Source organism: Vanessa atalanta, chromosome 10, assembly GCF_905147765.1.
Source record: "Vanessa atalanta chromosome 10, ilVanAtal1.2, whole genome shotgun sequence".
In the NCBI taxonomy this organism is placed as follows: domain Eukaryota; kingdom Metazoa; phylum Arthropoda; class Insecta; order Lepidoptera; family Nymphalidae; genus Vanessa; species Vanessa atalanta.
Genome location: NC_061880.1, coordinates 9,868,626 through 10,000,000, shown reverse-complemented (window position 1 = coordinate 10,000,000; position 131,375 = coordinate 9,868,626). Strand labels below are relative to the sequence as shown.

The following is a 131,375-nucleotide window of genomic DNA, read 5'->3' as shown; positions in this document are numbered from 1 at the left end:
TTATAAAGAATTCGTTAGAAGCGAATCGCAAAAAAATAATGATGAGAATTTAAACCGAATCCCCAGATACTTGACGAAATTCGAATGAATGTAATGCCATTATGATTAGCATTATTTGGTTCGGAGGGGCCGCGGATTCCGGTTTTCGGGATAAAGCGAATTTGGCCAATACAAAAACCATTTTTTTTCGAAGCACTTTTTAAATTCACCTCAAACATCTGTGTTCGATCTCCGACAACGGCGGCTTAATCGTATTTGTTACGCCACATGTTATTAATAGTTGAATGGTTTGTTTAAACTTTTTTTATAGTAGAAAATTCGTCAACTGGCAAGTTATTCGTGGTTCCATGACAAAAAATAAAAACAATATTGAAGATTTTATTAAAAAATGAAATAAAAACATATTTAATTTTAAATAAAAATATTACAAATAAAATAAAACAACTCGTATACATATTAGTAATAATCTTACATAAACATATTATCACTTCCGTATAGACCAAAATTTTTATTTGAAATATAAAAGATTTAATAAAAATCTATCGTTCAAAGTTTGAAAACATTTTACATTCACGTAACCCTAAACTTTTTTGTGCAGTCAGATGAATCAAAATTTATGTGGGGATTTCAATAAATAATTAGGTACAGAAGAAACGTGTAAACAGTAAGCAGAAAGTTTTTATTTTCTACCACATTTTATAGATCTGGTTAATCCGGTTGGTTTTGTCACGGATGCTTAGGACTCGCTGCACTAAATATGAATCTTTACGCTCTAACGTTGACATTAATCACAAAAGACCAAGTGATTTATAGAACAACAAGTCGTTTTAATGCGGAGTTTAGTCTAAAGCGTGCTTTAAATTTAAGGCGCCAACAAAAGAGGTATTATTCATTTTATAACTTTTCGAGTGACCACAGTGCCACAGTGCCACCGTGCACGTGTCTTTAAGAAATATTTGAAAAAGGAACAATGAAATCTTTATTAAGAATGTTGTTTCACCATTACTACATTGAGGTCACCTACGATATTTGACAAGTTTCCATGTTATTAAAACAAAAATCAAAGTACAATGTATAAATAATAAAATACACTTAACTACCCCTACCGCTGAACCGATTTATATGAAATTTGGTATGTTGTTTGTGTGAATTCCGGGGAAGGTATAAGCTTATACTTTTTTTTTATTTTACCCATCGAGGAGGTTAAATGATGATAAGGATTTGTTTGCTTTAAAAATGAAAGTTTTATAAATTTCGCGCGGGTAAAGCCTCGGATTCAGCTCAGTTCAATTCATTATTATATGAAATCAAATTCATATAAATGCACGACAAAAAAATTACTATTGTAACCGGATATCTTATGAGTTTAAGCAATTATATAACTAATTTTTTATACTAATATGTAATACAATGTACTTGATGTGATATACGTTTTTTTATTGTTAACGCTGATAGTTATTGGTCTAAACATGGCCACACAGATATGAAGGTACACTAAAAATAACAAGTTATAGATAAATGATAAGCTTAATAGCTTGTTTAAATAAAGAATAACATGACGCGCTTGTGCACGCGCAGAACAAATGAGTGATGAAAGATTGACAGGAATGATATGAATGAACAAAGTGATTTTGTTTTAACCAATGCAAAGGTTCATTCACATAAGCGCCATATTTTTTTGCGATTCAATTAATAAACGCAATCATGCGCAGCGTTTACTGGTCGATTAGATTTTAATCACAAATTCTAAGTTATTAATTAACCATGTTTATTGCTTGCCTACGACAAAAAAAAAAAAAAAAAACAAAAAAAAATGTTAATTGCTTGCCAATTGGTAACAAATCCAAAACCATTAGCAATTATGTTCTAAGTGATAATATTTTTTTTTAAAGAGAATTTATCCAGGTAACTACCTGGATAAATTCTCTTTAAGTTAAGTTAAGTTTTGGTAAGCTGTTAGTTAATTGTTAGCTGGAATACAGAAGTAAAATATAGTTAGTATTTCAAATATTAAAATATTTGTATTTAATTTAACATTATTATTATAAAATAATGCATATTGAGAATATATTTTTTCTATACAAATAACTTGTTCTATAGAATGTAATTTTTCAATGTATTTGATTGGTTTAATATTACTTAGCTTTAAAATAAATATACTCGTATTTTACAATTACGAAATCAATTTAATATCTTCGTCAACGATTTCCGGACACTCTTTAAGGACCAATAATACAGTGTAAGTGCAATCTTTACTTCCAAAATCTCACAGGCCGATCGGGTGATAATTGAATACGATAGAAGATCAGTATCAGAAATAGCTTTACGTACTTATTCCTGTAAATTTGTGCACGACAAACTTCTTTTTTTATTATATACATATGTAGGCGGACGAGCAATGGCGCTGTAAGAAATATTAATCATTCCTTACATCGCCAACCATCTTGCACCACCAACCTTGGAGACTGAGATGTTATGTTACTTATGCCTGTAATTAAACTGGCTCACTCAAACTTCAAATCGGAATACAACAATACTGAGTACTACGGTTTGTGATAGAATATGTGATACGTGGGTGGTGGTGGTACTAACCTAGCCAGACGGACTTGCAATAGCCCTACCACAAAGTGGTATAACAAAAGAATAAAGAAATTAAAAAAAAATAAAAATTAATTGGATGTAAGCGCGTTAAATTTGTTCCCGTAATTATTATATACCGTAAATTGTTACAAATATATATATATATATAAAAATAATATACTTATATATAGTGAAAGTGAAAGTGAAGTAGTATACCAGTTTTCATTTCGGTATACGACTCGCCTATTCTAAAAACATCGAAATCTTAGCCGGCACGGATCATCCAAATTGTATAATTAAAACTCAAATCAAAATATCAGTGGGCCGCGATTCCCATCTATGTCAGTGAACGCTTCTGAATGGTCAAATTTTTTTTTCAGCGTCTCGATTTGTGGGTTCTTGCTTTGTGATACAAAATTAATGATTTTTGGTCAGTGCATCGGTTCGAGTACAATGGAAGCAGTGACAATGGTTCCCCGCTGTCGGCGATATTGACGGTAGGCCGTGCTACCTACGCTCCCCTACCGAACCTTTGTCCTCAAGCATTTTGGGCACGTCATGACCCGAAGGAAACTCAAGAGAAGACCTTATATTTTATAAAACGAATACTCTAATTATAAAAAGAATTCGAACACGTATCCTTCCATATTTTCAATTTGTATGTATTGTTACGAATGATACGAAACTGCGATGGAATGTATATTTTTTAACAAATCATGCTCTTAAAATTTTGATTATAACAATATGAATAGTTACATTATTCAGTGGTTCTGAATTTAAATTAAAAGTAATTTAAAATAATGTTTATTTAGATATATTAATTTCAGCAAAAGTTGCTTGATTAATCCCACCATTTATAAAAAGTTTCGAAAATACTTACGTCGTGCAAGCGAAACAATAGTGATCTCACCGAATAAGCTGTTAAGCTACGAAAAAACAACGGAACTAAGTAAGAGAGCTGCAATAGAGAGATTAAAATAAATAATCCGTTAATCTGAGCTCTTAATGAGGTTTGCAGATGATGCGTCTCGAACGATTTCGTTTTCGTTAGTTCGTCAAAAAATATTGACGTAAGTAATTTAAATCAATATCGAAGTATTGTTACCAAATATACTAAATCATTCGGCATTGAATATTGTTAGATTGAAAATAGGGTGGTCCCAGTTATGACCACCGGGCTATTTAACCCAAACACATTGTAAATAGACAGCACTGTGGTTACCCTGCCTCCAACAATGGGGATAAAATATTACGACAAACCAATATAATTTGATTAGCCCCAATATTACCAAACTGTTTTTAAATTTGTATGACCACAATATCAATTTAGTTGACGACAGGATCCGTTGTTATGGGCTATAAATCGTAGGATTATCTTGTCCGTAGGCCGTGATTAGGTGCTATCGATGATATGGTATGTATTGAGGGGGGAAATTTAAATTAAATCGCTTAAGCCAGGTTAATGGTGGACATACAATGGGATCGGCAGCTAATGATGGTCAGTTGCGGGAATATGCCATGTCATGATATCGTTAACGTGTTACCAAAAACCTCATTACGTGACTATTTAGTCAGCCATATATTTTAATATATCGTAAATGCGACTAAACACTAGTTAGATATTTACAAAAATCAAATATTAGAAACTGAAGCACATTTGCCTTTTACGTGTAGAAACTTTTATGTGTTTAGATCAACGTTATCAATTATTCTAAAACATTTTGTAATTTATAATAATCATATTTATGAATATTTATGTTCAGTACAAAACAATCAAAAATTTCATTCTTAAAAATACATACATAAGAAATGTTATAATGTTTTTCACAAGCATACAAATATTTCCTTTAGTAATTTTGTCTTTAATGAAATGTTCAACATTACATACATTTACAGTATATCATTTACTCAAAAGCACGTCAGGTGCTCTTAAAATATATCAGGCGTTTTATCACGATGTTATTCGTTTTGTTAGGTAAGTAAAAACAATTCTATCGTTAAGAATTCATATACCTTCTATTAGAGATGTACCGAAATGACCAATAAGAACGTGCACCATTCCTTAAATCACCTTTTTAACAGAAGTAATGATTCCACCCTTCGCTTCAAAAGATAGAGGCTGACTTACAATAGTGCCGCCTGAAAGCTGAACCCAATCGCTTCCTATGCTATTTTATTACAAAATTAATACATTAAATAGAATAAAATAAGAAATACGAAACAAAACAAACTTTGTGTGATGCTAATTACATAAAATGTATCAAATATATGTGTTATATTCAAATAACTAAAAATCAGTGACCAGAAAAAAAGTCTTCGCATACACGCCGTAGACCGTAAGCTTATGGTCTAGTACGCATCTATAAAAAATCGCCATCGACTACAGACCTTCAAAATTTAGATATTACTTAATACGAAACATTAAATAAATATATGTATGGCAACACAGTTTTACATCAGAATTTAATAATCATTATTGTAAGCTGTAAATAGTAATAATAATATTCTCCTAATCGAACTTCAGCCACTGCAGTCCAAATCAAGGATTAGCCATCTGCGCAAAAGATACTAACTTTAGTGGATAATCTTATGTGCACTTTCTATTAAGTAAATTAATTTAACAAGGGATCACTCACAATCCGATGGGATGGAAATCCGACATCCCCGCAACACTGACAACCTTCTAACTTTGGGTTACCTGCAAATATCACAATGCTGGGCACAACCTCTTCCCATAAATCGAAGTGATGGTGCTTCATTACCTTGCTATCAAAAATTTAATTTAACCATTCTGCTTAAAATGTCATACGAAAGTAAGGTTTCCCCAAGATGATTTTCTTCACCTCCGAGCATGTGATGATCGACTATAAACCCAGATTAAGTTCAGGACAGTAAGATTGTGGTTCAAATAGAAAACCTGCAATCTTTGATTAAAATACTTGTATCTTATCCTCTTGACTATATCTAGGCTTTTATTTGTTACAACCTTTTTACATTTGAAGCAAATAAATGATTTTCGGTGCTTTAAACAAATTCATGATTTTGAACTATAAAATTTAATAATACAAGAATACTTTATAATACAAGAATATTAACAATTAAATCCGATACAAATATAAGCGTTTTAAAGTGTTTTTTATTGGACCTAGACGAAAAGTTTAAATCATCTGCAGAGACTCAATAGCATTCTTAAATGGAATCGGTATTGATGCAAATGAATACGCCAGAAACGCTCATATCACCAAACAATAAAGCTCATATTTGTATATATTATCCCTTCAACATATGAAGCACTAAATGCACATAATGATAGCAGTGGAAAGCATTTGAGTTATGCTAATGCACCTTGCGATACCTTGGGAGTCATTCACGGAGTTCGGAAACGTAGAAACTGTTTTATCTTAACGGCTTATAAACATAAAGATGTCCACTCCACGTCACTAAAAAGCGATTGTTGTTAAATTTAATGACACATTAAATAAAATAAAGCAGGCTTACTCACGATAATCACGACGTTTTAAAACTAAGCACTATTTACCGTTATTTTAAGTACACTCTACAAAAATCTATTTCAGTAAATAAACCTAAATATGTACTTGCAATAAAATTAAATTTGAATACGGCAGGCCGCATGTCTCTTTAAAGTATAGTTAATTCTTGAAATCAGTTTATATTATCTGAAATAGAAATGTTTATTACAAACATAGTATAATATAAAAAAATATATAAACAATCGTTTGTCAGTAGCATAATAAATATTTACAAACCAAATATTTAATTTTATACTTTACGGTTATACTAATACGTGTACTAAATGCGTTCTAAGCTTAGGACCCTTAGCAGTAGCCTTTGTAGACTTCTATTATCCGTCAGGTAGGTTTCACCATCAGATCAGTTAGGTACATACAAAATATTTGTATAGACATTTATAAAACATATAATTGCAAAGTTAATTATATTTTTACGAACCGCTTTCTATTAAAAATATATTTATAATTATAGCAATATATGGTAAAGATAGCAAATCGGTCGGTCGTATGACACCTTAAGTTTTTATTAATACTTTCGAACATGACTCATTGTGTATTAAAAATACTATTTATTTAAAAAAAAATAAGTTCAAAATCCGTATTATTCATATTAAGCACATGTATAGTTATTAATTATTTTTTATCGGATGGTATATACAATTACATATATATATATTCATTACAAAAGAACGATCTCAAACTATAAGGTCTTTAAATGAATAAATTCTGGTCTTTCGTTTTCTAATTTTTAAAAATAAACATTAATGGAAGTCAATATATTTTTTCTACAACATGACCGTATTTTTTTTTTGTAATCCAGGTGTCGTATCGCAAACAATTTTGACATAAGCCGAATAGTCTTTAAGTATCGAGACCACACAACATCGAACACAAAGAGTGTCGTTTGCCGCTCAGAATACCTTCTATTGTTATTGTCAAAACAAGATCGGTTACAATAAATCTTATTAAAACTTCGGTTTAAGATTCAGCCTCACACCGCCATTCATGAACTTCTTTGATATATTCAAAAGAATAGTTGTTTACTGTAAACGCGGATATTGCGAATGCTTTTGTGGTTTTGCATCTGCTGTAGGTATCTGCTTTAGAGACTTTGTTAGTAAAATTAATAGTTTAGTTTATGGGTACCACATACGACGTAAGAAATGCTCTGTTTATTTTTATATTAAGTAAATACAAATACATTGTTAGTTTTTCGATTGAGATTTTTTTTATTGATGGCAAATGGCAATACCTTATACTTTAAAGCCACAATCTTTCTTAGGCATTGACACTATAACAACCATTCCTTACATTGCCAAAGCGCTGTAATAATAGCGCTAGAATATTGAATATTTTAGTGATAAAGTAAAAGTACCGTCTTCTAAATATCCCACTGCTGACAAAGATGAATACTTCCTCTACCTTTTTTAAATAGAATGATAGAACAAACTTGCACGCACTGCTTCAATGCGACTAGTATTTTTATTTCATTTTATTTTTAATAGGACAACCAACAGTAGGTACAATATCACATCAAAATAAAAATAATAACATTTCAAAATTATCTTGGTAATGTTCTACTATTTAGGTACAGGTAGTCTTACCATGCACTATCCCATTGCACAATATGTATAAAAAATATAAATTAAATATAATCAACGATTCGATATAAGAATTATAATACATTTTTAACTATTAATTAATAAATAATAATTAATAAAACTATTATACATAAAATTAGATATAATTTTAAATATACCATAGAATTAGAAATTATTACAAATAAATTTCTTTATTTTTCAATTAAATTGAGCGCGGCTATCGTGACATATGGTAAATCATTTACTTTATTACTAATGGTGAGTATAACAATGATAACCTTGATATGATTGAATTTAAATAGCTAAAACATATTTTTTGGATAAGCTCCACCTACACATTGTTCTTACTTTAATGGCTAGCTTTTACGACTGCAACTTATAACATTTTTCCCTCAAAATTTTAAAGTCGCAGACTGAAAGTAGATAGTAGTAAAGTAGTAGCAGTAGACTGTATCGAAGATGACTTACCCTCGATACATCGGAAACGTACATCGGACAGCAAGTTATTCAAATAAAGACGTGGATCCTGGGCCTGATGACTCTTTGGCTCTGTAATATGTTTCTCTAAGCAGAAAAACTCAATAACTTTTCATGGCTTCGATATGATATTTTTAGTCGGCGACATTATAAGCTGAACATTAAACTATCGAAGCATTTTCCATTTTTTACGACAAATTATATAAGTAGAATTTTAAGTCCTAATTTTGATGCCATAATTTCAATTTATTTTTAGTAATATCGATATGATGATGTAATGTAGATAAAGTAAACAAGTTATTATCGCTTAAGTTTTTTCCGCTTTTACCCGACTGCCCAGACGAGGAGTAATGTATTTGTGTATATATTTATATTTATTTGTCAATCTCTTTGTGGATTTATATGTAACTATGGCGAGGTCTCATTAAAATCACAATCGATCCCATATATATTTTTAAATTATAATATCTATCATGAGAGCAGCTATTTTTTTGTAGGTTTTCTTGATAAATTCAGAATATTTTTTTGTTTACTGGGTCATAAAAGCCCATAAGTTCTTTACAAGCGGACTATGTTTGAATGACTAATTTATTGTATATAATAATAAATTATATATATTATATTGATAACTCATTTATTTCGTATTTACTTATAAACAAATTATTTAACGAAAATTACATACATAACAGACATCTTACTCTTTACTAGATTCACCTAAGAGGGAGCAGATAGGGACATTAAACAAATAAGCCAATAGCTAAAAGATAAAAATAAGTTTATTTTAATAAATACTACTAAAAACTACGTACTACTTTTTTACAATATTACCTAATTGCAATCTTCGATATTGTAAAAGATCTTCTCTCAGAGAACAATTAAATCTTGTGTGGGCATATATTTTCTCAAGTAGGTAAGTATGAAATATATTTTTGTTTTTTTTCTAGGTTCTAACCTAAATCTGATATGTTGTAGTAAAAATGAATACACAATTTTTTATTTAATACCATTACAATTGAATCCAATATTTTTACTATAATACTCTCAGAGGTAAACAGAAAAATCATAAAAAGGGACAGTGATAGTGCAACGAATTGCTTAAATCGCTTGAACAGCATCCACAGCAAAATTAAATTCACCTGTGAAATGGAGAAGACCAGAAAAATAGCATTCCTTGATGTTGAAATTGGAGTACGGACGGACGGCTCTGTGAGCCATACTGTCTACAGAAAAACAACGCATACCGACCGATAACTTCATGCTAACTCACACCACTATCCTCGACACTTAAACACTGTAGTAACATCATTGACCAATCGCGCCTACGACCTTTGTGATGAAGACCACATACAACCTGAACTAGCACACGTTAAAAAGGTCCTACAACGGAATGGATAAAGTGGGAAACTCAGCTACACGGGATCATAAGTTACTGCGGCAGTACAGGGTTGAAAGACAACCAGCATTTATGCCATATGTTAAAGGAGTGACAGATAAGATAGCTAGAGTCCTGAGCAAATATGCGGTAAAGACTATCTTCACTCCTTTCAAAAAGATGGGGCAAATGTTGCGTTCACCTAACGATAGCTTTTCCTTGGAAAAACCCGGAGTTTACAAAATCGATTGTATTTGTGGTAAATCCTATGTTGGACAGACGAAACGTAAGGTATCTTGTCTTATCAACGAACATATCAAGGCGGCAAAAAACAACGATATCAAGAAATCAGCCATCGCGGAACATCTTCTAGAAGCCGAGCCGAACCATTGGATCGAGTTTCATAATGCTCAGATACTCGCGACAGAACGCCATTACATACCCCGCGACTGGTACGAGAAGCCATTGAAATTACTTAATATAGTAATTTCAATAGGGAAGATGGGTTTCAACTGTCGAAAGTATGGAATCCAGTGATAAAGTTATGCAAACCCTTGAATAATAATATAAAAAATTCGCGAATCGATACGGTGAGTTTCGTTTGTAAAACATGGGATCGAGTTTCGAGTGCAAATAAAACATATAGTAAGGGTGAAAGTGACAGTGGTAGTGATAACCAGTGTTTACGCAGCAAACATACGAGAAAGGAGGTAGTCCGATATGGACACTTCTAATGCCGTCTACATCTACCCGCAAACGTCAGTCTCGTGAACAAGACATTCATAGATAATGTCTAAATATCGAGCTCCAACAAATAAAGATAAAAAACATGGTAAATATCCCGTTTTAAATACTGTTAGTAAAAAGAAAAAGATAATAGTTGTAACACATCTGTGCGATCTTTTCGGCTTATTCATTGAACTTACTTCTCCTCCCGCGCTATCTTTCCCTTTTCCGCCACTGTGACATAATTTTAATTTTAAACAGCTGGTCTATAACAACATAGGTCAATGTTGTCTTTTTAAAAAGATTATCTTCACAAAGACATTATGCGCAATTTTTTTCCTTTTATTTACTCAAAGGTTAGATTAAATTTTCTGATAAGAAAAAAATAAACAAGTGTTCTCAGGAACGCTCTCTGAATAAAAAATATAACCCGAAGCTTTTAAAAGTGACCTTATATCTTAATAAAAACGAGTCGAGTGTCTTAGGTTCTTAGAAGAAAATTGGGTTCAATTACAATACAAGAATATACTACATAAATTAATGTAAATCTAAGCTAAAGAATACTTCCAGTCATTTAGACATTCACTATAACAATGTTTCTAAGCATACCTACTACATGATCGGTAAGATGATTTCTCTGATCGTAGTCTATTACCGTCTAAGATTGGCCAGCTAATAGTAGATTTAGTGTAATTGCAAATGATTATTCAACAAGGGAACAAAAACAAGTTGAAATAAAAGATATTTTGTAGGAAAATTCAAATATATTCCTCTTTCAAGACTTTAAATGTAGATCTTATTTTTATAGTTGATAATAATTAATTAATCTCGTCTGATGCGATTCAAATAGAAAGTTCGTTTTTAAAGTTTCGTACATCCGATGAAGAAAACAAATGACAACAAACAAATGTGTTTTAATACCAAATTTAAAGATTTTATAGATTTTGACCCCGACTAGGAGAAATATTTTTTTTAAATTATAATACTATACTATACATAATCATGAAATATTCAAATTATTATTTACGAGTTCAAACAATTAAATTTTTTCTATATTGTAAAAATAAAAGTCTACTTTTTCAGTACCATATTTTAACGTATTCTGTCAACAGAAAATAATGGAGTGGTACCATCCGTACATACAATATTTTTGTACGAAATTTACCTTTTTTACCAGTATAAATTAATTTAGTGACGCCGTAAGAAGCATAAACTAGTATATAATGAAAAACAACTTTGATTATTTATTCCGAAATGATATCATAATTATTTAATAGTATAAATAAACACAAATTTTAATACCATACCGTACAACCTTCAAAATATTGCTTCGCTGAAATAATTGTTAATCTGTGCCAGTGTTTTGAATCTGTGATTTTATGGTCACTGTCAATTAATACGTTTGATAACTTTAGACCAATCATAAATGGCTTTTATCTATAACAACCAATCAAAATACAGCTTTTGAACAAAATGCATTCCATCCTTGCACGAATGCATCGTCAGACAAAACAAACGGGACGAATGCAACGCGTAGTGCAGTGTTTGTTTGCTTTGTTACTTTGGTGCTAAAACTATTTTGTCTAAAAATTATGAAGAAAAGAGTCTTAGTTTTAGTATCATTAAGTTATATTCAAGTAATGTAGTGACTATAAAGGTGCTTAGCTTTAGTCATATGATTTCAACATCAGTCTCGGGCATAAAGGAGTAAGTTATCACATGCTTTTAAATCTATAATGTTTTCAATAAAAGTTAGAACAATATTTTTTCAAATTATGAATGTATATTTATTTTACTTATGTTGATCAGAAACTACAATATAAAAATAGCTTACTCTGACACAAATTCATATTTCTGTTCTTATACACATATTGTTAATTTTAATTTATTTTGTAACAGAAAGCTGTATCAATAATTTGCTAACTCTAAACATAAATTAAAATTCATATAATGAACATATTTCTTTATTAAGCTAAGAACTGAATAAATGTTAGAAATAATCTTTTCAATCAAAGAAGAAAAAACGAGTTCTAAAGTTAAACTTAGTAACTATTAACAAAATACCACATAGATATAAAGAAGGTTCTCTTTGCTAAGTCCTATAACAGTAGTATAGGTAAAGAAAACCATGTTAATCATATGAAAATATTACCATAAAAATTACGATTATAATATATTTTACTTGAATTTTAAATATAAGATTGAAAAACAATTAAAACTAAATGATAATGAGTTATCTGAATGACTCTTACTCTATTAAAAAATAATAGCAATGAGTCACTTTGTTTTGCACCAAAATGAACTCATTTAAGTCCAAAGTTGTATTGATTGATTACCAATTATATTCATATTGTATTACCAATAACAGTTACCTGTTAAAGATCAATAACTTCCAACACATATAAACATCCCATTCTTATATATATATATATACAAACAAAAAAAATAATAATGCTTAAGCAAATGTAAATCATTGTAAACTAACATACATATAATATACTTATCTAATAAATTACATATCTATATAAATAGAAATTCCACTTCCGTTTGCAATTAAAACTTATCAGTCGCTTATCATTTAACCATTAGTTCCTACCATATGACACCAATCCAATATACTTCAAAGAATGACTAATTTTAAAATCGAGATAAGGTACCCTTGGCCTAGTGAACCACATACAAGGTGCTATTAAGGAAATGTAGTTTACCTATTTACAAATATATTTTGTAAACAATAAACACATAATATTGATCAAAACATCCTTTTGTTTGAATAATTAGAAAAAAAATTATTGAAACAATAATATCTATGGCTAATAGTAATATGTATTGACTTTGTTTCAAGTTAATAAATACAGTTAGTAAGTAATTTATGTTCTATTAAATAAACACAATATGATTATTGTTGTATATATTTCCTTAAAAAATATTGCTTCAATTTTTTGCAACTTTTAAATGTACATTTTCATTTCATTCTAGATTAAAATTGTGTGTAATGTGTATATATACAAAACATTTTATTCAAGTACATATTTCCTTTTCAATAGTGTAGATTATACTTATATTATAAATGCTAAAGTAACTCTATCGGTGTGTTTTGCTTTCACAGCTAAACCACTAAAACAATTTTCATGAAATTTGGTATTTAAAGCAAGCTTGAACCCCAACCAAGGACATAGGCAATTTTTTTATGTATCAAAATCATACAACCCCTCTTGCCATAGTCATAAACTAGCAGAAAATATATTAAAACAGTAGTTACAGTTACGGTACACGGTATTAAGTAGACACTTTAATGATTATTGTTTATTTTGAAACTTTTATTCCACACTTAAAATATTTACATATTTGTTTTGATAAAAATTATGCTTTATTTTTATCTATGATAAAATTACAGTTTAATTAGTTAAATCTTTATACATAAAACTCACTAATTAATAAGCGCTTCTTAAAGTTAATAAAAACAACAAAATCCTACTAGTATTAAGAAATAAGGTAGATCTTATAACATAAATATAAAGGAGATCATCTTGACAGTATTTTCACTTCTCTTTGTAAAAATTCATCAGACCATAACATTTGATCATAAATTCCCACACAGTGCAAAAAATATTGAGGTTACTGTTATTTGTATCTTCAAGTTAAATAAATTGTAACGGGTTTCTAAATCTATCCTTGATATATTAATACATTTATTAAAAGGAACAATAATTACGCAGGAGAGAGATATATATTAGTCTATCAATTCTATTTTGATTTACCTTTAAAATACATCTTAAATGTATATTTATTCAGTATTTTTAAACAAAATACAAGTCTTAATATTTAATTATAAATAAAGTTCAACTTACATTTATTTTAAATCAAACATTTAAAAAGAATTGCTTTGATTCTATTGTAAACAAGTGAACTAATTTAATAAGTCTTAAAAAGTATATTTATGTATTGTTTTGTTTTTTACTTGGTATAAACATGACAGAGATAGCAATATTAGTCCTGTCAAACTAATTAAGAGTTTGTGTACAAAATGTTAGCACATATTTATCTTTTATTCTTAGAGTTTTTTTTTAATTAAATATATTTTGACTTTGATAAGGACTGTTTGTTAAAGTTATTTACATGGTTACTTACAATCGTAGTTTCCTATTATCACTGTCAAATTATTCAATATCAACCTTGACAGTCATAGTAAGGTCGATGACACAAATGTTCTCGTATTTCGGACTTTATGAATTTATCTCATTGTCGTGTAGGTGGCACTAATCGTCAAGGTTATATTGAGAATCGTTTCGTATGAATACTTACCTGTCCATCTATTCACTCGTTATGTATGCCTCATTAATTTCGGTTGTGAAGTGATTTATTCCAAGTCTAAAGTTTTCAAAAAACATTTTGTATATTTTTCAATGATAGAATTTAGGAAACAAAAAGGTAAGTACATCAGGATCAGGCTCAGCTTTAATTTAAAAGTAATTAATTCTTTATAGTGGTTTTTAAACTGTTTCGTTATAAAAACAAACTTATTAAGTAAGTACTGCTAAGTTAAATTAACCTTTTCTGCAAGTAAATTCGGTGTCGCGCTCATCTCATACGTTTATAATTATTTTTCCTTAGTTGATTGCTACCTAAACTCTGAGTGTAAACCTAGTGATTTAATTCTGTCAGTGATAACGTAAATAAGATAAATCTTCTACATGTTTCGATTTATTTACTGAAATTAGGATTCCATATTCAAACACAGAAAGAAGAACTAATAATATGAATTGTTATGGTATAGGTAGTTCTATCAAGTATCAATGATTGACATCTTGGTAAGGTTGCAGTTTCAAATTGACAAGCTTGCACGTACAAAGTATAATACTGATTACTATTTGACAGCGATTGTAACATTATTCCATCACATTTGTATTCATAATCTGGTCTCAATTTTCTTAAATTTACTAAAATTCTGATAAGATTGCGCCATAAAATCCCAAAGTGTAAAACAGACTGCATGATTGTGCTTTATTGTATGCGTAATGTGTTTATGCGAGAGATTTTAGCTTGAAGTCGTAAACAAGATAATCACTTATACAGTACCTAAATGGTTCTCCTTATTTGATTCTTTTATATTTTACCAATTGTTAACATTTAAATAAATAGAATTATATATATTTTATAAATATTATCATTTCGTTAAAATCGTACACGATTGCACACGAGGGACTGTAAATTAACTGGATTGAATATCAATTTTGTATTATGAACATCAAACAATATAATAAATATAATTTATTTAAATATTGATCAAGTTATGTTGGATCGACTGTGTAATAAATTATGGTAAAAACAATGTACGTTTTTTTCTATAGGCTAACTTACTTTGAAGTCAGACGAAACACCTACTGTGTGAATGTGTTATGACTTTTGGGATTCTCATATTTTTAAGTGGCAACTACATATATATGCGTATATGTATATGTATGCACAGAATATTTATAAATATATTATATACGAAAAAACAAATATATCTCGATACAAAATAAATTTTAATTAGTCATTATCATTATTATAAAGACTCCCAGCGCCGTCTCAAGCTATGCAAGGGCCTTTGGGCACCCATGAATTTTGGGGCCCTTTTGGCAGATATTTAGTACCATGTACAAATAATTTGCTTATGGCCGGGCCTTAAGTATAGTTTCAAATAAACGGTGCGGTAATTTTCGTAAATTCGTAGGAATCTACTGTCTTATGGCTATTGCATACTATATCTATTTCTATCATGAAGAGCACATCTTTCTACTTTTAATATCGACTATCGTCAATAGCCTTTTTTGATAAATATGTTAGTTATTTCTTACAAATATTTCACTTTCGAAAATATATATAGCAGTCAACATGAGCACAAACGTATAAAGGAAATCATTGGTTGTTCAGGGCCCTCTCAGGATGGGGGCCCTGGGCACGTGCCCCATGTGCCCTATGGTAGAGACGGTAATGCAGACTCCTGTAAAGAAAATAAGTAATAACGAAAACCCCATCCAAATGAAAACAGTAATCTTTGAGAAAAATGCAGACTTACCTAAATACATGCAAACGGGTCAAAAAGAAAACTACCTTATTTGAAAGCTGAACTTGACTTGTTTTCTTTTAGAAATAGACACCAATTTATTTCATAAGATTTCCCAGTCACGCCTACTTAACATATATCGTATGTTATATTTATTGTATGTATTTATAATACGTTTTAATCAATATCTACCACCAGAAATTATAATAAGTAAAAATAAACGCCATCGAGCGTTGCTTTATACTTACAGGCATCGGTCTTGCTTCAGTTTATACTGTATAGCGATCCATTATGAAAAAACCTATTCTAAACGCTTATTTAAAAATTGCGGTTTATATGAATATTTTCTCTCAATCATGTTAAATGAACATAACAATTCCTAAAATATACCTACTAGGAAGTTAAAAGTAAGTCTGTCCTGCTGTTTCAGATGAATAAAATAAAACAATGGACATTAAGAACCAGAAGTTGTTGCAGCATCACCAGCATGCTATCGTTAAGGATTTAGATGTCATGTTCATCCTAGATGAGCTGTTTACCAAGAATGCAATATCGAACGAAGACTACGACCACATCTCTAACCTGGTACTTAATACTTACACAATTGATAATGAAATCGATAGAGATAAGCTTTATATTTATGTGACTCGATTATTGCAAATATAGACAACACTCTTTATATGACTTGTATCCAATAATTACAGAGAGACCGTGAGGAGCGGACAAAATATCTTCTTAAACTTCTTAAAAATGGAAATAACAACGCCTTCGAAGTGTTCGTAGATAGCTTAGCGAAGGATTACAATTGGTTGTGGAAAAAACTGGCGACTGGGAACAGTAAAGAGATGATCGAAGACAGTTTTGAGGATAGTCTCAGTAGAGGAGACGTACCTCGGCTGCCAGATCACTTCGTTAGAAGACTGGCTCTGGTAAGATATTGCCACATTTAAAGTGAGAATTCATCATTAAAAAATTTAGTAAACTAATCTTGTATTTTTCAACATATTTAAGGAAAACGACGTATATATGAAATTAAAGACGCTAACGCGCCACAAAATCCTCAGTCTCCACGGCATGTCCGGCTGCGGTAAAACCGCTTTAATAATCAGCGTGTTACGCAATAATTCGCAACTGATCACGTCGGATTTCAATGGTGTCGTGTACTGGCTTAATTTCAGCAATTGTAAAACGGAAGACGACATAATTGCTCAGCAGAACAAGTGAGTTTACAAAACTAATTAACGACTATAATTATTATCATCGCCATACATGTGTTTCGATGTAGGATGTGTTTATGCAGCATTATTTCATAATAAATTTATTTATTTATCATCTTTACTTCCATTTTTCTCCGCCTGATTCCCAGTTCATTGTTAGGCCCAAACATCTCTTAATCAAGGCCTTATTGCACTGACAATTTATGGCACTGAAAAAAAAATACCCCACAAAACTTGTCAATAGCTAGTAGTTTAGTATCTTCTAAAATTAATACTTTGTATTGATGTGTTCCTTGTTGAAGAGTGAATGAGCCGTAGAAATTACAGGCAGCAGATATATAAAATACTAGAATCCCATAATTTGTGACACAACATCGACGTCTGTTTGAAGTGAGATAGATACAAAGGACCAAATGTAACCAAATTCCATCAGGTGGCCCGTAGCTCGTCTATCAACTTAAAATAATAACAGAGATTCTGAAGGCTGAACAAAATATCATCTTAAACTTCTAAAAATAGAAATGTCACAAAGAATGTACCGTAACTAAATGGACTTAAATAATACTTATTTCTCTTACAGACTATATCGGAAAGCGCTATCGATAACCTCCCACAATTCGTACATGAATTCGTCCATATCGATGTCCAGCATTGGTTCAAACTCAGATTCCCTGTCCAGCTACGATTGGACGTGGCAGGAATTGAAAGACAAACTCAAGTCAGTATTCTCTGAACTGTCACTGAAGGATGCCTTGCTTGTCCTTGATGAAGTTAACGAGAAGAAATGTCTAGACGCATTTGACATTGGTTGCAAAATTGTTGTCACGACGAGAGATACAGGGGTCGTCACAAATTTTCACCCTCAGATCATTAACGTAAGTGAGATGAATTTATTGCTACCTTAAGTTGTTGAATTGAATAATGTCCCTCTCAAATTAACTTAAATTATTTTAGTATTTATTATAAAAAGCGTATATCATATAAGCTCAGTGTGTATTATATAATGTAAGGATTAGGATTTGGATGACTCGAGGCCTGCAACCCGTCTTAGCTCAACTCTTCTTGAGTTAGCTTGTGCTGATGGGTTTGGTAACATAAACAACCACCAAATGTAATCCTACAAAATACGTGTTCAATTAATAGATGTTAGCTGTACGATAATTCCCTTTAGTTGGCTTTTCTGATACTGAATTCAGATGGGAACTATTCTGTTCCACGAGCGAGTCGATAAGATGCCCAAAAATTACCGAATTAAAAAAAAAGGCTAAATTCGAACACTCACAATACTGATACAGATAAATTTATAATAATTATAGTATTTTTTTAAAGAAAAGTTGTAATTTTAGGTAGAGAACTACTTTTCCGAAGAGGAATCGCTTGCATTGTTCGCCTCGTGTTTGGAAGTCGAAATATCAAATTTGCCGAGACAAGCGAAGAAATTACATGAAATATGTAAAGGTAGTCCATTCCACATCGCCTTACTGGGAGCAGAGTTGGCGGAAAATAAAGAGAGACTAGTACATGATACCAGGCACTGGAACTACTATTTGAACAAGTTGGAGAAAAAAGAATTTATCTTGTAAGTATTATATGTATTTTATTTTTATTTAACATACAACTCATAAATAGTTTTCTCATTTCATGATGACTAACTACTATTAGCTCAATGGTTTTGCTAAACGTAAACTAATGTTATGAAAATATATGTTTTATGAATGTGAAAGTGATTTGAGTAATCCCTCAACAATTTTCTGCCACATGTGTGTCAAGCTAACTTCGAACCTTCTTAAAAGTGCAGCACTGAATGAATAAAATTTTAGAACTCATTTCACTTCAAAATTCGCCATATTGAATCTGGGATATATTATCACCTCTGTAAATCATTTTTCCAAATATTAAATTCTAAATTTTAATTTCAGCCATTTAAGACCAAATGTTAACCCAATGAAAACAATCGAAGTTTGCATTAATTCACTCAAACCAAACATTCTACCTTTATTCAAGATGCTCACAATATTACCTGACAATGTTAAATTGTCAGCAAAAGTGTTCAGCAAACTATGGAACAAGCCAGTCCTTGAAGTTAATAGTATTATAAAGCAACTTCGAAGCAAGTCACTAATAATAGAATTCTATGATAAGGATCAAGTGGATTATTCATATGAAATACACGATTTAATTATGGGTTATTTACGGAGCAGTTCGAACGACGACGATGTCAAGAAACTACATGAGGATTTTTTAAAAAGCTATAATTATGACAGTATCAATCATGCTCCGGTGGAAATAGAAGATGACGGATACATAGCCTTCTATATTGGTTACCATTTGGCCAACACGAAGAACTTGAACAATAAGTGGACCCTTTTTAACAGATTATATTTGGATTTAAAGTTTTTGGGCAATAAAGCGAGACTTACTGGACCGGCAGATGTAATATTGGATCTTCAGAAATATGAAAGTCATATAGCTCATGATGTAAGTAATGAGCACTAAATATCAACAGGGAATAACCCTTTACTTATATACATATTTAGACAAACTCAATGTGGGTATGTCTGTTTAAGATTGATAAATTATGAAACTGTTTGACCAAACACGATTAAAGTTGGCACATTATTATTTTTTTGTGGGGAAGGTATTTCTTTTAACTTCCTTTGTAATTCGCGTCTAAGTGGCGCTACAGGACATCTACTGCACATATAGCCTTACCAATTGGTATATAAACAGGCAGGACAGCGTTTACTTGACTGTATCATATTTATTTGTAGTTTGTAAGTAAAAGGATTTGGCAGAGTTTTACGGTCAACCATATGTCAACTGTCAATCCTCGTTAAGAAATGACATGAGCTTTGGCGGTGGGGTTGGTTTCCCAACCCTCTCAATGGTATTGACGAATGCGCCTGTAAAAAACTCTTATCAGCTCTCAACCACATACATTTATATAGAATAAATCTTTACTAATATGATAAATGCCAAAGTAACTGTCTGTCTGTCGCTCTTTCACGGCCAAACCACCGAACCGAATTTAACGAAATAATCTTTTATGCCTAACAGCTGACGACCCCCTAAAACGCGAGTGAAGCCGCGGACGACAAATATATATTTTTTTTCTGTTTGCATTTAGGAACTCGACAAATCATTACTATTCAGTATTAAAGAATATCTAAGTACATATGGAATAGATCTATACAGATATCCTTGTACGGACATCATACAAAATATCTTACAAAACGAATCCAAGGGAATTCTTTACACCAAAGCTTGGCAGATAGCTCAAGAGAGATGTACTAATAACGAGTTATATTTTGAATTTATGTAAGTGATATTGCTTTTTATAGTTGGAAACAAAACTCAGCATAGTTTTAATGGAATTATAAAAACAAAAAACATAATTATCATAGTCATTAAATCCGTGCATATTCATTTTTACGTCACATGACATTAAGTAACATGAGACTTTTACTTTAACTTAAACTTTTATAAAAATTGTATCAGGAACATTGTTAAGATGAAACCTTTTTTTAAAAAATCTGAGAAATTGGTTATGGGATTTACTCCATTGCTTCTAAGTTGACCTCGCAGAACTATATTTCTAGACTTGAAAAAAAAAGTTGTTTAGATTTAGAGAAGGAAAAATATTTTCCTGACAAAAAGCCTATTAAAATATGATACCCTTTTAAATTTGAACTCAAACGTTATCCCTTAAATCTGCTTCAATAGAATGCGGAATGATCCAAAATCTAAAATAACTTCTATACATCTGATTAGAAAAAAATGTTGTTAATATTTAATTCATTGAAACGCTGTGACTTACACGCTATTGAGTGTAAAATATTTTTTATATAATTGTTTTGATTTAAGGCATGAACAAAATGTAGAAGAAATAAAACATTCCACGATCGATGTCAAGGAAACAATCACTGCCGTATGTTTTCTGGGAGATTATGTGCTTGTTGGTACAGTCACGGGTGCTATAAAGGTACTTGATATTTTTATCTGTGTCAAATATTTAATAAGTTTATATATTAATTATTAATTGTTTTTTTTTTACAGTTCTTTCATATAGGAACAAATAAATTGAAAAAGGAATTACAAAGTTCAGGTTCACCCGTCAAGTGGGTTGGAGCTTGTCCTATAAATCCACTATTTATAGCATCATTGGCTTATGATGGGGTTATTAAGTTGTGGTACATTGATGATGTAGAACATGAGGGGGCAGGAGGTGTTATTGAAGAAGGTATATCAATTGATTATTACAAACAAATGATTATGAAGTTCAGATTGATTTCAAGTAACTACCTACTACCTACAATATAGAAAATGATTTTAGAAAATTATATCTATACATAAAAAAAAGAAGCATTTGTCTGTCTGTCAATTTCTTCTTACTGGTTAAATATTATATTTAGTTTCATTTCACCTCAAAATCGATTGAATCGATTAATATTTTAACAACTTAAGGTTTAAATGAAATTCTTTTAATCACGAATTCAGTCTAAACGATAAAATGTTTGATTTTTTTATTATTCTTTTCAAACTGGTAATTAATTAACAGCCATATTTTTCCTTACGTTTTTTTCTCAACAAATATTTAACGTTTTTCTTAGTTTTTGCATTTTCGTGAAAAATTTTGAGCTATAATTTAATTGTAACAAGAATGATAAGGCATCAAATTTTCTACTACTAATATTTAATTTTATTACTATTTAGAATCTGAAGAATCACTGAACAATAATTACCCAAGCAATGAAACTATAGCACCAAAACTTGGACCATTTATAAACTGTCGCTGGGCAAATAACGAAGAAACTTTGATCACACATACATCTAAAATGATCGTATTATTCAACACGAGTGGCAAAGTTCTGTACCTCCTAGACAATTTGTATAGGGATAGGGACATACTGTGCTGTGTTCCCTGCAATTGTGATAAATATGTGATAGTTGCCACAAGCAACAGTACTCATATGCTGGAAATTATCGACGTGAAGACCAAAGAAAAGCAGATCTATGAAGAAACGGATACAGTATTGGACATAATAACTGTACCTGGTGAGTTTTGATATAAAACGTCGGTCTTTCTTATATGAGAATATATGCCTATATCATTTTATTTATGGATACACCAAAGACAAAATTTTCAACGGTTGATTATAATGAATCAGTTGATTGAGTGTTTTGAAGCTCGATTACGACACTCGTTTACTATAAATCAGTGGAAAGCAATTTTCTTTTGGTCAAATCGCCATGACAGAAGACCTTTTAATTTTTTATGATCGAACTCAAAATAACTATAGAATATGTTAATTCCGTTTCAGGTACCAAGAGAATATTAACTTTAAAAAAGAAAGAAGTAACAGAATATGAATTCAAAGTGTTCCGAAGATTCAATCAAAACTGCAACAACTGTGTCTGCAAGACCGTCGTAACCAGCGACATCGTGAAGGACGGCATCACGTTTATATCGATGGCAGTGAACAAGACCGGAACGCTCCTGTTCGTGTCCACGGACGACAGTCGAGTCATCTGTGTCAACTTGAAGACGAATACGTATCTCTTCGATTTGGAAAACAGAAGAGGGTGAGAATATAAAAAAAAATAACCGCCTACTGACACATAAATAAATAACTTTATTATTCTAGTGATGGTTATTAACAAATAAATTAATTATATATCTGTCCCTGGCGATCACGAGACAATCGAACTGCAATAGAGTAGTCAGCATAAATCGTTGCGCAGGAACGTGGCGTCGATGTCGACGAGCGAGGTGGCGTGGGACGAGCTGGAGCCCGGCACCGACGTGCTGCTGACCGGCACGGCCGACCACGAGAACTGCGCCAAGGTGTGGTACCTCGACGCCGCCTACGTCGCGCACTACTCCCGCGACGGCGCCGGGTGAGTGACTGCACGCCCTGGCCGAGGGGAATACGCGACAAAAATGAGACATTTCTTCTAAAGGCCTAATGTTGTTTCTTGTTCAGATTATTACGCATTTTGAGTGCATAATTTTTCTCATTGCAGCAAAGTACGCCTGACGACTAAATTCGACGCGAGTTTTATTAACACTCTTTCTCCTAACACCCCGAACACTTCGACGTCGAGCAGTGCACCGCAAAGCAGCAATAACACCCCGAAACGACACCAATCTTTTGTCAGTCACAAGGAAGCTAAGCGGGTGGTGAAATCCACGATGAGTTTAGATCGGCATTCGCTTAAACCCCTGAACTTAAAAGGCTTATGTAACGGAAACAGCGATGGTGCGTTTCAGCCTCTGTTGGCTGTTGTCGATGATAAAAACAATATACAGGTAAAAATAGATAAACTAAGTACCAATTAGTACGGCTTATACAAAGTAATTTAGTTGATTATGCTTTTTTCCATTTACAAGTTTGCCAATACTTGGTGTGTTACATCATGGCACCAAGTAATCCAAAAATACTTTTTTTTCTAATTCATGGCGCCAAGTGTTCGAAAATCAAATTTAAAATGCTCTTTTGCTTTATAACGCCTAGTCCAAAATCTCATTTGATAATTCTTAGGTACGAAACAATATCTCAGATCTGATTGATCATATTAATGTATTTTCAGGTAATGCGCGGTAGAAAACTCATAACAGAAATACCGTCAAATTCAGACGACCATATTACGAAAATAAAAATATCTCCCTGTAACCAGTACATCATATACGGCTTTAATTCCGGTATCGTCAGAAAGTTCACTTTACGGTCCAAAGAGAATAAAGACATAATGGACGTGAACAGTGCAGTTCAATACATGAATTTTGTAAGTCACAATCTAATGATGGTCGCGGGAAAGAACCGTTGTCTCATGGCCTATCGGTTGACTGAAGATGGTGACTGGAAACCTAAGATGTTACAACGAGGAAACACTAACCTTGGATCTCAAGAAATCTTAAACGATATAAATGGTATGTAGAATACATCTGTCTTATAATATAGCACCTTTAATTGCAGTAAACAGAAGAATTTTTGGTTAAATTTTTAGTTTGTATCCGATAGTGTATATTTCATACTGCAGTACCTATACAAATAGAGCCTTGTTCGTCTCGTGGCTTGGTATATGGCCTCGGGTCCTGGGATTTGAACGGGTTTAAACAATACGAAACAAAATTAAAAACAGCTACTGTACAATTCAGAATCGAATGGACTGTTGGCAAGAATGTTAGCAGAATATTTACTACTAAGTTTAGATAATATATTTTATCATTACATTATAAAATATATTATCTATACTTAGTAATATTATTAATGCGAAAGGGACGCTGTTTGTGTGTCTGTCTGGTACAAAGCAAGCTTGAACTCCTAACTAACCTAACCCCTGACGACCAATTCCTAAGACACGAGCAAAGTTGCTAGCGACAACTATTTGTAGTACAACTATATATATTTTAATTTCAGGTTTTAAGAAGAAATCAAATCCATCAGACAAGATATCAAGCTCAGAAAGCGACACAAGCATTAGCTCCAGAGACCGTCTCTTCCGAAACTGTGATCTCAAAGGACGACTTTGTAAAGGAAGCAGTTTAGTCGACTGTTACTGTGTACAGGACGTTGGACTAATCACGATAGAATCTAATGCAACTATTAAACTCTGGGACAAAGATTTAAATTTGGCGAGCGTTCTGAACGGACGACAGAGCGATGTCTGCGTCTATTGTTCTGCATTTCAGAAGAATGTGCTAGTTTTATGTGATGACTATAATCTATCTTTTCAGGTAAGTTTATACATTTTTTTGAGCTCGATGGCGGTGGAGATGAGCCATTTATATGTGTTCATATACCCAGAGAATATAAATCTTATGTAAAAAAACATCAATTGATGATCACAATACAAGAATATATATGAGTAGTGGAGGCTATATTTGTTGATCCACATACATATATAATTATGCATTTTATTATGTTTTAAATTCAAAAATAAGGATTCATTACTTGCTCTCCTCATTAAAATCTATATACCCAACCGGTGATGGTGATGGTGAAAAGTGGTTTTATTTATTTATTTATTTATTTATTTATTTATTTATAGGTTCGCTAGCGATTTTTACACAAATGTATATTTAAATAACGTTACATATAAAATTAAAAACATGCATAAACTGTGTAAAATCAGTTAAAAGCAAACACTGCATGCATACATAATTCTTTCTTTTAAGTATTGTTTGATAAATATAAATCTAAAAATAATGAATAGCAATTTACATTATATATTAAATTATAAATAAAGTTAAAATAAGTTCATAAATATTCTAAAAATGGATACAATCATAATGCGGTTTCTGATGCAAAACAGTTATGATAAAAGTTATATAATATAAGATTAATCAATTGAAAATACAAAGTGACATTAATAAATAATAATTAAAAACATTCAAAACGAGAATACTTAAAATACAGACTAAAACATTGCAAAAAATTAAACGACTAAAATAATTCAATTGACACAACTAAATTCATTGTAATTGGCTGATTAGGTTGTTTATAATTAACTTCCGAAAGGTATTAGGCGAATTTAAGTTAATATCAATTAAATGACTCAAACCATTATAGAGTTTGCATAAACGGGGAAGGCTAGAATTGGCGCCGAAAACTGTTCTGGTGCGTGGAGGCACAAGAGGAGTAATAATGTGTCTCGGATATCTGTTAGGCACTCTGAAATTTATTTTACTGAGTAAACTAGGGCAGTCCAAATGATTTCTTAATAGTTTGTATAAGAACAAAAGATCGAGTAAGAACAAAACAAAAAAGTTTTAAGACTTCTAGAATCCAGAATATTTTGGTTTTAAACATTATATACCTTGAGCCATTTATAATACTTTTATACTGATCCTGTAAACCAATTCACAATCCTAATACGCTAAATATTATTAAACTTAAAATTTCATTCTGATTTTCAAACTCAAAACAAAAACATTTTGTTACAGATATTTGAATTAAGAAGGGGAGAACAGATTCAGCTGGAGACAGTACAAGAATATAAACTTAATAACAGAATATACTCCTGCACTCTTACAGAGGACGGTAATATGCTGGCGATGGGACTCGATTCCGGTGATGTTGTGGTAAACAGTTAAAATTTTTACTTTGAATTATTATTTATAACAAGTTCGAAATAAAGTCACGATAGTAGTCTTGTAAAAAGATATGCTAATTATTTTTTTAAATAGGTAATCCTTTTTTGCCTCAAATGGATATGGATAAGGAAAACTATATTACCATCCAAACCAAAAAGGCATTCCTGAAGAACATTAAAGTCAGACAGACGGCAGACTTTATTAAGCACCTTAAATGCTCACATAATTTTATACATAACAACAACACTATTACTTCAATAGTGAATTCAATCAGAAATACATACCGTTTAAAACGTTTTTGCTGACCATACTGTCATTAAAGTGCCAACGGGGGCCCAACTCGAAGTAATCTCGAGGCGTCGGTCGCAGATCTGGAGCGTGCAGAACAAACGGCAAGTGAAGCTGCTGAAGCAGCACAAGAGCAGGGTGCAGTGGTGCGGCTTCTCGCCCGTGCCCGAGCGCGGCCCGCGCGCGCCGCTCGACGACGAGCCGCCGCTCGTGCTCGTGTCGCTCGCCGCCGAAATCGTGTGGTGGAACGTCACGCACGTCATCCGCATGCGCAGCAAGGGCTTCCTGAGGTGAGCCTTTCATTTTTTATTTACAGATTTATTTAGGTTGGCACGATAACTATTCGTGAATTAGATACTACTGCTATTTAGTATTTAGACCAACTTTGAAGTACATTTGAAAGAAAGGAGAAGTTTGTGTACTCTTGTATTGTGTTGTAAATAAAAGCAAATATATTTATATATTTATTGCACACCAATACCTAAAACTAAATTTAACCTTTAAATTAAACAAAAGTTGCATGAGGTACAACAGGCAGCCTTATCAGTAAAGCAGTGTTCTCTACCAGGCTAACTTTGGGAGTGGACTTTGGAGTACTGATTGTTAAAAAAGTTGGAAGGGATACAATAATTTAAAATTGCAAATAAATAATATACTGCATATAAAATATAAAAATACAGAATAGACAAATAACTTTTTATAGCTACCAAAATGAAAAATGTTTCTTTATTTCTAAGCCTGTTGGAGGTTTAAGTGTTTTATTTAAGTGACATATTTTCCTTTACAGGACTGGTCTAAATGTAATCACACCACTAGCGAGTCCACTAGATGTCAGGAACGAAATCCAAACAGTCGACAATTCTAGCACAAGTACAAGTAACAATTTCTTCTTCGGAGGTAATCTGTTAAACCCACAGCATTGTTGGAAAGTTAACTGGAAAAAGAAAACGTAAGCACTAAATTTTGATTATATTTTACCTTAAAGTAATTAAAATATGCTCATCTTTGAAGCATTTTCGAATATATTTTCCGAATGACAAGGTTATTGTTCGAAGTCTGCATTTGCTTAATAATTTATTTGAAATATTTTTTTATAAATTTGCATTGTATAACTTACAGTAACTTAATTTATCAATTGTTATTGTCTAGGTGTAAAGAAAATTCAAAAAGAAAAGAAATACTGGCATGTATAAAGCTATCTGGAATGAACGCGAAACAAATTTGCCTCGACGAGAAATTCTCCTGTTTCGTGACCGTCGACAACCCTGGACATATACATATAATGAAAATGATGAGTACATGCTCAACGTAGCACAGAAACATTATTTGTTTCGGTTCAAATTATACGTAATGTTGTTGTTATTGATTAAACAATACAGTTAAAGGTTCTTGAATTCTGTACGACGACAAGTACATAAAATTAATTTAATTTGTTATTTATTATGGAATTTGTGTGAATTTAAAACGACTTTTAAAAGCCGGGAAAGTCGGTTGTTGTACTTTGCATTTAAAAAAATATCAAGTATACATAGTTTAAATGAACAAACATACATTTTAATAATATTAGTTTAATTTTTTATATAATATTTTACAAATCCGAGATTATGAATGATAAAAATGTGAAATGCTCTCTGCCTTGGTGATACATGGTTGACTAGTGACCCCAATCAGTATAGAACAATTATAGTCTAATATAAACTGCCATTTTACAAATAAACTAAGGTCTTATGTATCTCTTTTTAAGTCAATTTTAACAACGAAATATCAATTCATAAGTTATAACATTTATATTTTTAATTATACGTTTTAATTGGTGAAATAGTATTTAAATGTTTTAAACAAATTTATGCAAATAATTTTGTACTATAATTGCAATTCCCACCAGTCTGCTTTTATAAAATAAGTTTATAATGTTGTTAAGGTTAATCTAAGGAACTATTTGATCTTCAGTGGCATTAGATATAAATAAAATCCTATTTTTATAAGAAAGTATCATAATATAAGAGAAGACAACCAGTTCAATAAAATAATAGGCAATTTATTCAAAATTTTGTATGTGGTAAGGTATAATAACAAAGTTTATTTGAAACCTTTTTGATTGAAAAATGTACGCATACTGTTTATCTGTGCCATTTTGGTAAATGATTGTAAATAGTAAATGATTAAAGATATGAAAACTGTTTACGTATCTTATAAATATAATGTAATTATAAATGGTGCTATAAATGTCGTATATCAAGTGAGTTTGAAGTTTCGAATAATATTGGTAATGTTTTGTTAAAAAATGATTATTAATTTTAGGAAATGTCAATGCTCAAATGTTGCATTTGCTAAATGTTCCTAGCTTACTTACCATCAGTTTTTTATTTTTTATTTTGATTACGACAAGCAAGAAATCCGTATTAAGCTCATAATTGAATTTTTATCTTGATGTAATGTGACAAATTATCTAAATGTGATCTTAATTAAACATTTACAATATCTTCAAACAAATAATTAAAAGCAATATAATAAAAACTTAATTATAAGAAATAACAATATGTATGGTGTATCATTATTTAAAATGCAAAAATAATAGTTATATTTTTTGATGTTTTAGACATTACATATTTTGTGAACAATTCTTTACATTCTTAAATAAATGCATTTTTCTTAAAACGGTTTTAACTTACTTTGGCAAAAATCCTAACATGTGTGATTTGAATAAACCTGATAATGGATCACAACTTCCTGATAATTTAGAATATCTTGGATACTATACATCTTAATAGAATTTGAATAAATCTTTAATACTATATAAATACGGTGTAAAAAACCTTAAACATTTTATATCTAAGACTAGTTATCTGTAGTTCAGTATTATTTATCTTGGTAAATAAATAAAAAATTGCCTTTACTTGTATTAGTGGACCAACACCAGAAGCGGGATGAGAGTGAGATTGAGCGGGATTATTTTCATCACAGATAGCCGATGCAAAAATACTTCCATTATCAGTCCATTTAGGACATTACTTCCCTGTGAAGTTCTTGCAACGAAATCTTGAAAGACTATTCTAGTCTAGTCTATTACAGTTGATTTGTATGACAAATACTTTTTACAAAAAATACGTTAGACGATTTTAAGCGCCAGGTTTCTTTGAAATAAGATCCAAATGCCGTTATTTGAATTTCATCTAGCAGCCAAGAAAATGTACACGCTATTTTTATTATATACTAAACAATAAATATTTGTATAGTTATCTTAATTGCTATTTATCTTTCAGAAAAATAAACGTAACCTATACTTATTTTATATACTACAATAGCATATAACACACAAGTTTTTATAACAATTTGAGAAACCACGCGAATATTAAATTTAAAAAACAGCAAGCGATACTCCAAAACGAATAAAACGTTACTAAGTTCTAATAAAAAAATTAATATTATAAAAAGCAAATAAAATTACGGAGAATTAACCGATATAAATTATATAATTGGACAATTTTAGGCATCATATATGGTATCGAGACATATTCAACAAGGATTAAAATTAAAAACAATTTAAATTTACAAATCTAATAAGTAGTTAGTTAATATATAAATATTAACTAACAATAGTCAGTTAAATTAGAAAACTAAGATAAGTGCGTATATGCTTACTTTTTAAGTGCTATTTCTTAAGCTATACTAATAAGTATTTGATGTACTAAATTTGGGCTCAAGTTGATTACTTTAATCACGTAGGCTTTTACAAGTCTACTTTATATAAAGTAAGATAAATTCATATGAATTATATTTAAAAAATAAATAGCTTCCTAATAGTGTGTATTAAGCCTAATAGTTTCTTTTTTTATCTAGCAACACAGTTTCTCCCTCCACTATGATTTTAAATTTTAACGAATTTTTGAACAATTGTCAAATTATGTTTGAACTTTTAAAGACAAGTTAAGACTGAAAGAATTTTGAAAATATAATTGATTTAAATGACTGAAAAATAATTTTAAACATTTGATTTGTGCTTGTATTTTAAAAGTGATATATTTTGTACCGGTATTTAGTACAAAAAATTAAATATGGCACAGTTTAACTACCTTAATGAATTAAATAGTTTAGCGACAATAGACGGGCCCATAACTCGTGGGCCACTACAACGATGGGTTAAAAAGAGTAATAATGAAAATCTAAATCCATCTTTAAGTACATCTTTTAAAAATATATCAAATATAAACTTAAGTTCGTGTAATCAATCTATGCAAAAGTTGTCAGTTTCTAGTAATCAAAGTTATAACAATGTTTTGTCTAATAACAAAACACCGCCTAGAAATGAAAATAAAAAAGGCAAGAAAACTCCTTCTAAAAACAAATCACCAGGTAAGTTTTTACATTTACGATCTAAGGTCGTTCTACGTGAGATGTCTTGAATCATTAATTAAATATTTTTTTCTTAATTGTAGGTCGATCAACAACACCTACACCAAATAAAGCTTCAAAGACTCCGAACAAAGCAGATAGATTTATCCCTTCAAGAAGTAACTCAAATTTTGATTTATGTCATTATATGGTAAGAATATTCAGTTTTATTATTAAACAATGTATAGTTCAGAAATTTAAGTTATGTGTAATTTATAGTTACAAGAAAATTCACTTCATATTTTTATTATGCAATCGTAAACTATTTTTAAAATAAGCAAAATATTTTATTATACAGTTAAGTAGGGAAGACGACAAAGGTGAAGAAATTGTTGCTCAAACAGCTGCCAGTGAAGCTATTGGTCGCGCACTTACCGATACTGAGCCAGGCCGACTCTTACAATACACTTGTAAGGCCCCTGCCGCTCCTGAAGGGTACCAGAACAGGCTCAGAGTGGTATACTCACAGGTATTTTTATTTATCTATCAGACGTGCCAACAGCTTTATAAATTTGCTAATATTTAAAGTTTCAATACCATTATACACATACATATATTCAATACAATGTTTATGTAAAATTATTTAGAAACAAAAAGCCATTAAATAATAAAACATTATTTAAATTACACATATTTTTTGGTCCTTGATAAACAAATTTAGTAATTATCTTCCAACAGGCTAAAGTACCATCGACAGTAAAAAATACAACAAGATACATTCCACAAGCACCAGACAGAATTTTGGATGCACCTGACATTCTGGACGATTATTGTAAGTAAAATATTAGTAGATTTAAAAAATCTTATTAAAATATTAAAATTTAAAAAATATTTATTTTAAAATTTATCAACTATTCACTTACATTACAAATTAATATTGTCAAATTTTCATAAACTTTCTTGTATTATAATTCATAGCCATTTTGTTTTACAAATGGGTTGTCAGTATATGCAATATTTGTTATGTTTTTGTCCTAGATGTATAACAGTTAAGTAATAACCTGTTTTTTCCCACTGCTGAGCTTAGTGGTCCACTATTGGAGAAGCGTTGGAGCTTATTTTAGCACAATTTCTGCACCACTGCGAGTTAGTGGTTGGTCATGTGGTAGAATTTTTTTATTGCCAAGCACATGACAAATCATGGCTATGAATTATAAGACAAATCATAAAAAAATTAATCAATCCTCAGTTAAGATCAAATGTTCTAGCTACTTGACCACCTTAGCTCATAAGCATAAGTAAAACTTATTTTGAATATATTTCAATTTCAGACCTTAACTTAGTTGACTGGAGTGCATCCAATATACTAGCCGTTGCTTTAGGAAACTCAGTATATTTATGGAATGCTGGAACTGGTCAAATTGAACAGCTACTGACATTGGAAGGATCAGAAACCGTTTGTTCGGTTGCATGGGTACAAGGAGGCGGTTCTCATTTAGCAGTTGGTACATCTGCGGCTACAGTTGAACTATGGGATTGTGAAAAGATTAAAAGATTGAGAGTAAGTTTAATTATCTCTAATAAATAGTTTTTATTAAATTTTATTGCTTTCAATACTAAAATCTAAAATTTCCTATAATTAACAGGTCAAAATCAAATAGTGATGACCTCCACATAAAATAGTATAGAAATTTGTTATTACAGTAAAATAGTTTAAGTTCTTTTACTATACAGATAATGGATGGACACACTGGTCGGGTGGGTTCACTCGCGTGGAACCTTTATGTGGTGTCTAGTGGCGCACGTGACGGTAATATTGTTCATCACGACGTGCGACAACGCGAACACGCAGTCGCGTCGTTTGCCGCGCATACGCAAGAGGTAAGGACTGAACTTTTCATTTTTATCTCTCCATATTTTCAATGTGTAAACTAGTAGCGTAAGTCTCAGAGTTAGGTTCAAGCTATGAGAATAAGAATGGGAGTAGACTAGTGTTTAGGCGCACGCGCATCCGCGGCTATAGTATTTTCCAAGTAGTTACAGCTATCCATACAATCTAGTTAAATACAATAATATTCATTAAAATGCTTACAATATTTTTTAAACAAATACATTATTTTTAGATATGTGGTCTAAAGTGGTCGCCAGATGGTAAATATTTAGCATCCGGCGGTAACGATAATCTGCTGAATATTTGGCCTGTCAACCAGGGCCAGCACTACTCTCAGCCACAGCATCTGTACTCTTTCAAGTAAGTAAACCATTTAATGAGCATACTTAGGATGTTGACTAAAACAAAAAACGCCTATATGGGTATATTACATGTTAGTTTAGCTAAATGTATTACAAAAGAATAATAAAAAAAAAATATTTTCAGTCAACACTTGGCAGCAGTGAAAGGTCTAGCATGGTGTCCATGGAGCGCGGGCATCCTGGCTTCAGGCGGTGGTACTGCCGACAGAACAATACGTATCTGGAATGTGAATACTGGGACCAATGTGAACACAGTAGATACTAAGTCTCAGGTAACATCATAATAATAAATAAATGTGTTCATCGCGCGTAACTAAAGTAACGTCAGTTAATCGTCAACCAAATTCAGAGAAAAATTAAATCGCCAAGATAGCCCTGATGATGGTTGCAACATATGCATTTTAATGATTGGATGCTCTAACAGGCAGGCAACTTTGTGTTCATAAATTATTTCGATTTCGGCAATGGAAGAAATATCTTAAGGAACTTATCTGTGTCTAATTTCAATTTAATTCTTCCACATTTGTAACCACCAATCAGCATTGGAGCAGCCTAGTGGAATAAGCTCCTAACCTTCAAAAGAAGAAGAGGCCTTAATGCACCAATGGGACATTTACAGGCTGTTATTTGGCATGTCATATAAGTAAAGAAAAGAGGGACGGGAAAGAGGACCGAAAATCTGCCACTCCTAAATAAATGAGATGAGAATAAAGGAATCATAATATATGCAGGCTCAACATGTTGGTTACAGGTGTGCTCAATAGTGTGGAGTACGCACTACAAGGAGCTGGTGTCGGGGCACGGCTACGCGCACAACCAGCTGGTGCTGTGGAAGTACCCGGCGCTGACGCGCGTGGCCGAGCTCAGCGGGCACGTGGCGCGCGTGCTGCACCTCGCCCTGTCGCCCGACGGCACCACCGTGCTGTCCGCCGGCGCCGACGAAACGCTGCGGTACTGTGCCTTTATATCTCAACATTATATCATTAATCTCCAATACCATGTGTCTGTAAAATCAAATTTTAAAATGCATTACATAGAATTCAAATAGTTTTTTTATAGAACTGGCCACCGCAGGAATAAATGGACTTTTTTCAGGAGATTCAAAAATTACATGATTTAGCAGTTACCTGACTGCATAATCATATGACACTAAATAATACAAAATAAATATTTAAAAAAAAAAACTACACTATGTATAGCCTATTCCAATGGAAGTAGGAAAAAAGCTCTCAACCAATGATATCGCGTCAATTTATTATGTTGTTTATTTGAGTTTTGTTTTCTTATATGGTTGGAATAGATGAGAGTTATAGACTAATTTAAAATTAATTATATTTCAGTCTTTGGAAATGCTTCATGCTCGATCCTTCTAAGAAAAAAGAACCGACTGATTCAAAGGCTGCAAAATCTCTTCTAAATATGAACGCATTAATTAGGTAATACAAATTAGCTAGATGTTATTGAATAAAAATGTGATTTCTTTATTATTAAAAGTAAATTTAATGGAAAAAATTATGTAGTTCGATTAAAAATATGTGACCCTAAATAGTGTTGAATGTGAATGACTACTTGTAATACATTATTACAATTGATGTATCTTCAAGCAATCTTATGATCATATGGTTAATCCATAATTTGTATTAAGGGTTACAAAAAGGGACAAACATTTTATTTAATCAACACTAACGTTGCCATATTTTTTTATATTTTTAGCTTTATGGTTAAAAATTGATTACACTTAACTAGTTTAATGTACAACTCTGTGTTTTAGTGACTACTTATTTATACGTTATTATAAGAATTGACACGATTTTTTAATGTTAATATTTTGATGTTTTTTTCGAAGGCGACAACTCGAATTTAAATATTTTGGAGTATTTTATAACTTTTTGACTGAAAACAAGAGAAGTTGAGGTCGTTAAATGTTTCGCGATCTTTTTTCTCGAACTGAATCACTTGTCTCATTTTCTCTACCTTATTTCTTGACTTCTTAGTATTCTTTCTTCTTTCTTTCACTTCACATTTCATTACCTCGGCTTCCTTATTTTAATTTAATATGTTTGTATTCTATATTTGTGGCTAGTATTATGAGTATATGCTAATTATTTCTTATTTCTATGGATTTAAAAATGAATTGTGAACATTTTAATTAGTGACTGTTATTTTTTTAAATAAATAATTAAAAATTATAAGAAGTGCTTTCATTTTTTTCTCTAATTATTTCTCTAGAATTTAATTAAAGTGGGGATAAAGCTTTGCTTATTTTATATTTGTTTTGATTTCAGTTATCCAATTTAAACTGAAAAATGAAATATTTTATGTTTATTTCGAGATCATTTTGAGAATTGTTTTCCATCGAACGTCTATTATTTACATATTTTTTTTAATTCATACTCGGAGTACTAAAGCTTATTAAGACATATCAATTACATAAACAAGTAATTCATTTTATTTTTATAAGGATATAAACTAACTATATGACTATAAATCATTCGCTGTTGCGTTGGAAGAATGTGTTTTTTTTACCTTCACAATCAACAAGAGGGCGGAAAATGGGCTCGTGGGTGAAATATGAAATTTTGATGGCTGAAGGCGCGCTCTTAACTGACAAATATTGTATGAACACGAGAAATAAAGCTACATTTGTTACACCAGCTTTCGACTTTACAGAATATGTACAGTCTTCCGGGACAGGACAAAGCCGGATTCTATAATCATAGAATCATACGAAACTGATAAAATTTCACTGAGCTAATTAAATGGCCTCAAGAAATTATGCAAGCGTTGTTATGTTATTGACATGATATCTTAACTGTTGTACTAGTATATATTATTATATAATAAACCTAATTAATTTTTTTTTTTAAGGAATAGATAAAATAACTTAAAATTAAACAACAATTTTGTAAAAAGAAACGTTTATTAACTATGTATTAAATGTTGAAATTATTCGTGGAATGTAGAAATAAAATACATTAAAAAAAAAGAAACTCCAATGTCATATTAAAATGTGCGCTATCTTTAAAAAGTGTGATGTAAGGATGCGATAAATTTGTGGAAGCCGTGATATGACTAGAACTAAAATTATTAAAGGATTTACATCAACTATTGTAAATGCAAGAAAGGAACTAAATTAAAAATATAAGCTTAACTTTGGATTGCGTGGTGATATACTTGGTAAGCTTAATTATTTAAAGTACTCTTTTATTATTTTTATATTATTAAAAAAACTTTTCCAAAATAGAGTCATTAAAACAATAACTTAATTAATATGATTTTGACTAAGCTGGCAGTTCTAGTTTCTATGTGATGTGAAAAGAAAACATTCATTACTTGACCTCCTTATTTCTGACACTACAGGGAATTCTATAGTGTCCACAACATTAATGCTTAAATGTTAGTTATTTACATTTAAAATATAGTTTAACATAATAAAAAAATTTCATAACTAATTCATACATCGCAAACTTATAAAAACGGAATTTATATGAAGTATTTGATATAATTTTGTTGTCTTAATAATTCAATAACTGTATCGCTTATAACTATTACTTTGTACAATTAAGATTTTTTATTAAGTTGTGAATACATTCGGCATAATAAATACACATTCGTGAAACATATTTTATCTTCTTTCAGGCTGATATCCTAAAGACAGCTTATCAAATCTGCTGTGATGAATAAAAAATAGAAAATTAAATTAAAAAAATACTAATTCAATTACTCACAACTATTCTTTGTAAAAACGTACTAAGTACATACTTAATTATTTTGATATTTCCTTAAAATATATAAAAAAACGTTGCAACATAGTTAATTATATCGAAAAATATCGACGTTACTATTTTGTATAAGTTCATGAAAATTATTGTATTCTGATTTAATTTATTGTTTCCATATTGCAACTGTTCCCTTAAAAACGCTTCCACTCAACATAATCAATACCACGTTCAAATATAACATTATTTATATAAAAATGCATTAACATACTTTAACGATACAATGAACCTAATCTACATTGTACCATTGCTACATTACAAAATCTATTGTATAAAAATGCCATTTTAATTTAGTAGCACTTTTTATTTTTTAAGCTCTCATATTATTAAGTACCTATTAATTGTACAACATCCATCGCTCATTGTAAAACATTGTGAGATTCTCTCAATCAATACTGTGTTAATAATTATTATTCGTATATTAATAATTAACTTTGTGGTTTTAAAACTAAAGTTTGGGAACCATTGAACAATATTCGTTATGACGTTTCTTAATTACTTTGTTTGGAATTTTTATACACAAAAATACTCTTTTAATAGTGATGTACTGTAACATGTTGAACATTTAATGCGAGTTCATTTTTCAACTCAAGTCGAATTAAAATTAAGATTTTAATAACAATTTAATTTAAAATACCTATAACTACACATGCCTCATGAGATTATAATCACTTTTGTTACGTTTCCGATCTTAAACAAAATACGATTACTACCTAAATTGTAAAAACAGTAATCTAACCGATCTATCGATAAAACGAATTTTTAAACATCTTTATAAAATACAACTGATTTCGTTGCGTTACAAAAATATCACTAAAATTATTATTCAATAAAAGTTTAACTGTAAAATTATTGTTAGTATTAAATTTGTTGTCCTATATTATGTAGGCGGTTTAGTTCAAATCAAATAACTGAGCCGAGACTTCGAGTGTGGGTAATATCGTCTCCTAACATCGCGGACATTGCCACGGTATTGGATATTGGTTCGACGTCTCTCACCAACTGCTCGTGGCTGGTCGTCAACGGTCCCCCGTACTTGAAACTCCGACGCAAACTAGATCGGATACTCTTAGCCGAATCGCTCTTCCTGACGAATGATCTACGCAAATAATCGCGGGTCAGCGTGAGGGAATGACGGGAAGATGTCGGTCTGTTTGAGTGCGTTGGGCGACTTCCATCGGTTTCGTCGGTAAGGGTGATTGTCGGTGTAAAGTCGTATTGTGGAGGCTGCGGTTGAGGCTGTCGATCGACGCTTTCACTCAGCGTGATTGGAATCTGAGATACGTCTTCAGTGTCAGCGCGATTTGAGGTTATTCTGAAATTGAATGGAAATTCATAATGTAGCAAGGACTACAATTGTTCACAAAACAAAAATTAAATGTACTTAAATGCGTACGTTGAGGTATTTCTATGTGTACGTAATTCGCTTTATAAATGATAATATTTTTTCTGTGTGGTCTCTCATAAAATTTAAAGAGCATTATCGTTTATTACGGTGTCGCTCCACGACTGACGCGAATAGAGCCATACTTGAGCATATTTAAATTATATGAAAAAAATTACAAAATGCTATTAGTTTATCCGGTGATCTTTCTAAAACATTCGATTCTGTTGCACACAAAACGCTTTTCTATACGTTTTAGGGCGAAAATAAAGTTCTTGCATTAATTTCTCATTCAATGAATGGGATTAAGTTTTTGAGCCTGCTCTCCAAATAGGCGTTTCACAAGGTTACATTTTAGGTCCTCTCTTTATTTAACGTTTCCTTTCGTTCTGTATCTTTTTTTTCCAACATAGGTGGCAAACGAGCAGAAAGCTCACTCGATGGAAAGTGGACACAGTAACTACCACACCGCTACTCCAGAGCAGCCGTGGCGGAGCTCACCTGCGGAGCGTGCGGAAGCTGCGGCGCAGCGTGGACAGCAGGCGCGCGCCCGTGGCGGTGGAGTAGGAGGGCGGCGGCGTGTACTTGGGCGGCGGGTCGGGCGCGCGCGGCGCGGGCGGCGGCGAGCGCGGCGGCGACGGCGCGCCCTCCATGCGCGGCCGGTACAGGTTCTGCACGCGCTGGGGACATTTAACACAACATTTAAAAACCTTCAATACTGTCAGCTTTTTATATTCGTTTTTAATTGGTTGGGGAACATTGAGCGAGTCCGCCTGGAAGATGCCATCCGTCATAATATTCTAGCGCAAAGCAGCAATACTTTGTACTGTTTTGTTGCGGTTTGAAGGGCACATAACATCTTAGTTTCAAAGGTTGCTGGCGCATTGGGGATGTAGGGAATCGTATTAATATTTCTGTTGGCACCAATGTCTGTGAGCGGTGGTGACCTCTTACCACCGGGTGGCCAATGTGGCCAGTCGGCTTAATTTATATTTAAAAAAAATACTTCAGGAATATAAAAAAATAACATACGTTGAATGAATGTGAAAATTGTGCTGCAGAAGAGGGCTATTCGCGCAATCTATAACCTGGGAGCCAAGGAATCTTTGAGGTATAAATTTAAAGAAATTAAGATATTGACTGTTGCTTCTCAATATATATTCTGTAATGTTTTGTATGTACGGAAAAATATTAATGTTTTTATGAGAAAATGTGATTCTCATAACGTTGGTACAAGGAACAAACACAATCTTGTTACTCCTGTTACTCGACTGCATAGAGTCAGTAACTCTTTTGTGGGGCAATGTATACGCTTCTACAACAGGATCCCAGAAAGCGTTCAAAATGCTTCTGTTGCGAAATTTAAAAAAATTGTTAAGGAACGCTTGTGTGCGAAAGGTTACTATACAATTAGTGAGTTTATGTTTGATAGCACACCTTGGGAATGAAACGATCGCCTCCTAGCTGTTTCTACTCATATATAATTATGTATATAATTAATTTGACGTAAAAAAAAAAAAAGTCCCGCTGAGTTTCTTTCGCCGGTTCTTCTCAGGTCAGGGTGTTTTCTTTTCCGAACCGGTGGTAGTGTTTAACTTGACAATCAATAAGAAAGTGTAATACTTCTATATTGAATAAAGGAATTTGAGTTTGAGTTTGAGTTTGAGTTTGAATACATAAAACGATTAAGTGACAAATTAAGTATTTAACTTTGATCTTACCGAGTCATCCAAACGATCATTCGATGCGTAATCCTAGCAGCACCAACATTTTAAACCGCAATACAATTATTTGAAATAATATATATTTATTTGTATTAAGAAAATGTATGTTTAAAAAACATCTCACCTCGAGTATATCCGGCGGACCTTTGGTTATATAGCGCCAGGTCTGAACGAATGCGACCAGCGGCACCAGCAATAAGGCTCCCTGTTGCATAAACACTGCCACTTGTCTCGCCCATATCGGGAAGTATCTGTGCCACAGGTATGTTATGAAAACATCATATTTATAGTAATAACTTACAAGTTATTTAAATTATAATATTATAATAATTAAGTGTTTTTCTTAATCAGCACATATGAAATGATAGAAATGATGATCTGAGTAATAAAAGGAGCCAAATAAAGGCCAGGAAATATGACGCTACTAGGCGAAGACCTTGTTTCGATTTAAGCAGATTGGAGTTTGTTTCAGTAAGCTTTACTTGGGAGGTGCGACCCGTTCATCACTCAACACCATTTCTACTGTAAAACGACAATACTTAGTATAGATGTGTTCCGGTTTGAACGGTACAAGAGACACAACATCTTAGCTTTCAAGGTTGGTGTGTTGTAAAGAATGGCTATTATTTACAGCGTCATTGATATTAGTGGTGGTGGCCACTTACCATCAGGTGGCCCATATGCCGTAGGATTATTACATGAAAAAAAGCATACTTGCTTTCAATACATGTGGGGATATGGTAGCTTTCAAAACGCCATTCCCAATGGTATTTACCTTCACCATTAATTAAGAACAGAATATGTCAGTGATACTTCTTTTGATTTGACCTTAATTTTCGGTTAAAATGTTTTAATAGCTGGGTTAAAACATAATCACCCCATTAATGAGTTAGTCTTTTATACATTTATCAAAATTAGTTAATGTTACAAAATATATGCACCCTATAGGCTTCCTCCAACTATACAACTGGCGCTGTTGGCCGACGCGGAAATCCATCACACATAGAGCCTGAAACGAACACAAAATCAACATTATTTAAAAAAAAATGGCTAGTAATAGTCGTAATCATAATTCGAAATAACAAAATGTATACAATAAATAATACAGAGCTCTCTCTGTATTATTTATTTAGAAGTGCATCGCGGTCTACACTCACGCAGAGCAGCACGGGCAGCACCACGGTCCACGTGAAGCTGAGCAGCGCGGCCAGCGCGGCCGAGGCGCGCGCGCCCGCGCCGAACAGCGCCGCCACCACCGCGTCGGGCGCGTAGGGCCGCCCGCGCACCACGAACACGCCCACCGCCAGCGACACCTGCGCCGCGCCCTGCCACCACGCGCCCGCCCACGTGTAGTCCACGAAGTGCACCACGCGGATGCCCGCCTGGAACGGGATCGGCGCGTTGCCCACTGTAGGCCACTGTGTCGCGGCGCAAGGGAGAACTCCCAGTGGACCGTCTTGCGGTCTCGCGCAATGCTTCTTTTCGCCAGAGCCGCATAGGGTTGTCACATTTATTTATTTTTTTATACTTGGTTTGTTCCGAATTTATTTATTGGAGATACGTCCAACCGGTATGAGAAATATTTTTTGTATCATTATTTTTAATAAAAACAAAAACAGTTAAATCACAACTAAACAAGTCGATGAGCTCGTCTCGTAAATTGAGATTTTACAACCATGAATGTCATGTCCCAAGCGAGTGTATGGAAGCTTAAGCTCGCTAGCGCTCCTCGTTCGCTCTGCGGACCCCACGCGATAGACCTGTCTAGAAGCGGCCGTTGGCCCACTGGTAGTTTTTACATACATACATACTCTGAATTAAGATTGTAATTATTAAACATAAATTATCAAAAAGAAAAGAGTAGATATTAAGATATAAGCAAAAAAAATATTTTCTTTTAAGCTCAGCCGCACAGCGGCGGTCCCCGCTAGCAAAGCGCAATCTTGAAACATGCGACACTAAAAAGACATACATCAGTAGACAGGAGCAGCCCCACGGCGAGCCCGACCACGCAGCTGAAGAACGTGATGGTGGTCTCCCACACGCGCAGCGCCCGCGCGTTGATGGCCATGACGCCCGTCACCACGCAGTGCCAGATCGCCAGCTGCTGCGCGATGCCGAACATTATCAGGATGAAGTAGAATATCACTGCCCACGCCGGCGATAGCTGAAATAAACATATTTTTGTTTTATCCGTATATACGTTTTCATAAAAAAATCTTGAATAAATCAACTTCAGAGTAATCATGATAATATAATTAAGTAAAAATAATTGAAAAAAAAATTCTAGCTTACAACATTAGCAGGCAAAACGGCTAAAGTAGCGGGCACTATTTGCGTAGCAAGTTGTAAGGGTTGCCAGCCACTTAGCACCCTTGCAGGATTACCAGTTCTCCACACTGTCAGACCGACTAAACTGCCGTAATGACCCATGTATCGAACCGGAGTCGACACTGTGTTGCCGGGTAACGGCTCTGAAGCTGGCCATAGAAATTGTGATGACTTTATTGTTTCTGAAAATACAAAGAACATTTTACTGTCAAAAAAACATTCATAAGTGATAATTACTTGATATTTTATTATTAGTTGATTTCCAGGCAAGATTTTTATAAATTTAATTATACTTCATCGACATACTCTTTTCCACCATTTTTATACTCTGTAATAAAAATGGTGGAAAAGAGTAACTACTGAGTTTCTTGCCAGTTCTTCACGGTAGAATCTACTTTCATGACTGGTGGTAACTTAACACTTAATTCACATGACAATCAAAAGTGAGCTTACTAGAATAAAGAATATTTTGATTTATATATTGTAGCACTAACTGATATTTCACTTTACAATGTTACCAGATTTAATTATTCACAAAATAAAATCATACATAACATACCAAAACTGCTTGGTATAAAAATGTAGCCATGATTCTTCAGAATCTGCACGCATGTATTGGCTAAGAAGGAGCCGAGTAATAACACTGCAAATGTAAAGGCCACTATACAGCCGCTTTCTTTCTGCAGCATTATGTTCGTTTTATTTTTCGGATCTTTATGTGATGTTAGCTGCATTATGCAAGGGCCCAGAAGACCCCATGTGAGAAATGTCTCTTGAGCTGCGGCTGCCCAGCTCTGGAAAATTACATATTTTTTATAGTTAGTTTTATATATAATCTATGTAGTATTTTCTGTGCTTTAAAATGATGATTATATACTCATTTATTTTCAATGAACATATACAAATATACTTACATTGCTATTTATAAAAAATTCACTCCACTCGGTCTCAGAGAATATGTTCGTTACTGAATCATACGGTATAAGAGTCAAAAGTTTTGTACAGAGTACTAAAGTACCACAGATAGGCAGGAATATGAGCATGTAGATAACCTGAAAAAACAACACATTATATAAAATATTAAAGTATTATTTACTCAGTAATAAAATATTACCTGTGATTTGTTTCGGATGAATGTTACCAGTTATGAAAATACAATATTTAGACTTAAAATTTATTTAAAAAAACGTGATTTCAGAATAAAGCTGACAATAAATTTTAAATACATAAATATTTAGCTTATATACCAAAATATAATATAAGTGGAAGTGAAAAACTTAAAACTATTAAGAATTTTACACCTGTGAATTTTACTTTGAGTTGTAACAAATAATATAAAACTACATAACAAGCGTGAAGGCAACCGATTATATAAATAACGATTACAATAACACCTTCCTTATAGCTTATAAAATTCATATATAATAGTCGAATATTCATTTTATGTTCTATATTTATCGCGTTAAAAATGCCGGACATACCGATTGTTCGTTAAAATTTTTCCGAGCATTGCCCTAATATTCGATTGAGTAAATCTAATATTTGCCACATTGCTCATTTACTATGATAAAAACACAATGCATGTAGTACACCAGAGGTTCCTAGACTTTTTTGCTCATAGACCACTTTCAAAATTTAGCTGGATCCAGTGGATCCCCTGCAGCTACATGTCTACCATATTCCCAAAACTCCCTGGGGGAACACCTGGACCACTGTAGGAACAAAGGTTGTACACAATTAGAGTATACTGTGGCGTAATATTTTTTACGAGTTCAGATTGCCCAGGTTGGTATTATCGGATCTTGAATATTTTTTTTTTTATAACAGATCTTATTTTTCATGTCGAAGGACAACATTTAGGGATAACCGATTCGGATGAAAATTTGTACCATTTGTGTTTTAGCAAGAAAATAAATTAACTATTTTACATAAATGTAAAATCAAATGTGTAAATGTTTAGAATGAAATGTAAAAAATAGTCATTGTAGTGGAATAACAATCAAACTTTACATAATAGCATTAAAACTAATCTAACTTCGAGAGAGAAAAAAGCTGACTTCGGATATAATAGTTTCCGCTCTTAAAGGTCACCATTCAATTTGCAAACGAAATTCATCAGAGAAGGCGGAACAGTATAATTAGCGTTTGAATATTACCTTGCCGTATGACCTCAATCCTTTGTTAAGTGAGACGAAGACAATCATCCAAACTACGGCTAAGTTGAACGCCACTTGAAACTTTATTGAGCCAAAGCCGTTTGTACTTAAGTTACGTTGAAGCACCTCTCCGTGGAAATATTGCGGCAGTGTCTCTTGTATTTTAATTGTAGTATTTTTTTGAATAACATCTGAAAATATTTTAATTAAATAAATATATATTCAATGCAAATATGGACTTAAGAATGTCTCGTTACTATATACGAGAAACGATTCGTTTTGCTTACGAGTAGATTTACGAATAAGGCGTTTAAATAATCCCAATAAAAAAGGTATCGTTAGTTTCAAAATTGTATGCGTGGCGTAAAAACGAATACAAGCGACATTAACGACTCGTTACTCGTAACGCAAAAACGATTAGTTACAAGAAACGATTCGTTTAACAAAGTTAGCAAGTAATATTTGTATTACTGTTTTATATTAGATAAATGAATTACACGGTACTTATTTTGTTTGCACTTTACCATTCCAATATTTACTCTGCGAGAAACTCGATTGTTATCGTGCAGATGTTATTTTCGTGTCACTTAAGTGAATAGCGTATGATTTGCACTGAGATTAATGTATGAAATTACTAGAATGGATAGACTATGAAATGGGTTTTTAAGTAAGTAGTTTTTTGGAATTAGTTCCAAACGTAAACTGAAATGAAAGCTTATCGTGGTATGGAGTATGGACATACATATCGTAAGAGGAATATTATATTGTACGAGTGTTAGGTATGCGTTATATAGAAAAATAATAATGGACTATGTCATGAAATTATTAAGGAGTAACTTAGGCTACGGCGGGAGATAGAGATGGATAAGGAATAAGAGCTATCCGATGATTATAAGGAATTTGGAAATGGATAGTTTTCATCTTTTAAAAATTATTTTAATTCAATGAATACCAGTGACCAATTTTTAGATTATGTAAATTGATTCTCTTTGAAAAATAATTTTACGTCATTACTTATTTTGAGATTAAATTCATTCAGTTTACTGACAAACTCACCATCGAAATTAAACTCATGCGGCAGTGCCCACTTGTATCTATCGTCAGACGTTATAAACGAATCTCTGAAATACACGAATATCCACGATAGGCCGATTATACTGTAAATACCAATCACGGCTTGTATTAACAACAATGTTATGCCGACACCTTGGAATATCGGCGAGATTCGCCACATATCCACAGGTCCAGATCCGAGCACTTGCCCCAAACATAAATGTAGAGTAAAAAGCGGTATTCCAACCAGAAGAGATAGAATGAAGAACTGAACTATAAAACTAGCTGAAAGATAGAAAAAAATTGTCAAAAAATAAATTAAGAGTATTTCTTATTGAAGATATAAAAAAATAACAAATAAACATTACTAAAAACTTATTTTGCTCTAGTTTTACTCACCTCCAAAATGTACGCTTAGTATGGCAAATCTAGAGATGTTGAATATTCCTACGGTACAACTGAGGCATGCTAGCATTGCACTCATTCTGTGTGGCCAAACGCCAAAAGGGGGTAAATCAGTCTCTTCATTTCTGCAACGAACACAATTAATTAAAATTTACATTAAAATAATCAGGTCTCATTTAAAGGATATGATAATCGTTACCTGTCTTCCGAAGCATTATTTTCACTTGGATTTATATGTGCTAGACGAATCAATGATTCACTCGAAGAACTGGAGGCACTTACACTTCTTCCTACATTTCTATTTGTATTCCGATCTGTCCAATCTACGGCTGTAGCATCACTTTCACCAGCTGAAGGTAAAGATAACGCTCTATTCATCAACAATGTCCGACGACCCACTATAAGTGGCCCTGATGATCCATCACTGCTTAGATTAGCGGCTGTAACTTGGAGCTGTATAGGTGCACTAGTAGGTCGCATATTAACATGATGCTCAAGAAACAATATAACAGGTAAAGTAAGAGGTTCACAGGATGTTTCTTGTGTGGGAATTGCTGGCAATACAATAGGATCTAATCTTCTCATCGAATTTCGTAAACAGTCACTAATTGTACCAGCTCTCTCTAAAGACAATGCCGAAATTTGCCTGCTACCTCTTGGAAGTTCCGAGTAACTCTTTGAACGTACTAAATTTGGTTTTGGTGATAGATTACTTTGCAATATTTCTAATTCTTCCATTGAGGGAGCTGAAGTTTGAGCATTAGCATGGTACATTACCACTTGAGTGGTGTCATCTACTGAACTTTGGGAATCTGAATGGTCAGACCTAATTTCAGTAGTGTTAACACCACTTTTTATTTCACAAATGAGATCATCATCATCACTATCCAGAGATTTTGTACCATCATCTAAGCAAGCCAACAGTGACTTATCAAGTACTTCATCTAAGTCATTTAATATATCCATAAACTGACAAAGAGCTGTTGCTTGAAACTCTTCGTCATTTGTGATGTCATTAGAATTATGTGATGTACAATTTGAATCAGACTTATAATAATTAGCTATATTTTTTTGTATATCTTCTTTCAAATCTTCTTCATCATCAGATGCTCTTTCAATATCGCTTGTTTGTTCACTACTGTCATTACTTTCGAAGAGACTGCTCGAGGCATCACTTTCAGCACTACTTCCTGGCAGACTCTCCCTCTGCTCATATCGACCTTCGTCCATGTTAACAACATCCATTTTTATTGCATGGCCTAAGTCATAACCAGCACGGCTTGGAGTAAACCCTAGAACAAATAATGATCACCAAACTGTTAAAAAAAACAAATATTGCAGAAAGAAAAATTATAACGTACAATATTTAGGAGACATAATTTTCCACAGATTATACATTGTCAACAATGCATGTAATCTCGGTGGATATTTACAAGCAAATAAGACACACAACTAATGATTCTAATTATTGAAAAACACCTATGAAATATGGTTAAATTTTAGCACCATAATGCCAACTCAGTATGTAATGCCTGCAAATTGTATGAATCATGCTAGGTTCACAATATTTGCTAGTCACAAAGATAAAATCTTAATGTCTAACCTACTCTACTATCTTTCATTGCGAGCAAGAATAATCAACCTCTTTATTGATACTGTTTCAATAAAATTTATGAAGAATTAGCGCAATCATAAAAGAATCTGTATATCTCATTTCCTGCCAACATATCTTTGTTTTCTTATTTGTTTTTCTAATGCTTATCTTTACTTGCAGTTAATATTAAGTAAAAATAAATTAATCATAGTAGTATTAAAATGATAAGTTACTAAATTAATTTACAACATTAAATTAATTAATTGACTTCACAATAAAAGTAACTATTCCATAACATTAAAATAGTATATATAATAACTATTATATACAACTACCCCTATCAATAAAATAAAAACTTTCTTAATGTACTATATTCAATCTTTATTGATACAATTCAAACATACCAGCTGTATGGGAAATAAGGTATCATAAACAAATTAACTTTTCTGAGGTTAGACATAGAGGTTAGACAGACAAGGGATGGGTTTATTAGGCTGTATTAAAATATATGTAAGGCTATTTTGAAATAGCATTTACAATGCATAAAAAAAATATATTTTATATATTAGTTTTATTAATGTTTTACTTATCAAAGAATAGATTGATATACTAATTATGTAGTAGCTTTTTTCAATTCAATTAGCAAACCACCTATTAATTATAATATAAAATATTATTAAATTATAAAGGTTTAGCTCTTACAAATTGCTTTAATCTTATTGAATACATTACAATTTGTTAAATATTAAAAAAAAAAAAAAAACATTTATTATTTTTAAGATAAATATATTTTATCTAGTAAGTAATATTATACAAGACTTGACTTCAAACAAACACTTTACATAATAATTATTTAACTAAATATGTATTAGACGTCATATTTAACAAAACAGTTATAACATCATTTCATAATAATAAAACACAATAAATAAGTACTGCATCTTATAAAGATTGACATACATTATCTTATCTTTGACATTACATAGGGAAATTTCTCAAACAATATCAACTATATAAAGTTTAATGTCATCCCTTTTTCAACTATATTAATGTGAAATCTAATATTACTTACCAAATTATTCGTTTGTTGCTACCATAAGCCATCATTAAGTTTACCTTGTGAACACAGGACACTATAATTCTGCAGAAAGTTTTTAATTTGGTATGAAAAGCCAATCATTTTAAATACTAATACTATCGTTTGCGAGATAAATCATTAACTTACTTTTATTTTTGCTATTTAATACTTAATTTAGTACATAAAAGTATGATTACAACAAATATGTAACTTGGTTACTCATATAAATGACAGTTCGTGTTAGACTGTGAAGTGTGAAGTGTGATTAGTGTGAAACTCACATTCTGACATTAGGTGTGTTCATTATGACGTTTGGTTGGTTCATACAAAATTACCAAAATAGCAATCGAACGATTATTCGAACAAAATATAATTTATTTGACTTGGAAATTAAATAAATTTAAGCAAAGTGCGGAAACAAAAGTAAAATAAATAAATATTTTAGTATTTTTTAAGCCATTATTCGTTTGTTATTGCAATTAATTAACTATAACATATTAAGTATATTTTTAAACAAACAAATTTAAACTGTATCCATGGCCATTAGGTAAAATTTCATAAATTACGTCAGTATACGAAAATAAATGCTATCCAAAACAATGTATCTTATATCGATTTTAAAATTAATTCGGACGGATAGTTAACACGATAAGAGGGTACTGAATGTTCAAATTCGTTCATCAAAAATAAAATAAATTTTTAAATCACAAACTTAAGTTCCAAGTATTTGTTTTATGAATTAATCGACAAAATACGAAACAGTATTAAATTAGTAACCAAAGGTCAAATCAAATGCAAATGATTCCCCACAATTCACTCAAAGTAGTAAAATCATTAGTTTACAAAGTATAAATATACTAGTGACCCACCCTGGCTTCGCACGGGTGCAATACTGATACTAAATATACTACAGAATGTCTTATAACGTTTACAATTTTTCAGTCATTAGACAATACAAACCGCTATGTCGCCATGCTGGTTTATATTGTTTAATGGGCCATATTGATTTATATTAAATGCACAATGTATTTAACTTGTACTTTATTGGATAAGGATTTATGCTGTATTGCTTAAAATCGCTTCGAAAATAATAATAAATTATTTCTCGTAAAAAGTAAAGGATAAAAATCCTTATGTGAGTTATCCCTAAGAAATAGACATACCATGGCGGACTTTTTTGTAATCTTTTTTAAGGTATACCATCCTGTTGTACATTATTTTGACCTATCTCATAGAGATAAGCAAGCGTTCGCAATGTAAGCGCAAAAAATGTGTTTATTTACTATATCACTTTAGAAACATTTAAATTATTAGTGTTTCTATACTACATTGTGCATGTATTAAACATATAAGCCTTCCTCTTGAATCAATCTATCTATTAAAACGAAACCGCATCAAAATCCGTTGTCTAATTTTATCTATATAATACATAGGAACTAAGCATACACAGGGATAGACAGCGGTAAGCGACTTTTTTATAATATGTAATGATGATGATTATTATAACCTTCAACCACAGAAATATTAAAAGTTTGAAATTAGAACATTATGATATAAAAGAGAAAAATATATAATAGAGCATAATTTCGAAAAGGTACAGACCAGGTGTATAAGCGATTATGTGAAAAGGGACGGAAGTGTGTAACAGAAAGCCCGGGAAGTTATTTGATTCGACCAATGAGTGCACGAAATGCCGGAGTTGGCCGCCAGTTGGTGCCAACCTTTTATCTGAGGACATAACGTTCAATATTATGTGGTTTATTACCAAGGTAACATGTTAGTTTCACATCGTAGACTGAAACTTTTGTTAAGTTGAAGATGAAATGATGCCTTGAGAGATAAGTTAAAAAATATATATATATAAATTAATTTATATTTATATATAGACTACTTTAGACTTATTTATATGTATATATTTAATACTTTTGTTTATATCTTTAGATATCTCTGTAGATATGTTTAGAATCTATAAACGCGGTCCACAATTAATAACAAATTTGTCTACAGTACAGTAACTGCAATTTTTGAATAGCGTCAGTGGTAAAGCAGTTTGCCTAAGATATAAACAAAAATATATATATATATATTCCGTAACTATGTTCTAATACGCGGACAATCATACAGAAATATGATACATGTTAAGCAGTGTCTATGTTATATAGCGCTATAACATTCAATCAAAGTGACGTATGTGACCTAAATATAGCGAAATTAATTGATTAATAACAGAAATTAAATATTTAGTACAATCAACACCAACATTCTAAAAAATGATAATTTTAACTTACAATTAATGAAGAAACAATTCAAGTTTTCTAGCTTGGGTTCTAGGCGATTCTTAATTTTTAATACAAGATGAATATCATTAGTTCCACATTAAGGTAATGAAAGTACTTAGCAATAATTTACTCGTTTTTTAATACAATACGTACTTATAACAGAATTACATATTTTATTACCTACATCAAAGTGTGAACATGTCCTTATAAACTCGATCTTACATCGCAGGGTCAAAGATTACTTTTGTATAGTTTAGTAAATCAAATTTTGATCTTTGTGCACATGACAAAAGACTTATTTTTATATAGCATACAACTAAGATAACTTTGAATAAATATTTTTTTAATTATTTGATAACTCGTAGATTTGTGGTCTTTTGTTGCGAGTTTTCATTCCGATAAGTATCATTTATCATTTGGCGTGAATAGAATAAAACATGATTTTTCTTAAAGGAACTAGATTAATTAGCATGAAAATGCTTCCTGGGAGTATGGTACGTATTATTCATTTTAAGTCTTCAATACGTCAAGACGAAGTATTTTTCGATTTTTTATAACCAAAGCCCACAGCTGAGAGTCAGTTGCTTTTAGGCTGTCGTAGTGTAAAGTATAAGGTTCAGAACAAAAAAGAAAATTAAAAAAATAGTTTTTTCTTATTATAGTTTTAGGTGAAAACATAAAAATAAAAAATACTATAACAGTTATATATTTAAAAAAATTTTTTACTATTTTGTCTTTTTTTGCAAATAGTTATCAAGAACTATGGCAGCGTACTCCACCAAAGTTTCTCTCAATGAAGTCGTTATTGCATCAGCAGTCAGAACACCTATTGGCTCATTTAGAGGAAGTCTAGCTAGTGTGTCAGCAACAGAATTAGGAGCCGTCGCAGTTAAAGCAGCCATTGAAAGAGCCGGCATTCCAAATGAAGAAGTTAAAGAGGTTAGTTAATGTTTGCCTACTTTCTATTTTACAGTTATATCTGATGATGTAGAAGATGCGTACCTAGTTAATAATTTATTACTAATAGTAAATTTGAATTTTTAACTATTTAAAATAATCTTCTTATACGGAAATATCAGTTAAATAAGATAAATTATCTATAATCAAAGGCTTAGATAAGACACTGAGAAAGTATTTTACGAGTTATATATTTTTGCATAATAATAATTAAGTATAAAAAAAATGTTATGGTCAAAGCTTTATTCTATTGTTTTTTAGGTATACATGGGCAATGTTTGTTCAGGGTATCTTGGGCAAGCCCCTGCCAGACAAGCCGTGATTTTTGCTGGTCTCCCAAAAAGCACTATATGTACCACGGTAAATAAAGTTTGCGCGTCAGGAATGAAGTCCGTGATGTTGGCAACTCAAGGCCTTCAAACTGGTACCCAAGATGTAATGCTTGCTGGAGGAATGGAATCCATGTCAAATGTGCCCTACTATTTGAAAAGAGGTGAAACTGCTTATGGTGGAATGCAACTTGTAGATGGTATAGTATTTGATGGGTTAACTGATGTGTATAACAAATTCCATATGGGAAATTGTGCTGAGAATACAGCAAAGAAACTAGAAATCTCCAGACAACAACAAGATGATTATGCCATGTCTAGCTATAAGAAAAGTGCAGCAGCATATGAAGCTAAAGCATTTGCTGATGAGTTAGTGTCAGTGCCAGTCCCACAAAAGAGAGGTGCTCCTCCAGTTATATTTTCAGAAGATGAGGAATACAAAAAAGTTAATTTTGAAAAGTTCAGTAAATTGGCAACTGTATTTCAAAGAGAGAATGGCACAGTTACAGCTGGTAATGCTTCAACTTTAAATGATGGAGCAGCAGCACTGGTATTAATGACAGCTGAAGCAGCTCAGAGACTGAATGTTAAACCCTTGGCTCGTGTTGTTGGTTATGCTGATGGAGAGTGTGATCCAATAGATTTCCCAATTGCACCAGCAGTTGCTATTCCGAATTTGTTGAAAAAGACTGGAGTTAAAAAGGAAGATGTAGCTCTTTGGGAAATCAATGAAGCTTTTAGTGTGGTAGCTGTCGCAAATCAAAAACTCTTAGACCTAGACCCTGCCAAGGTTAATGTTCATGGTGGTGCAGTAAGTCTTGGTCATCCTATTGGTATGTCTGGTGCACGTATAATTGTGCACTTATGTCATGCCTTAAAGAAAGGAGAAAAGGGTGTTGCATCCATCTGTAATGGAGGTGGTGGTGCTTCTTCTATAATGATTGAAAAATTGTAAGTTTCTGGATATCATAGCAATGTTTACGGTGTGACACTAAATTAAAGTGAAAACAATCTTCATGAAACTTAAATTTGTTGTAAATAAATTTAATATTCTCGAAAGATTAAAAGATTAATCATTTGTAAAAAGTATCCGTTAGTGCCTTCTTAATTTGCTACAATTATTCATAAGTGAATTTCATATTTATTATTAAGGTAGCTTTAAGCAATTGTTTATATCACATTTCAAAAAATATATTGTAGTTTTTTATTAGATTATTTAAATATATATAAACGAAGAATATTTTATAATAAAAATACTGTAATAAAATGTTTAATATAGTATCATTTTTAACATTTCCTCAGACTTTGTAATTTTTCAGAGATGATGGTGTTGAAGGCCCACCCATTTTGACATTCTACACAAAAGACCCATGTCAATTGTGTGACATAGCAATGGAAGAGTTAGAACCATATAAAAATAAACTTATAATTGAAAAAGTTGATATAACTCAAAAAGAAAATCTCAGGTGGCTAAGATTATATAGATATGATATACCAGTGCTATTCTTTAATGGTCAATTTTTATGTAAGCATCGATTAAATCATGATTTATTACAAAAGAGACTACGAGACATTGCAAATAATAGTTAAAGTTACTATTAAAAAATGGGTTGTTTCACGAAATAACAAAAGTTACCTTTACTAATTTAATGATCAATAAAATATGATTAATGTGACTTAATATTTGTAACTTTGGCTATAATACACTTTCAACAACTATGTGTTTTTTAGAAAAAAACAGAGCAATAAACAATTACTATACTTATAAACCTTTCTATCAAATATATTAGATTGAATTCATCCATTGGTTCACCAAGATTACCTCATTAAATGAATCATTAAAGTTTTTGAAGTTTCTGTACCTAAGTGAGGAATCTACTCCTTTTTGAAGAAGGTAAAAACAGCTCAAACAATATTTTATGTCAAATTTAATTTTTCGAAATTTATTTGTAAAAAATACCACTTCCTGTTTATTTTATATTTCATAAATATGTAAAATTTTAATTTGAAAATATATTTTGTCAGTGCTCCATTTATCATCAGTCATCAGATTTAAAATGATATTTTCTTAATTATAATATTTATTTAAGATTCTCAGAGATTCTTTATAGCGTAGTTATAAAAGTCGCAAGTAATCTTTGCGCACTTATATAATGTAATTGTACTATAATGGTTTATTTTAAACGAGTCACCAGTAACATGCCAGCAATCGTTTTAATAAAATTAACATCGTAGTATTTGTACTAACAGCGCGTGGAAAAAACTTCATTTCCATTACTATTTGATGAAGCCTGACATCATGCTACGCCACTATAATTATCAAGAGATCAGAAATTAATCTTTGAAAGTTTGAGGGTTTTCGAAACATTTGATTAAGTTGCCTTGTAAAAAATAAATATTTGCAAAAAATACTATTATTAACCTAATATTTCCGTTTTATTTCACATATATTTTATTAATTTAAATTTAATTGTGATCAAGAAATTAAAATACAAACAATAAAATTTCAACAAGACGAATGACTGAACTGACAATTATCTTTGTAAAACGTTTAACGTAGTAAACTAATTAGCAGCTAGTATCATCTCTTTCTGTCCGCTGTTGGATTGAATCGAATGTTAAAAATATAAGGTTACGAGCGAGTCAAACTGGCGTGGAGAGGGTTCTGTACTTTGAAGATAAATGTTAAGTTATTGCTCGATTAAATAAATGATAGATAAAGGCAAAAAAAATAAAACGTTTTAAATATAGTATTTAAAACGTTTTATTTTTTTTGCCTTTATCTATCATTTATTTAATTTAGTATAGACTAAAATAAATAAATTAAGAGAGTATAAGTTCGATTAATTTTTATGTTTTTTTTTCTAATTCGGAGAATAGACTCCACACTGAGATAATATAATTAACAGCTTAAGAGGCCGTAATTAAAATAGCCGAGCGAGTGAAGCATTTTGAAAACAAGCTTTAAATTATTCCACGTAACTATCTACTAAAACTGCCCTCGATATTAGATTGTACGTTAGTTGGAACTTGTTTAAAACTCAGTTGCACTATTTAACATACGCGTATTATTAAATTAAGTCATAAAAAAAAATATGTAAATAAAATTGATTCGAAAAGTGTTATTTTAAGAAAAAGTCAAATTTAAAAATTTGTCTGAAAATACTATTTCAAAAAGCTTTAAAAAATATCATATGTGGAATCTGAACTTAAAATCTTTGATTTGTAAATGAAGATTCTGTAAAGTATGGGGATTAAATAAAAAAAATGGATGTGCGACATTAGTTTCTAATGTTTATTAAAATACATATTCATCTATTTCTCGAAAACATCGAAGAAGACAAGCGTCAAGCGTAGATCGACGGATAAAGAGACACAAGACTACGGGTTACGGGACTGATTTCTTTATTGGATACATGAAACCCTACATCATTATTATTTAAAAAAAAAAGATGCCAGACGAAGGTTAAAGAACAATTATATTAATATTTCATAATATTATTAATTGTTATTTGGCTATCGCCTGTCATCTATTTTTTCCTAGCAGATTTCTACATAGATACTGTAGAGATACTTTTGTCTCTTCGAAAGATTCAGCGAGTTTCCATATCCTATGTTAGTCTAAAAATATAACTTAATTCATAATAATTTTCACAAATTATTAAATTCAGTCCCAAAAACAGTTCTGGATGTATATCAATTTAAGAATCATGCATAGAGTTGAAATACATTATTCTTTTTTTGAATGCGAGGCAAAAGGATAATATAAATATCGATCGCTATGTTTAATTACATAATATCATTTAATGAAAGAAAATTTATTATACTTTCTCCTATTTTTGATTATAACGAAATATACTACAAATTAAATAATTATTGATATTAATTAACTTTTTAAAATTATATTTAAATTATATTTGATTTTAGTGTATAAGTTTAATTCCAATCCATTCATATTTCCGAAAATTTTAAGGAAATTAATTTGTAATTAAAATAGCATGATGATAATCAACACGCTTCTATTAATAAATTTTTTAAAATATTTTCTGTTTAAATGTTATGTTTTAAGGTAAAGAAAGGTAAATTATATATTATCAACTATTTAAAAATATAAATATTATGATTGAAAAAAGAGAATAAAAAAAAATGTTTTTTAAAACTTATTTTATTTATTTTGTTTCAAATAAAAAAGAACTGAAATTCTTTGCAAATTGATCTTTTGACAGCTGCTAGAAGTCTGTTTTCTCTTTGAGGAAGGATTTATGTTGATTTTTTTGTTTAGTCTGTGACGAAATATGGGGTATTAACATTTATCTCATCACATTCACAATACAAAATTAATAAATTTTAGATTTATTACATATAAATGGTAATTTAATATATCCGTAAAAGTGCCTATATGTGAATGTCGAGATATATACGGTTGACCACTAGATGGATGTATTGATATGATTTGGCGTAAATAAAATATTTTTTCATTCATAAAAATACTTCTATTTTATTGTATCTGCTAATAAACATGGATAATTCCGCTATACAAACGTTGGAAGCAGCGGCGCAAGTGCTAATGGTAAGTTTAAGTTTTAAATAAAACAAACTTATATTATTAAGTAATGTTTTATTTACAATAAATTTTACACATGCTTTTATATATTTTATAATATTATTTTATAGGCGCCGCCTAATTTAGTAAGCTCTGAGCAGCGACATCAGGCGGAAAGTGTATTCCTTGAATTTAGGAGCACCAAGAATCCATATCAACTGTGTAGAGAAATTCTTGAAAAATCAAATACTGATTGTGTACTCTTTGAAGGTGCCAGTCTTATAAAGACTGCACTTATACGAGAATGGAACTTATTATCTGCGGATGATATATCTTCACTCAGAGAATACCTATTACTATACCTTCTTAGAAGAGAAGTACCGCCTTATTTAAAAGAAAAATTACTACAGGTAACATTGTATGAATATAATAATATATCATAGCTTAAAATGTTATGTATACAACTAAACTGTTAGCTAATCAAGTTACAGTTATTAATTGTAAAAATCTATACTTACCTAATGCTCAATATTTTTTGTAGACTATAGCAGTAATAGTAAAAAGAGGCAGCATAAACGATGGTGGAAGAGAAAGGAAAGCATTATTGGAGGAATTAGAAAAAATTATCCTTAGCTCCCCAATAAGTCAGCAAAAATTGGCATGCTCGCTCATTTTATCAATAATGCAAGAATATGCCATAACTGTGAAATCTGCTGATGTTGGATTGATATGGGAAGTACATTTTAAGCTAAAAAAAACCTTTGAAGGTCAAGATCTAAAAAGAATATTTAGATTTACTGTCGGAGTATTAGAACAAATAGTTCGATCGGGTCATCAACCAGAAGGAGAACAGGCATCACTGACAAAACAGCTGTTAACAATTGTGGAGACTGTATTATGCTGGAATCATGTATCACCATTACTTTCTAAGAGGTTGATAGGTGCTTTTGAAGCCATATATGAAAGTGATACTGCACCTGCATTGCGGCTTAGCCTTAATTGGAGAGATACCATTATGCAACCAGAATTAATAGCTCTGTTTTTTGAAATACATATGTATGTTCGAAACAACCCAGATTTACTTAATTCTTCACTTACATGCTTAGTTCAGTTAGCTAGTTTGAGTGGTGTTGTTGTATCAGCGAGTAATTTGAAACAACAATACCTGGAGAATTATGTAAATAGTTTTGTAAGGATTTTAGGCTTCATTCAACCATCGGAAAGAGAAATGTTGGGTATATCACAGATTTATAGGAGATTGGTTCAGTTTTTTACAGCAACTATGATAGCATCTACTCCTCCAGCTTTTCTTCAATATTTAACCACCTATACTTGCCATTGCATTAGAGGATCTGTTATTGAAGAAGGTGTAAGTAGATTTATAGATTATATAGATGTATAAATAGGATTAAAAAATATGTTACCATAATTATTTTTATAAATTTTTAGGTTAATGATGATACAGTATGGAGAGAATCTTTGAATAAATTTCTACATACCTGGAGCTCATTAGTCCACGATGCGGATGGATTTCCAAATGCAACGTTAATGAGTCCTTGTATAGAAATCTTCAATACATATTTGCAATGTCGCTTGGCACCTCCTGATGGAACGAGGTAATTACACACTATAAGTTTTATATATATATATATCCTTGTAATTTTATGATTATGTAAAAAGGTATTATATGAAATTTTATAACAATATACCATATTATATATTATATATGAAAACTTTTATTGAGTGCCTCAATTAATATATTTGTTTTTCTGCACAGAGGAACTGAAGGTAGTGATGGATGTAATGATGATATTAAAGATGATATGGAAGAAGATGAACGACAGCTGCACAGTAATATTTTGTTAACTATTGGAGCTATTGCCCGAAAAGCACCAGCTCATTGTTGCCATGTGCTACATACACTTCTCACTGATAGGAGCAAAAGGTAATCCAGAAGTTTTATTTATTTGCTTCTTTTTCGCCATCTTTAAGATATATTATTGCCGCACTATTGCTGCTCTGCACTAAGTATTGTTTGTTTAATGAAAAAAAAAATACTTTTTCGTGGAATCTGTGAAGTATTAATATATAAGTGGGTCGCCCGCGAAACTACGTGTTTATTCAAAAGATTTTTTAGGAATTTCGAAACTGTATGTAAACTACAAGTCACTCATCTACATTTGGCGCCAAAATTATGAAATCTTTTTTAAATTATATTTTTCTTATACATATAGCCATAGCACCGTTTTTTAACCGGCCAGTAATTTTTTTCCGCTCTCTAAAATGAATTCTTTGTTAAATTGTAACAATTTTTGAATTTAGTAAGTAGCAATCAAGAATCCTCTTTAATTTTCTGCACATCAACAAAAAAATCAAAGATGAAAATCGGCATACGCTATTAATATATAAGATAAACAGGACCGGACCGGAAGCTTAGGGGGCCCTGGGCTAACACTACTTAGGGCCCCATCTAAGACATTTCTGAACGTAGAATTGAATTAAATTAATTGAATGGGTTTGATTAATTGCAGGACTCGCAGGGCTGCAAACCATACGTTGTATGTTTAATTTAATAAAGTTATGGATTCTTTCGCATTATTGTCTATTGTTTACTTTGACTTGACTTAACTGGGGGGCCCTTGAATCCACGGGGCCCTGGGCTGAAGCCCAAAAAGCCATATGGTAGATCCGGCCCTGAAGATATATAAAGTAGAAGCGTATCTACATTACGAATTTAAACCTCTTGAGTTTAAAAACGCAGATGTTTTTATTGATAATTTTAATTAAATTTATGTATTAAGTTTTTTAATGTCGTTTTTTTTTTGTAAGAAATATTTCTAAAAATATTATTACTTCGAAAATGTATTATTTATTTTATTGATTTTTGAAATTTGTTCTTGTTATAGGCTTGAAAGTCAATTACAGCTTATGCACATGGGTAAAATGCAAAATATGAATGGTGGGGAACAGCTGGTTACTTTGTTTGAGGATCTGCACTGGATTTTAATGATAACCGGTAAGGCGATCCCATATACATTGCATAGTACCTTATCTATTATTAGAGCGTCCCCCCCACTAGAAAGTTCGATCTCTTTTTCTCAACTGAAGCTCAGTACTGTTACAGCAACAGATATTTCCTCTTGATTTTTATAATACTGTAATAATATAATACAGTAACGAAAAATATGTATTAGCATAATTATCGGACGGAAAAATCATATGGCTAAATACTTATTATTATATTTATATTATTTTTTTATAAATACGTAACGTAATGCTTATGTAAAAAAAATAGTTTAAAACTCTTTTGATGATGATGAAGTAATCTTAATCAATTTTAGCCACGGCTGCCATTCCCAAGACAGCTAGTCATTTACGCAGGACATATTCATTGTGTGCACATAGCGAGGTCGGACTGAAACTTCTGCTTCGGCTTCCATGCTTTGCCGTTGGTCTAAGACTAACTTTCGGCTTTGGCTTTGGCCGACGATTGAGGCGATAGCTGAATAATCTGCTGCGTTCGGTCGACAAGTAATGCGCAAACAAGTGTATGCTCTTTCTCTTATTCTCATAATCCGATGGGACGGCAAAACAGATACGATAGACCAGAGTTCAGGCTCTTGCATTCTGTGGCAACAGAGTTAAAACACTGAAAACTTCCAAACGAGCTACTATCTACATACAATTTATTGATAGCCAAAATCCAAAAACTATTTACTAGACTTGAGAATTTGTACCCAGAACCTCAGGATCAGATAGCCAATATCTCAAAGTAGCAGTTCTATAACTTTTATAGTACCTGTATCGAGGAGACGAGTATCTCAAAAAGTTTAAGATAAATGAATAAATTATTTTAAATATTCAGTAATCTGTAAAGCGAAGTTAAACATTTAGGCATACATGCATTCGTCGCCTTATTATTTTCGACCATGGTCGGACCGGACCGCAAGGGGTCGGCTGGTTCTAGCGCCATCTTTGACATTAAAAAATGCGGTCGAGCATTTTTTTGAGTACCAAGCGTAAGTGCTATGTGGTCGAGGACCGACTCTGACGAAATGCATAGACTTCAGGCCTCAGCGCCCTCACGAATTTGGCGTCCTGGGCCGTCGTTCGCACCCCATAACGCCGGCTCGAAACTATAACTATCTAGTATAATATCTAGCTAAATTCTTCGTTATTTTCAGGACATTTTCTCGCGTTGGACTGTACGGAGGGCGAAACAGTGATCATACCATCAGAGCTCGTCGAGTACAGTGTCGCGCAGAACGCTAATGTTGACGCTTCGTTGCGATACTTAGTTGGTGAAAGTACAAGTACTGAGAATGTTGATGATATTTTAAAGTGAGTATAGTTTGTTTATCTCATATGTTGGTTTTTGTATATTTTAACTGATAAAACGGGTAACATTAATTAATTATTATTACTTAATTTTTTACCCGCTTGTCACATGTAAGTTTTATTATGATAATAAAAAATTAACATAAAAATACAATTTTGCAATAGCAATTTTTATCAATACATTTTGTAGTATGTAGACACAATATATTATCTTACGATAACAGGAAACAGTTCTCTATAGACATTTTTTCATCTTTCTTTGTAGCGGATAGGTTATCAATGATCTTCTATTTCTGTTCGTATTGATATGGTAATTAAATGTGCGACATAACACGTGGAGTGAATAATTAAGTTTTTAGTCAAAGATCAACATATTTATTTCATAAGATAAGGATCATCATTATTCAAATGTATTTGTAAGATAACGGATAAAAACTGTGTTACGTACATAAATATAAGTATTAAGAATGTATTTTAAACTCCCTCCACATGGTGCTACTTATTATATTTTCAATAGTCGTCAGGTGTTAGGCATAAAAGTCTATGTCCTTGGTCCTATACTAAATTTCATCAAATTCGGTTAAGTAGTTTGGCAGCCAAAGAGCAATAGACAGACAGAGCTACTTCCAATATACGATCTTAGCGAAACTAATCTGTCCATCGAATGCGTCCATCAATTCATAATTGTATGCTGAAGTCATTACTTACTTTGGACAGATCGTTTGGATTAAATTAAAATTTTAGGATGAAGTGATTTTATTTTAATCTAATTCTAGCAATTTATTTTTTACATATGGAAACAAATATAATCGTTCCAATTTCGAATCTCTATCGTCTTTTCGTTTAAACGGTACGTTAATAGTCAGCCCGACCATTGCGTTTTTGTAACATTTTATCATTAACAACATTCTTGTAACAATACCAGACTTCACATTTAAATATTTTTTTAGGATTTAATATTTAAAATATAAATACTTTTTTGTTTATTTTTTTTTGCTACGAAAAGACGTAATACCAATGAGCTATTGTATATAGTATGATAAATATAATGAATTGTAAAAAATTGTATATGTGCATCATGTCTGTTGCGAAATGGATATTACAATTTGTTATATTTCAGGTTGGTAGGTGAAATCCTCCGCATTAGTTCGTACGAGTGCGCGGCTCTAGAGGCGGGACTGGCGTCGGTCTTCAGCCCCGAACTGTCCGCAACGCTCTCGTGGTTGCTGAAAATATGGGCCAATGCGTATCTTGTCTTGCAACCGCCTCAATGCTCTGAGGTATTTATTACAATCTACTCATCTTTATTATAAAATGTAATCAAATATTTAATATTCTGAACAGTGATATCGTGTCGATTGTCTTCGATCCTTCTGTGATTGAAATAAGCCATAGATATTGTTTAGAAAAGAGTGAGGATAGAATAAATTAAGCAATTTGATGATGTCATCCTGTCCGATTTTTCACTCGGCAGTCAATTTTAAGCAAGATCAGCCAACTATGCAGGACACGTGCACTCATAATCCGATGGGACGGCATCCGACACGACCGGAAAGAGTTCAGGCGCAGGATCAACGGTTTCAGGTGCTCTCGGAGGCACGGTAGAGTACACATTTCCAACATTCAGACCTCAGACTGGCACTGAGAATCTTTCGATGGAGAGACTCGATAAGTTTGTATCGGCCCAACCTAGCGTTCGACCCGGGACCTCGCGTACTGCGGCCTAATATCTAGTCACTAGACCAACGAGGCGGCGTATGAGTCGTTAGAGCCGTGCCGCGCGTGCCGCAGGTGCTGGAGGCGGCGTTCGGGCGCGGCTCGCGCGGCGTGTCGTGGGTGGTGTCGCTGGCGGCGCGGCGCGCGGCCGCCACGCTGCGCCACCTCGCCGCGCAGCCGCCCGCCGCCAGGCACGCCCTCGCGCTGCTCGCCACGCTGGCGCACCCGCAGCACAGGTACGCGCCCTCCGCCGCCGCCACCTCCACGCCTGAGACGTTTGCAGCGCCGGCTGACTGACCTGTCAAACCATACTAAGTAGTGCTTTGTGCAAGCTCGTCTGGGTACCCAAGATCAGATATTCTACCGCCAAACAGCAGTATTGTACTCGGTATTGCTGTGTTCCGGTTTAAAGGGTGAGTGAGCCAGTGTAACGACAGGCACAAGAGATATAACATCTTAGATCCCAAGGTTGGTGACGCACTGGTGATGTAAGGAATAGTTAATATTTCTTACAGCGCTATTGTCTATGGGCGGTGGTGACCGCTTACCATCAGGGGGCCCATATGCTCGCCCGCCTACCGATACCATAAAAAAAAACTAGAACTATTTAGCAGTAAAATGAATGATGAGTACGCGGTACTTTTCACGAAGCCTAGAAATTAGAATTATACATGATATCTTAGCGTGAATTGATTTTTTAAATTGATACGCTACTGCTTTAAACAATAAATGATATATTTACAAATTCCAGTTTTATCCTTCACTTGCTCCTATTGTAACACGTTAAGTCCTTTAATGGTTTATTTTTATTTATTCTTAGCATGAGTTTTGTGTACTGTATGTAATTAAAACGTAATTTTAATATGGTTTCATTGTTTTTCTCAGAGAAAATCCCTTAGCCAGTTGCAGCGAGTTCCTGGCTTTAGTCGTGTGGGAGATGCATGGAAGCAACTTGCCCGGTGATCTTAGAAGAGAATTGCATAGAGTCTTTGCTATTGCTGCTACATACGCTGAAGGTATACATTTTTTTTATTTAAAAACAAAAAAAAACATCTATTGTCTGACAAAATTTATTACTAATAGTGCAATTGGAACAAATACATTATTTAGGCAAATCAGATTCTCATGAAGGCGACACATCACAATTAAATTTCTCACATAAAAGTGTTATTGAATATCTGATAGCAAAATTTAACTCGAGTGGGCTAATTGCTTAAAATAAAAGAATAAAAAAAAAAAACAATTGAAAATAAAAAAACTACTTATAATTAATGAATGGCCACCACTCCACAGACAATATATGAGTTTGATTAAACAAAGAATGTTTGTCTATGTTACAGGTGATGAAAGAAACCGACTTTTGAGTAGTACAGTAACCCTACAACATAAGTTAATGAACATAATCAACATGGAATCAGATACGGAACCCGTTCGCAACATGCTCGCAGACACGCTCGACTGCTTCATAGGAGTCACTGAAGGTGTTCTCGAAGTGAGTAATAAGTTAGTGCACCTTCACACAGAACGTCTGGATTTATAAAATATAACGGATCTCTCGCTAAGGGATGTTTGCTAGATCCGACAAAAAAATATTTTATAAAACAGATCGCTGTGAGAATTAAGTAAAATTCATGTACCTATAACACTTTACCAATCGTGAAAGAAATAAACCTTAGATTTTTATGTACATTCCATGCGATTTGGTAATAGCTCTGCTATTTTTAGTTTGTAATATACTACAAATAGTTCTTGATTAATATATTTTAAGACTATTAAACTACACCTCTAATGTTTACATTAATTCAACTTCAACTTTGCTGACATATAAAATGATATGAATATAATTTGAGGTCTCAATGAAATGTCGTTAATTTAATGTCAAAGTTATGTTTTACACTTTAATCCTCTTGTGGTTGAAATATATACTAATATTATAAATGCGAAAGTAACTGTGTCTGTTCGTCTGACCACTCAATCGAAATTTGTTATGAAGCAAGGTACCTAGTAGTAGTAGGCCTAACACCTGAGTGAAGTTGCGTGCGATAACTAGTAGCATTAACTTTAAGAATGAAGGTAAATTGGACCATCTTGAGCAGAAATATTTCAACCCACAAACACAAATAAGATTTTTTAAGATTTAATAGAGAAAACACATGAGGGGAGGGGGCAGGTGTTAAGTAATCTTATCAGCTGCACCCTGTAATGTACTTTTCCAAGAAAACATGTTTACAAAATTACATTATGTTTGGTTTAGGTAAGATGTAAAAGCGTAAAAAAATAAACTCATTCTCACAATTATAATTTTAGTTACAATAAATAGTTAAAATTAGTTTAATTTCTAACGCTACCTTTTTTAGGTTGGATCGATAGATGAGCAGTTTACTTTGCTTATGGGAGCTTTAGATAAAATACCTGGTATTATTTTCCGGTATCATAACTACCCTGGTGTAGTGTTGCCCGCTTTAAATCTACTAGCCAAGAGTGCGAAAAGGATGCTGCATTCGGTTCAACTACAAAATGTTACTAAGTGAGTATATTTGTCTCATTCTTTAATTATTTATTTTTTGTGTCATTATTAGTGGTATTTATTTGTGGCCGGTGCCCTGTATAGTGCAAGAATACTATTTGGCAGACCTTTGGCGTCAACCGTCTGCTTGACTATGACTGTTGTGTTATATTGTCTTTGATATGCCATTAGAGATAATAAGATTTCCTCAGTCGGCTCTTGTAATACCTGTGGGCTAAAATTAGGGGAAACTAAATTGTACTTTTCGAAAATCTAACTCAAACATAAGCTTGGATTGATATATCTTTATCATAAATATTTTTTATTGTTAATACATATTACTATGAGTAAATATTTATACAATTAATATTTCAAGTTTAACATAATTATACCTAAAAGAGTAATTAATATTTTAATAGTAAAATCACTAGAATAATAGTAATTTATTTTATTGTAGATTTCTAGAAGTATGCAATGCTACATTCGAAGTTTATATGAGATGGAATTCTGGAAAAATATCGAGTATTCCACAAGACGCGGAAGAAGAAGCATATGAGGTTTGTATTTTATTAAGTTAGGTTAAGTAGGTCTTAACGGTATTCATTTTTTTATAATATTTAAAGTAAAAAAGCTTAGTTAATACAAGCTAAAAATAGTGTAATATTTAATTAAAATTGGAAGGATCGAACCGTCCGTTTTTCCCTCCGCGGGGAAAAGGAGCGGTTAAAAAGGAGCACGCGCGAGTACGCGACTGGCCTCTCTGACGTGTGCGTGTGCGTGTGCGTGTGTGCAGGACATCTGCGCGCTGATGGAGGTGATCAGCAGCGTGTCGCGCTGCGGCGCGGGCTGCGGCGCGGAGGCGGCGTGGGGCGCGGCGTGCGCGCGCGGCCTGCGCCTGCTGCTGCCGCTCGTCACGCCGCCGCTGCTGGCGCTGCCCACGCTGGCCGCGCGCGCCTACCGCATGCTGCGCGACCTCGACCAGGCCGACCAGGTGCCGCGGGATCTGTGTTTAATGCGGGTCGAAACGATTCGGCAGTAACAATTAATCTTAAAAAATTTATAGATTTTCTGCAAATCGTATACGGTATCGTATACGATATACGTATACGATCTTTAACATGACAAAGTAACATGATGACATTTGAATGTCGTTTCGTCTTCGCATAAGTATATGGAATCGAATATATTTTTTTCATTTTTATCATAATTTTAATCTTAATGATGACTTTTTTTTTCAGATAATAAATCTTCCCATAGAAGACTTCAACATGGTGATAACAGCGCTCCGCGTCGGTCTGACGGCCGTGTCCTGCGACGTGTCCACGCTGTGCTGCGACACCATCGTGGGTATCGCGAACACGGTGCGGAGTCTGGGCGACGACAACGCGTACGCGATATCCCTCCTGTCGCTCGCGGAACTCTTACTGATGCTCATCATTAAGATGGAGATACCGCCGGACTCGATACCCGCCGCGGGGGCCGCTATCTATGCGTTGACGTGTGTCAAACCTGCGCTACTAGAGGGACTGGCGAGGCAGCTGATCGAAGCCTATGCGGTGAACGACCCCGCTAACGTCCCACGGTTGGAGGAATCGTTCCGAGTACTCACGAATGGCGTTCTTTTTGACGGCCTGAGAACGCATAAGCTTAGATTTCAGGATAACTTTGATAAGTTCCTAGCTAGTGTACACGGTTTTCTCATTGTAAAATAAAAAATCTAACGGAATTGTTAGGTTTTCAGCAGCGATACATATATTCAAGAAAATCAAACGTGATTCGAATGATTTTCTTCTGAATTACTAGTCATGAAGCCACGGAGGTTTAATTCTCAATTGTGGGAGTCTTCGATCAATTTATGAATTGCAAATTGAATTTCTGATTGGGTACATGAATGTAAGTAAGATAAGAGTGACCGACATGTCCTTCCAGAGGGCTGTGTTATAGTATTAAATATATAAACTAAATAAATGTTTTAATTATACATTATTATCAATGGAAATCCAAAACATTATGTTTTTTTTTTCATATATTTATTTGTATGTGGCCTAAATTAAACAGGGTGCAAGTGATTTATATAGTTTCTATTGTTTTCAATTTGTTTAAAATTTTCGAGCGTATAACAACGAAATGTATAAGAGTTATATGATATCGAGGTTGTGAATGCGAAGTGGATAACATATTTCTAATTAATTACATAATAATTTAGTACACTTTATTGTACTTAACGCCAGGGAAATTGTTATTTCCTATATGTACTAGCTTTTTAACTTTTAAAATTTTTACACTAGATATGTAGTATCTATTGTATTTATTCGACTTTAATTCCGTCTTTACATTATAAAATACTTTATCATGTTTAGATAAGTATTTTAAAGCTTGTACGCTTGTCAGATATACGTAAAATTATTTCAAGATGTTTTTGAGTGTGTCAATCTTATTGATGAGTCCTATTAAAAACTCAGAGTAATGGAAAAACACACCTGCGCCACCTTAATAGGGCTTATTTTCCGTCGAAACTTTTCGTTTGCCAAAAAGTTATAAAGCTTGCCCTTTGAGCTTGATATCATTGAAATAAAATATGACAAGTGTTAATAAATACTACTTGTGAGTAAACGTCTTTGTTGCTGTTCAAAATCTAGGTGTTTAAATGTACAAGATAATAATAAAATATTTTTCAGAAATATCTTTAGACATTAATATACATATATATTCATTATAGACAAACCCTGGTCTTCTTTATACCTCATCCATATATGACTATCAAGTCAAGTTTACTCACAATTATTATTTATTTAAAATATGGTTAAACTATTAGTGTAAACTATATTTATGGATTATTAAATATCTGAGATATGTTTTTTTATTTTTGGAAGTATCAAATATGTTTTATATTTTTAGCAAATTAAAACGAACAAACAATTGAGTTTGTTCAGCATTGCCTTAAATTAGTTTAATTTTAGTTAAATGAATGCTTTATTAAAATGTTATTGTTTAAATATATGACTAAATGGACATTAAGAGAAAAAAGGGTTTTACATAAAATATCGAAAACGATAAATGTATCATTATTTTTTGTTACACTGTACTTTCTTTATAAGCATACACACAGATTATAATAAATTTAGGTTAATTCTTATACCAAGTTTATATGTTGCTCATATGAATTGTTTGAGTACAATAAATCGCACAGTTGTAGATTTATATTTCGGTATTATATTGTGTTTTGTCCTAACCCGTTACTATGTGTTTTCACTATTTATGACTGAAGTGTGTTTTTTCTCATTAGCAGTCATGCAACTTTTTACACGAGCCGTATTTTACAAATCATACGACACGGTAGGGATACCGTAAGTAATAAGTAGTTCTTAATTACTAATATGGTATAAGACATGAACTAAAATTGGATATAATATTTGGAAAAGTTTTAAAGATAACAAGACTTGAATATTATATAATTATTGACTAGATTTCTTTTAAGGATTTATGATTTCAGTATTGTATTATATGCGAATATCATACTTGAATAAGTACTTTATAATTGAGTTATGGATCATATTATTCAATTGAAAACACTTTATTTCTTACCCATAATCTTGTACATATTCTAATATCGCGAAATATAAACGACTATTAATCTTTAAAAAAGCTAAAGTTTATTTAATGTTAAACAAAATTGAATTGTCTGATATTGTAATTTTTTGATTGGAATATTACAATTAAAATGTTTTTTCCAATTCTTGGAGAATTTTATTTAGAAAATAATGAGCCATAAGCACGATTTTTCAAGATAATTAAGTATTTAGCTGTAAATCCAAGTAACGTGAAAAAGATAAATATTTATAAAATTATAACATTATATTGCCTTAAAATTTACAATGTTTAGTTTCACTAATGTACATAACTTTGACTATAATATTAATTTCTATAGATAAATATTATTTAAAATTTATTTATAGCAATGAACGTGATGTAGAATACAATTTAATTTTTACGAGAATAATCTTTAAACTTTAAAATGTACAAATATTTCGTTTTATAAATTTGTATGAATGAAATTAAAAATCTTATTCCTTTAGATATCTATAAAACTTAGTCTGAATTTTTATATTATAATATGTTTCTACTACTACTTTTTCCTAATAATAAATTTAAAATTGTATAAGACAGTGACAATCATACAAAATGAAATATTTTTGTCATTAGAGTCAAAGCATATAAAACCATCTTAATTAAAGAATTTTATTACTATGTATTTCTGTTGCATTTCATTAAAAGGTCTGTTCCCTTCCTTATGTTAAAAAAAAAAAATATAATGGAACTCCTACGTGATCTATTTAAGGGTCTCCGTTATTCTTAATGTACATAATTTTGGAAATAAGTTACGGAAGCTTTTTGTTTGTTTTTAATTTTCATATAAAAATCCGGAAATACCACGTATAAAATGATTTAAATGGTTTAAGTTATGTATGTGTTAGTTCCTAAATTAACTTTGCAATCTTGAAGATAACCATTAATAATTTCACTACCATTTTCAAACAATAACACAGGTATAAGTAATTTCTCTAGTTATTAGTGTCGGAAATTATTTAATTATAACAAAATATTTTTTTAATTTTTCGTTTCAACATGGTCATGTCATCAGCAATGGCATTTTAAAAAAAATATACCAAATTCATAAATTTTAAAATTACTTAATTAACTAAGCTTATTCATTTTTAGAGATATTTGACGCCTAGTTTAACTCGTTTATTTTTGATAATGTTAAATATCGCGTGATTGCTACAAGGTCAGTTACACGAATATAAACTTTTAAAATATTATGTGATTTTAAAAACCTTTTCTTCTTACCCTTTTCCTTCTAATTATAAAAAATAGGTATGTCTCAAACTTGAGGTAGAATAATATTTTAGAAGTTGCTTACCCTGAGCCCTGTTGTTTCAGTATTTGACACTACAACAATAACAACTTCAAGTGACAACGACAAGTTGGTGCAGTAAATTCATACATTTTGACAGTTCATTTTGTTCTTCTCTTGGATATTTATTCCTTTACACTAAACAATTTGTATACTTATGTAGACATATATATATATATATATTTTTTATTTAAAATGAGTGTTTCAAAGCAAAATTCTTTATTCAATATATCGGCTACTTCGTCTCATTTGGACAATTATGAAGATATACAAACAGTAAATGTGAGAAATTACATAAAAGATTTGTTGAAATCGCGAATATTCTTAGGTCGCTATCTCGAGAGGAGGCTTATTGATCAGCGTATTGGTTATCGTGACGTCGTCTTAGTCAGCCCTGCAGAAGTTGAGCTCAAGAGAGATTTACAAGAAGCACAACATAAGCTTCAAACTATATATCCAAGTATTCATTGGATTGGGATATCGGACTCTGAAGCTGTAGGCCACAAGTCTGGCGTTTGCCTCTGGACCGAGATAGATAACCAACCATTCGGTCCATTTTGGTTTCAAATAAAAACTATAAAATTTCGAGATACTGAAATTATTGTTATTTTAAAATGTGTGAGACATATAACAGATTCTTTCTTAGAGATAGAGCCAATACTGACAGGATCTATAGAAAAAACGATAAATAAAAGTGATGGGAAACAAACTACTATTGAATCCACAATCAGTGAGACATATGGAGATATTGCTAAAAATTTTCAAAGTGCATTATCAATAAAAAATGCCAAAGAATTCTTAACCTTCCTGTTTGCTTTTGTAATTGCAATATTCACGGGAAGTACTGCTTTCATTAACTTTGTAGGCAACTTTATTTTAGCTTTGGTCAGAGAAATGTCTATTTTAATTAAAAATTCAACCCCAATGTTTTTGGGATTTCTAGATTTCTTGAGCAAGATAGTTGGTGGTTTTTATATATTAATAGCAATGTTTTTTAAGCCTAATTCCCAGAACCCTTTGAATAAGAGAAGTGTTGCATATTATGAAAGAACTCCACAAAATTATGATCCGAGACATTTCGACTGATATATTTATAAGTATTGTTTTATTGTATTGTGATATTTTGTTTTGGATCTCAGTAAATATTACTATAATACAGACATATAATTCTGTCAGGAAACAAACTATTTTAATATATTTTAGTATGTGTTCATGCTTGACTTGACAAGACATGAATAATTCTCCTCGTAACTTTTTCATTCCTTTTTTGGGTGAAGGTATCTTACATGTTTATTTAATTATAAACAAAAAGATTTGTTTTTAATTTATAAATTAAAGGTTTTATAAACATCAGTTCTACAATAAGTTTAATTTTTAACAAATATGTGGTTTAGTAAAAAAAAAGGGATTAGATGTAGTTACTACAAATAATTGTCTTGATTGCTGAGAATATGTTGTTTTAATAAATTCAAAGGCTAACCTTGAATAATGATATATAATTAAATATCATTAAAATTGTTATTAATTTTTTATTGGGAATATTTATTTTTGCATTTATGATATTGTTATACATAATGGTTTTTATATAGCTGAGTTTATATCAATAATAAAGATGTGTGTACTCTTGTAAATAAAATATATAAATCTTATTACAGATTACTGTTTATTTTTCAATTGGCACTACAATCATTGACTTAGTTAAATCTGAAAATACATTCAAAACATGATTAACACATAATAAATATAAAAAAAAATAGTTTATCAAAATTACCATTAAATTTTCTTGATCTGTAATTTAATAAAGATGGCTCCCATCCTGAGAAAAAAATTCACAGTTAAAAAATATAGAACAAGTATGGTTTAGGTTATTGCAGGAACAATTTCAAAATTATGAAACCAATACTTCAGTTTTTCCTCTAGCTTATAAAATGAATGTATAAAAATGATAATGATTTTACAAATGTTTGTTGATTGAAGCAACTTGATTTCAGAAATAAAGATTATTTCATTTTGTCCATGGTAAATTTAAGCAAATCAAAGTCAATTTACCTAGGCGATGTAGAGCTTTACTAAGCTACCCATTCTATGGTGTATATTTAGAATTTATAATAGACTTATTCTAGGTATTTACTTATTCTATTTCTATCTGTTAGGTTAGGGTTTCAACAAGTTACTTAAATAAATAATTTAAAACAAAATTTATGAAAGTAATTTTTGTTTTAACGAATTTTAGTTCATAGTGGTAGAGCTTTGTGCAAGACCGTCTGGGTAGGTACCAAGCACTCATCAGATATTCTGTCGCCAAGCAGCAGTACTTGGTATTTTTCTGTTCCGGCTTGAAGGGTGAGTGAGCCAGTGTAACTACAGGCACAAGGGACATGACATTTTAGTTCCCAAGTTCGGTGGCGCATTGACGATGTGAGGGATGGTTTATATTTCTAACAGCGCCAATTTCTATGGGCGGTGATGACCACTTAACATCAGGTGCCCCATATGCTGGTCCAAGTATCTATAACATAACAAAAAACCTTTGGTTATTAAATTTCGTGAATGGCTAGAACACGTGAATTAACAGAAGATTGCGGGAACCGAAAAACCCGGCCTAGCAACTCTAAATTTTAATGCTTTATTTGTGTTTATTTATTTCGTATTTGAAAATTATCAAATGATTCTGAAGGAAAATATCGGCATCCTGCATGATGTTGGGTGAAAAACTACCACATGTGTATTCACTCCAATAACATTGTCGTAGAAAATGCTCCAAAATATTCTCTTAAAACCTTTGCCCAGTAGTGGGACATTTATAGGCTGTTAGGTAATTTATAACGTTACTGTCCTGGATTGGGGTTCAAGTTTAATCCGTAACTAATTTTTTCGAAACTAAATATGAGCAGCTAAGCTATGAAAACGTTACAGATATACAAAGTTAATTTAACGTTACAATACTAGTAACCATAATCCATTTCAATCTGTAAAAAGTATGTAGTGTACTAATGTTCTTTAAAATATTTAGCGGACTTTTTCCGCATTTAGAATAATTTTGCCGGTGAGTTGTTTTCCCACCACCATAGTCCATGGTTGTTGCAAAGCTAGTCTCATGTTCTTAATATAAAAAGCCTTGGCTCTTACAACATCACACCTTGATAGGTAACTGCATTTCTGCTTCGTCGGAAAACGCACAAACAAACAACACACGATTAAATATGTCAATCCATGTGTGTATTGAAATTTTTAGATTTTTAGTGAATAATATACCCCATAATTTATGCAAATTACAACTATTGAATGTAAGTACCACTTCTTGTTGAAAGTTGACGTTTATTCGGTAAGACTCCGAGACCTAATTTAGGTTTATAAGTTTTCTTTAAGTTTGATTTCTTACAAGGCATTTGGCATACTTCATTCTTCATTTTTACAGGCTAAAAAATAAACCATTTTTATTTTTAAACGTTAATAGTCTACAATGAAATTCTGAAAGAAATTGGCTACCTCAGTCGCTGTATCAGCAATAGCCCAACATTTCGAAGTTTCTGGTTTTTGTGGTTTTACAATATTCCTTGACACTATATTATCCAGAGTATTAGTTATTATTATATTTAGTTCACTGTTATCATATTCCATTAGCATTTGTTTAAAAATAACCAATAGAGTCGGCAATTGAAGTGTCAATTCTTCTTTACCAAGTTCAAAACTACTGTACTTGTTCAGTATATCGAGATGCATGAAAACTTCGTCGAGAGTCATGCGTTGACGATATCGCATTAAGTCTTTTATTGTTCTCGCTCCGACACCTAAAATAATTGCGATGACGTAGTAGACATACGCAAACAAAAGGCTCACAGCATACACATAAATCATCTTATACCTACATTTTCGAATAGCAAACACTTAAATTAGAATACATGTATTGAATTTAAAAATCTTATGCGGTGTACACGGGTAAAATTTTTGTTCGTTTAATTTTATTATACATTCCTTTTTGACAAATTTCATTACTAATTCTTTGTGTATTCAAAGTATTTTGTGCTCTTGAAATAAATTTCTTCTTAATATTACCTTCATAGATCGATTTGCTGTAGTATGTTACAGCCAAACCTTTAGCGAAACTTGGTTTTAGTAAACTTAGTGTAGCGTTCAAAGAATCGATAATATCTATCTCTATAAATGAAGATTTCTTTCTTAAAACTTTTTTTATATCGCTCGTGATTTTGGATGTATAATTTAAATATCTTCTCCCTTCTTCTACTTCTGCGAGCTTATATAAGAAGCCAGCCGCTAAATTCTAAAAGTATAATCTTATATTAAAATAAAGTTATTGAGGTATCTCATTTTAAATAAACATGGTTAAACTATGTTGCTTATAACAAAACTAAACTGTTTATTTGATTAATATGAACGGAATTCACCTGCGTTACGCAATTCCCATAATAATGATATTTACAAGGCCATGAAATACAAGCTATAACAATAGAGTGATCTTCGAAAATATTACAAATATCTGCGTGTGCACAACCTAAGGTGAGCTCTACTTTTTCAGAGTGCTGAGAATCTGTTAAACCCTAAAAAGAACAGGGATTTAATTCAATTTTTATTTCGTAAAAAACATTCAAATGCAGTATGTTGCAATTCAAAAAAACAGTAACAATATTATAAATATGGAATAAAGTATGCGTATGCCAGATCTTAGCTACATAAGCGTGGTTTTATGAAATGTTTGTAATTAAACTCAAGAAAATTAGCCAATAAGAAACACTCGAAAGAAGAACGTCGTAAAGTACGAACGTCGGAATGAGTTGGATTGAAGTCAAATATACCGTCATCGAGAGTACGAGATGGAAAATTATTCCATCGACTCATTGCTCCGAATAACTGTTTTTTATCTCGACCGAAATTATATAGATAAACCAGCTGTTGCCCGCGGCTTTGCTAGCGTGAAATTTGAATTACATACATTAATTTAAGACCTCTTTGTATACCGCATTGGTATTTCACCTCTTAGAATATCCAGAATGCCTTAAATACGTATCTACTCATTTTTAACCTGTATCCCAAATTTAAAGCTTCATGCTTCAAACTTAAAAAAATACGGACTTGCATACAAAATTTCAACCCTAATTTCACCCCTACACATACAACTCCGAAATTCCTTTCTAAGTTGGTGTCTACTCAATAAAACGATCCTACTACCTTTTTTACTGCGTTTACGCTTGGCGATGACGAAACAGTCATGTTATTTAATAAATATTTATAATATATAAATATGATTTTTATATATATATATTCTGTATAATAGACAAGTTATTGTTTAATATAGGTAAGGTATATATTTTACTTACTTCGTTTAAAAACATTAAAGCATTTTTAGTATTAATCCCACCCATATAAAGGAATTTCTTTAAAATTCGCAGGTTTTTAATAATTTCACCAAAATTATTCGTATTATACTGAGAATCCTCATTAAAGTGTATAACGAAGTCATTGTAATCGGGTTGGTTTAAACAGTGGCATTTTCTTGTAAGTCTTTTATATATTGAACAGTCATTATCCTCATCCTAAAAAAGATTATTTATTTTAGTAATTAGTTAATAGTTTAGACTTTTGGCAAACAAGCATTCAGAATTGTAATTTTTTTTTATACTGTTATTCGTATACAAGTTTGAAAGACTAATCAGACATCCTCAAGCCGGGTCCGCTACGCCACTTTTGGACAAAACATTGTTCAATGAACATTTCCTGGCTGCTGCGACTTATTCAGAGAACAAATCCTCACATTTAAAAGATAAAGTCCGACGAACAAGACATGGCAGTGTGTGTTGTGGTAGCTTTAGTTCCCGGAAAAAAAAAAAATCTTGGCCGACCTTACCTACAGCCACGCACTTATAACGTCTATCCAGAACTGCAAATTGAAGTCAGTTTGCAATAAATAATTATTTTCGTTGTAGAGAGTGATTTTGAGGAGCTTTTCTATTAATTCACCATGTTCCGGGTTCCATCACAGAACAGTAATTAATATAAAAAACAGCTGTAAATCTGTTTATTTGATAAGAACAACTATGCGAGTTTCATGCCATTTCTTCTCGCTGGTAGTTAGCAGCTTTCCGAAACGGTGGTAGTATTTAAATATCGACGATTCAAAAACGCTTCATTGTGAAGTTTACTTGAATAAATTGACTTTGATTTGATTTCCCCACCTGCATGCGACGGCGAGGGATATCTTCCACAAACTCCGGCAAACATGTTAGAGAGGTTTTGTTCGACAAAACCTATTATCGTACTATATATTATATGTATTTATGTTTATTCATAAAGTGGAGCAGTGTACCCAGCTTAATATGTTAGTCGGTTATATTAATACAACTGTTTAATTTTATCACGCAATGCAAAAAGTTATATTTTGTAATAATTAATAACCATCGATTAAGCTACAAAACAAACAAAAAACATATTAAAATAAAATAATGTAATTATTTTTACCTTAATATAAATAGCATCTAACTTTTGAGCATGGTTTTTCAATTTGTCAAATGCTGCAGGTACTGATTCTCCTGTATTTAAACTGTCATCCTACGTAACATTAGTTTTTCAACATATTAGCAATAATTAGCATTGAATAATTTGATTTTAAAACTAAATTTAGGTACAAATACTAAGTTGAAGTTGTTAAAAATAATAAAAATAAAATTTCATACGTTACATTGTATCGAAAATCGGATTTTAAAATATTGTTAAATCTTATATCTTGAATTAGAACGTTATTATTTGAATGAACTTTCGTTTGAATTTCTTCTAGTAAACTCAACAATTGTTTTGTACTGTCCTTTAATCTTAAAATAGATTTCTAAAATATAAACACACAGTAAAATAAGGTAAAAATAATATAAATATCTACTATCACGTTATGATTTGTTGTAATTATATTATACCAGTTTAACTTGGCAATACGGTTCACGAGAGTCATTGAATTGTTCGTATTCATTTCTTTTTTGTGATACATTTTCTTCGCCTTTGGTTAAGGTACATGTGGAATTCGAAGAACCTATTTGATAATCTTGCAAAAAAGGTATACTGTACATTTTTTCTATTTTATCGTGTACGTTTTGATTGTTGTCCATCATAGTTTTATATCAGATGTCTGTTTTATAGAACATTTATTATTCTGAATAATTTCACGGTTAATACTGAAATGTCTTGGTACATGATTTATATTTTAAATGCATTTGTACAAAATTGGCAAAATATTAGATGAAACATTGCTCTGTTTTTACATTTAATTTGTTTTCGGTAAAATAATATTATGATTCTTTTTCAACATTATGACTTTTTATTTAAGACATTTAAGTTGCCACTAAAAAACATGATTTGTCAACTCAAGGCCGAAGATATAAAACCATAAATACAATATTAAAAATCTAAAAATGTAAATATTTTTCAAACCTTACGTAGTCGGGTCAATATTTGAGAGCCTGAAAATTTATGTTTTTCAAAATTACTCGAGAACACCTGGATGTATTTCAAAATAAAAAATTGCTCTTAATAGTTAACTGAACAACAAATAAGGTTATTTAGTCACGATTGACCTAAAATAGTAACAAAAAATATAATATGAAAAAAACAATTAAAATTGCTAGTTTTCTTCGTGGTACTTTGGCAAATTTGGTCTTATTTTTGAATCGTATGAAAAATTGCGACTATATCAAGCTAAAGTAAAATTACTAAGATAATTATAATTAAGAAATCTTTACATTTTTAAGATAATTTCCTATACACTCATAGAAAATAAATTAAAAAACTGAATTTAAAAAATGTTCATACATTTTTCGTCATTGGTCAGAACAGTGTTTGTTTTTAATATTAAGTTGAGTTAGTGACGGGAGCGGGGGAAACTTTTGGCAAATCAAATTGACTACCCCACACCTCATTCAACCGACGCACTCCAGAGAAGATACACGCTCTTGTGTTCTTCAGGTGAGCCTTTGAAAGTCATTCTACAATTTTTTTCATTTCAATAGTCATTTAGATTTTCCTTGACATATTCGTAATAAACTGTTCTTAATTTATCAATTTTAAGAAAAAGTATGAAAGATTAGTGTTAACATAAGGCCATATAAGTTTTTTTGAAATACCACTTGCACAAAACATGTTTAGACATGAATTTTTCGATTTTGTCATTTTTCTCAACGTCATTGTCCTGAAAACGAACTATGAGGATAATGATACACGTTGAGAAAAATGACGACGTGTGTAATGGATAATGATTAATGTTGAGAACAATGACAGAAAGTAGTTAATTGATAGCGAAATAAAGTAATAAGTTAATAACATTTGTTTTATGGTGGGGTTCCTGGAATCGAATAATTAATATTATATTGGAGCTCAAGTATTATATATTAATAATTTTAACCAAACGTCATTACAAGTCACGGGAAGTTGTTTTGTATTTAAAGAATTAACAGATGAAATGGTCTATGGAATCCATCCCAAAATAAAAAAAGTTTTTTTTTAGGTATAATTTCACCACATGAAATTTATAAAGTGCATGACTGTCGCGCATGTGTAGGCAAGATAGGAAATTTTAAAAAAAAAGCTTTCTTCCAGTTTGATCCTAAGTTCTACACTTAGAATCAGACAGGAAGACTATAAATGTAGACTTTTAAGACATGTTCGTCATTCGTATAGCAATATGAAGAAGTTTTTATTGTAGATCAAAATAAATCTGTTGCTTGTTATTTCAGGTTATAAGTAAATTTTAAATTACGTGAAGAGAGAGACTTGAGATTGTTTTTTTTTTTAATTTGCAAAGAAGTTTAGTAAAATAGTATTAAGTGTTAACTCCTAATTTAAAAAAAGTTACGAATTTGAAGATGCCACCTAAATCCAAAAAAGCTAAAGAAGAAAGACTAGCTAAACAAAGATTATGCCAAAGGCGACGGTACGCAGAAATAAAAAATGACCCTCAATTGTTAGCCTTAGATAAAGAAAAAAGGAGACAGAAATACTTAAAAAAGAAAGTGGAAAAAAACACAGAAAAAAGCCCTCGTTCCATTAAAGAGCAACGCAAGAAGTGGAAGGAAAATTCTAAGAGGTATTTATAATTTGTAACTTATCCTATTCATATATTAATTTAAATATATTTCTGTTTTATTTGATAAAAAACAGAGAAAGAGAGTATTTTTTTAAATTGTCACTATTATATTTAGACCTATAAATCGTTATATTTTTGGTTGCAGGTATAGGCAAAGAAAAAAGGAAGGTAGAAAATCAATATTCGAAGCAGTTCAAATAAAAGCAGTTGACAATATTCAAGATGCCAGTAATTTTTCAGAAACAAATTTCGTTAATCAAGAAGATCCTTTACAAGTAAATAGTGCAGTAGTTCAAGCAGCAGTAAAAAAAACAAAATATGAAGAATTTAAGAAAAGAAAAATGCTTTTAAGGCTCGTTGTAACTTATAAGAAAAAAGATAAGATACAAGCTAAAAAGATACAAAGACTGCAGAAGTTACTCAAAGAAGCCCGACAGATGAATAAAATTGAGTACTTTGGTTCAGAGACAGATGCAAGTATAAGTGGTATAATTTCAAATAACAGCAACGAAATAGAAATTAGTAGCTACAAAAGCAATAAACGCTCTGTAATTGAGACTATCAAAAACTTTTACTTGCAAGATGCGAATAGCGTTCTCTGTGCAGGTAAGAAACAATATGTAACAAAAAATAAGGTCCAGATGCAAAAACGGTGCCTATGTTTACCATTAAAAGACTTGCACCAGAATTTTTTAATTGAGACGAAGATTAGAGTAAATTATTCGTTTTTCTGTAAACTGCGGCCTTTTTGGGTTACCTTTCCTAAAAAATCTAATAGAGAGACTTGCGAATGTCAAATTCATGAAAACATGAAATTGTTGATTGAAGCTTTGCATAAAGCATCAATAATACGTGAAAAAACATATGATCAGGTCCTCTCTAAACTTTGCTGTGATTTGAGAAATATAGCCTGTTTGAAAAGATATTGTGATGCTTGCAAATCGAATTGTCTTGAATATTACTTGGATGCCAACAACTCTGTATGTACCTTTTATGAATGGAAAAGAGAAACTAAAGAAGTTATTCTTACAAATGGAAGAAAGAAAAAACAAACAATAACAAAAAACAACAAAATTACCTTAAGTACTTCAGATGTTATCATAAAATTTGAAAATGATTTAGAGAAATTTTGTGATCATACCGTCAAAATTGTAAGTCAGTACAACGCAATTAAGAATTTGAAAGAAAACCTAAATATACATGAAGCTTGTATACACATAGATTTTTCGGAAAATTATTCCTTGAAGTACGGATCGGAAGTACAGTCATTCCATTTTGGGGCCAGCAGGCAACAGTTGTCTTTACACACAGCTGTTATATACACTCATAGCTTTAGTACAGGACAAATTACTCCGAAATCGATGTGCACAATAAGTGATTGTTTACGTCATGATGCTGCAGCCGTGTGGGCCCATTTGATACCTTTGATAGAAGAGTCAATCAATCTGAACCCCTTTATTGATACCATCCATTTTTTGTCAGACTCGCCATCTTCACAATATAGAAACAAGTACATTTTTTTTTTGATTACTCAACTGTGTAAAGACTTCTCACAACTTAAAAGAATAACATGGAATTATTCAGAAGCAGGACACGGAAAAGGTGCTCCTGATGGGGTTGGAGCAACTCTTAAAAGAACTGCGGATCGAATGGTTGCTTTTGGAAAAGATGTAGGTACTTATGAGCAATTTCACACATTGATTACAAAATATACAGATAATGACAATTTAAACGTTATTGTTAAAAAAGTAGACAAAGAAGAAATCTTATTTAGAGACAGTTTATTTCCAAAACAATTAAAACCATTCAGGGGCACATTTTCCGTGTATCAAGTTCTTTGGGAGAAATCTGCATCTAGAACGACTGTTCGCAAAATGAGTTGTTTTGATTGTGACGTTTCCGAAATTTGTGTTCATGGAAAACATCTTGGCTTTATAGATGACATAATTGATTTACAAAAAGAAAATGCTCCTTCTACTTCCTTTGAACCTGCTGTCACGACTCTTGATCTTTTAAAACATAAGAGACCAAATGAAACCCGCACAGCGACACCTTCTGAAGTTTTAACCATTCACGAAAACAATCTCATTTTACCATCAAACTATGAACCAAATTTCGGTTAAAATTTAATTCTTATCTAAATTCATGAGCAGAAATATCTGTTCATCAACAGAAATAAGTTTTCTCATTTAATGATCGTTAAAATCTGAATCTGATTCAAAACGAGGCTCGTAACTTAAAAAAAAAGTATTGTTACGTTTTAATAGAATTATTGTTCACAATATTAAAAATATATAATATATTAAGTATAATTTTACAAAATATCTGTGATTTATAAGCTTTTTGACTTAATTATTGTGATTAATCATTATTATTATATATTCGAACCAAAACATAAATTTAATTTAGAAGATATAAAAAACTTAGCTTATACAGGAAATAATAGTAATCTACAGTCTAAAAGTACATTGTGTATGTTTTCAATAGAATCAGTTGTGTATCACTAAATTAGTGCAAAAGATCTGAATAAATAAGCAGTCAAAAGTTTATAAACTTTTATAAGTTGATTTATGCTAATTTATAATTAGTTTGGTTTTTTATTTATAAAGAACGAAATATAAAACCTACAATTTATAAAAAATGTCATTGCCCTCAATACATCGTCATTTTTATATTCTATAAAATCATTATTCTGCCATTACGTCATTATGCTCAATGATAATTTTTAGAAAGATTGTAATATCTTATTAAATTTTGGTTTATTTGGAGATAATCTAATACAAATAATATAACCCGGACATGCCTAATATTACTGCCAAAAAATCAGATCTATGCACGCAGATTTTCGAGAATCCACAAATTTTGATCAAAAATAATAAATTTTGTAGATTCACCCAGTCGCATCCATAGTGAATTTGTCCTCTTCGTGTCCATATCAATTGATATACGAAAATAAATCAAATGACTATAAATAATAATATATATTATATTATAATGTGATTATAAAATGCGTATATTAAAATTTATTTTTTAATCACTTGTCGAGTAACAAATTATATTGCAAACTTTTAAGCTACTAAATATTTATTAGAAGTTGCATTTTTGCAATTGAACATGAATTGAGTAAATTCTATCAGAAAATAAAAAAAAGTTAGATTCCAACTACTGAGAGTGTGTTGTTATGTTATAAATGATTTTTTATTTTGTGACTTTTATTTGTGTTGAGAGGGACGTTACGTTATGTTATGCTGTGTATTATACATAGTGTAAATGTATGTTGGTTTGAGTTTGTCAATGTCATATAGCACTTCAAAATGTAAGCCAATAAACAATACATCAATTTACTAGCAATAAAAAATAAAGCATAAAGGTATAAAAATGAATTCTTTTAAGACTAAAATGAACTATGAAAGTCCATGTGACTCGGATAATGATTGGACGAATTCTTCAGAAGATTCAAAATACTCTGATTCAGAAAGGTAAGCTACCTTAATCAATTAACTCCTCATATAAACCGTTAATCAATTACAATATAAAAAAAAATCCATTTAAAATTTTTTTAATAACATCTTATTTGCAGTTCGGTCCCAGATTGGGATTCGGACATAGGTGAAGATGGAGAACTTGTTTATGTAAAAATAAAAAGTATCACTAAACCAGTAGATGACTCGAAGGCGCCCCTATTAGAAAATTGTGAGGCTTTTAAGTTAAGAAGTGATTTTAAAAGGTCATCTACTAGACGTTCTACTAAAGGTATTGTGTTACTCTTTATTGATAATTATATTTATAATGATATCTTATATAAAAAGTATTAATATTTTACAGGAAGAATTTTTAAAGTCTTGAAAGCACGAAAAGTGACAAACAAATTAAATGGCAATGAAAAGAAAAAGGATGTTGAAGATAATAACAAATTTGTTATCATACAGGTAATTCATTTTTAAATAATTATATGTTAGGATCAACCGGAAAACAAATATAAAAAACAATTATAAAATTGTATTTGTATATTGTATTAATTGAGATTGAAGTACATATTTATATATATTTTCTTAATGTGCAGATTGCTTGGAATAAATGAAGGTAAAATTTCTTAAATTTTGTTAATTCCATATAATGACTTACAGAGTAATTAAATAGTTCATATGATTTTTTATTCCAGGTCAGCAAAAATATGATATTCAGTAGTGAAAAAAATTGTCAAATAGAAAAACTTTTCGGAATCAGTGTTGAAACACATGCAGATGGCAAAACATTAGTTGTAGCTGATTTCTTACCAGAATCAAAAGCAATATACACTCCAAAAGTGAAAACAGGATTTTATTTACATAAAATAAATGGTATTGAGGTCACATCCTTCAATATCAATAATGTTCTTCAAAGAGTCATTGAAGATGTTGACAATCCTAAATTAACATTTCAAGTCGTCACAGAAGGTTATAATTTAGACATAGAAAAGTTACTGACATCTAAGAGCACTCCAGAAAATTCTCTTACTCAGATATTAAAAGATGCTATGTGTTCAGTACTGTATATATGCTGCAATGATGTAGAATATCAAAGTAATGATGATAAAGGTGTTCTTTATTGTTTTCCACGACCTTTTAATCAAAACTTTCTGTACAACACAAGAGGTGCTTATTTGACCCTTAATCACTTAGCTCCGAAATCATTGGGCACTAGTGAGCCTACTGTATCCACTGTCTTACATAAAAATCAACTAATAAATATTACATATGCATCACACTACAGTGATCTTCTTTTGGTTGCTATACCAAGTGGTGCAATTGATGTGTTTGCAGCCAAAAGGGTAATAAATGATATAGTTCGTGTTTTAGAATTTTTGTATGGCTCATTGAAAACATGCTTTACAAAACCTAATAATGTTGATAAATTAGATGGTTTATTTTCCCGTTTTTTTGTGACACTTTTATTTGGAAGTCTTGGCGAAAATAAAAATAAGAGCCCCAGTGAGGTTCATGGAAGTTCATATTTTGAGGAATTATTGGCAGCTCAAGCAGTGTCCTTACCCTTGGAAGTTAAAATACAAATAGACGATGCCATAACAGAATTAGAGGCAGCCGATTATAGGGAGTGGGTAAGTATTTGCTGAAATATAATAAATAATACAACAATTTATATCAAGTTGATTTCATTTATTATTAAATATGAACTTGAAATTCATAGTTGTCATATCAATAGTCTTAATTGAAGCCAAATTAAATTGTGAATTGCAGCTACTTTCAGTAATAATATACTAAAAAAATATTAATGAAGTGTAGTGCATTTACTATATTTTCTGGTATAAGGTTTACATACATTGCTTTAGTGGTAATTTCATCTAGGTATTACAGATATTTAATTGTTAGTGGTTTATTGACTCTATTCCATTTTGTTCATTTAGTTATGTTTCAGATTGATGATGTTGAAAATTTTCAAAGACTGTATACAGTATTAGGCTCCTGCTTATATTACTCTGGGCATGTATTAAGCTCACATCTAGAAGATGAAGATTTAAAAGAGGTTTATGCATATTTAAGACTAAATGGAATATTGAAACTAAGTACAGAGAAAGAAATAGAAAAACTTGTTATATGGAAAGAAGTATTCATAAATGAACATAGAAAACAAAGTAAAAATGATGTTAGTGAAAACAGGTATATTGATTAAATTGTTTTATTATATTCCAATTATATTTCCAGTTTTATATTAATTTCTGATATAAATTTAAATTTTAGAATTCCAGATGGCAGATGGTTTATTCTGATTGTAGGAAAAGGGCACTTTATACTGGCAACTCTAATGGAAGCTGGGGGATGTACGGAAGACGTAAGTATTTTTGTAATCAAAACTTTGGTCTCAATCTCATGCAATCTCTGTGCCAAACTTCAACTGGTCTATTAAATCACGTGCAATTGGAGTATCAACTAAGTATTATGAACTTATAATAATTGGCGCAAATTGCAACAGATTTAAAGAGGTATCACAACAGAGAGTGTTGGTAGTTTTTTTTTACCATTAAAAATAATTATTTTTCTCGATAAACTATCATATTATGACAGCAAATCTAACACGTTTTGAAAGAGTAAAGTCGAAGGACCAACTGCTTCCGTCTTGGCTATCACTATCAAAGGCTTACACGCACCCTTAATTTTTTAATCAGAAGAATGTTTTTAGGCTGTAGGAGTGACTCCACCGTCACCTTTTTACGTAGAAGAATGTGAAAGTTGTTTAGAACTATTGTTCGAAGTGGGATTAAACAAATATCTACCGTCGTGGTTCTCATCAAACTCGCAACCACAAGTCGAAGTAACACCTGAGTATCTTACTAAGCATGGAAGAAAGTTAAGAGATGCTTGTAAGTTTAACTAAAATTAAACAATGAATGGCTTCCTTTTGCAATGTCCCTTTATAATTTGTAAAACTTTTCAGCTTCTAAGTTGGATTTAAGAAGTTCATCGAAAGTATCTAAACCGAATCTAGACGTGAAGAGGCGTCACAATTCTACAGAACAAATCAACACGGGGTCCACTAGTGATAATTCAATTAACAACTATCATAGCACCAGTCAACACAATCTATATGCACAGTGGTACAATGGACCATTAAAACAATATAGGCACTCTAGTTTGGATGTCAGTTATTCTGAAGATTCTGGAAGCATAAAAAGCAATAGGTATGTTACTTATGTCACACCATGACCGTAATAATATGACATGCAAACAAAATATTGGTATTATGTAATACAATAGAAAACCGTATCAACTTCATATCAATCAATTTTATATCAACGTTTTGTTGATATAAAATATCTATCGGCGCGCCTTGGGGGAAAAACCGACTCGTATGCCGTGACGTCATATGCCATTTCGCTCTATACTCCCTTGTGTGTGTGTGTGGCAATTGTACTTTATATTATTATATATACTTTATATTTTCTGTTATAATTAATATTAATTATAAAAGAAAAAATTACATTATAATTTATATACTAAATAACAATGGTATTTTTATTAACAGTGAATTAAGCGAAGACCGTATAGTTGGTAGAAGAGCAGATAGAGAACAGAAAAACAGACGCGATTCTTCAGAATCTGATTCAGATTGGGATAAACAGGTTAATTAAAAATAAAATAAATATTTCACTTATTATTTTCTAGTACTTCTCAGTGAATTTACATGATAATACATTAAATTGCAGGACAGCAGCAGATCTAGCAATATAGATATGACAGATATGAGAAAAGCTTTATTAGATGAACTCAATCATGTTGCAGTACATAAGTATGATGATCTTTACTTAATGCTATATACATATTACTTTGTCAAAAAGATGCAGAAGGCCTTTATGTTGCAAAAAAAAAGTACTGGTGTTCATTCACTTTTTAAAATTTAGATTGTATGATTACCTTTTGTTTTTTCTAACTCATACATAGTTACAGACACATAAATTCTGCCATTATCTTCAAATAATATAGTTTTTGGAATAAAAATGTAACCCATCTGTAGACTTGTTGATGTCCTCCTGACCTACTCCGGCTACGGCAGGATATATTGTAATGCGATGTGTGTGTGATGTTCCCTTACCCTCATAATCCAAAAGAATGTTAATCTCACAAAATTGGAGCAGATTCCGTGCCTATTGGAAACACAGGAGTAAGCATTGCCAACTGCCAAATTTCGGACTTACATTTTTATACCTAAAAAATGCAACTTAGTTTTACAAGCCTGACTCTGAGTTTAAATCCAAGAGGTCAGGTTCTATGCCCCTAAAAGATAACTGTCACCATGATTGATCCTACTTTTACTTGATTCTATTTATAATCTTGAGAACCTGTAAAAAGTTAAATTTCAATATAATTCTAGAATAACTGCAGGGGAAGAAAATGTGCTGTTCCATTTTGTACATTTGGAATCTGAAAAGGGGATTTTAATAGCGCCTGTCAAAAACATAGAAGTACAAGCAAACAATGCTTTATATACATATATTTTAAAAACATTTAGAAGTGCCTCGAAGAAGATTCATGATCTACTCCAACACAGTATTAAGTAAGTTACAAGGTACTTTATATTTATGCATAAATTGTACTGTTATTTTTAATAACTACTGTTTGTCATATAAATAAATAATAATATTTTTTTTATGTACATGTTTTATCTTATGTTTGAAAAACTATGTTTTATCTAATTACAATGTTTTTCTTTCTTTTCAAATGTTAAAGAGTAAGAATTAACCTAATATTAATTTTGATACAGGTTTAAACAAAGCGATGTGCCATCGAATCCTCTAAATAAAATCCTTGTGGCAGTGAAAGAATATGGAATGCTTTTTGAAGCACCAGGTGAAATATTGAGCCAGTGTGGGATTAGTAAGAAGAATTGTGAACCCTTCTGCTTCTGGGTTGTAGGGTAAGATCTCTTTAAATATTTTGGATATGATAAAATATCCGTTTTCCATAAGTGATATGTACAATATTGTTTTAGTATACAATCCAAGTTTTCTTTTAATTTTTTTTTTTTTAGATATTTGTATAAAATCATTATGCGAGTTTTAGTTTTCTGTTCCCCACCCTTATGTGTTAATTAGAAAAATTTAGTCCACAGTTGTAGTGTTAATAAAACTGCTAATACTATATGATAGTTTAATTTTTTCTTATTGGTATTTTTCAGACGGGTGTTTAGTGAGCCAGAGCCTCGAGAGCTTTATTTATGTTATCATGAGTCTGTGCCTCAAGATCTAACAGAAGTTGCTTATTTATTGTCATATTTGGAATAGAGAGTGAAAATGACACTAAGCTCCTACTGAGAATTTTTCGACTGAAAAACTCAATAAATATTTATTCTGGTTCAAATTGCAAGTCTGGGTGGCCTTATCCAGCCACTTGACAAATAAGCCAGTCATCAGATATGTACATATGTTGAAACATGTTGTCTTTTTTTATATGAATAGTGGGAACTATGTATTATATTATTTGTGATAATTATTATTACAAAATTTAGTTAGACTGTAAGTGATCTCCATAATCCGTCCATTAAAGTTATATCTTATACATCTAGTAATATTATTTACAATTATATTTTTTATATTTTCAATAAAGCTTATAAAACAGATTTGGTATTTCAATTTCATACTTATGAACTTCACCTAATAATCTTCCAAGATAACCGTCATAATAAAATAATCTTATACTGGTGCTAAATTTTTGTCAGTAATCTATATAATTTTCGGCGTTGAAAACATCGTGGAGAAACCTTCATGTGTCTGATATATATCAGCCGCATGCATATCCGCCAACCTACACTGGAGAAGCGTGTTGAATAGGAAAAGAAGAGACGGGCAGCCCTTGCTTAGCAGTATGATATTTAAAAGATTTTATTTAAAAAAAACTATAATATGAATATCATATCATACCACATAAAATAGAAGTTAAATAATAATACATTCAAGTAGAAATCGTCAATATTGTATGCTGTATTCGAAATTTTATTATAGTTATATATATAACCCCCTTCTGATTCGTATTTATTGTAATGCTGGGACGACAAAAAAAAAGACAGTGCATGTGTGGTAATGTACAGACGGTGTCACAGTACAGACAGACTGATAGATCGCTCGATCTAAATAACAAAATTTAAAATTGAATGCCTTATGTTTTAAGCATGGAAATCAGTTTTTAAACATGTTTTTGAGTAAAAGGTACTCGTTACAGTGTTTTAGGATTTTTTTGTTCGTCGTTACATAGATAGTGAACCGTGACCGTGAATGAAGGGGCAAGGCAATGGGTGTTAACAAAAAAATTGAATTTGTAAATAATATCTTATATGTGTTTATTACTCATTTTTATATAAAATAAGTACACTTTCTTTAAATATATAAGTATATAATAATAAGTGACATGTGTGACTTAAGAAAGTTAAAAGTGTTTAATAATAAGTTTATTAAAAAATTTTAAAATTATACTATATTTCGGAATTATTTTTTTAGTTGGCTTTCTTAGTTGGCAGCCCACATACAAACATTGAATCCTTAAATAACAAATTTTCAATCATATAAATTTACAAAAAAATATAAATATATTCAGGCTTAGGTTATATCCATAATACATAACGAAATATGTAGTGGTAAAAATATTATTGAAAATGAAAATGTTGTATGAAATTTAGAACTTGAAATACTTAAAATTAGTATACCAACATAAGCGACACAATTGTTGTTCACATGGCGCTACGCAAGCGCTTCGTACTAAAACCGGATATGAAATAATCAATGAAATTACATATAATATTTAAACGTAATATAGAAATGCTTAAGTCACTTGCAAGCTAAAAGGCAATATATTTATTATTAAGATATGAAATATTTTTTAAAGAAATGCGAATATGAACATATTAAATAAAAACAAATAAATAATGAATAGCTCTTTCAACTATGTTTAAATACCATAGACAAAAAATAAAAATGCATGAATAGTGAATGCTTCCGCTTATCGTGCTTTTTACGATTGGCAATCAACTTCACTCGTAGTAGATTTATCTTTTCTTTATTAGTTTCATTGTGAATGGTATTGTTCGTCATGGAAAATTTTTAAAGATTTTTTTGTTCAATACAACTTCACTCTGTGTGGTGTAGTTATTTAACGAAATTGTATTGCAATTGAAATAATTATGATAACAAAAATGCAATCACAAGCAAATGTTGCCGTGCCTCAATCTGTCACGACACAGCCTCAACAAATTGTCGGCGTTCCTGCTAATGCCGTGATCTTGAAAATGTCGGAGATACAACAAATATCTACCGTGGGTATGTATAAAGTTTTTTTTTTTCGATATAATTTGTTTACTAATATGAATTTCATATTGACAATGCATAATATCATCGATTTATTTTTATTTTACAACACGATATCTTGTCATAGTCCGGATACATTACGCATACTGTTTTATTAGGACTGTTGGAGCTCGCGCACAGAGAGTATCAAGCTGGCGATTATGATAGTGCGGAATTGCATTGTATGCAACTATGGCGTCAGGACGGCACCAACACGGGAGTTTTGTTACTGCTGTCTTCCATACATTTCCAGTGTCGACGATTGGATAAATCCGCTCATTTCTCAACACTGGCTATTAAGCAAAATCCTTTATTGGCTGAAGCATACAGGTAAATCGACATAAGAAGCTTTTCAAATGTTATTCCTTTGTATTTTAAGTTTTTGTTATTACTAAGAATAAGCAGTATTTTTTTTAGATTATTACTAATATTTTGATTTTTATTTATTTGATGTATACTACTATTAATAATAATACTTTTTATGCATATTGATCATATGATCACATTGTAATAGAGTTATTTATGACAGTTAATTAGTAGGAATTAAACAATTTTCGTTATTGTTCCTGTTTTACAAAATTTCAAAAATATAATTTGGTTAGCAGTTAAACAATATTTATTTTGTTATAGTAATCTCGGGAATGTCTATAAAGAGCGTGGTCAGCTTCAAGAGGCTCTTGAAAATTACCGTCATGCAGTGAGGCTAAAGCCAGACTTCATCGATGGGTACATCAACCTGGCAGCAGCACTTGTTGCTGCTGGAGATATGGAGCAAGCGGTACAGGCATATGTTACTGCACTCCAGTATAATCCTGTAAGTTTACAAGTTTATTACATTTATTTTAAAATAACAGCCTGTCAGTAGGGCACTATTTGTGTCTATTCTCTGAATGAGAAGGATTGGAGGTTTTTCAATGAGACATATTGAATGTGCATGTGGCAGAAATTAATCACCATCTCTTTGTTTGCCACTCACCAGAAGATGATTTAATATAAATAAAAATAAATCATATAAAAATTAAAAAGTTCTCTAAGTACTACCAGTGTTATTGTTTACTTAAAAACATGTGTTATTTGGTCTATTTCTTTTTTTTTTTAACAAAATGACATATTATTTTTATATACCATAGTTCTAAGCAATCCAGTGCACTGGAACTGTGTGATATTAAAATGGTGGTTTAGAATTGTTTCTTAGATTCTTACCTTTATGAAAATTATATTTACAGTATAATGAGAAATTCATTTAGTATCAAAATTGAATTCTTAAAGTTATCACTAGATTAGCATTAATTGAATAGCAATCTAATAAAAAAATTGTTCCTTTTTATAATAATATGGACATTGTGATTATAATTTTCATGATTATTTTCTTATGTTACATAAATAAAATCATTAATATAATCAAATTAAATTAAACAATTGATAATTCTTTTAAGTGTATTTAAAATGATTTTATCTTAGAATTTAAACAAAAAAAAAATGTAACATACGTACGGAAACCACAGCTTGTTTTTTTTATACAAACAAAAGTTACGATAACATGATGAAGGTCATCATTCAATGTAAATAAACAAAATCATATTTTACTGAAACAACCAGTATTCACAATTTTATGTTAGCCCTGAATCACTAGCAATAATTGTATTGAATGCATAATTTATATATGACAGTCATGCATATTAAAAGTACATGCATGTGATCTAATGTAAGTTAATTACTATTGAGACAAACCCATTGTTAAATGTAGTTACATAATATGTATTTTCTTCATGAACATTTATACCTACATTATACATAAAATAACCAGCCGTAAATGTCTCACTACTTAGCTAAAATACCTCGTATTTAGGAAGACTTGTAGTTTTTTCTACCGTGTGCTCCCATTGACACTTGGTGGATATATCACACAATTTTTACATTACATCTTATACACTTATATCCTCATAATATTTCACTTCATCACTGAGCATTAGATGAATTATACAATTCATTTATCACATGAAAACTCAGTGATGCATGCTGGGATTTGAATCTAGGCTATATTTTAATCTAGATTAAAATAGATTTATAGTAGATTTATAGTATGAATGTGTGAACATGTTATATATTATAACATGTTCACACATTCACACTTTCAAATGTGATTGATTTGAAGCTTTTTACAATTATTGTTTATTAATTCCATGGCAGATGTTGGCTATGGCATGTTTATATGATGCATTCGGTTTTTTTCTCATTAAGGGTTTTTTTTTACTTTAAATTATTTGTCATTAATAATTTTGAAAAAAACACAATGTTACCACTGCCTAGCCGAATTATGTGTTGCTTTAATTTGCTTGCCCTTGATTTTGCCATTCTGCTCAGTATTTTCTTCCATTAATCTATCTCTATTTCTACTGGACTACTGCAGCTGCTATTCCTTGCTTGCATGTGTCATCCCTTGTGTAGTTATTTTCTCTTACTGATTTAATATATAATATTTATATAACACTTGTAATATGACATTAATCTCTAGATTATTTGTCCTTAAACAGCTACAGACAAGTTAGAACTTTCTCTTATGTACTCATTTTGCGTTCTTTGCTCCACACAGTAAGCATTTTTATTGTACACACTACATATTCACTTATCATCTGTCACCTCATTTGCCCAATTTGCAAGGACCGTCTATTTTTTTTAAGATGATGTAGCTATGTCTTTGTAATATGTGTAGCATATAAATACATACAGTGAGTCTTGAGCATAACATGCTTACTATTAAAATGTAGCAGCTACCTTGAATATAGAACAACTTTTTTCAAAAAAAAATTTTTTCCTATAATTATATCCAAGACGATCTTTACTTGTACCGTAATATAAAAAATGTTATGTACATATTGTTAGTTGTTTGCGTAACGTGTACCCAGAGATAAATTGTCTCATAGCGTTGAAGGTCACGGCATTAATTTCCTGATCTAACAATAACCATTGTAGGTGTATGCCAGATTATATATAACTGATTATAGTATGTATGTATATTTAAACTATAAAGAGCTGATATGGTCCATTGGTTAGAATACGCGAAACTTAACCGGAGGGAATTAGCTCTAATCCTTTCATATCTGAAATTTAATGTGTTTATTACGTGTTTATAATTCACCGTGATTGGTGGTTATGGTAAACTACGTGAGGAAACTTGCATACGTTAGATGCATATTTGTAACATACGTATCAATTAACTTAAGCAGCATGGTCGAATTACCAGAAAACCTCCCCCCCAAAAGGAGAGGAAGTCTCATGATCAGCTCAGCAGTGCGATATTTATAGGCTGTTATTTTTATAGACATCGTTAGTAATATTTAAAGAATCTGCTTTTTTATATCGTAAAGTTTATCAAATTGATGATGATGAAACACTTCGAATTTACTAAATAAATAAATAAATTACTCGACATTTCATAATAAAAGTTTTTATGACATATTAGAGGTGATCTTTTTAAAATAAAATATGTTTAATATTTGTATTTTCTTCTTTATATTTAAAAACCAAGTTTAAACTAGCACTTTAGAATATTTTATTTTAAATTATGTAAATCAATGTCAGATGTTTATAAAGATACATTTAAAGAGACGATTTCATTCAAAAGGTAATATGTATCAAAACTCAAACAACAGAATCGTCTAGTATTACGTTCGAGCTTGTTGTGAGTTTTCTATTTGAAAATTGTACGCCACAGTGAAATTTAATATTGTTACAGGATCTCTACTGCGTTAGAAGTGACTTGGGCAATTTGCTCAAGGCCTTGGGACGTTTGGACGAGGCTAAGGTAAATATAATTTTGCTCTGCGCTTTCTGGTTTGCTCCGAAGTTAACAGGATTTCCCTTATTTGTTGCATTTGTCTTGAATTCAATTAGAGTACTCCCTGTTTCTTCAGCGTACGTTGCAATTGCGTAAATATTTGATAATGCATTAAGCGTATAATTAATACGACGGTTAAAATAGCTTCGACAAAGCTGTTTGAGTGTTTAATGTTTATATTATGGTAAAATGAACTCGGAAAACAGTATTTGTGGAATCAATTATAATTGTCGTAAGAACAAGATGGAGACCGCAATATTTGTATTATAAATTATGTTTCCAACTTGTTCGACGTAATAGTCCTGAGTTGGCGCAAAATATTACAATTATAAAAATTACCTGTGATATTTTGTGACCGCTGCGTTGCGTAAAAATCTATAATAATTTTTCACATATTGTATAAGACAAAAACTTTATTTACACTTTCTTGTTTGCAAATTATAGTAATTTATTTATTTTACATGAATTTAAAACAATGTGTGGAAGGTTGAAGTGTCAAGAGGGAGTATTCTAAAACCGTTAAAATTAATATAACACTATTTAAAGAAGCATATTTCCTGTTGTCTTCAATATATTCTTTTATTTTTTCTTATGCTTGTAGTGATTTTAATTATACATTCAAGGAGGATCAAAGGAGTCAGTAGCAATTCACTTCTTTAGTGGTACGACGTAGTGAGTTATATTTATTTATACAATATGATTTTATCATCTGCATCACACTTTGGCAACTAACACGCTCAAAGACAGCGTGAGATGAAAATGATCCTCTCGAGTCGAGACATGAACATGATTTGCAATGTTATAACCTGTAAGACGACAATCGGCTGAACTAGTTTGACTCAAAATCGACTAATTCTGTTATATTTTCACAAGGTGTTGACTGGTAAGACAGTAGGTGTGACCGGTGCTGTATCTTGGGTTATGGTTGGTACAACACTCGCTATCCCGCTGCGATGACACCATTCTATCTGCTGCAGGTAAAGTGTTAAAGGTTTGCAAGAAATTGTTATGAACAGGTTTATTGGACAACGCGTGCTCTTTGACATATCATTGTCGTGACCATCCTCAATCGGTTAGGAAGTGGAAGCGCTTACATTTTGGATATTCAACAGGTGCTATGCAATATTTTAATTTATAAAATATATTTTTTAGCTTTAGCAGAAATGGGTCGTTTGCATTTCCTACTGATGTTTGTGGCAATCGGCGTAGTCTCGTAACGTAGGGCGCGTTTGGCGTAATTCAACTAGATATTTTGATTGGTATTAGATGATTCGTTTTGTATTTTGATCATCTGTTGCCACTCAAAGCTGTGGTGTAATTATAAACTTTGGCGTAAATGACATCTCAAAACATCATCAATGTAAAATCCATTTTTAGATCTACTTTTAACATGTTTACTTTTCGTGTGCGTAGGCATGTTACTTGAAGGCCATCGAAACGAGGCCAGACTTTGCAGTGGCATGGAGTAATTTAGGATGCGTGTTTAACGCACAAAGTGAAATTTGGTTGGCCATACACCATTTTGAAAAAGCTGTGGCATTGGACCCGAATTTTTTGGATGCTTATATCAATTTGGGAAATGTACTTAAGGAAGCAAGAATTTTTGACAGGTTTGTTTTCAAAACTATATTATGTCAATGTTTATTTTTGATATATAGTCTATAACTATTTACTATTTTTATAGGGCAGTGGCAGCTTACCTTCGAGCTCTTAATCTATCGCCGAACAATGCAGTTGTTCACGGTAATTTAGCTTGCGTGTACTACGAACAAGGACTCATTGATTTGGCTATTGACACCTATAGACGCGCTATAGAACTACAACCTAATTTCCCTGACGCATATTGTAATTTGGCCAATGCGCTCAAAGAAAAAGGACAGGTGGCAGATGCAGAAGAATGTTATAACACAGCATTAAGGTTGTGTCCATCCCACGCAGATTCTTTGAACAACCTGGCGAATATCAAACGTGAACAAGGATATATAGAGGAAGCCACGCGCTTATATTTGAAAGCGTTGGAAGTCTTCCCTGAATTCGCTGCAGCCCATAGCAACTTAGCGTCAGTTTTGCAGCAACAAGGAAAATTAAATGAAGCACTCATGCATTATAAAGAAGCAATTCGCATTCAGCCAACCTTTGCGGATGCCTACAGTAACATGGGTAACACCCTTAAAGAAATGCAAGATGTGGCTGGAGCCTTGCAATGTTATACGAGGGCCATCCAAATCAACCCCGCATTTGCCGATGCACACAGCAACCTTGCTAGTATCCACAAAGATTCTGGAAATATTCCAGAAGCTATTCAGTCATACAGAACTGCTCTCAAATTAAAACCAGATTTTCCTGATGCTTATTGCAATTTGGCACATTGCTTGCAAATAGTATGTGATTGGACCGACTATGAAGCACGAATGAAGAAGTTAGTCAGTATCGTAGCTGAGCAACTCGAGAAGAATAGACTTCCATCCGTCCACCCTCATCACTCTATGTTGTATCCTTTGACACACGAATTCAGAAAAGCCATAGCAGCTCGACATGCAAACTTGTGCTTAGAAAAGGTACAAGTTCTCCATAAGCCGCCATACAAATTTCCAAGAGATTTACAGAGTCGTTTGCGAATTGGATATGTTAGTAGCGATTTTGGTAATCACCCAACGTCCCATTTAATGCAATCAGTACCGGGTTTGCACGATCGCAGCAAAGTAGAGATCTTTTGTTACGCTCTAAGTCCTGACGATGGTACTACATTCCGTTCAAAAATAGCTAGAGAGGCGGAACATTTTACCGACTTATCTCAAATGCCGTGTAACGGTAAAGCGGCTGATAAGATTTATGGAGATGGTATACACATTTTAGTAAATATGAATGGGTATACTAAAGGAGCTAGAAATGAAATATTTGCCTTGAGGCCGGCTCCGGTACAAGTTATGTGGTTAGGATACCCAGGAACGAGTGGAGCTAGTTATATGGATTACTTAGTAACCGACGCAGTGACATCGCCAGTAGAACTAGCTAGCCAGTACAGTGAGAAGTTAGCTTATATGCCACATACTTACTTTGTCGGTGACCATAGGCAAATGTTCCCACACTTGCAAGAAAGACTTATCTTGAGTGATAAGGTGAAATCCCATAATAATTTGGGCAGTGTAGCCGACAATGTTGCAGTAATTAACGCAACCGACTTATCACCGCTTGTTGAGAATACTGATATTAAGGAAATTAAAGAAATCGTAAGAGCTGCAAGACCTGTTGAAATTTCATTAAAGGTAGCCGAATTACCTACCACAACACCCATCGAAACGATGATAGCCTCCGGCCAAGTTCAGGTGAATATTATACAAATATACTTCAGTTTTCTCTGGATTATAATATTTTTTTGAATCATAAAATACACCTAGATGGATATTTGATAAGTAATTAATATAACGTTATTTTCCAGACTTCTGTAAATGGAGTAATTCTTCAAAATGGTTTAGCAACGACACAAACTAACAATAAAGCGGCGACCGGCGAAGAAGTACCCCAATCCATTGTAATCACAACACGTCAACAATACGGATTGCCTGACGATGCTGTGGTGTACTGTAACTTTAACCAGTTGTACAAGATAGACCCGTTAACTCTACATATGTGGGTCTATATCTTGAAACATGTACCTAACAGTGTACTATGGCTTCTCCGATTTCCAGCTGTTGGTGAACCAAATCTTCAATCTACAGCTCAACAATTAGGTTAGTTAGAACTATATTTTTTAATCGGTATTTCAATTAAATAGGAGAATAATTATTTTGTATTAATGAGGTTTTGTATCAAAAAACTAATATAGTAACTAATGTAAAATTTTGTTTTCTAGGACTACCGCCCGGCCGTATTATATTTTCTAACGTAGCCGCCAAAGAAGAACATGTGCGTCGCGGACAACTTGCCGATGTGTGCCTAGACACACCTTTATGTAATGGACACACAACAAGCATGGATATACTTTGGACTGGTACTCCAGTTGTAACCTTGCCTGGAGAAACATTGGCATCCCGGTAATTAATATTGACAAAAGTTCTTTCTTTAAAGTGAAAACGGACCATACGAATTATAGTTTACTTTTATTATTATCAATTCATTAGTGATAAGATCCTTGGTGTGAATCCCGGTTTTAGACAGTGAAAACCATTCTTCTTTCTGTCTAGAATTTCTTAGTTAGCTTGAAGCAAGGAATACTTCCTTCCATGCTTTTGGCATATTTAACTGTCGGTCATATTTCTTATTATTATTTTTTTCTAGTGTGGCTGCATCACAATTAAACACTCTTGGGTGTCCAGAGCTTATTGCTAGAACAAGGCAAGAATATCAAGACATAGCTGTAAGATTGGGAACAGACCGTGAATAGTAAGTGAACTCATACTAATTTTCTTTGGTGGATCCATTAAGATATTTGTATTACATCATCCAAGATACTTAAATATATATTTCAATTTTAGTTTAAAAGGAATACGAGCGAAAGTTTGGACGGCGCGTATGGACAGCCCGTTGTTCGATTGCAAAGCATATGCCTCAGGTCTTGAGATGCTTTATAATAAGATGTGGGCGAGGTACGCACGCAACGAGCGCCCGGACCACATACAGGCTATAGACAAATAGATATCGCACGGTGAACACAGTGAGTGGACGTCTAAGAAACGCCGTTGGTGCTAAGTGAGTGAAGTTTTAAGTGAAGGAATATAAGTGATTGATGTGACTTAATGTCAATGATGCTGTGTGTCACTGATAAATAATAAAACATAGATTGACGAGTGATTTTGGTTTGGACAACCATTTTGTCCCGGTTTTTTCAACGGTATTTGCTTAGACTTTTCTAGTCATACAGACGCATGTAGTCTCGAATTGTTCTAGAGATAATACTGACATGGAATCTAAATATACTAAGCAATAATTTATTATGATGTTACTGTGGCCTTGATTGCACAATTTTGCAATAATTTAGCTATTACGTAAAATGACATTGCAAGATATTCTGGCAGTAGGTAAATGTTATCCTTACTTGTTATGGTATCTTGTATAGTGATAGCATCAGTGAATATTTTTAATTACTTAGAACAGAGAAACTCCATTATGCTTTTTCAATTTTTGCAATATTATTCTATTATAATAGTAATAAATAAAATTGAAACAAATTACATGATTGAAACCAATGTTATTCTAACTGTAATTTAACTGGTTGTAGAACAATCTGGTTTTGTCCATAATAACCCGACAATATTTATTGAAATGTAAAATATGATTATTAATAAAATTAATTAGTTCCAAAATTAATTAAGTACCAGTGTAAATTTAGTAATTATATTATTGTCAGCCAAAATGCTATAAATGTACAAAATAATGCAGCATCATAGAAAGGTTAGAATTTTTGGGATTTAAATAATTTGAAAGCAATAATACATATACAATGTAGAAAATTATAAATTTGCTTTTAAATCAGTGAAATAAACTTGGTAGATCATCAAGTTTGAAAGTGAAATTGTGGCAAATACTTTTTTTTAATTCATGACACAAAATGATATTATTGTAAAATGCATATTTTGTCAATCAGACTGATGGTCGACCAAATTTTAAAATTGTGATGTTTCTGCCTTGTCTGAAATACATGTTTTATGGTAGGGTTGCCTAGTGGGTTGCACAGAATAAGAATATTTATAAATTGATGATTGAGAGAAGTTTTAAATTTTGTTCCATTTTATTATGCTTCGAAACCACATTATTGATTAGTTAATCAACAAAAATGTTATTCTTTATTTGTTCTACACTTTATAAGGTGACCCTAATTTATGCTAATCATTATGTAAACCAATTTAATTGTATGTTGCGAGACTGAATTGTCCTATTATGTAATTCAAAAATAAAAGTTGTATTTAGTTCCATGGTTAGTAGCTTATTTACAATATAAGCAAATAATAAATTGTGATTGTAGGTAAAGTATTTTTGACTTAATATTAGGTTACATTGATAAAAACTGATAGAAATGAAACAAACTATTCCAATCCAATAATAAATAAACAAATGTTATTTACATATTATATTATTATGAGCAGTTCTTGATTATAATATATATGTTTATTTATAATACAACACTTCCGCTTTACTTATTTCCATATTAGATTTACATAAAATTCTGACAAATTATTAGATATTCAATAGATTATTTAAGATCTCGTTTAATTATATCACATCAGTTTATTTGCCTCCTGACTGAGACTCCCGTGGTTGGAAAATAGACTATACATGCTTGTAGAGTTTGAAATAATTATTTAATCTATTAACATTTGTTACGAGATGATGGAATTTGAAGACAAATTTCAAAATAAAGATGAGTATGACGTATAGTTGGTGATAGTCTTATCCTGGCATTATATAAAACATCGAATTTAAATTCAAGATCGAATGTTATATAGATATAAAACCACTAAAATGGAATTGTATTGTATATGTAAGGACAATCTTAGAAGTAGTGATTAATATGATAGTTTCATGTCGCCATGATTAAGGCTTGATATAGGCTTCAGTAAAACATTAATGATGACTTTTTATATAGCTTTTGAGTAATGAATATTTATTTCATAAGACAATAAGATAGACGTTCATATTAGTCAATCGATTTATGTGAAGTTATGTATGAAACTGATAAAACAACTGAAAGGCATGTTTTCATGAAATTGTGATATTTAAAACAGTTAGGAAAATGTTATTTGTGAGAGAAATAATCTTTCGCGTGTTCGATGAAAAATATCATTAAAGTAAGATGGATGATTTCATAGGATTCCTGTTTACTAATCTTTACGATTTTTTTAATGTAAATACTTTGTCTAAGTTTAGGTAAACTCCGCGTACAATATTAAATTGTCACATATTAATGGTGTTTTATTTAAAATGTGTTCCTCATTTTATCCAACTTCATTCAATAACCGTCTATCTTCCATCATTAAACACCCTACAGTAGTTAGCTGCATTAATTACTTATAGGTACAAATTATTTTATCATTCGAGCAGTTTTAATCGTCAGTGTATTTTCAACTGAGGTTTGCCTTTGTCTCATTTTCGGGTGCAGTGTGAAAGCTGAACTGGTTGTCTTTTTCTTTTTTTTTCTTCACCCATTGAAAACTATCAGATAGTAATCCGGCCGGCTGTGGGGGACTGCGTTATGTGGGATTTTGTGTGCTTATACACGACTAATTATATATTATTCCATGTCTTTCCTCGAAAAATGCTTACCTCTATGTTAGTATAATGAGAAACATGTTCAAGCGATCTCTTCGCCCGTAGGAATATCCATTTTTTCTAAATTATTTGTTCGTATATTTAATTGTAAAAGGTAAGAATAATGTAACATTCGAAGACTATCAGAGGCTATTAAAGTGTCTACTAAAACGTTAATATTCTTTGGTTATTTGCATCTTATTAGTTTGGATAACGATTAATACTTTATCGCAATTAAATTTGCGAATTTGTTGTTACAGGTTGTTGCTATTTTTTTTCCATTATTTTAATTATATGCAATAAACTTATAGTGTGAGTAGTAATTAACAAGTGGTAATACTTTATAATACAAGTGATAGCCCCTTTTGAGGTTAGCAAAAATGCGTCTGTTTATTTTAAACATATTGTTTTTGTCCGTGATTTTGTAGATATTTTGCCATACTAAACTGTCTCAAAGAAAAACAAAACTTACATTACAGTTACTTCTTTATAATATATATAGCACAGGTGTTAAATTATTCATACATATTTGATGTTGCTCGGACTCGAATCAGTTCAAACTCGGTCAAGGAACAGAAAATTACTCAAGTATTAAACGTATTCGATTAGTGTACATGAAAAAAATTTTATACGTGCTTTTGTATCGAAGTTTTAAAAAATAAGGAGTTTTAATTAAAATATAACAATAGTAGTACTGTATTATAGTTAAGTGATAAGAAATTATACATTTATTATGAGTAGTTAGAGTAGGTGCAAATGTAGGCTCTAATTTTATATATTATGAGCATATTTGATTCTAGTAAATTTAAATACTTTTATGCCCGGAACGTGTCTTGTTGAATGAATGGAAAAAATTTGATTCAGCCGTTTTCAGAGTATTTGTATAAAAGTAGTTTTAATGATACATACATTTACATTAGATATTACATATTTATTTGAATTTTTTATGCATTACTTGTTATTTATTTTAATTATCTTATTTAATTTATTTGAAATTATACATAGCGGAAATCTGCGTCGCCGGTATAGGTTCTATCTTAATATACATTCATTTATTTTTAAATCTTGTATCCTACGTGGCCAATAATTTTAATTAAAAAAATAAGTTTTATGAATCTATTATTAGTTAAATGTTGATATTTATAACCTAATTTTATGTCAAAGGAATATCTTACAAATTGAACCAAAGTCACGTAACGGTTTCCGTTTTGTACAGAAGTCCAAAACTACGGGGGTTACTTAGTATGCGGCATTAGAAATGCGATGGTGCGGTCTGTTCCCTACAAGCTGACGCGCATTCATGGCATTTCATTGTACGCGGCAGTCGCGGGCTCGCCGCCGCGGGGGGATCGCGTCCGCACCGACCGTGCACAATGCTTCCCACGAACCGCTCTATTTACTACGCTCATATTCATTGTTATCGAATCGTATCCGCATACTACTCGGTGCCCGAACTTTAATATGACCGCACGCGACATACGAACCACACTTTCATTCATCAAAACGAGTTGACAAGTGAAAATGAAATGGACACAGTGCAGCATAAAATGATAATTAACGTGATATTCTTTTGTTTGGTGATGGGCGCGGCGCTTACGGAAGCGCCAGACGCTGCAGATGGTTGTTTCCGAGTGCCCGGTGAGAACTGTGTGGAGTGCAATGTACGGACACTGTCGTCGGACCGGGATGTGATCGGTTCGATGCACTCGGATGGCGCGGAGAGGCTTGCGATCCGATGCGGCTCGCATCTTCTCGAGAGCACGCTGAAGGATCATTATTTCGGAAAAATGCAAGGTTTGACGGAGATCACTTTGAGTGATTGCAAAATTCTTCGTCTTCCAGGTAATGTCTTCGAGGGTCTGCGAGGTCTCAAGACTCTAAAATTACGTTCCATGAATAATAAATGGGGCCATAACAAAGAGTTGGATCTCTCTTTAGGAGCTTTTAATGGATTAAGAGAACTTCATACCTTAGATTTGGGATACAACAACATACGAAAGATCCCGTCGGACCTGTTTTGTGCACTGGAAAATATTATTTCTCTTAACTTAACTCGTAACAAAATCAAGTTTGTCGATGAATTAGGTTTCGGCCACAAATGTGGATCTACTCTGCAGACTATTGATTTAAGCTATAATGACATCATGTCCTTGCCAGCTGATTCTGAAATATTGCATTTACGAAGACTAACGCAACTATTTCTACAAAACAATAAAATAAGCGAGTTGCCGGGAGAAGTTTTCAGTGACTTACTGTCGCTAAAAGTAGTGAATCTATCTGAAAATGCTATAAATTATTTACCAGAAGGTTTATTTCAAAATACGAGAGAGATTCGAGAAATATATTTAAGTTACAACGAATTGGAGATTATGCCTAAAAAGTTATTTAACAGACTGGAACAATTGGTCGTGTTAGACCTTTCAGCAAATAAATTGAAAGGTGATCATATAGAAGCTGAAACGTTTGGTGGTCTAATAAGATTAATTGTACTCGACCTGTCACACAATGCCTTCACTGGGGTCGCACAAAACATGTTTAAGGATTTATTTTTTTTGCAAATACTTAATTTAAGTAATAACTCAATTGGATTTATTGAAGATAATGCGTTTTCACCTTTGTTTAATTTACATACGTTAAATTTAGCAGTGAATAAACTTCGGACTATTGAAGATCATGTGTTTAATGGACTTTTTATATTGAATAAATTAAACTTGAACAACAATATTTTATCGTATGTTGCTGAAAACGCATTCAGAAATTGTTCTGACTTGAAGGAGTTAGACTTAAGTTCTAATAAATTGACGAAAGTTCCCGAGGCGATTTTGCAATTACCATTCTTGAAGTCGTTGGACTTGGGAGAGAATTTATTAACAGAAATTTCAAACAATTCGTTTCAAAATTTATCCCAGTTGACCGGGTTGCGTTTAATCGACAATCAAATTGGAAATCTCACTTCAGGAATGTTTTGGGGTCTACCTAGTCTCCAAGTACTAAATTTGGCCAAAAATAAAATACAGTCAATCGAAACCGAAACCTTTCAAAGAAACGTGCAATTGGAAGCCGTTCGATTGGATGGCAACTTCGTTTCTGATATAAACGGGGTATTCGTGTCACTGACAAAGTTATTATGGTTAAATCTTTCTGAAAATCACCTAGTATGGTTTGACTACGCCTTCATACCACCCGGATTAAAATGGCTCGATATTCATGCAAACTTCATCGAAGTGCTTGGTAATTATTACAAAATTCAAAATAATTTAAACGTTAAAACTTTAGATGCAAGTCATAATCGTATAGTCACTTTAAATAAAATGTCTATACCGAATAGTGTTGAATTATTGTTTATTAATAATAATTTTATTTCGAGCATTGAACCAGATTCGTTCTTCGAGAAGAACAATTTAACTCGAGTCGATATGTATGCCAATGAAATCGAAAGCTTGGATATAAATAGCTTGCGCATCTCAAGAGTCGATGAACAAGCATTACCTGAATTTTATATAAGTGGTAATCCCTTTAGATGCGATTGTACTATGAAATGGCTTTTACTTATCAATTCTATTACTTCTCGGGAATATCCCCGAGTAATGGATTTAGAAAACGTTATTTGCAAAGAATCATATGTACGCGGTGTCAAATATCTTCCAGTTAGTTCTTTACATACTAAAGATTTTTTGTGTAAATATGATAGCTACTGTCCTGAAGATTGTCATTGTTGTGACTTCAGTTTTTGTAATTGTAAAACAGTTTGCCCTAATAATTGTTCTTGCTATCACGATTCAACGAAAACCACGAATGTTGTGGATTGTTCTGTAAAACAATTAGATGCGGTACCGCGGGACTTTCCGAATGGTGCAACTCATATATATTTAGATGGTAATAATTATAATGTACTAAACGAATCTGTTTTTAATTCAATGCATAAAGCAATGGTTTTATATTTAAACTCAAGCAGTGTTAATAATATAAAAAACGAAACATTCCGTAGCCTAAACGATTTACGGATTTTACATTTAGATGATAACAAAATAAGATATTTACGCGGTCTCGAATTTTCAAAATTGAGTAACTTAAAAGAATTGTATCTTCAAAATAATGTTATCGAGTTTATTTCAAATGACAGTTTTTCCTTTTTACTTGCTTTGGAAGTTTTACGCTTGGATGGAAACAGACTCGTAAACTATGGCTTGTGGCATTTGGACAATAACAAAAAATTGCAAACGCTGTTTGTTGGTAACAACTACTGGTCATGTAATTGTAAATATTTACAAGGTTTCCTAATGTACATATCGCAGAATGTCGAAAAAGTAATAGACATTCATAATCTATGGTGCTTAAATGACAACACGAGTCCAGCAAAAAAGCCATTAAATTTAAATGTAACTGTTTGTAGTGAAATAAGCGATACATCAATTATAAGCGCGTTCTTCGTCTCTAATAATATACCATTGTTGGCTTCGGCTCTTACTGGGTTTATGCTTATTTTATTAATATTAGCGTTAGTATTTACATTTAGATACGCTTGCAGAATGTGGTTGTACTCAAATTGCGGCATTAAGCTCTCTCCCTTAGCGGGAGCTTTTAACGATGCTGATAAGCTTTATGACGCTTATATTTGTTATAGTCCTAAGGATGAAGAGTTTGTCATAGAATCTTTAGCTCGGGAGCTCGAAAATGGCTACCCCTCCTATCATCTCTGTCTACATTACAGAGACGTGCCTCAGTTTGAAGCTACATATGCTCAGTTTCCTGATTTAGTGGTCGAAGCGACGGAAGCTTCGAGGCGTATTATAGTAGTTTTATCAAAAAATTTTATTTTAACAGAATGGTCGCAAGTAGAATTCAGACAAGCTTTACAGAGAGCACTGCGAAAAAATCCCCATAAATTAATAATAGTCGCTGTAGGGCTCGTTGCGCGAGATCCGGAATTAAAATCGTATTTCAAAACTGGTTTGGAGATAACGTGGAAAGAGAAACGCTTTTGGGAAAGATTACGATACGCAATGCCCTCCTCTAAGCGACGCGGTCACAAGTTGAAAAGACTTAATTATGGGAGAAACTCTAACACATACACAATGGACGCGTCTGTTTTAAATAGCACCTGTCAGACGCTTTGTGGTAAATCCGCTAACTCAGCGGAGCGCTCTCCTTGCGATAGGCCGCTGTCAGAGCACATATATTCCACTATAGATTCGGATTACTCATCCAATGATTTCCAAGGTCGTCACAATCAGCCGCAATCCGTGGTCTTACAACATACAGTTCAAACGTACCTGGTTTAAAGAGCCTAGTAATTGTTATCAGAACGATCTCATGTAATGATAGGCATTGCTAAAATTTGCTTAGTTGTGAATAAAATGTAATTATTATCCCATTTGTAAATAGTCCTCATAGTGTTTGTATAGTTATAACTTTTGTACAATAACGATACCAAATTTCGCATTTCTGTTCGATTTGCTTAACATATTTATTGCATTTTGTTTGATAGATAATTTTATGAGTATTAATTCGAAAGACTGTAAATTATTGTGTAGTTTTTAATAAAATATGGCTGATGTTTGTATAGTCATGTAATAAATGAAGTTTATGACTGCGATTATTTGTTTCATTTGTTCCTTTTTATTAACAGAAATAATTATGATTAACCTATGTGTTATAAAACTAGTACATTTTATTTTATCAATGGAAAACGAATAAACTAAATATTTATAGTGTAAAATCCTTTAAGCTGCAAGCCTACTTAATGCTGAGCTTGTAATAAATAAAACGAAACTGTGTACTGCCAAGCGATATTTCATTATTTTTAATTCGACGAATCTTCAAGCAAATTGTTCTTTTTCATTAATATTTTAATCCTAGTATTTTTCATTTTGGTTCATCTCTTAAGAGGCATTTAATGTTTTCATTTAAATAAATAATAATTAAGGATTTCAATAGAAATTTCAGCAAACTTATATTTTCCTGTGGGCCGGTGTCAAATGTCTCTCTACCTGTAATTTCATTACTTTATTAATTTCATTCAAGAACAATAAAAGATTTTTTTTCCATGTAGGTTCTTTTTATTTATTTTCGATATTGAGTGTCACCGATTTACAAATAAATACAAGTGAAAAAATTTAAAAAATATTAAATGAAATAAATGACTTCAAGGATCTATAAAAAAAATTAAATGAATACCTAATGAAAATAGAATTACATTATGTCAGGAAGTTGTGACCTCTTAAATCTAAATATAAATGTTTAATTATGTTACTGGAACTGTTTGTGTTAAATGCATATTTTTTATTGTACAAATATGATTTACTAGGTTACTATTATTATATTCGTTTCTTATGACTTTTTACTGCTATAAAATTATTTCAGTTAGAATAACATTTATCGTTAATAAAAGTTTACCCATACAACAATAATTCATTTAATAAATTTTATATTTTTATAAGCATTTCTGATTATGAACAAAACTCCTTCTTGAAGCGTTAATGACGATTTGATTAAACTTATAAATCTTATTTTATATTTTATTTATCAAAAATATTTTCCATTAAGTCGAATTAAATTAAACTCATCATTGAAGTTTAACGAGTGACACGTAACACGTGTTTAAATAAACCACCTTGTTTTGCCTACAAGAATCATTGCTGAGGAAAATGCTTCATAACTAGTTGATTTTATTTGTGGTATTGATTTACTATACTATAATAAATATAATATTTCAGTCACGTGAAAGTTATTCATCAAATGAGTCGTTGAGTAACCTTAAGATATCTCAAAATATTTCTTGTTTAAATTTTTGAGTAAAAAAATATTTTTTTATAAAATATTATTTGAAAGGGTTTACAGTTTGCAATCGAAATCCCAACGTAAGAAGTCTATTAAAGAAACGAAGAGTATTCCTAGTCTGAGGGTCCACAAGTAAGTAGAAGGAAGGTAAGTGGCGTATATTTTGTTTAACTGTGAAAGTAATTAGGTTTAAATGCTCACATGTACTAATTTGTGACGTAAGTATAATATGATTCGCATTTTATATTTTCTTATGTATCTATTATAGTACAGAAAATTGAACACAACGAAAGACCAAATTATACAGTTTACAAGAAACCAAAATATAGTGTTATTTATTTTATTATAGAAATATAACTGGATTATTTTTTGTGCATTGTTTTCGGTAAAAATGTGTACGAGAATTTTTGAATGGATCTTTTCAGTAGTAAATTGTAAGGGATTGCACATGTTTCATCATTTTATAAAATATAATAAATCATATATGGCACACAAAAGAATATTTTAGAGAAATGCTGTTTCGTAGCGCAGAAAAGAACAATGAACTATATTTCGTACAGTATTTCTGTATTGATAAAGGAAACTCGCTGAGTGTCATGAAATACACACATACGTATATATGTATATGTGTGTATTTTATTATATATCTATACATAAATATAGAACGAGATGATTGAGTAATAATAGCAGCAACTTTCAAATCTAGCCAATCAGCACTGAATTTTCGTAAGTGTTAATTTGTGTTTATAATCCATCTCATACCCAGTGTTGAAGGAAAAAATCGTGAGGAAATCTACATCTCTATCCAAACCTTCCATACGTTTTCGTTAAGAGGAGACGAGGCATAAGCCTGTATAATATTAAAGGATGTTACTTTCATTATATTATTTGATTTTCAATACATATTCTATACCTATATAAAGTATTTCAGCAATCAGCACTATCTTATTCACATTAAGTATATTATATACACATTTTAGTAGGTATAGTATATACACATTAGTAGTAAGTTTCATTTTTTTATGAGATAGATAGGCGGACTGGCAAATGTGCCAACTGATGGTAAGTGGTCACCACCGCTCATAGACTATAGCGCTGTAAAATTTTTTAACCACTCCTTACATCAGCAATGCGCCACCAACCTTGGGAGAAAAACTTTACTAAATTATAAACAGTATTGCTACATGGCGGTAGAATATACGATGAGTGGGTGGTACCTACCCAGACGGGCTTGCACAAAACCCTACCACCAAATTAAAATCATAATTTCATACTGTATTAATAATAATTTCATTATAATTTTTCGTAACGCCTTTTTTACGTAATATTTCCTTCAAACTTCTCTCATCAAGATAACTTAAACAATCAGAAAACGACATCAAATTTAACAAGATCCAAGTTTAAGCTTAGGGTAGCAAAGTCAATAATAACAGTCGAAGTTGATTATTGAAATTGTTTCCTCCCCGTGCGAGTAAGGCAATTGTCGCCGATTTAAAATTTTTAGTCTGAATAGCCCCCCTAGTGGATGTATATTCAATTTATTGCTTGTAAAACGACTAGCTAATTTAGAGTTACATTTTATTGTGTTAACTTAACTACTTTACGACGTGAGAGGCGCCGCGGGTGGAACTTGGCGAATTAAGAAAAGGGCGCTTATACTAGTACTGTTAGTTACATTGTGTTCATACGTCTGTGTCAGTATAAATACACATGTAGATAAATAAGATAATTAGCGAAATTATGTTCTTTATTTCATTACTAGATAGGAAATTATTGTTAGGTTTTAGTTTTAGGTCCAAAACTGATGATTTAAAAATGTTTTTTTTTTTTTAAATATTTTTACGAGCTTTGCTATGATTGATTGATTTGGTTGGTAAAGAGTTTTTATTCAAAATAAATTTTAATTAAAGAATGTAAAATTAAATGTTCGCTGTTTCGCCCGAGGTGCCGCTGTTAGCCAATTATTGAGACGCATTATTACACCAATTTGATTCGATATGCAATATACGTTAACGGCACAAGCTTTATTTTTAAGAATGGTAGCTCGCTTGAAAATACCTTAAAAGTTTTTTGGTATCAAATAACATTGATTGCATATCATAACTAAAGCAGGCAGTAGATGGACCTTGGTGTTGCGGGCCTCAATCAAAACGTGCTGGATTCGTCACTGCGTTGACAGGCTAGCAGTGCGACGCAACATTCCTTCTATGGAACGAACAGAACTTTTTATTTCCAGAAATAATACTGAGTAGTAGGAATAATTTATTAATCAGTAATTATGGTAAATAAGCACACATGCACACTTAATCAAATAAGATAATACGTATTTAATATTCATAGTATAGAATATTCTTTTTTATTGTGATCTGTTAAATTTGTTTGAGGTATATAAACGAAATAATTTCGAATTATAATATTAAAGCTATATATATATTAAAAAAATAAAATTTAATCAATTCAAACATACTCGTATCAAGAAAATACTAGTCATGTTCTCGAGTTAAAACAACCTACGTCTCCTGTTCTCTTCCAAGCGAAAGTTTACGTTTGTTATGCGTTTTAGTTTGCTCCTCAAAGTACAAAGTTTCATATTCGTATTTACAGACAGCACGCGTCACGGCGCCCGAACGCTGTTACGTGGTTGGCTCGTGTGTTTTCAACCTAACTTTGAACCAATCTAAAACAATCTTTACGGTCTCGTAATACGAATTATTCATTTACACAAAAGGAGTGGAAGTCGATTTTACCATTGAGCGATGTAAAACTTTATTAGTCATACTTGTGTAATAAAGCGACGGGGTGTGTTTATATTTTTATAGCCCTCAGTCTCAGCATGTTTGTATATTTAAGTGTTCTTTTTCGTTTATATAAGGTTCATGAGATAGTAGTATCCCATATAGACTCAATAAAAACGTTACTACGTTTTTATTGGTGTTAAATAATTCTTATTACTTTCTTTTTAATTAAAAAATATTAAAAATATTTAATTTTTATAAGTACGTAGTATAATTGTACACAAATTATATGTTAAAATAAAAGTAAATGTATCTGAACCGTTCGATGTTCACGAGAAATCAATTTTTGTTGTTAAATTATGCCGATGACTGTACTAGTGGATCTAGAACTCATAAACTTTTATTAATGAAATATTGATGCGTAATGTTTTACGAATTGCAAGCGGTCGATCGGCGTATGAAAAATTCATTATCTGCATAGAATTAGAAACTATTACAACAATAGTAGGTACTGTTTTATCGTACATAAGTGGTCGTTACCGTGGGTTTTCGAATATACGTTACAACGGGAAAATTAAAAATAATAATATTTATTGAATATAATAACGAGTTTTTTAAATTATAATTAGTGATACACATTTATCAATAACTTGTTCTTTTGCAAAAAATTTACAAATGTTTTAGTTTTCTTTCTTACTCAAGCCTGGTCAGAATTTTTCAATCAATTAAAGTTGGTATTCACGTTATATTGATCAGAGAACTCGTAATTTTTCAATCACTTGAAAAGTACATTCATTAAGTTTTAAAGTTCTGATCAATCATACCGACAAAAGTTTGTGAAAATTATAAAAATGTTTTAAGGACACGAATATTTAGGTATTAAATAAGGCGTTTTATTTCTAAAGGCCAGGTCTAGGGAGTTAAATTTTCTAACAGCCCTCGCCCCAAAGAAAGCTTGACTGAACACAGGTAATTTTTCAAAGGGAGCCCTTTGAGACTTGAATAATCAATAAAGTCAGTTTAGTCCTATGATTACATAGCCTAACTTTGGAATTCACATCAGGGGTTAGATTTTTTTTAAAAAGATTATAAAGTTTTTCTTTTTTGTACGAAGATATAATTGTACGTCTGTATTATTTTTTTATTCAGTAGCCTTTTTAGATCAAGGATGTCTGGATATCTGCCAAATAATTTATAGAACTTCTGGTATTACGTATTTATTATACTAAACGAACTATAAATAAAGTCACTACCACGTTTGCGTAGTGGCAGTTAGTTAATAAGGCTACAGATCAGAAAAATCTGGCCAATTAAACATATGAGGTTATTAGGAAATATTTACAATTCTCACTAGTTCTAGGAAACTTCGTAAAGTGAAGCATCGGAAGCTTTCCTTTTGGGTTGAATTGCAGTCCCAATAGATGAAGACAGTGCACTTGCGTATATATAATACGTCCATATATGTATGTAACACCTCCTACTAAGCTAGGAAGTAGTCTTTATAGGGCACCGTGAGTGAAATCAGACAGAAGGACATACCATCATAACAATGATTTTGAAATTTATTTTATTACTCGTTTCAAAGATGGCAGGATAGCGTATTCAGTATACACTCTTTAACGTCGAATCACGTAAGGGCAATTTGATTAAGATAATAATATTGAACATTATGTTGCAGATATTTCAATAAATATGCTATTATATCATGTGTTTGGAGTACATTCATGTTTTTTTTCGTCTAAATGTCTTTAAATGTGGTAATAATGTCCCCGTACGTTTCATCTTGATACGGTTCACGATACCGGAGCGAAACGGCGGCGGAACATGGAGAAAGTTTCTGCCTACTGGTAATATTTCATTCAAGTTTGCGTGGAGGCAGCATTTGGTAGACATTTTTAATAATGAAAGTTTAATAAAGTTCTTATATATCATTGGGATACATACGACATTTTTATGATAAAAATAAAATGGGTATTCAATTGGATGTCTGTTATGTACGATGGTTATTTTTATATATCATTCATTTCATTGGTGATAAATAAGGCATATTACTCAATAGAAGATTATATTAAAGATAAAAAAGCGTGGAGTTAGTATTTATTGATTTCTAGGCAGGATATATAAAAAAAATTTTGTTCTTTGTACATACTCTGTAATTAAAATGATAGAAAACAGGAACTACTGAGATTCTTGCCGGTTCTTCTCGGTATAATCTACTTTCGGAACAGGTGGTAGCTTTACATTTATTTCTACTGTCTCTGAAAAAACATAAACATAAAGACTTATGAGCCTATTCGAATAAAGAATATTATGATTTTTATTTCATTTATTTCATTAGATATAAAACTAGAGAAATAACCTATATCATGGCAACTATGGCATTAATTTAAAAAAAAAAAGAGATTATTTTCCTGCTAATAAATAGGCAAAGGCACAAATATGATACAAATTTTCATTAATCTTAAAATATTATTTAAAATAAATTTGTTTTCTATTATCAGAGACTAAAATAAACCGTAAATTCCTCTTAAGAAACTAGACGTTAAACGACGTTGCTTCAGAGCGGGGTATTCGAGATCGCTAAATATATCTAAATTGGTCGTCAATGAGATTTAGACTACAATAATATGGTAATTAAGTGTAATATACATTACCATTTAACACGTATTGTTGTCGTCATCATTTTATCAAATAGCTAAATTCCTAACGTAGTCTTCATTGTCATTCGAGAAGCGCTTGGAGATGGTAATTTTTATTCTAGGAATCTTCAATTCGCGATAACTGGGCGATAAGCAGAATATATGACTCGATCATTGGCGCGTGGCTGAGACGTGCATTGTTTTACTACAACCCTAGAACAAAGGATTCTTAAGAAATGTCACCAACTACATCAACAAAATAAAAAGCGCTAAATGGCAACTCTAGTACTATTCTGTAAGATCTCACTTCATATATTTTTCGAGAAATTTCGAAAACCGACTTTCGGAGATACTTTATTTTTATGTGTGTATCCGTTAAATGTCCGTTTAATATTATAATTATAACTGTCGCATATTACTTTGTGACATTTAACGGACGTCGTCTGCGGTGTATTTCCAGTTTGGTCTCTCCGAATACCTCTACAGATAGTAAAACTAATATTTTTCTAATAATACCTAGATGTATATAAGTATTTAAAATTATTTAAATACATCATGCCGTAAGGCATGATGTATTTTAATAATTTTAAAAAAAAAAAAACGTTAAATGTCCGTTTAATATTATAATTATAACTGTCGCATATTACTTTGTGACATTTAACGGACGTCGTCTGCGGTGTATTTCCAGTTTGGTCTCTCCGAATACCTCTACAGATAGTAAAACTAATATTTTTCTAATAATACCTAGATGTATATAAGTATTTAAAATTATTTAAATACATCATGCCTTACATCGCCAATGCGTCACCAACAAGAAGTTATATCCCTTGTGTTAACAATTACACTGTTTCACTTACCCACCACCATATCCTACCGCCAAGTAAAATTAAGTGCAGTTTTACCAACGGACATGCCATTTTTGATTTTTACTTTTATTCTGATAATGCGATCACAATGTCCATTCAATTCAGAATTCTCGCGTCATACTGTCACAGTAATTGCAAGCTGTAGTTCGATTATGGCACCTATGTCATTTTCAGTAAGAGTTACGAAGATCTGTTTATACTGATGGTTGTAAACAATATAGGGCAATGTTCTTATTCTTACGTCATTTCTTTATAAAACTGAATTATTTTAAGTCACCGTTATTTCCTATTCAAAATTCGAATGTTTCTAATTTTTGTTAAACAAGATATTTAATAAGAACTTTTTGAATCTCCGGTAGGGTATCTTGTACATTTGTGTCTAAAGAGGTTACATTTGTACCGAGTTTCAACTTGAAGACCGAAGCCTTGCCAAAGAGAAATTTCAATGTAACTGCTCAGAAATTTTCCTAAACAAATGTAAAACTTTATCTAAAGGAACAAGATTTTGTAATTACAATCTCATATTTTTAAAAAGAAAGCGGAAAGACATTTTTTTATTTCTTATAACACAAATTTGAGACACAATAAATTTGGAAAATGTCCCTTTTACATAAAAGTGACAGTTGAACAATGGCAGTCTTTTCAAATTAAAAGAAGTTTTTGAGCGTTTTCCGCAACGCAGTGATGCAAGTTGGTAGATGTCCATGTGCCAGAAATTCATTCGACACGTGCAGATTTCGTTCATCGCCGAGCACGAGATGAATTATTAATACAGGTTATTATATACCTACCAATAAATAAAAATGTTAAAAAAAATAATTGGAAAATCTACATTTATTTATCATCCCAGGCAGATGAAAAACATGATCGGTATTTTTAATGCGACTCGTTTATACAGAGAATTAATACAAATAGAGAAACGTGCCTGAAATGTAATCAAAACATATTGAAAAAGATTTATCAAAAAATGGAATATTACAGAACTAGGTATGTACGTCTATACACAATAAAATCCAATCTATATTTGTTATTGAATTAAAAATTCGCACAGAGAAATCAAATTGTCACTAACCGTTACTTCTATTGCATGACGACGGTGTCGATGGCACGTGCTACCATCTACGATGAATGGTCATTCGTCAAATAGCTTTTTTGCTAGACATAAGGCCGTGAATACATGTCGCAAGTACAGGCGACTTCATTACGAAACCGATTATTAAACACATTTAGTTAAATATTTTTTTCAATGATGTCAATGATGTCATATGTCAATGGGAACATTTTGATTAGAAGATAATTAAAATATTCTTGTTTTAGGGAAGTTACTTGTAAAAAAAATGTAAGGAAAATTATTAGCATTATTTTTACTTTATTTTGGATTCAATTTCAGGCGTTATGTGGACGAAATGTTAAGAATTTTATTTGAAACTAGTTATCAGTTGATACGCATATGTTCAAGCGAATTCAAACTTGCTCCATAGCAAATTTTATCAAATTTGGTTTAGTGGTTTGGTCGTGAAAGAGTGAGACAGACAGACAGACAGACAGACTTTCGCATTTATAATATTAATATATATCACTATTAATCTTTAATATTGAAAACCAAGTATATGGCAAATCTTACCTAATATGAATTAATTATATGCTGTTAATAAATAGAATAACGGAAAATTAATTAATAATAAAATTCGTTAGTTACTCTAAACATTTTATTGCCGAAATCTGCTCTTTACTATTACACTCGTAAAGTTTAACATTTTAATGTTCTTTCAACAGACGTTAGTGTAATGAAGCTAACGGTACAAGTATTACTTGGATAAAATAATCGCTGTTTTATGTGATATGATTTTAGAACTTTCGCATCTAGTTCTATGTGTGTGGGCAAGTGAATAGCGTATTACGAGTTGATATTCTATTGTGGGATCGCGAATACGCTTACAACAGGAGATCCAGTTGAATAGAAGAATACGTTCTGAAATGCTTTGGTACATTTATGTGCAAACGTATATTATAAAACTAACGATATTTCAGATGATAATGAAACGTAAATCGTTTCACGTTAAAATATCTACAAACCGAGGTTATGTTTCTCAGTCTTCTTCTGATAAAATTCTGATCTTCAACAATTGAGTCTAATTGTAATTCTATATAAGCACCTTCGAATGTCCCATATCTGGGTAAATGTCCCTTCGCCCCTCGTGATGAAGGTTTAGAGTGTGTGGGACTCTTGTTCCATACGAATCGTTGAAAACACATGTGGCAGAATTTTTCACAATTTCAGGACCAATTTCAGAATTCGTTCTTGTCATCGAATGTTCCTTTATTTTTGAGAACGAGGTGAATTGTGAAAACTAATTAAGCACAAGGAATTTCATTGATCCTTTTACGTTTTCGGTTAAGATTCACGTGGTCTAACTACGGAACCTTTCCAATTCGAACAATTAATAAAACATACGCTTATAAGTTGCCAAGATGTAACATTATTAGGTAATATATAATCATTTTTTAATATCTTAGTACTCATTAATTATTAATAAGAAATACAATAAGACGCTTTAACTCTTAGTAAATTTATATAATTCATTCTCGATTTATATATATAATACGTATACTATATATAATTTTACTAAAAGAATTTCAGCAAAAAAATTTGATCATTTCCATGATCGATAAGTAGGAAATATGTACACAAAAATATTCCATCAAAAGCACTTATTCCGGGGACAGGTGTGGCATATCCGTTATTTATGAGGGCCCTTCGATTCCATTCCGGCTCTTCGTAACGAATCACTGTTTCAGTGTCATACGATTTTACTTCCATCTTTTTATGATATATATGTATTTTTCCAAGATTTATTTATCACATTTTTAAAGGGTCGAGCGAATATCCTCTTGTATTTCTTGATATATTTTTTTTGTGAATTGATATCATGTATTTTGAAAGAATTCTTTAAGTTATTTTGGTATTGAAATGTATGAAATGGCTAAAATCTTAGAGCAATTTCTCGTTGGAATTTTGAATATATTGTGTATTATTATTGAAAAGTTGTCTTTCAACTGCGCGGAAAGTACTTTAAGTAATATTTATATTAATCACTATTTTAAATAGCATTTTTAAAGCCACTTTCATTAAAGACCTAATAAGGATGAATATGGCAAAAAAAAATAATACTTAATTTAATTTGCGTTTTAAATAGCAACATTAGATTCAGTTACAACGAACAGCACGAATTGCTTACTTTTATGGACACTTCCACTCATACGTTACCAAACCAACGTGCTATTTACATTTAGTAAACGATGTATCTCTATCTGCGGAGCTTCAAAACTTTTTAGGTTAACCGAGTACCTATGTCGAAGTGTATGCGGAAAAATGTAGGTAGCAATATATGGGAAGTACAGGGCAGTGACCTCACTTTTAATTAAGGAAGAATCTCGAACGTTCTGAGCCAATATGCACGTGAAATTACTCAACTTCACGTTACCGGGAACGTAGAATTAAATTGATATAAGACATGTGTTTTTTTACTGAAGTCAATTTAAAGTAGACTGCTATTGGTTTAAAAAAAAAATAACTGTCACGGGATGCCCAGCAGATGACACATATAGAAAATGATGGTTATTGAAATAATTTATGACTAGAAAAACAATAAATAAATATATATGTGGGATGTGAGAGGTGGCAATCACTTTCCATCAGATGAGCCTCCAGAAAGTTTGCTAAATACGCCAAAAAAAAAATTCCTGACTTACATTACACAGAACATTTTTAAATTTAATTACATAAATGTATGTTTAAAATATGTATTTATGATAGAAGAAACTATCTTTAAATCAAACTCATAATATATATTACCCAATTGATCTCAAAAGTTTAAATCACTCAAAATGTAGACCACTCATTTAATTAGAGAGCTCAAACTCTTAAACTTTAATAGAAACATATGGCTTCCTCCACTCGAACAAGTATGTGAATAGACAAGATAATGTTCAATTTAATAATAAAGGTTTAGCCAATTTGGCACGAAGAGGTCGAAGTACCATCGCGTAGAGAAGTGCAATTTGTACAGTTCCGAACAAAAGTGGAGAGCACACCAATTAGACATTCGTGTTTAACATTCAACCTGAGAACCAATTGATTCCGTCTGGGAAGCAATTGATTCTTAACGCTGTAGTAGGAATACTACCCCAGTTTTATTATTGTCTCTGGAACCGTTTTAAGAGACTCAAACGAGAGAACTGCTTTAAATAACGAGAAAAAATATATGTAATGTTAAAATTTTTGGCTCAATACTGTTGTTTTTTAATAAGAATTTAAGTGATCCAAAAAACATAATGTTCATAGCATTAGCAGATTTGACGGCGGACCTAACATTCTAAGCGGGGGCCGTTAGTTTTAGGTTAGTCTTCATTAGCTTAGGGTATGACCTAGTTTGCTTTTCTCGCTTAAGTCATTATAGAGTAAATTTGAGGACAAACTAAACGCTTTGCTAAGCCTCTGTATCTTACTAATGCGAGTAAAACATGTGCACATTGTCCTAGTTCGAACACTTTAAAGTGAGTATAAAAATAACAGACGACGGTCTCACTATGAGGTCAACGTCTTTTTTATTGAGGAAAATAATTGAATTAAATTGCAATACTTCTTTACAAATTAAATTCTAATGTTTTTACGATTCTCAAAACAACTGTAACTGATATGAATATATTTTATAAAGTAAAACAGTTTATATTTTTTTAGTGTTGCCATGTTATAAAACATAAAAAAAAATCTAAGGCTTAAGAACACGATTACTTTTAAATCAAGATAATATTTTTCAATTTGCAAAGCGAAAAAACCTTCAAGTAAAAAATAAATAACATTTATGCCAGTAGTTAAATTAATTATTACGCTTTTCATTTGCAACGTTTATGAATAACTTTTCATAAAATAAACATCATTTATTTATCCACAAGTAATTAAGAGACCATATTAAATTATCTAGTATTTTTATTCAGCGCGGCTAGAGTTCATTTTGTGACTAATTAGTTGTGAAGAAGTATAATTAAACAAAATGATTAAGCGGATATAGGTCTTAATAAACAGAACTGAGATTAACTCCTAATACTTACAACATTGCTTAGATTTCTGTTTATATGCTTCATTATTCAATTGGATTACTCATAAGGGTGTCTTTATTTTAATGTTAAATAGAAAGGCAAATGGAAAATGGACCAGTTTATGGTAAATATTCACCACTATACATATAACTATAGCCTATTCCAATGAAAATAGGAAAAAATACAAACAAACCTTACATTTACGTATTTCATGCGATTTGCCAATAAATCAGTTATATTGTAGAGTACTAAGAGTTTATGATTAATATATCTTTATTTATAATACAACACCATTGCACTTAACCACTTATTTCCACTTTAATTCTACTTCCAAAATTCCGATAACAGTTTCGTCGATGTTCAAAACGAATTTTTTTTCGCAAATCCATAGTGAATATTATAGATAAATTAAGTTCTCGACCAATGAAATTGCGTCAATTTGCTGTCAAATGTTGTTTATTTGTTTTTTTTTTTGCTATGATTGGAATAGAGTATAAGACGTTATTATATTTGTGTTGTAATTATGTGATGAATAGTAACTGACCAGACAAACTTGTACAACCAATATCGTCAACATATCAAGGCCCGGGACCTTGATATTTTGGCGATATCCAAGCCTCGTCTTTACATTACCCTGTTTCGGAAAGTAAGTAAAGCCCTTGTTCCTACGTCTGAACTGTTTCTAGTCGTGACGATTGCCGTCCTGTCGTATAATGAGTGTGATGTAGTAGTGAGTGTACCTGTGTGTACGCACACATTCAAGTGCTATAATACGTCCTGCACGGTTGGCTATTATTTTATGAGAAGTGGCGCCGTGGCTAAAATCGGTAAGAAGGTCATCGATCAATATATATTTTTAAAAAAACTAATTTTATGTAAATACCAAGCGACAACACAAAGCAGAATATGTTGTTAAATGCTAAATGATACAGGCAACAGGATTAGCTAATGGGCTCCAACGGATTAAAAAATATGTTGAAATTGTTCTTTGTTAAATAAACATTTTTTTTTTCATTTTTCCTTTGTTCCTTTTTTATATAACAGATTTATATTAGTAAATTTGTGTGTAAAATTATGTGTCGAATAAAATTCTGGCACATGGAGATATATTCGCTCGCGGTCAAGTATCGTGTTGAGTTAGGTCCTAATCTAGAGTAGATTAAACCCATTGGGATTTTATGGGCTATTTTTGTTACTAGATTATTTAAATGTAGAAATTCTCAAATCTCCTAAAATTCTGTCGATACTGCCAAAATAATATAGAGGTTTATATTAAAATCTCTGTTTTTTCTAGAAGAAGTAACATACTAATTTAAAAGATTAAATAGAAACCATGGAGAGAAATGGCCTTATTTGCGAAACTGCTTTACCGACACATACTGACCCAACGACTTTCTGAATGCAGGCTGTATATTGAATGTCAAACCTTCAACAGTAACTTACGCACCCATAAGTGTTCCTACTATTAGTTGACAGCAAACAGTAGGTTCATATTTGAGCTGACAATATTTTACGCATATAAATAATATGGCTACATTTAAAAAATATAATGGCAACTTTTCAAAAATATTACACTTGTACGTCAGACTAAGACATATCATATGAATATAATTATATGAATTGGATACCGAGATGGCCCAGTGATTAGATCGCGTGCATCTTAACCGATGATTTCGGGTTCAAACCCAGGCAAGCACCACTGAATTTTCATGTGCTTAATTTGAGTTTATAATTCATCTCGTGCTCGGCGGTGAAGGAAAACATCGTGAGAAAAAATGCATGTGTCTAATTTCAAAGAAATTCTGTCACATATGTATTCCATCAACCCGCATTGGAGTAGCGTGGTGGAATATGCTCCAAAAAACCTTCTCCTCAAAGGGAGAGGAGGCCTTAGCCCAGTAGTGGGAAATTTACAGGCTGTTGATGTATGTTGATGAATTGGATTAATAGTTTGTGCGGAAAAAAAAGTAAATATACAAAGGATACCTGTTTTTAAATTTGGAACATATAATTCTCACTTACTTTATCTTAACAATATTTTTGTTAATAAAACAAAACATTTATGAATTAAATATAATCCCAGAAAATATACGGTTACTTTACTCGGACTAAACGTATTTGGAAGCATAATTATGTTAAAGCCCCCATAACACGGAATGGTTGGAGCAAACCGCTTGCTTTCAAAATGCGGTCAGAAAATAATTTGCTACACATAAAAAATACTGCGTTTTTAAGAACTTATAATGAAATTGGTTTTTAAATTAAACGTCTAATCTTGTTTACGATAATTTTTGTAATAAATCACTTGCCAAAAGTATTTTTAATAAAACTATGACGTTTCATCTTAAATGTTATACATTCAATTTTATACATAAATTTGCTTAAATCGAAAAGGTTAAAGTACACAATTTTTACATACCTTGCAAAAAACAGTAACAGTCAAATACTATGATTAATGACATGTTATATATACAGACAGAAGTTTATTTTGAATTGAACACTTTTATTGCCGCTACGAATTCATTTTCAACTCTAGATCAAATTACTTATCGCATTGGTTGTCCACTGGGCCCGTTAGTCCCGTTAGGTTGCGTCACAATGCGCCGCAGAGAAACTGACCAGTCATCTATTTCTAAGGAAGCTTATCTATTATTAAATGAAAACCATTCTTACCATTTAAGTTCTTCTCTCAGTCTCAAAAATAACACTCAAAATTTTCTTTACAAATTCGATTTAAGAAATTAATTGTATTTTTTATTTTTAACACCAAACATACGATCTACTATATGTTCTTTGCATATTATAATATGAAGTGAATAAGTATCAAAGAATTGTTCTGTGTGTTTATTTTTCAAGTCATATGGTTTTTAGCAGGGTAGAAATTGAGATTTTTTTACTTTAAGCGATGGATATAAGTCCAAAAAAAACATTAATTCCAACTACGTAAACCGTTTCAGCATACGTACGCCCCAGGAGGGTTAGTGTCAAGCAGGCTGCCCGAAAAAGTTTGCCAAAAAATTTACTTGCTGTGTCACACTGAGCCGACCCCAATTAAAACAATCGACTGATGATGCGAGTGAGCAAATTTTATCCTTTTATTAATTTTGGTATATTGATTGGACTCGTAATAAAACTTGCAGATTTTTCTTTACGTGTTTCGTGTTTTAAGACGTATACATAAACATTAAACAGTTTCAAAGACGGACTGGAAGGAAATCTTTTCCATACGGTTTATTAGTTGTTTTTTTAGTCCGAAAATAGTACTGTTTACTGTTAGAAACAACTATGTTACCTCTGTCCAATGTAAATACGCAAAAAAATATTAAAACACTTTATCAACTTTAAAATAAATATTACAATTGAAAATAAAAAACAATTAAATATAAACGGCATGCTTATATAAAGTTGAATTTAGAAGCATATAGTAGGTGAATCATACAAATCCTATCGTTATATTTGCTGAATAGGGAATAGGGTGTTTATTATTATATTATATTATATATACATATATTTATATTATATTATACTTATTTTGCTGATCATAATAAAGCTGAAATTTTCCAAACCTATCATAAGTAGCTGTCTGTCAAAAATGCCTCATATACAATTGCATTTAGCCCTGCAGGCACGTCCTGTATTCATTATCTTTTCAAAACGTCTGCGTCTGCGTTGGGCAGGTCTGTCATTTGCTCGGGAATCTTCATATTTATTCTACCATGCCCTGAAAAGATGGGCATGGCTTTCCGAATAACGCATTTCTGTCTGGTTATGTGACATAAAAATATTAATCTTTGAAATCAATTTGATAATGGAAAATTAGTAAATAAATAAAATCATAATTTGTCATATTTTAAATCGAATTTGATTTGATCGTCAATAGACCTTTAATTATACTGAATCTAGAAAAAACGTTTCAATGATTTTTTCGTAGATTCCATTAAATTTCAGTTTACATTTTATCTAAAGCGACATAGATTGGTTAACTAAAATCGACCCGTTTGACTTGCTTAACAAGAGACAAATATACATGTATAATACTTATAGAAGCCGATGTATAGTTTTAATAAGTTATACAAAGCTCAAACATTTATACTTTCATATCTACATAAATAAACCGAAACGGCCCTTAAAAATAGATTGAACTAAAACTTGGACTTATTTTAAAGCGGATTTAAGAAATTCTAAAAATAAAATATATTTTCGAAGTTCCTTTAAGAATTGAAATAAATGAATATTATAAAAAAATATAACTTACACCTTCTACATTTAAAAGGCACTTTACGAAGATAAAATTACATTATGGCAAAATAGAGTGCTCGATAATGTTAAAAGTAATTCGAAACAAACAATAAGTTTGAAGAAGCATTTAGTATCCAGCTCTAAAATTCAGACTACTCGGAGATCGATAAAGTACCTCTGGGCTTTGGAGAATACCTACGTTAATTCTACACTTAAGAGTCGCACGCCGGCAGCTCTCACGGTGACAGTTTCCAATCGAATAAACTTATTCTGACCTAGAGAAGATCGTGTCTATGGAACGCTGGGACGATATTACTCTCAGAATAAGGACGACAAACAAAAAAAAAACCTTTTTAATTTATTTTCGGGTTTTATTATTTTCAATACATCAGGTCTATTTCATTGGCAGGTGGTAATACATATTTCGAAGTTTACCTACATTGCGATATTATATTTAGAAAAAAAAAATACTGTTGATATTGAACCGAATCATTAAGCTAAAGTGATGTCTACAGTTGATTTATTATACGAAATATATATTTTCCAAGTGTTGTAAGTCTTAGTCTTAAATATTATTTTCATTTTAAAAATAAAAATAAAATTTCGTATTAATATCAAAATAAGAATAAAAAAGAATAATATAATAATATCGTCTAGACCCACAAAAATTCAGCCTAATAAACTATTTTTAAGGACAATAAAAAAAAAACTTAGAGTATTAAAAGAGCACCTTTTTATAAAAATGTAGATGATCAAATATGAAAAAGAAACAAAAGGAATGTAATAATGACATGTTATTATGTTTCCAACGGTCGCAAAGTAATAGCACATCGAGGACTCCTTAACCGAATTTTAATGGTTACTCTTGAATTATAGACATTTGGCCTTTCTTATTGCTGCCTCGCCTTCATAAGATGGAATTTGGTCCCTCGCCAAAACCTTAAATATTTCCTCCTTTCATAGACCCCGGTGATAAGGATAATGTATTTTTTTAATATAGGTATAAACTAATAGTAATTAAACTGTAGATTAAGAAGCTCCAGAGTCATGTACACGTTATGAAAATTATGATTGCTGTAAATAATACTAAGCATATTATTACTTAACTAATATGCGGTTGGAATTCGCCCGTTATTATTGGAACGAATTGTTATTTGTTTTTTGTGGTTATTTAGATAATACTTAGTTTTACCTTCCTAATGATATAAAAGTTTTATTTCTTTCATTAAAAATACAAAAAAAGTTTGTGTGTGAAATTCACACACGGTAGAAGTGAAACTTGATATAAATTTTTTCGTTTGTCTTTTTGTCTCGACGCTTATCCGTTGATTGAGTTTCAAATCATAATGATTCTGAAGAAGTATCACATAATATTGAATTATAAAATTTGAATTTGAAACGTTTTTATCTTTATGATTTGGAGTCGATGTCATATGACATTACAGTATCACATTTAGTTTTTATTGAAACTGCAATTCGCTAAAAAGATTAAGTCTTTTGTATATAGTTGATAGATTACATACAATATAATTATAATATTAAATCGTCGATCGTTTACAAGTTGTACAATAATTTTCGAAAGCGTAATATTTCTTGTGTAAAGTTCCCACTTTAATATCAAATTTTAAAAGCAAGACGTAAACAACTTTGTGAAATTGATAATGTCAACGTGCTACAGTCGGGATGCTGGCAAGGCGGCAGCAGCGTGACAGTTATAATTAAATATGATGTTAAGAAAAGTAAATTATTAAAGTTATCAAGTTCATTTATTTCATAATGTCAAATTGAAATTATTTAATGCTCTGTGTCAAAATATTTTCACAAGGTGTAACGATGTAAAACAATAAGTTCTAAATTGTAATTTTTTTATCATCTGCAGAACATAAGCTAGGGCTGCCTGGCCGAGTTTTATTCACACAAATCAGTCCAAATATAAAAAATGAAAAAATAATTATTTCTGTATTCCGGTATAATGGATGGTAAGGCCAGTGTAATTATAGGTATAAAGGACATAACTGCCTCGTACAACCCTAATGCTCAGGGCTAAAAAGAGAGGGCGAGCCCGTAGGGCAGTGAACACTTGAAATCGGGTCTCGCGTCTTCTGCGATATGGCTCCGGTGAGGACGACAACCGGGATTGCTTCGATTTCTTAAACTCCGGTGACTTAAAAGCACGTTAAGGTTCTAGCAATGCAATAATGTTCTTAAAAGCAGAGTCCTGCACCTCAACTCTTTCTCGTTGGGACGGGTTATTGTTGGAATGAATTTTGTATGCGTACACTGAGGAACTATTATTAACATATACTATTACTATTACTTAACATACATCATTTAACATTTATGTTAAATGATGTATGTTATATTCTCCGAGGCTGAAATTCACCAAAAAGACGTCATCTATGTATAAAGGTCATCAACTCCACCACCGCCCTCCCTTTTTAAATAAATTTGAAAATAGAATAATTGATATAAAAGATGATGGATATAATAGGAAAATTTTAAAATATACATCACAAATAAGTGTCTGACCTGTAAATTTTTAAAATATATTGTACCTATCTCGGTAGCGTGAACACGTCACCTATTTTGCTAGTACAGGCGCTCTCCGCAAACTTTTGTAATAACAGAATTCTTTCCAACTATAAATTATGAGGGGAGGATAGTTTACACGAGGTATTTTTATTAAAACACGTTCGTGTTGCTATTTCCATTAGATTAAAAGAGATACTGATTTTCATGAATTTTATTCAGTGACTTAAAGTTGATAGACCGAAAATAAAGAATTTTAAATAACTAACGCAGCGAAATGCCATCGTTTAAATGTTAAAGAGGATACTGCTGAAGGGACAATTAACAATGACACCCAATTAGAGTAACGATCAAGAATACTAATTTAGTCACTTAACCGTTCGCGACACGTAAGAGGAGACGAAGTAAAATTGAACCGTCTTTAAGTTTCTTTTATTTTTCTACACTCTGTAATACTTCGTAAAGACAACGATATGTACCTAACATAAAAAAAAAATATTCAACAAATACATTAGATTACTAGCTATGCCCGCGATTCGTGCGCGTTTGTATTTAACAAAAATGTTATTGTTGTAGCCTAAGTCACTCCTTATTACATCAGCTATCTGCCAGTGAAAGTCCCGTCAGAATCGGTCCAACCGTTCCAGCGGAAAAAACAGACAGATAGGCAGACCAAAATTGAAAAAAAAAATATTTTGTTATATGTACCATGTATACATACATATGTAGTATAGCATTTAGTAAAACGAGGTTATTTTAATATTACACACTGACACTCCTATTTTATTGTATGTATGTATAAATTAAGAAGCTAAGTTTTTTTTAAAGCGTAGATTTTACGAAAAGTCATATTTGCCACTGAAACTTAGGCTTATTTCTTTATCTTATTATTTTTAATAATTTGGATGTCAAGTGCCGATTTTTACACAAGAGTTTCTAATTAATTTTAATCATGGTTTAGTTAAGTTAGGTTTTTTTTTACAGCACAGTGAAATATTAAGTAAATATCCGGTTATAGCCAGTTCGATAATAACGAACCATCATCGATGAGAACTTATTGATTTACTGCAAAATGCATTTAATATAATTGAATTTCTAGGAAACCATTGAAATTGATTTCCAAGGTTTGATAAAAACTATTATGTGATATCTTTATAGTGAGCGGTACGTTACGAATATCTGACGAGTGATAATGTATAGTGTTGTGCAAGGATTCTTAGTCTGCGCCGGGCTTTAAGAAGGCGTTAATTGCGACTTCTGTGTGTGGGTTCACTGAGTATTGTTACTTAAACCATTTAGCATGTATTCCGACTGGTATTGAGTTTCATTGTGTTGAAATCGACTTAACACTTCTGAAGGCGTCTGATCGAATGCGCTTATTTAGTAGATTAGTCATTTTATGCGTACATTTCGGTTCGATGTTAAACTTTATTGTCTTCTCTAGTAGTTTAAAAAGTCTACGCATATGATGGTGTCGTCCTGACTGATTGCGGTCACTGTGGTCATTTCAAACGAAACCAGAACGGAGAACATATTATAGTGTACAAGTGTGTACGCAAACAAAGGCAGATTCTCTATTCCCTTTTTCTAATTCCATATATAAGCACTAGTACTAGATTGACTGATTTGTTGACAAGTCTCATGTATACATGTACACAAGTCTCTTATGTATGTATAGTACTTATAGATCAGAGATGTTATGGATTTGTCATTTCGGATCTGAAAGGATCCCCGATTGTTTCGAATAGTTTCGATTAATATTATATTATTTAATATTGATATTTTTTATTAGATTATTTAAGTTTGTAAAAGAAAAATTACAAGATATTAATTTGTTTTCATTTTGTATGTCATTATTTAGCATCAGGTAAAATCACTGAAAAAAAATATTAGCTTTAAAATACAACTAGATACTCTCTTCAAGTATGTATGCAAAAACCTAAATTATAATAAATATTTTTTTTGTCGATTTCGGTCGCGGTTATGGATACATATTTATTTTGGATATCCGATATTTTCGGTTCCGATAGTTACGGAGCTCCATAACATCCCCGTTTTAGATTAAGTAAAATATGTTCTTGTTACAAAGTATAGCCTATTTCAATGGAATTAGGAAAAAAGACAAACAAACCTTAGACTTACTTATTTCATGCGACTTGCTTAATAACTCAGCTATGTTGTGCACTAATAAGAGTTTATGATTAATAAATCTTTATTTATAATACAACACCATTACCTTAACTACTCTATTCCACTTTAATTTTATTTCAAAAATTCCGATAACAGTTTCGTCGACGTTGAAAACGCCATTTTTTCGCAAATCCATAGTGATTATCATTTATTAAGCAAGCTCTCGACCAATGATATCGCGTCTATTTGCTGTCAAATGTTTTTTTATTTATCTTTTATCCTGTTATGGTTGAAATAGAGTATAGATGAGTAGGTACTGATTGAATTGAAGATTTCGAGGTGTATTTTTATACAGATTTTTCACACTGTAAACATCGTGTCTAGAATATGTCGATTTTCTGGCAAGGCAAGCGCGCTTTTGTATTTTTTTATGTACTTAATTTGTTTTGATGGATCATTTCGTGTTCTATGGCGAATGAAAACATCGCAGACTTGTATGTACTTCATACAAGTGTGCGTGTGCTGGATAAAATTTTGCTACATGCGTACTGCCTGTTTAGAGAAGGAGGAGGCCTTGGTCCACCTCAGGAAGACAGACGAGCATACCACTTTATAGTAAATTAAGTAAATGTGTGTTTTATGCTAATAAATATACATTTTACTTCATTTAAGCTACAATTTACCAACTCTGTTCGGAGAGTTTGTTTCAAAAACGGTCCTTTTTGTTCGGAAATGTTGCACTAAAATAGTGTAAAGTTTACAAGGAACAATGCTTGGTATAAGCAAAAAATCCTATTTTGCCTTCCTCATAAGGTTAATAAAAACTTTTCCCCGCTTTTAAATGGTTTTCCTTAAACTATATCAAAACAAAGAAAACACAGTCCACAATGTTTATAAAGAAACTACCAAGCAAAAATATTATGTAATAGCTGTTTTTTATTATTTCATTCGTTTCTGTATAAAATAGAACGTCACCGACATTAGTTCTCGGCATTCATTCGTTACGGTCTGCTTGTTCTAGAGCCAAGGTATAGATAAGCAGTATGTTTAATCTGTGGTTGCCGTCGCATTACTCTGTCAACGCCCTTATTAAAGGAAGTATTTTTACTATTTTATAAGCCTGAATTTCTGAACGTACAATGAATGTTCTATTTTTGAAAAAGGCTATTTTTTTAAGTGATAAAGCTGTGTCATTTTGTGGTTGTCATGACGTAGTTTAATGGAAACACTATCTGTTTGTGCGAGTCTGTGGTGTCTCCGAATGCATGGGTAGGACGCTTAGAGCGTCGTGTGCTAATTAAAGAGCCACTCTTCGTTTTTGTAATACGAAGCCGCATCGCGACACTTGCGGTTTGGTGGAGCTCGTGTAAATGTTTTAGTAGCTATCATTGTTTCTCATGAGCTTTAATATAAAGGAATATTAGTTTAAGCATTTGTGCCCGGTTCTCTTTATTGCCTTATGAAGCTGACATTGCTTTTCGTATAACTATATATTAAAACGAAAAAATTACTACGATATTATTTTTATTATTGTAATTTTATTTATGAATATACGACGACTCTATAAGAGATATCTTTTATATTAATAGAGCCGATTTATGTCCCACTGATTGTGGGTCGATAGCTGCACATATAGTCGTAGGATTCTTAATTGAAATTTACTAAATTTATTAGAATTAATTTTAGAGAGCGAAGAGTTGCTGGCCAGTTAGAGAGCGGTACTACGGCTGTATATAAAAAAAAATGAAAATGCTAAATAAAATTAAAGTATATTGGTATCGACAAATTTCAATCCTAACTGAACTAATGTATACTATTTGATATTAAACATTTCATTTGAACAAGGTTACATTATTTTGTCGCCGAATGTAGATGAGTAACTTTGAGTTTACAATGAAATTAAATCAAAACATCTTTTGAATAAACGCAAAGTTTCGCGGGCGACCCACTAGTTTGTATGAATATATATTTTAGTTCTTAATAATACCCAAATTTGCAAGTCAATCCCAATCTTTTGTTTTAGAATTCACCATAACACATTTTAATATTGTACGTGTTAAATTTAAATGGGCTTCGGCTTCCCCAATTCGACTTGAAAAGATACACTCTAAGATCGGAAAATAAATCTTCCAGGTCATTTAATCACGTATCGTTTGATATGCGAGAAGCGTATTTCATTTTCTTGATATTTTAAGTGAGCTCGAGTAAATCCTTTAATACAAACTTTAATATAGATTTTGTGCCATCTGCAAAGTAATCGTCTTAGTTTCGCGAAGTCTAGTTGAAATTAGCGAGTCGAAGGCAGTGGGCCGCATCTGTCGCTGAATCGATACGACTTCAAATGGCCGGGCCTTAAAGGACTGCGAGAAACTGTTCGAAAGAATAACTTTAATGTCTACTCGTTGAGAAACTGAAGTGTGTTGTCATTTTACTTTCGCTAAGATAACAAAGAAAAGCAAATTTTGTCGTTTTATTTGAAAAATTTCAAGATTGTATTTGAATTTCTTTTTGATAATTAATAATAATTTATAATAAATTTGTTTGTATGTATGTTACCTAGTTACAACAAAAGGGCTGGATTTTTGAAATATCTTTTTGGAATACAGTTAGCTTATATACTGAATTAAAACATAAGCTACATGACACCATCCCCCGCCTCACACGCGGGCGAAGCCGCGAGTCGAGGCTGCTAGTTTTTTAATACCAATTAAACAAATATTTTAAAGCAATTAAAATAAATTTAATTCATATCCAA

At 31.7% G+C, this 131,375-nt stretch overlaps 10 protein-coding genes across 15 annotated transcripts; 8 read left to right on the top strand and 2 right to left on the bottom strand.

Moving 5' to 3' along the window:
• The first annotated feature begins 11,808 nt into the window (after positions 1–11,808).
• Positions 11,809–29,473, top strand: LOC125066772. Its single transcript, XM_047675035.1, has 20 exons — positions 11,809–11,993; positions 16,766–16,920; positions 17,040–17,264; positions 17,347–17,555; positions 18,133–18,427; positions 18,899–19,131; positions 19,472–20,030; positions 20,680–20,870; positions 21,417–21,534; positions 21,609–21,792; positions 22,266–22,607; positions 22,874–23,135; positions 23,295–23,450; positions 23,577–23,862; positions 24,144–24,483; positions 24,974–25,290; positions 26,500–26,637; positions 27,019–27,227; positions 27,725–27,886; positions 28,087–29,473. Exons 2-20 carry the CDS (start codon positions 16,783–16,785, stop codon positions 28,247–28,249), a joined length of 4,527 nt encoding a protein of 1,508 aa, XP_047530991.1. The 5' UTR covers positions 11,809–11,993; positions 16,766–16,782; the 3' UTR covers positions 28,250–29,473.
• A 1,376-nt stretch (positions 29,474–30,849) lies between these two features.
• LOC125066832 (cell division cycle protein 20 homolog) lies at positions 30,850–34,987 on the top strand. The gene is made up of 10 exons (XM_047675116.1): positions 30,850–31,290; positions 31,374–31,480; positions 31,628–31,798; positions 32,008–32,101; positions 32,601–32,830; positions 33,004–33,150; positions 33,393–33,520; positions 33,647–33,794; positions 34,274–34,473; positions 34,863–34,987. The coding sequence occupies exons 1-10, from the start codon at positions 30,993–30,995 to the stop codon at positions 34,960–34,962; spliced, it is 1,623 nt and encodes a 540-aa protein (XP_047531072.1). The 5' UTR covers positions 30,850–30,992; the 3' UTR covers positions 34,963–34,987.
• A 1,455-nt stretch (positions 34,988–36,442) lies between these two features.
• Positions 36,443–49,273, bottom strand: LOC125067107 (sodium-dependent transporter bedraggled). 2 transcript variants are annotated; one of them, XM_047675486.1, is made up of 15 exons: positions 49,174–49,273; positions 49,021–49,089; positions 46,554–47,646; positions 46,349–46,479; positions 45,953–46,234; positions 44,897–45,087; positions 43,655–43,792; positions 43,300–43,534; positions 42,705–42,922; positions 42,382–42,576; positions 41,567–41,791; positions 41,351–41,418; positions 40,534–40,660; positions 39,187–39,365; positions 36,443–38,616 (listed from the first exon to the last, which is right to left on the bottom strand). In XM_047675486.1, the coding sequence occupies exons 3-15, from the start codon at positions 47,597–47,599 to the stop codon at positions 38,205–38,207; spliced, it is 3,447 nt and encodes a 1,148-aa protein (XP_047531442.1). In that variant the 5' UTR covers positions 47,600–47,646; positions 49,021–49,089; positions 49,174–49,273; the 3' UTR covers positions 36,443–38,204. The 2 variants fall into 2 exon arrangements, with proteins under 2 accessions (XP_047531442.1, XP_047531441.1); XM_047675485.1 differs by lacking the exon at positions 49,174–49,273 and having other exon boundaries at positions 49,021–49,160.
• LOC125067108 (acetyl-CoA acetyltransferase, mitochondrial) lies at positions 49,000–53,814 on the top strand. 3 transcript variants are annotated; one of them, XR_007119709.1, is made up of 4 exons: positions 49,000–49,110; positions 52,056–52,244; positions 52,524–53,601; positions 53,641–53,811. XR_007119709.1 is itself a non-coding variant. In XM_047675489.1 (3 exons), the coding sequence occupies exons 1-3, from the start codon at positions 51,743–51,745 to the stop codon at positions 53,544–53,546; spliced, it is 1,269 nt and encodes a 422-aa protein (XP_047531445.1). In that variant the 5' UTR covers positions 51,604–51,742; the 3' UTR covers positions 53,547–53,814. The 3 variants fall into 3 exon arrangements, 1 of the variants encoding a protein (XP_047531445.1); XR_007119708.1 differs by lacking the exon at positions 49,000–49,110 and adding an exon at positions 51,604–51,799; XM_047675489.1 differs by lacking the exon at positions 49,000–49,110 and adding an exon at positions 51,604–51,799 and having other exon boundaries at positions 52,524–53,814.
• Positions 53,815–56,886: 3,072 nt separating this feature from the next.
• On the top strand, positions 56,887–69,315 carry LOC125066698 (exportin-4-like). Its single transcript, XM_047674922.1, has 15 exons — positions 56,887–57,161; positions 57,266–57,544; positions 57,676–58,503; positions 58,584–58,750; positions 58,912–59,079; positions 60,041–60,150; positions 61,319–61,475; positions 62,593–62,752; positions 63,264–63,424; positions 64,074–64,204; positions 64,529–64,680; positions 65,546–65,715; positions 66,152–66,251; positions 66,488–66,685; positions 66,933–69,315. Exons 1-15 carry the CDS (start codon positions 57,111–57,113, stop codon positions 67,404–67,406), a joined length of 3,306 nt encoding a protein of 1,101 aa, XP_047530878.1. The 5' UTR covers positions 56,887–57,110; the 3' UTR covers positions 67,407–69,315.
• A 1,379-nt stretch (positions 69,316–70,694) lies between these two features.
• Positions 70,695–72,149, top strand: LOC125066701. Its single transcript, XM_047674924.1, has one exon. The coding sequence runs from the start codon at positions 70,805–70,807 to the stop codon at positions 71,693–71,695; it is 891 nt and encodes a 296-aa protein (XP_047530880.1). The 5' UTR covers positions 70,695–70,804; the 3' UTR covers positions 71,696–72,149.
• A 1,565-nt stretch (positions 72,150–73,714) lies between these two features.
• LOC125066699 lies at positions 73,715–77,912 on the bottom strand. Its single transcript, XM_047674923.1, has 9 exons — positions 77,533–77,912; positions 77,304–77,447; positions 77,084–77,173; positions 75,946–76,161; positions 75,016–75,168; positions 74,666–74,891; positions 74,099–74,400; positions 73,905–74,028; positions 73,715–73,768 (listed from the first exon to the last, which is right to left on the bottom strand). The coding sequence occupies exons 1-9, from the start codon at positions 77,722–77,724 to the stop codon at positions 73,743–73,745; spliced, it is 1,473 nt and encodes a 490-aa protein (XP_047530879.1). The 5' UTR covers positions 77,725–77,912; the 3' UTR covers positions 73,715–73,742.
• A 5,096-nt stretch (positions 77,913–83,008) lies between these two features.
• Positions 83,009–88,782, top strand: LOC125067024 (protein inturned). Of its 2 annotated transcripts, XM_047675395.1 has the most exons (13): positions 83,009–83,170; positions 83,272–83,444; positions 83,517–83,620; positions 83,854–84,789; positions 85,107–85,348; positions 85,430–85,520; positions 85,869–86,049; positions 86,124–86,367; positions 86,712–86,808; positions 86,893–86,975; positions 87,558–87,740; positions 87,948–88,100; positions 88,362–88,782. In XM_047675395.1, the coding sequence occupies exons 1-13, from the start codon at positions 83,070–83,072 to the stop codon at positions 88,465–88,467; spliced, it is 2,694 nt and encodes an 897-aa protein (XP_047531351.1). In that variant the 5' UTR covers positions 83,009–83,069; the 3' UTR covers positions 88,468–88,782. The 2 variants fall into 2 exon arrangements, with proteins under 2 accessions (XP_047531351.1, XP_047531352.1); XM_047675396.1 differs by lacking the exons at positions 87,558–87,740; positions 87,948–88,100; positions 88,362–88,782 and adding an exon at positions 87,201–87,516.
• A 1,422-nt stretch (positions 88,783–90,204) lies between these two features.
• LOC125067023 (UDP-N-acetylglucosamine--peptide N-acetylglucosaminyltransferase 110 kDa subunit) lies at positions 90,205–101,259 on the top strand. 2 transcript variants are annotated; one of them, XM_047675393.1, is made up of 10 exons: positions 90,205–90,492; positions 90,639–90,849; positions 91,150–91,333; positions 94,256–94,324; positions 95,771–95,967; positions 96,042–97,683; positions 97,797–98,088; positions 98,211–98,391; positions 98,636–98,740; positions 98,833–101,259. In XM_047675393.1, exons 1-10 carry the CDS (start codon positions 90,357–90,359, stop codon positions 98,990–98,992), a joined length of 3,177 nt encoding a protein of 1,058 aa, XP_047531349.1. In that variant the 5' UTR covers positions 90,205–90,356; the 3' UTR covers positions 98,993–101,259. The 2 variants fall into 2 exon arrangements, with proteins under 2 accessions (XP_047531349.1, XP_047531350.1); XM_047675394.1 differs by lacking the exons at positions 90,205–90,492; positions 90,639–90,849; positions 91,150–91,333 and adding an exon at positions 95,231–95,334.
• A 1,669-nt stretch (positions 101,260–102,928) lies between these two features.
• On the top strand, positions 102,929–106,788 carry LOC125066955 (toll-like receptor 7). Its single transcript, XM_047675292.1, has 2 exons — positions 102,929–106,429; positions 106,627–106,788. Exons 1-2 carry the CDS (start codon positions 103,129–103,131, stop codon positions 106,647–106,649), a joined length of 3,324 nt encoding a protein of 1,107 aa, XP_047531248.1. The 5' UTR covers positions 102,929–103,128; the 3' UTR covers positions 106,650–106,788.
• The last annotated feature ends 24,587 nt before the right edge of the window (positions 106,789–131,375 follow it).

What these genes read in the sequence shown, in the direction of transcription:
- LOC125067107 (XM_047675486.1), bottom strand. Translation starts at nt 47,599, where the DNA reads ATGGATGTTGTTAACATGGACGAAGGTCGATATGAGCAGAGGGAGAGT. An exon ending in CCGTTTTGCCTGCTAATGTT is followed by an intron (nt 42,577 to 42,704) that starts GTAAGCTAGAAT and finishes TGTTTATTTCAG; the next exon opens with CTATCGCCGGCGTGGGCAGT. An exon ending in AGTTGGAGGAAGCCTATAGG is followed by an intron (nt 40,661 to 41,350) that starts GTGCATATATTT and finishes CCTGTGGCACAG; the next exon opens with ATACTTCCCGATATGGGCGA.
- LOC125066699 (XM_047674923.1), bottom strand. Translation starts at nt 77,724, where the DNA reads ATGATGGACAACAATCAAAACGTACACGATAAAATAGAAAAAATGTAC. An exon ending in ATGGGAATTGCGTAACGCAG is followed by an intron (nt 74,892 to 75,015) that starts GTGAATTCCGTT and finishes TTATACTTTTAG; the next exon opens with AATTTAGCGGCTGGCTTCTT. An exon ending in TTGCTGATACAGCGACTGAG is followed by an intron (nt 74,029 to 74,098) that starts GTAGCCAATTTC and finishes TTTATTTTTTAG; the next exon opens with CCTGTAAAAATGAAGAATGA.
- LOC125067108 (XM_047675489.1), top strand. Translation starts at nt 51,743, where the DNA reads ATGATTTTTCTTAAAGGAACTAGATTAATTAGCATGAAAATGCTTCCT. An exon ending in AAATGCTTCCTGGGAGTATG is followed by an intron (nt 51,800 to 52,055) that starts GTACGTATTATT and finishes TTTTGCAAATAG; the next exon opens with TTATCAAGAACTATGGCAGC. An exon ending in CAAATGAAGAAGTTAAAGAG is followed by an intron (nt 52,245 to 52,523) that starts GTTAGTTAATGT and finishes ATTGTTTTTTAG; the next exon opens with GTATACATGGGCAATGTTTG.
- LOC125066698 (XM_047674922.1), top strand. Translation starts at nt 57,111, where the DNA reads ATGGATAATTCCGCTATACAAACGTTGGAAGCAGCGGCGCAAGTGCTA. An exon ending in CAACTACAAAATGTTACTAA is followed by an intron (nt 65,716 to 66,151) that starts GTGAGTATATTT and finishes ATTTTATTGTAG; the next exon opens with ATTTCTAGAAGTATGCAATG. An exon ending in ACCTCGACCAGGCCGACCAG is followed by an intron (nt 66,686 to 66,932) that starts GTGCCGCGGGAT and finishes TTTTTTTTTCAG; the next exon opens with ATAATAAATCTTCCCATAGA.
- LOC125066832 (XM_047675116.1), top strand. Translation starts at nt 30,993, where the DNA reads ATGGCACAGTTTAACTACCTTAATGAATTAAATAGTTTAGCGACAATA. An exon ending in TTCTAAAAACAAATCACCAG is followed by an intron (nt 31,291 to 31,373) that starts GTAAGTTTTTAC and finishes TCTTAATTGTAG; the next exon opens with GTCGATCAACAACACCTACA. An exon ending in CAGCATCTGTACTCTTTCAA is followed by an intron (nt 33,521 to 33,646) that starts GTAAGTAAACCA and finishes AAATATTTTCAG; the next exon opens with TCAACACTTGGCAGCAGTGA.
- LOC125067023 (XM_047675393.1), top strand. Translation starts at nt 90,357, where the DNA reads ATGATAACAAAAATGCAATCACAAGCAAATGTTGCCGTGCCTCAATCT. An exon ending in ATCTACAGCTCAACAATTAG is followed by an intron (nt 98,089 to 98,210) that starts GTTAGTTAGAAC and finishes TTTGTTTTCTAG; the next exon opens with GACTACCGCCCGGCCGTATT. An exon ending in GGAGAAACATTGGCATCCCG is followed by an intron (nt 98,392 to 98,635) that starts GTAATTAATATT and finishes ATTTTTTTCTAG; the next exon opens with TGTGGCTGCATCACAATTAA.
- LOC125067024 (XM_047675395.1), top strand. Translation starts at nt 83,070, where the DNA reads ATGAATTCTTTTAAGACTAAAATGAACTATGAAAGTCCATGTGACTCG. An exon ending in CAGCCGATTATAGGGAGTGG is followed by an intron (nt 84,790 to 85,106) that starts GTAAGTATTTGC and finishes GTTATGTTTCAG; the next exon opens with ATTGATGATGTTGAAAATTT. An exon ending in CTGGGGGATGTACGGAAGAC is followed by an intron (nt 85,521 to 85,868) that starts GTAAGTATTTTT and finishes GAATGTTTTTAG; the next exon opens with GCTGTAGGAGTGACTCCACC.
- LOC125066701 (XM_047674924.1), top strand. Translation starts at nt 70,805, where the DNA reads ATGAGTGTTTCAAAGCAAAATTCTTTATTCAATATATCGGCTACTTCG.
- LOC125066955 (XM_047675292.1), top strand. Translation starts at nt 103,129, where the DNA reads ATGGACACAGTGCAGCATAAAATGATAATTAACGTGATATTCTTTTGT. An exon ending in AAATTTTATTTTAACAGAAT is followed by an intron (nt 106,430 to 106,626) that starts GGTCGCAAGTAG and finishes TCTAAGCGACGC; the next exon opens with GGTCACAAGTTGAAAAGACT.
- LOC125066772 (XM_047675035.1), top strand. Translation starts at nt 16,783, where the DNA reads ATGGACATTAAGAACCAGAAGTTGTTGCAGCATCACCAGCATGCTATC. An exon ending in GGACATAATAACTGTACCTG is followed by an intron (nt 22,608 to 22,873) that starts GTGAGTTTTGAT and finishes ATTCCGTTTCAG; the next exon opens with GTACCAAGAGAATATTAACT. An exon ending in GATTTGGAAAACAGAAGAGG is followed by an intron (nt 23,136 to 23,294) that starts GTGAGAATATAA and finishes ATCGTTGCGCAG; the next exon opens with GAACGTGGCGTCGATGTCGA.